We start from the raw sequence: 144,179 nt of genomic DNA, 5'->3' as shown, positions 1-144,179 counted from the left end.
CTCAATAATATTGAAGTCTATGCCTTCCTCATGACCTGCATCCAGCCATTTTAAATCAACAAACAATGTCTTTTCCCTGACCCTTTTGAGCTTTTGTTCAAAAGTTTGAAGGCTGCTTACTGACAAGTGATTTGTTTCCATTAGAACATGCCTCATTCCAGCCATCCGTGACCATTTTGTACTTAGGGCTTTATAACCAGCACGTCTCAACATTCCTAAAATCCCAGAGAGGATCTGAAAATAGAATAAGAAATGAGCATTTAAATTAAAAGCAACAGCACTTGCATGAAGCTGCCAGGTTTTTATGGTAGATAGTGTCTTTTTGCCCACCCCCACTCTTTCTACTCCCCCTTTTTCTCTGGGTTGTTAGCCATGTTTTCCATAATATTTTGCAATGCCACCTAGGGTTACATTCACTCTATTTATAGGGGCCTGTTTAAAGTGAAACAGGTGTCAGATTGAATGAGGCTGTTGTCAGCATACAAGTCCTCTTAGGGAGGGGATGGGACGTTTACTACTTTCTGTACTTGGGGAATTTACAGTCTGATCACTAATCTCTCTGCAAGGCTCAGTAGGAGGAGGGGGAAAGGCAGAAGAACTGTGGAAGGAAAGGTTAGCTTTCTGCTGGAGCTATGCACTGCTGCCTCTCCCCCAGATCCATGCAACCAGATCTTTGCTTTTTTCATATGCTGAAACTGATCTGAGTGTTTGTAAAAGGGGCCAAACAGACAGCCTGTCCTGGGGAATGAAATCCTTCCAACAGACATGAAACAGACAGAGCTCAGCTGAGAACCGGGCAACTGAATACCCCTGTCCTACCCACCCTTTTCTGTTGATTACACTAGGCACCAGTTCCAGAGCAAAAAAATATCAGCATAATGCTTCCAAGCCTCTCCATCTCATGCCACCTTTGCCATTATTATTTCCTGAACAGCAATCCATTAACATCAAAATCAGGAATGCTGCAAGGACACAAGCTACAGAATACTGTGCTAATAGAGTGTAGCAGTAAATACCAGCATGAAGAATCCCTGGGACACTCTGAGCTCAGAGTCAGACTGAGAAGGCAATGAGTATGTGAATACATGAAGGGGGTGGCATGGGAACATGAGGTAACACTTTAAAAATAGTTTCAAGAAAAGAAGTCACAGCTCGTTGCTCACCTTCACTTTGTTTGCAGGATGACCATGCTTATTGCCAAGCTAGTGATTTGTAGGACTTAAATAGAGACCACTAAGACATCTGACACAGACCAGTAGCAGTTCATGAATTGTTGAAACCATTAATCACTATCTATATCAAAACTAAGACTCCAGAACATGCCAGACATGCTGCAGTGGCAAGGAAAAGAGTTGCTACTTATTCATCCAAACTGCAGAAGTCAACTTGACACATAGAGGGAGGACAAAGGTAATGTGATAAAAGCCAGCTGACATGATGAAGGAGAATGGAACAAGACAAAGCATGACTGGCTTTTCTTGCTGAAAACATTTAATGCAGCAATGGGTGTCTTTTCAGCACAGTGTAGAAAGCAGGTCTTTAGAAAGTGTAGGAATGAGAATCTCACAAATGGCATCAATGTGTAGGGAGAACCTGACAGATATGCTGTATCAATGCCAGAGGCATGGTGTGCACTATGAAGACTGGATGCAGAGCTGTGAGGGTGAAGATAGTGTGGAAAGGCAACAACAGAGACTATTTGATAAGCAAGATGACACTGGTGACAATGATTTAGAGGTATCTTGGATTTATCTGGCATCACCAGCAGAGCAGTCTGGCCATATGATGTACATTTTTTTAAGTATTCACAGGTATTCATCAGCAATTGGAAGCTAAGAGCTTCCATAACACCTGAAACTGCGAGGATCTTTAAATATTCCTCTCTTCAAGATTTTTCTTGAATGTGGGTTAGGCCACCATACTGACTTCCATTGCAAGATTTATGTGACTTGGAAAGATGTAAGTCACATAAAACTGCCATATTTATCCAAGGAAAAAGGCGTTAAGGCAAATGGATTTACACGTGCAAAAATCCCAGTTCAGCATGTGTTTGTGGATTTACTGTGATTCATCAGTCATTCATGTTAATTGGCTACACAAATAACAACTTACATTTTAAATTTAGTATTTGTACTTGGAGTTATCACTACTGTATAACTCATCATGGTAATTGTGGTTTCTTTTGTGTACTTCTTTATGAATATGTGGGGTTTAAATATCATGAAAATCACAAAAATATGAACAAGTAATCACAAAAATATGAAAATCCCATTGCACAGAAATGCAATGGGACTCTTGCAGAACTATTTAGTTTTGTTTATTAAGCAAGGGAAAAACTCTGAAAATAACAAAGAAAAAATATCACATAGCTTCATGGAAAATGGGATTGGGAGAAAACACACAAATAAGTACAAAAGGTTACATTTTCAGAAGAGCTCACCAGCTTCCATTCCTGAAAATGAACACCAGACTCACTGGATGCTGAGTGCTGTCAAAAATCTAACCACTTACTGAAGAGCCTAACTGGGAGCTGAACTGTCTTTGTAATCTGATCCCATTTGGGAGATGTGGCATACCAAATTCTTTGGAAAGAACTAGATCTTATCACTGCCATTCCTGAATTAATAGAATGCAGTTGATAGAGCCCTTTGTGCAATATAAAAAAATTCAGTAATAAATTTGCATACAGCAAAAACAAACAAGCAAAAAAAATCTGAAGAATCGAAGTGGTTTTAGCAGGTTGCTCTTACATTTGATAGGCAACTTCAAAAAAGGCAGCTGGATAAATCCCCATGTCTCAGAGACCCTGAACACAACTTCACTGGACTTTGCCCTTCCCTAACCTCCAGGGCCTCTGTTTTTTCTTATGCACAAGAGCAGTGGGATAGTACTGGGGACTATAAAAACTGCCATGGCTCTCTTGCCTGCTGCACTATCTTCCAAAGGATGGTGCAAGCATTTCTTCCATTCCACCATCTCTAAAGCTCTTGTGCCCAACCCCTCCCTCACAGCAGGGTTCAGGTGTGCAGCATGTCCATATGCATACATGTTTACGTATATATACAGATGAAAATACAAAAGTTGAGACTTTGCAGACAGGTTATCCAGAGGGAATTACAAAACCATTGCTTCCACTCCCTGAAAAGTGTTTGAGTCTTGAATTCAGCTATACCAATGGAAATGCTTTCCTGGCAAGGTCTGCTACCAGTCCCCTGCATCCCCTCAGCTTTTGTCAGACCTCATACCTCTAAGGAAATGCTCATATCTTGAGTTACAGGAAACAGAGATGACAATCACTGTAGTCTTTCTTGTCATTCTTAGGTTCTTATCCCTAATATTCTTGGCAACTGATCATTTCAAAGTTATCACTATCTTTATCAATCTCAGTAAATCTGCTACCTGCTAGCTATAGTTCTTTGTTTTGCTCTACTCTCCTACAGATTCAGTTTGTTTTGCATTTTTTCTCAGATCACAGTTCTTTCAATTATTTCTGCAAAACATCCTTCCTGTCTACAGCATCACATGATTCTGCGTTATATTTTCATTGTGTGACAGGCCTGCATTCTTGAGGGTCACCAAATCTGCATTTGAAAATTCCTTGATGGCTAGAGCAGAAGCTTGTACATCAGTCCTTGTACTGTAAAACTAACAAAATAATAAAAGCATCACTGTGCAGCAGGAACATCACATTCACCTTTCAAAGGGTTTGCCATGCTTATGGAGTTAATTTACATTAACATAAATATTCCATTAGTAGAAATGTTTATAACATACTTCTCTCTCAAGAGCATTCTGCAACAAGATTCTTCAACCACTTATGTTTAACTAATGTGTATCATATTTGAATAATATAAAAAGACAACTGAGCTAAGTGATTGAATGCCTGGAGAAAACCAATGTTAATTTCCACTAAAAGCAAAGCATATTCCTTCATTTTGCTGCTTAATTACTGCAGTATTTGGCCCACAAATAAAAATAAATTGTTCAAGAACTCTCCAATAATAGCCTGCTGAAGCTTATTTTTGCACTCACACATACCTCTAAAAAGGATTTTCCATATGCATTATTTCAAGCCTATTCCTGTGACCCAGAGCAAGGCTGGTAAGGTTGAATACCTGCTTTCCAATATGCTGTTGATGTAATCTGATAACCTTGCAGGAGCTTGGCATGGGGTGGCTTCTGCATCCCAGGCTACATTAGTGACAAAAATCCACCCAAAGAATATGGAAAACAATCCTCTTTTCCTCAATTCTGAGAGGATATTCTTCATGGTTCTCTGGAATTTTTCCACAGAAGCTGTATAAGTAAACTTTAATAATGAACTGATCCCCATGCTATTGTGCTACTGTGACTTGTTAGTCATGTACTTTTAAAAACAGTACCAATAACTTCTCAAGGTAGTTGGTTAAGATAAAGGACACACTGTTTCATATAAATTTCAACTCACTGATATCCAAAATAGATTGGGTTAGTTTTCCAGTCATATAAAAGGCAATATTAAAAAAAATCCATTAAGATGAAGAGAAGGCAAAGGCAAGTCATTAAGTAAAGAATGTATTAAAAAGCTTAACCAGCCTTCTAGCTTATGCAGAGAAAACATATCACTGAACAAAGTTCAGACAAGCACAGAACAAACTCATGGCCATGAGCAAGATCACTCCTTTGACTTGAGTAGGAAGAAGGCAATTTACTTTATCCGGAATAAAGCAGTGTACGGATGGCTTACATCATTGCTCAGTGAAGTTGTAACCCAGATTTCTACTCCAGGCATCTGGAAATTTAATATAAGAGTCACTTAAAGTGTAATTATTGCTACTTTATCATGGTTACAGAAAGCTAACTTGTTTTGTATGAACTTCTGTGAAATTTCTAAAACCCAGTTGCTAAAAATTTAGTTCTAGAGACTGGTTTTCAAGCAGTCAGATGAGCATGCAAGAGAAAAACTGAGAAAGATTAATTTGAGCCTCGTAAAGCTTTAATTCTTTCTAATGTTCTGGCTGTTAATTATTTCTTTCTGTAAGTAATAAAATATTTGATTCTTCACTAAAGTATGCAAAAAAATCTGCAAAATGGTATTAGCAGGAAACAAATGTTTAATTTCAACTCAAGCTTCAATGACTTTTAAGAAAGAGGATATATTTCCCTGAATAGATCATATGATCTTGTGTGCTCAGCCCACCCCAATTCTCTAGTCTCTTATCTTTGTGTTTAGAGTGCACACAAGTGCACTCTACAAAGAATTTACAGGACCACCCTTTAATGTAAGTGGACATTCACCTTCTGGCAAGACTTTTTAAATTCCTGGTACTGTATGTGGTACATTGAGATGGCTGGCTTAGATTATTGACTTCTGTGGACAATATATCTTGAGAAACAGCTGAATGGCAGTTCTCAGATGGCTGTAGTCACTGGCACAAGGTCTAGCTGAAGGCCTGCCATTAGTGGTGTCCTCCAAGGTTCCATACTGGGCCCAGTATTATTAGTCATCAATGACTTAGATGAAGGGGCAGATGCCTCCTCAGCAAGTTCCCTGATGACACTGAGCTGGGAGCAGTGGCTGATAATCCAGAGGGATGTGCAGTCCTTCAGAAGGACCTTGACAGGCTGGAGGGATGGGAGGAGAAGAAATTTCTGAAATTCAACAAAGGTAAATGCAGGGTCCTGCACTGGGGAGGAACAACCCCAGGCACCAGCAGAGGCTGGGGGTGACCTGCTGGGAAGCAGCTCTGTGGAGAGGGACCTGGGGATCCTGGTGGACAGCAAGCTGTCCATGAGCCAGCAATGTGTCCTGGGGGCCAAGGCCAATGGCATCCTGGAGGGCATCAGGATGATCTTTGCCAGCAGGTCAAGAGAGGTGATTCTGGCCCTCTGCCGTGCCCTGGTGAGGCACATCTGGAGTGCTGTGTGCAGTTCTGGGCTCCTCAGTACCAGAGAGACAAGGAGGTCCTGGAGGGGGTCCAGTGCAAGGCTAGGAGGATAAATTATTGGACTAGGGAGCATCTCTCTTATGAGGAAAGACTGAGGGAGCTGGGCCTGTTCAGCCTTGAGAAGAAATGACTGAGAGGGGACCTGATCAGTGTCTGTGAGTATCTGAAAGAAAAGTGTTGGAGGATGGATCCAGGCTCTTCTCAATGGTGCCCAGCAACAGAACAAGGGACAGAAACTGATGCATGGGTTGGGGAAGAACTTCTTTACTGTGCATTTGACCAATCACTGGTATAGTTTGCACAGAGAGGGTGTGAAGTCTTCCTTACTGAAGATATTCAAGAACTGCCATGTGCTCTAGGATGGCCCTGCTTGAGCAGGGAGGTTGGACCAGAAGGTTGGAAGGGACCCACTGTGGTCCCTTCCAACCTGACCCATTCTGTGACTCTGTAACTGACTGAATGCAGCATGGGTAAAAAAATGCACAAGGATAACATCCATTAGGGACAAAGGATTGATGAGAAACAAAGGAATAAATGTTCAAAAAATAAATGTAATTTATTTTGAAGAGCCTCCCATTTCTCAGATCTAACATTTGAGGTCAGTTTAATACAAAGGCACAGGCAATTTAGTTATTTCCCTGCTCATACACGGGGTTATTTGAAGCAATCAGGCAGTGCTGAGAATAACTACAACGCCCATGTAGAGATTGTCCACAACCATATGCAAAAGTGTATTTATGCAGTTACTTTCAATTATAGCTTTTGTGTGTGTGAGTAGGAATTTTTTCTAATTTGTAGAGGGTTCCACAACTTCAGAGATCCTTCTTATTTCCAGATGTCATGCCAATTATTATTTGCTGATTGAAGCAGAGGCCTTATTTTCAAGAGCTGTTGAAGGAAACAGAAGTTATATCTATATGACTCCTACCCAGTATTTTTGTCTTTGGGCATGTTAATTAGATTAAAGACCAAACTAGTTTTGCTGTTCTTCTGAACATCAATCAAACAAGGAATCTATGTATATGGCTGATTTTACACATATAAGTATATTGATGAAATCTGCTCATATTCTTGAAGCTAGACAGGTACTACAATTCTTTACATGAAACCGGTTTCTTAATGATGGTGGATTGAGACTAGACCTTGGAAGAAAAACGTTGGGGTGTTTGGATGAAAAGCTCTGTGTGATTCAGCACTCACAGTCCAGAAAACCATCTGCATCCTGGGCTGCACCCAAAGCAGAGTGGCTAGAAAGACAAGGGTCTTAGAAAGAGTGGCTAGAAAGACAAGGGTTCTTCCCCTCTTTTTTACCCTGGTGAGACCCCACCTGGAACTCTGCACCCAGCTCTGGGGTCCCCTACAGAAAAAAAGACATGAATAGATCTAGACAAGAGCCACTAATTTGTTCAGAGGTCTGGAGCACCTCTCCTGCCATAGAGAACACTCTGGGAAGACCTTAGAGCAGCCTTCAAGTACCTAAAGGGGGCCTACAGGAAGGCTGGAGAGGCACTTTTCACAAAGACATTTAGGAAAAGGACAATGGGGAATGACAGCCTAAAGGTGAAGGAGGGTTGGCTGAGATTAGATATTAGGAAGAAATTCTTTACTGTGAAAGTGGTGAGGTACTGAAACAGGTTACCCAGACAAGTTGTGGGTTATCCATCCCTAGAAATATTCGAGATCAGGCTGGGCTCTAAGCAACCTAGTCTAGTGGAGAGGATCCTTGCCCTTGGGAAGCAGAATTGGAACCAGATGATCTTATCATCCCTTTCAACTCTAACCATTCTATGATTCTAATTAAATTTTTATTCTTGTGTATAATGCTCATTTAAGTACACTACCGAAGACCTTTCAAAAGAGTAGCTGCATGTTTCATGGCACTTCTGCAGACCCCAGATAGTTCTTATCTGCCAGCTAGGTAGTAGAAGAATACTTATTTTGCAACTCTCTTATTTTGCAGCTGCAAACTTCTCTGCATTGGACAGCACACACAGTTTCTTTGTTTTAGTGATTACTGGAATCATTAAAATGTTGCCACTGAGAATGAACAATGCTACTTGCATCAAATGTTGCATAGCACTGAAATCAAATAAAAACTGTGATGAGTGTTAATGGAAATAAGAATTGGGTTATAGAAGGAAAGAAGTCCTCAATCTGATTTGGTAAAACAGAGGGCAATAGAGAAGAGTGGAGGGATTTCTGAGTGTGCATGGAAGTAAACAGCATGAAGCTGTTGTGGAGAACTTTCGATGCCAGCAGGGCTTTCTAGCATGGACGGAGAGGATGCACATCAGATCAGGAAAAATGATGGTACTGCAGAGAGCTGGGGAGAAATGTGGCAAGACTCAGAAGAGCCAAGGGGCAAGAAGACCTATGCACCCACCTCTGCACCATGAACCACATTCTTCCTTTTGGGGAAAACAAACAGTGAGCTCCATGCCACAGTCACAGCATCATCCATCAGACATCAAAGAAAAATACAACTGAAACATATAACCACAAAATAAAATAAAACAGCAATTCTAGCACTTAAAGAGTACTAACACTTAATACCTGTAGCTGCCTTCCAAACAATAGACTCTGTGCAGCCAGATGTTCACAGTACAATTGATCATAAAGAGCAGAGAAGCAATGTCAAAAAAGATGAAGCCTTCCAGATCCTTTGTAAGCAAGCCTGATGAAGGATACTTGTCTGATAGCTATGTGAAGGATTTAAGCCTCAAATTTATTCCAGCAATGCACAGATGTACACTGCTCTGGAAGCTCCACTCTTCCCTCCGTGGTGGGAAGCAGAAGCTACAGTTGTTGAAAGGACTACACACACTTGAAACTCACATATATATTTTTGTGTGTGTGTGTGTGCGTGTGTGTGTGTGTGTATACACACACATATAAGTACATACATGTAAAACCACCATTATCATGTGGAGTTACTCTCAGCTCTGCTCACAAAAAGGGAAGCATAGAGCTACCTGGCCTTCTCTTTACACATAAACTTTGCCACTGGAGAACCCCAGCTTTAGGAAGAATCACAAAGTGCCCTCCTGGAGAAAAGTATCTATGAGGAGATACCACCAAGAAGAAGCTACCCTCCTAACAGGCATATTTCTTTTTTTATATTATAGGAGAAATATATTCTTAGTATTCACGGTAGTACTTTCTCAAAGACAGGTTATATAAAGCGATACAACACACACACACAGAAGCACGCAAAAATAAAATATGAATGACTCACTGCACTTATGCAAACTAAGTTGCGTAAGCCTGTTTTTCTCAACTCTTAAAAAAACCCAAAACAGCACATACACAACCCTACAAAATGAACTGAAATGCTCAGTTATGAAAGCTAAAATTGTTGAATAAAAGCAGAACTCCCTCAGCTTCTCTGGGTCCTTCACACCCACATCTGGTACAGTGTTTACTAATAGATAAAAATAGAAAGTTGAAACTTAACAGACCCTAACATTTATCAGAGTATTTAGGAATCAAAACAGAAAACATCTGAGAAGTGGCATTCACTTCTCAGGCAAAAGAGACCTAAAGAGGGAAAGATCAACAGCTGCATTTTGAAAGGTATCCAGTTAACTCTCACTGAAATACTCATCTCTAGGTACTTAGCAAGGACAAACTAGAAAGAAAATAATCAACTGTACTTCTTCATTTCAACAGGTAAGTAATTTTAATGTAACCTGAAAATAATTTAATCTTTTTTAAAAATGGTGCAGAATTTCCTCTAAACCATTACATTTGATCCATTGTTGGCAGACGACATCACAAGACCTGATTTCTTTAGACATGCACAAAATGCTTTTTTCTTGGAAAAGAGCAAGTTATTTTCTTATCTGCCAGAACCAGCAGATCTCAGCATGAATGGTAAAGATGGGACATGAGCACATGGGTCACTGTTCAGGGGTTCAATAACCATTATCTGTCCCATGAGCAAGGTATCCCTGATCAGGTCATAAAGTAATAGCTCTTCAATTGCAGATTTGGAAAAGTTTGGCACACCAACTTTGAGAACTGCCAAATCATGCTTTTGAACACATAGGCCACAACATTTAGATGAAATAAGCCCTGAACTAAGGAAGGTGTAGCATGAAATGAAACTTCTAATCTATTCTCGGAACTGTGATCCAAAATAATTGGAGAGCTTTTGCAAATAATCCTTTTAAATTGCAGTAGTAGCATTACTTTGGTGAATTATTCAAACCTACTGCTGATGAGAAGATGTCAGGCTAGAAAATTGTATGAGTCAGCTAACTTACTCACAGGATCCTGCTCTCTCTGTCTCCCAGACACAGTACACAGACACATAGCACAGAGGTGGAGCATGCCATTGATTAGCCATTGGATCATATGAGCACCTGAATGCCACAGAATCACAGAATGGCTTGAGTTGGAAGGGACCTTAAAGAACATCTTGTTACATCTTTCTGATATGAGCAGGGTTGCCTCTTATTAGACCAGGTTGCTCAACCTGGCTGTGAACACTTCTAGGGATGGGGCATCCACAGCTTCCCTGGACAACCACCCTCACAGTAAAGACTTTTTTCCCAACATCTAATCTAAACCAACTGTCTTTCAGTTAGAAATCACTCCACCTTGTCCTGTCACCACCGTTCCTGAAGAAGGATCCCTCGTTGGCTTTCTTCAGTAGGCCCCTTTCAGATACTGGAATGTTGCTATGATGTCTCCATGCGACCTTCTCTTGTCCAAGGGGAACAGCCCCAGCTTCCTCAGCCTGTCTTCATATAGAAGGTGCCATTATCAACTTTGTGGCCTCCACCAGACTTGCTCCAGCAGTTCCATGTCCTTCGTATCTTGGTGGCACCAGAACTGCATAGGTGAGGTCTCACCAGAGCAGAGGGGAAGAATCACCTCCCTTGACCAGCTGGTCACATCTCTTTTGACACAGTCCAGAGTATAGTTGGCTTCATCAATCAACACCCACAAGTCCTTCTCCTCCAGGCTGCTCTCTATCACTTTGTCCAACCTGAAGCTGTGCCTGGTTACTGACACAACGCAGTTTGGTGTCAAACTGGAAAACTAGCTGAGGGAGCACTCAATGCCTCAAAGTGCGTGTGAGTGCTCAGAGGCTGAAGCGCTGCTCAGAGAAAGGGCAGGCAGCAGACCTGAGTGCAGCAGGGTCCATGCTAGTGCTGAGAAGAGCTGTAGTGCCAGGATAGGCAGACCAGGAGGAGCCTGGACATGATGGGAAAGAATGCTGGTCAAGGACAGCAAAGAAGGGAACAGAGAAGGGAGACTGTAGGATGGCTCAGGAGGAACCTGAGGCAGCGCAGCAAGAATTTTTAAAGGTGAGGCTGCTTTACAGAGAATACTGAGCAGGCACTAGAATAGTACATATTATATGTAGGAAGAAAACTCTTAGCACATCTTGTGTTAGGAGTTGCAGCTCTGTCTCAGAATTCCAACATCTCCATTCCAGCTCTGTGACTGCAGAAAAAGCTCCTGATGGCATCTTAGCCTCACAATTGAAAGAGCTGCCTCTTTTGTTTCACATGATACATGGGACACAAGGCCTGGTTCTGTGCCCACTGCCTGTTACTTATTCAACATGACAGACACATAGAAAACAGAACAGAGTATATTTAGAGGAAATAAAAGCCTAGACTTTACGGCCACAAGCCACAGCTCATTGGTTTTGTAAGATATCTTTAGAAAAATACAATTTTCTGTGTTGTGGCAAATTAAGAGTTTCTACTTGAGGAAAATTTTGAATTTTTGAACTACAGAGTTGGCAATTAAAAAAAAAATCTTGCTCTCTGTCACAAGAGTAAGATTTTTCAGAGAGCTCATAGATGACCAGACTTCAGTTTTAAACTGTTGCCAGTACATCAGCTTTGAAGTACAGGTTTCCAGCACACTGGTAACCCAAAAATCTGCCTGCATTACTGCCTCAGCCACCGAGACAGACAGCATTCAGGAACCAGTTCTGTCTGCTCTGTAAGACAGCCTAAGGCAGAATCAGGCAGTTCCTCTGCCATCAAATTAATCTCATATAGCACTAGGAAGGCAAAGAATAACTACATTCATGGACTCCACTCTTTCCAAGATGCTCCTGGTGCTAGAGCAAAATGTCCATCAAAACTGAAAACTAGCCTAGCTTTGGTTTCAGAAAAGAGTCCCAGGTATCACACAGTGTCAGCTGCTGCATGACTCTGCCTTCCACTTCAAGACACTTTGGGTCACTTCAGGGTCAGGTGGAGCCAGGGGGAGTACACCATGCTAGGCAGCAGCAACACCAAGACCGTGTCTTGCTAAAGATCTATCAGTAAAACCCTTATGAACCATAATTCAATAATAAAACCACTGCAAAATGGTTTTATTGTTGAAATATGGTTCATCAGGGGGAACCAGATGAAGGCCAGTTTGTACGGCTGACTGCTTTAACATGTTTTAAGGAAGTTGTTACAGGTATCAGAAACTTCTAGCACTGCAACACAGAGTTTTGCATGGGTCATTTATGATACACTGTGCCACAGACACCAGGTCCAGAAATGATATAATCTTGTCAGCTACAACAAACAACCAAACAAAAAATCCTTATATTAATGGAACTTAGGTGCATAATCACAGATAAATCCAATTTGACTGATATGAACACTACTATGGTTGAGAAAGACTCAAGGAGGAGCTGAAAGAAATAAGGTGACACAAATCTAAGACCTATCCTCTAATCTTAACTCTACCCCTTCTGTCCTGTCAGAAATCATATTAATTAACTTTCAGATCTTAGGATGCTTTTTAATTCTGGGGAATTAAACAAAGCAGAAGAAAATTCTAGTCCTACCAAGTGGGTGGCTAATTTTGCTTCCACAGTTTGTCAAGTCACAAAAAGTCAAATCATGCATAAGTTTTTGCAAATCACAAATTTTTCAGTGTTAGCTTTTTCAGAGAAGGAAACATTTTGAATAACTAACACAAGCTAGAATATTGTGCATGTATAATTAATACTATTTCAGTATATTTGGATTTCCATTCAACTTTTGTCTTTCAATAGTGATACAAATAATCCAACCAGTTTATTTCCTTCATTCTGTCTTTCAAACAACATGATAGAGGACAAAGACAAAATGCCCTGTCAGACACGGCAAAATTCAGTTTTATAAGAATCTATTTTACTGAAATCTGCTAAAAATATCCACTTGGGTTTCACAACTTCATCCTGTCCAATGACAAGGAGTTCTGAATTCCAGTGGAGATTGAGAAGATTACATGCCAGTACTCCATAGTGCTTACACTGACAAATTAACTTTATTTTTAGGAAGTACAGACTCTACTTTCAGAAAGTACCACCACCACTACCCCCAGGTTCTATTTTTGGGGACAGGCAAGAATCTATAAACTCAAGCCAGATAGTTATGCCACTGATTCAAACCAAAGGTAGGGATTTTTCCCTGTGTTCTTTACTAGTTCTTTTCAACTTCCTGATCTTCCTTCCTTCTGAGCAGAAGGATAAAGGAGTATAATTTTATTCATTGCGAGACTACATGAGTGCAAAGAAGCAATGATGACTGAAAAAGGAAACTGACAACTCAGAAATTTTGTATTTCGTATTTACTGTGGACAAAAGGATGCTTTCTCTGAAAATGACAGTCCAGCTTCCAGATTATGCACTGGGGTTTTGCTGAGGCTGTAATTTGAGTAAAAATAGGCTGACATCACATTTACAAATGCTAAATGATTGGCCCAAGTCAGAAGGCAGACACCCTAACCCTGAGAAATGTCAGACTAAGTGAAGCCCAATAGCTGGAACTTAGTAACTCACACGCACAAGGTCTCTGCTGTTTCCATTCCAGTCAAATTAGGTAAATCATCACAAATTAGGAAAAGCATCACTGCTGGGCACCCTTCTCAAGCAGACAAGCCCAAAAGAATAATGACGAGAATTAAACTGTTCTTCTAGCCCCAGAGGCAGGGAAGTGCCACACTGGCAGAGCTGCTCTTCAAAGCTAGAATGCCTCTGGTATTGCCAGTCTTGGTGTTGATGGAAGATGTTTGGCTCAGCAATTACACTAAACATGTCACACATGATATCCAAATTCACTTCCTGCTCCTAATGAGATGGTTGAAAAGTCTGATACAGAGGCTGTTTTCTTTTCATAAAAAACATTTATAGTATGCTCCACACATGAGGGTATGATAAGCACACAGGTATATATGTGACTACATTAATTACACACTAGTGTCTATATATGAGACATTCTAAACATATGGAAGTGTTGTAGGTTTTGCACATATATTTCATGGAATTACACATCATTCCTTTCTGTAATCATCACCTCAGTACACACTCAGTTGATGCTCATCTAAAGAATGCTTGTTCATTATAATCAACCTGTTCTTTTGAAAATTTTAGTGCTAAATTTAAGGTATACTTAATTTTTAATGTTAATGAAGCCATTGCAGATATTAAAGCCACTTCTATCTGCTGAAACTATCAAGCACTATGTCCCACAGAGCATTTATACTGTTTAAACAGATCCTTTATCTAAGAGGAAGAGATACAAATGAGACCCATGTACCTAAGCACCCAAGTGCACTGCACAGGATACTCTTCTTCAGAGTACTGGTAGTAGCTTAAGCAATGCCACACAGAACATTTCTTGTGGCATTGGCGAGTTGTGCAGAGAGGCTGCAACTGAGGAACAATGACAACAGAGAACCCATCTATAGTTTAATAAAATTTTTTGTGGAACAGTGTTTGCTTAGCACATGAGCACAGATGGGTGTATTTTTTGCTCTGCTACCCTAAACCAGTAATAGAAGCCTAGTAACATACAGCTACAAATTGGCACAAGAACCATTTTCACCCTTTTTATTATCTGGGCAGCAAATTTTAGCTGTGAGTTCATTGTAATTCCAATATAAAAGGACTTGGGTAACAAAGGAACAGTAACAGTTTGTGTGAATTCTGAGTTTACAGCTACTAAATAGACAGAGGCATTGCCCCACAGACAACCGATATATTATGTGAAGTTTTTAATATAGACACCTATTATATTCTCATTTTCAGCAATGAAAACTGATAATACAAACAATTGTATGAAAAGGTGTCATCTATTTGAATATTGAAACAGTTGACAAGTGCAGCCCTACAAGTCAGTTCAAATACTGTAAGGGAAGCCTACTCAGAGGAATGTTAATGAAGTGGGTATGTGCTGGCACATCACATGTGCTATGCAAGCAAGACCCCCTCTCAGCTGCTGCATCTCTAGCTCTCTTCAATCACTCACAAAGTAAGTCCAGCTGACTACCGGCTGCAGTTGCAATAGCAAGTTCTTTATAAAGACTTCTCAGTTAGTAGCTCTGGGTGACTTGACCAATCCTGGAGTTTAATCTTCTCTCGTATCTGCAGAGGTATGCTTGTGTTTAGGGAAAGCAAAGAAAGAAAGATGTGATAGACCAGGTTTGAATGACAAACAGGTAAGACATGGTACACCAAGTACAACTTTGATCCACCTCTACCAAGTGAAAATATGTCCTCTATGGTCAGACAGATGGAAGTCTTTTGAGTGGACAGTCAGTCAAATATTGTCTTGCAGCTAGCTGAGACGTGAGCTCCTGGAAGGAGCTTTGGGAAGAAGGGTATATGGAGACCCACAAGGTAACAATCGTTTTAAGATATACATCAGAGGTGTGGGAAATATTCAGACAATGCTAGCTGCCACAAAATCATGCAGAACTTTTAGCTGTGCATTTCTATAATAACATCTTCTGATGTGTTTCACAAGAAGCTTGTATTATGTGGAAACAGGTACATGAGCACAAGCACAAACTATTTCCCAGCACAGCCCTGCTAAAGCAGTACTTACTACTTTTCTTTGAATTAGAAAGCCTTACAATGGCACACAGGAATTAAGTCCTGACATCCTGGGGTGACGTATTACTCTTTTTTTTGCATATGCAACGCAACAGCAAGCTCGGAAACATCTTGTGTCTCCTGACTGCTAGTGTCAGTCGTTAAGCTCTAGGCCGAATCCACATACCATAAAGACCCCTCTCTCAATAGATAATTCAGCTGGAGGAGAAAGATGGCAGCAGAGCACACATTTGCTCCCAAGTTGCCTTATGACACTTGACCAAGAAGGGACTTCCTGACCTGTGAGGGAAATTCCTCTGACTAACAGTAAACTTTCCACTCCATCAAGCTAACTCCCCCGTTCCAGCTCAGCAGGTGAGAATTTGAGGCAGTGGAACCATGAAAAGGAGATTGTGGACAGTGTTCTCTTGGCTGCAATCCAGAGCCTGGTTTGCCCTCTGAGAACACTCCCTCATGCTGGTGTTCCATGAAAGGGATAGAAGGTCCCAAGAATGGCAGAGGATAAAGGCTCTCAAGGACAGAGGGATAGAAGATCTCAAATATCACTTGTAGGGGTTACTTAGTTTGGTTTTGGGGGGTTTATGTTTTAGTTTCACTTGTATTAATGTAGAATTCTGGAGAGAAGAATAAAAAGCCCTAAAAGGCACTTAAAAAAAATATTTACCAGATCAGATGCATGTTTCAACTTAAAAATCTTGAGGGTCCATTGCCACAATGTGCTATATCTCCCACCGCTACACCAGCCATCACTATCATCTTCTAGCTAAGTTCCTTGCACTTTGCATAGTCTTTTGTATCTCTTATTTCATCCCATTAGGATCACAGAATCACAAAATATGCTGAGTTGGAAGGGACCCATCAGGACCATTGAGTCCAACTCCTGGCGCTGTGTAGGACAACCCAAGAATATATCACATGGATCACACACTGAAAGCCTTGTCCAAAAACTTTCTGAACTCAGTCTTGATGCTGTGACCACTTCTCTGGGGAAACAGGAAATTGAGAAATAAGCCCTATTCTATAAAAGAATTAGGCCTAAGTGTGTATAAAACCCAGTATTTTGCAAATCCTATTTGTTCAAGCAAAGTCTGACTCAGAGACAACAAAAGAACTATGAGTCCATGCTACAATCCTCAGAACTAAAAACCCCAAAATGCTTCATCGACCCCCAGTCCATGAAAACACCTGAAGCCTTACTGGATTGTGTTGGATTCTGCAATCCAGAGTAACTTAAAACTGTCTTGATCAAGCTGATTAGACACCTCATTCATGCTCAAGCCCTTATCTTAATACGTAGAACCCAGATGTTCCTCCTGTCAACCCCTGAAGAGGTTGAGTCTGACACATGTCAGTGTACATCTACTCCACTCATTGGGTCAGGCTGATGTAAAAAAAATTATAGTCACCACTTTCTTCACTTTCTTTTTCAGCACAGCTGCAAGTGATATATGTTTTACCCTGGATATGGGATAAGTCACTGCCTCTTTTCCTGAAGTGCTATAGGTCTTCATTTCACAGGAAAGCATCCTGAGTGATGCTTCAGCCTAGAGGGCCGAATTTTCAAAGCCACTAAAGTTGCATTAGTGACTAGCAAATCACTGGTGTGGTTATGGGATATGCATGAACACATGTGGAAAAAGATAAGTAGATGGGTAGCACACCCACCTGAGGCTGATGAGTTCTCCATTTTGGTCACTAAATGAAGTATGGAAGCAATCATATGAGCAGGAACAAGAACACAGGTCTTCTTCTCACCAGTCATGAACAAAAAAAACCCACCAAAATTCTGTACACTGAAGAAAATCTCCAACAAGGAAAGAAAGAGGCAGTAGCCAAGTAATTGTACTATTGCCATATAACAAGAAACAAATATGGATTTGAACAGAGGAGACAGGTAACTGAATTCATTTGTATCAGAAGCCAGCAATCTACTTGCAGTTCAGAGAACGCATGTTTAACACCAGTGTCTGGATTCCACTTGGAGACCCAAATATCTGCTCTTCACCAAAGTCTGACTATGACTATGATGAGCTTTCACGCAGCTGCTTTCCTTCCAAAAGAGCTGCTTTCCCCTCAACCAAAGTGGCCAACATCACCCCAATAATCTCATTATAATCAACCATGCTGGTACTTCCTGCATGGCTTCTGACATTCTTGTCTGTTGAAACTCCTCTGACCTTGAGGCTGTATCCCATGGATCCTGCTTTAATCCACCCCTATGGTTTTCCATAATAAGGTTCATATAGCCCCACACAAATACAAGCACACATACAGACAATGTTTTAAATAATTAATAGTTTTCCCTTAAGGGTAAAAATGTTCTGTAATAGTATTTCTTTTTGTTATGAAATATTGTAAACGACCTTGGTGTGGTAATATTTTGTAATATGTCTGTGTTATGCAATTAAGGCTGTAGGATTTAGATGACTTACATGCACCTGGAGATACTGACAGATAGTGGAGACTAGGAGCTGTTGAAGAGCACTTACATATCCTTGTGCTTATATAGATACACAGATAAACACACAAAACAACATACCCATCATCAGTCTACATCCTTTTACAAAAAAAAATACTTGGTTCGTGTAGTTTAATTTCTGCTCATTTCCCGTTTTCTTCAAATTAAGACCCCTTTGTAAATCTTAAAACCCAATATTTGTGCCTCTTTTTTAGGGAGGCAGATCTCTTGCCTTCTCTTCTGCTAAGACATGTAAATCTTGTTGACTTCAGCTAGGCCAGGGCAACTCAATATCTTCAACTTAGATTTTGATTCTTTCTCTCAGCTTTCAAATCAGCTTGAAGAGAAAATGTAGAAACTTGCCAAATGTTCATGTTTGCAAAGCAAATTGTACTGGCCAAGAACATAATGGTTGTTTGTTTAGTGACTTCTTTCCTTCCAAGACCGATTAAGGTGATCTGAATGTCAATATTCGCATGAAAACCAGTTTCACACTTCATCTTCCTCTTTTCTTTAATTCCAGCAAAGACAGTGGCTGACTGCCTAACCAAAAGTTTATCTCAAAAATCATCACAGACCATGTGGTCGTGCCTAGGGAAGTTAACCCTTAATCACCAGTCTGCTTCTTGCCTCAACACTAGCATCACAGTTAATCACATGCCTGTTGTGGCAGCATCAGGCATTTTTTCACACTTTCCATCCTCCCACGGATTCTCTCATCTCAGGATTATGGAATAGCAAATCTGTGTAGGAAAGGTAGGCTTTTAATACTCACCAAAGGGTTGGTGTGAGAAAGGAATTAATTTGTTACTGCAGGGAAAGGCAATAGAAATATCAGTGTTTGGAGGATAAGAAAGATGGTAAGAAGGTTCAGGAACAGTTTTAGTAGATAATACTGAGACAATGATAATTGTGGTTGAAAAGTGTCAAGCCTGTGCAGATTAGAAGGCAGAGAAGGGTCTTCTTAGAACAAAATTCTACTAGTTCACCACTCTAAAAAGAAATCAGACTGTTTCCATGTGGTTTGTGTTTTCTTCCCCTAACTCACAATCTGTCCCAATCAGTCCTAGGGTTTTGCGCAGGGCCAGATCCAGGTCAGGCCACAGTGTGATTCCACAGCATAAACAAACACACAGATGTGTGTGGCACCAATTACTGCACAGTTATAAATCTGAAACACAGAGCAACAAACTGACACCAGAGTATTTATATATGTGTACCTCACCAGATATGACCATTCCTTGAAATGGTCTGTAATCTAGAGCACTTCCATGACCCTAGCACACTTTGCTGATGTCATGCACATAGAATCTACCTGTCCTTGTAGCAAGGAGCATCAGGCTCCTCTGAGTAAGATCTCATACTGCACTGTACTCTCAGTGCTGGGTAGTGTGAGATGGATCTGAAAGCTGAAGCCATGGGTCAGGGCAGAGTTCAGGGTCTTCAACACAGCACCTACACAGGAGTAGTGCACTACAACAGAGTGCTCCAAGTGTATCAAAAGCTCTTCTCCCACCTTTCCTTTACATGACAGCCTGCATGCTCTAGAGCTTCTTCCCAGGAGTACTTCAGTCAATTTGATTTCCAGGCCCATGGATTCCACCTTGCAGTGCCACGGATGCCAACATTACTGATAATATACCTACAGAGAAAGCTTTTCCAACTGAAACATTGCAGCTGAAGTTCAGGAGCCTTGAGGAAAGGCCTGTGACAGAGCACATGCTGAACTCTGACAAGATGTGCCACACTGCTAGCTGTAAGCATGTAACTTATGTGTGAATGAGGACCAAACTATGGGGGCTCCTCAGGAGTCAATGGAAAGGAGTTGATACTGTCAGCAGGGATGATGCACGAGTGCATCTATCTGAGCACCTCCAGATAGGAAGTGAATATTCACAGCACTGAATTAGTAAGATAAAGTATTGACCTGGGCAATTATTGATATTGCCAATGTCCAAAAGATAATAAGAATGCTTAATACTTCACAGAATTTGGCTCTAAGGAGCTGTACCTCAGAAACAAATGCTGCCAGCCAAAATATTTTGCACTGAGATCACTAAAATGAAATACCTACCTTAGAGAGCTGGCTTTGGTTTTCTGCATCCATCTTTTTAGAATACATTCATGTGATCTAGAGAAAGCAGAAACCACATTTTTGTACCTGTACCCTTATATTTCATCCTTATGCCAAGAGTTATGCCAAAATCATCTAATCATCTATCTGAAAATACTGTACTGTCAGTCCCTTGTTACGTCAATCACCTGCACTGGTAATCCAAAAGTCTTATTCATTTCCCATTCAGTAACTTTGTCAAACCACACTTTTAATACAAGAAATGTATTAAATTATAAGCTAAACATAAGAGCCCTATTTGACTCAGATGCATTACCAGTGGCCTTTTTTTTCTGCATGAATAACTGTCACTCTCATTTTCATTTTGGTAATTACAGAAAATGGGCCGATTGTTAATGTCTGTTCCAGCAGGGCTGAAGATGTTGATTCCAGACTGATTCAGACTTTAAAGTCTAATTCATGCAGTTGATCCACAAAATTAAGCGGAGTATAGGTTTCATCAATTTCGTAGAGTGTCTTTTATAACAACAGATGGTAATTTTTTGATATGTAAAGCATTAAATGTACCCTGTTACAAAACCACTTTAAATTATTTCTTTTTAAAAAACCACCAACCAACCAAACCAAAACCCACCAGGAAACTACAAAATTGCTCCCCCCACAGTGCTCAGATACTTTAACCTAAAGAAATTGCTGACAGATTTGTTTGCAGCACAGCAGAGTAAAGAGCTGACAACGGGGGTTTTTTTGCTGGATATGGTAACCTAGGTCTATTTTTAAGGCTTCTTTTCTTTTTTTAAAGTATACCAAAATAGCAGTGGGCTTAAAAATCACCATCTGCTTCTAGGAATTAAATAATTCTCTGAAGAATAGATAATAGGCATAAAGAGCCTACTCCCAACTCTCAGATCTTTCATAGCAGGACTGAAAGTCACATGTTACTTGTAAACATAATTTATTTCATCAAACAATACTGCAGGGTCACAACACCCCTGTAAGTGTTCAATATACCTATTTATCAGTTATCACCAGAATAAACTGTTTACATTCTAGTCATGAATGACTGACTAGCAAGTGCTATTGCTAGTGGGTTTTATGACTTAGAATAAAGCTGCTGATATTTACAGCACAATAAAGATTCTCCACATTTCTTTCTTTAACTTTGATTTAGTTAAGGAGGGAAAGATTCTAATTTGTAGGGAGATTTTTTGGTGTAATGCCCATTAGAGCTATTCTGCAATTAGCATGTTAGCATTATTTGCAAATGTATATAAAGAAATCCGAGTTTGCTTGCATCCAGTTAGTTTGGATCCTGCTAACAGTGAATCACTATGTCAGTTCAAGATGGCTCAGGACCTGGACACTTGCTCGCTGGCTGAAGCCTGTCAGCAGTTTCCCCATCCTCAGCATTTGTGCCTCTGACAGCTTGGACGGCTTACTGCTCAACAAGAGAAAACCTGGCCCCTATCTCTTATGCTCTACCCATGCATCAATAGTCTTAGAAAATACCATGGTACCATCGCTATCTGTCAGTCCTGACCCTTGTATCTTTTGAACCTTACACTATGTAAACTGAGCTTGGAAAAGGTGGAAAAGGAGGATCCATTAGTTTTCCATGAAAAGTGGTTTGATGAAAGAAAAAAGGCTCACGCTAAAGCCCCTGTTCCACTTCCTTCCTGAATCAAAACTCTAGCAACTTGGTCATCACATTTTCTGTGAGGGCTCCAGACACAAACAGCACATACCCAAGATTACATGGCACATATCCCCTCTCTTTAGCAGGGAATACTGGGGAAGTGGGAGCAGGGATTTTATGAAAGAATGGTCAGAAGGTGGCAAAGACTAAAGAGGAGGAGAAAACCAGTTTCATTAGTATGTGTGCTGGTGGGATGGTTTTCCCTAGTTCTAGTAATTCCCTAGTGATTTCAGTAAAGATGACATATTTTCAATTGCAGTAATTTCAGTTTAAAACACTTTCATGTTTTGAACCACAGAAGAGCATTTATCTTTTTAGTATCATTTTCAAGAAATGTAGTTTGGTTTGGTTTTTTTCCCCCATGATATTCCGTTAAAAAAACAATGTCTTTTTCAGAGAATAAGACTAAATCTTCTAAAATAGAAAATGAGATAAGACACTGCAAGATACTTTAAGTGACACATAGGATGAGTAATAAACAAGTTTACAAAATGAAGACATTTTGGAAGTAGTAGTATTTAACATCATTTTTTAACAGGTTTGTCTTATTGTAGTTATTTAAAATAAAAGTTCACAACAGAAACAGTTCAAAAAAGGAGATGTCCATTATCCATATTTATACTTGGCGGATTAGAATTTTTGTGAAATGAGTTGTCTAACATTTAAAAGACCTCCTAGTAACCACTGTAGCAAACAGTATTTAGACTAACACTTTGACAAAAAGAGAGCAGAAAAAATAATGGAGAAACATATGCTTCGTTGGTATACCCTGCTTTGGCAAGGACAGGAAGTCTTCGAAGTAATGTGCAAGAATCATCTATTTCTAGTAAACAATTAAGAAATATGTTATTTGTGAGGGAAATTCATTCTTATTTTTTTTCTGAGTCATTAGTAACTAACTAAAGAAAGGAAATTTTCCAAAAAAGGGAAGAAGAAAGCAATTGAGGCAAGCAGTGGGTTTGAAAACTTTAGTGTTCTTCGGACATTTTCAAAGGGGACCCTCTTTACTGAAGAATAGTTGCAGAAAAAAAAGAAAGAACAGATTACGAATAGCCAAGATTCCTAGTGATCTCACTGGGAATTACACATTTATTTGGAAAGCATTAAAGGAATAAGATTACAGAAGCAAAACCTGTTCCAAATTCCATTATGTAAATGGAAAAAGAAAATTTTGTTGTCTTTAAAGGAAATTGAATTGAGCCTTCAGTTCCCAGTTAATGAGATACTAGTAAATGTTGAGAATTGCAGGGGAAGTGATAACAGAGAGATGCCATTTTGGGTTGGGTTAGTTTTTTTTTCATATTAAATACTTATTTAGGTTGCAATTTACACAAGACTTAACATCATAAGACTCTTCCTCCTGCTGACTATATCTATCTAAAGTGCTATTCAGATACAATGGAAATGGGGCATACCACAGATTCTAAATGTTTCATTAGAGTCTATGGGTGAGCAAAGAAAGCTATTTAACCTGTATATGATCCATTCCTTATTCTAGACAATTTATTTCTTTCTTCAACTGCACACAGTTATTGCTGGTTCTAATGGTATTACCTGGTTTGAAACAAACACTGCAGAGATTCCTCCTTCTTTTACAGTTGAGACACTTTTGTGATTTGTTTGATTCCATTAAAGTTGCTTTTGTTAGTGCATGGAATCACCGAAATGAGTGCCAAGGCTGTAAGATCTCACAAACAGGTTTTCCCACCACTGCTAAGTAACACTTAGGCCAACTGGGTTCATACTCTGCACACATGTCCTAGAATCTGAACGCAACTTCAGGATAAAGGATTAACCTTTTGTGCTGCAAGGTTCTCAAAACTCTCAGCTTTTGCTGGACCTAGAGTAAGTTCAAGGCACTCAGCAACTGAGTCTGCACAGCAGGATTGTTCTAGCAGCATATCAGAGGCATGAGACTTTTTGTTTCTTCTCTGAAGTTATAGGTTCACATAGGGGACTACAAATAATGTGAATTTCAAGAGAGAAACAGAGACAATTTGATAGATTTTTCTTTAAAATTAATAAATTCAGGCCATGTATAAACTATCCAGTCATATCCTGTAAAAGTTTAAACAGTGAAACCACAAGGGAAAATAAACTAACATCTCTTCCCTTTTTATCTTAAAAGTGTCTGAAATGAATTGGTTGCTAAAGAAACCTGATATAATTGTGACAGAGTGTTTTGAAACCCTTAGTGGAGTTCATCTGAAACCTCAGCATAACAAGTGGCCTCTTATCTGCGTACTATTCCAGGAAGAAATGCATGGCATTTCGTCATCACAGCTGAAAGAGTAGCTGGCTCTGCACGTAGGCTAAGTGAGAATAAGAGCCCTCAGCTATAATGAGGGCATGCTGGTAGCTAATGCTTAGTCAGAGGCCATTTCCTTTAGCCTTTTCTACTGCTTGCAGGAGTTGGAATGCAGGAAAAGGCAAAAACTAAAGTGAACATACTGAAGGTCAATGTTTACCTTCTGTACTTTTTCTCAATGAAGATTAATTCTGAAGACATGGCACATATGCATTAATGTGGTGACATCCTAAACCATCCCGCCCATTACAAGAACTTTAACTAGCTTTATTTAATGTAGCAGTTCATGAGCAGAATTACTTAAAGGAAAGAGAATCATAAAAAAGCATATGTCTCTTTTTTTTTAGTCTGACATTTAAAGGCAAATTAGTAAGTGGGAGTTTAATATAGATATTTCCTTGTGAACACTGATCTTGAATTTCCAAGCAGGCAAACTGACTTTCTCCTTAATAAAGCTCTTGAAACATAGATAACTTGTAGCAATTACTTCAAAATCAGGGATGAATCTTCATATGTGAGGGAATATGGTATGGAACATTTCTTTTTATAGGCTTTTCCTCTCTTGTACATCCTGAAGATGATAATATGAGTGATGTACTGTCATGATGCTTTTTAACACAGAAATCTGCATAATTTGAACATGGAATGATTAATCATTAGAATATGAAAACGTTAAATATGAATGTGTAGCAATGTTCAGGCTGTAAGTTTGCAAGACACTTCAGTCGGGACCACATTTTGTTTTCTTACTCTGCCTGCAGGAACATCAGCAATTATTGTGAATTTAATGAGCTATCACTATGCTGATTTAAGCACACAACTGTATGTACTGCACTACTGAACACAGTGGACTGAGTCATTTTACATACATGCAGTTGCTGGTCTAAATAAGGGCTAGATTCAACTTGTTCTGTTTAACTCACTGGCTGAACTGAAAATAGTTGGCACAGATTTTTCTCAGGAAATTCAAACTTACACAAGCAGAGGAAAAACATTGCAAATGAGATGCTGCTGTGTGCAAAAAATTCATCTTGGGTAAAACTTTAAACCCTAGAAATAAATCTTGTTTTCAGTTCTCACAAACAGGCTTTTCTATTCAACTCTGAAGGTTTAAAGCAGTTGTTAATCAAATACTGTACACAGTACTAAGCAGCAAAGTGTTCGGTTATTTCTGAAACACATTATTTTGAGGCTATGTTTGAATCTTCCATTTTTATGTGATGAGAGTTATGTCACAAAGTTAATCATTCCCAGGATGCTAGCATTTGGGGTAATGAAAAACTTCTTGTGCAAGCAGTCATTAATCAGTGAGTCTAACATTGCATAATGCTTTCTGAAGCATGTGTTATGTGATCAGAGTACAAGGCTGCATAATACAGCAAAGTGTTTATGCCATATGCTGACCTTTTCTAAAGTAGAAATGGAGCCATGTGATGTGCTGCTCCTGCCAGCATTTGCTTATTGCCAATAATTAAGTTTGATGATATGAAGAAACACAAACTTGTATTGCTTTAGAGTTCTAAAAGGAAGAAGCTTTGAAGTTTTTGGCACTGTAAAGCACAAAGATAGCCAACTTGGCTTGGATACACTACCGTTGTCCATTATAGGCACCGCCCATCAAAACTGGAATCAAGTGCCCTGCTCAAGTGGTTACTGGCATTTGTGTAAAGGAAAACATGTGCATCGTTACAGGACTGCTGTACTAACCAGAAGAGCATAAAGGTCACAGGAGCAAAGCAGCCAAAAGCATGCTTGGTACCTCAAATCTCAGAACATCATTATTACATTTGATGTTCTTGTGCAATAGCGCTAGTAAGCAGCTATTACTTAATCTCCTACCAGTATTACACAAAACTATACTTGCGAAATACTTCAGATAAATATGCTGTAATTATACGAAATACAAAAACATGTATAGGGCAAAATGTTTTTGTAACTCTCAGCACACATACCTGTGGGGATGTGGTTTGAGTGAACTATTTTAAAAATTGAATCCATGCTTTAAAAGCTTCTATGAATAACCTTAAAACTATGTGCTGGAAGGAGAGTGGACACATGGACATATATTTTATATCCTAGGCATACACACATGCACACACGCACACACACAGAGTGTGATCAAAGGCTCTGTCCTGTATACAGCTACTTTGTGTCTTTTGGCAGAATCAGGCTACTCAGCTGGAATAACCAGCTTCATACAACTATTTTAGCACAGCCAATGTAGCTATGCCACTGTTGCTCCAACATCACTTCTCCTTCCACTTGTCAGTGTTTCCTTCTCTCTCACTAATGACTGTCTTTTCTACTTAGGAGAGCTGGTAGACAGAGGTAGTTAGTATCTGTGAGTATTAATTGCTAACAGCAACTTAGTTCCACCACGTAATCTATGATATGGCACTAATGTCTGAAAAGTGATTTCTTATATCCCTTGCTTACACTAAGGAAGTATTTTAAAGCTTAACTAAGAATTCTGAATAGTAAAGCACAATCACAAATCTAAGACATCTCTATACAGAGACATAGGTGTCCTAGTCCAAAATTCAGAGTCTCAAAATTCCTGCTGAGATTTTGCATTAGGAAGTGATGATATTAGGCAACTGCACTTAAAAAGTATTGTATCCAAGGCCTTTTGGGATTATTGAATTAAACCTTCCACATCTAAGGGGTCTGACTCATTAAGGATCTTTATGTTTAGCAGACAGGAGTCTGTACAAAAAAGATGCTGGGAACAAGAGCAAAGGGAGCAGGTCTCCCATTCTTGCTACAGCATCTATTGTAAAACCAGTGGGGCACTTGCTGCATGAGGGAACTGCAAGACAGGCCTTACCTCTATAAACTATTAGGTGGATGCCATTATCTTTACATTCCAATCAATTAACTTGTAGAATAAATAATTAAAGCAGAGAAATTTCTTCATGTGTAAAGAATCCAGTGAACAGGTCACTACTGTAGGAAATGCTGGCTCAGGTCAGTTAAGTGAAAGTAGAGAGCAGAAACTGAGTTCATTCAGTGTTTCACAAGTCCTTCAACTACTCAGCAGCTATACAGATGCAACCACGATATATATTCCTTCACTTTTTCAAAAAAGGACTGATGTCAGCTAAGATTTGTAAAATCTAAAATGGAGACAGGAATTTCATTCCTCCCAAAGTGGAAAAAACTCATGTCCTTGTGTTATTTATGAACTAGTAACTTAAACAGAATCCTTCTTGTTATGCTGGTTTTGTGGCTCCTGTCTCCTTTCATACTTAGACAGACACTCTAGGAATCATGTCTGCAGGTTACAATCTCTGCATCTCTGCTACTCTTTTGAGTACAGAACTTGGGAACTGTAACCAACCAATAGAGAAAGATCTACTTTGTAGCACTCTTCATGAAGATACTAGAAATTACTGGATTGAAATTAACTGTGACCTAAGAATGCAGCCTGAACCCACCCTGCAAAACCTCTTTCATATACACTCTTCCAAGACCCACGGCTTCTTAGAAGCATGTTCCCTGGCTCTCTTCTCCTTACACCTCTACTTGGACGGAGTGGCCAAAAGATGATAACTATGGGACAACATGAACCATTCCCTTGAGGGGTCACTAGCTGGGGATACTCACATGCATTTATAAAAATATTTCAGCTTTGAAGACAACAGTCCCAGCAGTAAAGACTTACTACACAAAAGATGGAGAGTCAGACTCTTTTCACAAGTCTACAGATGTATTATTAACATTTATAAGTTGTGAAAACACAACCTGCACAACTCCATCCTCACAATTATATTTTTTAACTTTGTCTTTCTAAGCTGCATGGAAGAGACACATTTAAAAAATTTGTACAACTGGCATCAGAATTTTTAACATACTAAAAAGAATTGAGCCAAAGATGATATCACAAAGTCCCTTATGCTTAAGGGAAAATGTTAAATCAATTAGCAGTTGCCAGAATAAAGAAGCAACAATTTGATGTATAAGTTCCTTACAAAAATAACAAACTTTCCATGTTCTTCTGAAAGTGGTTATATTATGCAACAAGAAAACTTCACCATATTCTCAGTTCTTTAATGTTACAAAAGCTTTATTAGCATATGCTTCAGAAATTATAATCAAAGGATTGTACTCACTAGCCAGAACTTTGTATAAACATAAATGTACAGACTATGCCTTAGAGGGTTAATGTACTATTTTGAACTCAAGTATTGCACATGGGAGTTAGCTTTGACACAGAATGTTCACACCCTCCGTAATAAATTCTTTTAACATACTTCATATTTCTTCCCATGTGAATGAGTGTCCTTGGAAGAATTATCTACTAGATAAAAGTTGAAGATGAAATCTAAGTCTAGACTTATTTAAAGGGGGTAGACACTGATCTTATAATCTGTGACAGTGGCTGATTAATGAGCTGCTCATGATTGCTGCAGGCCTCTCCAAACTGCAGGAGCAAATGATATTATAGCACTGGGAGGAATGTGCTATCTGGGTGCCACACCTTTGTTGAAACTTAAGAACTCATGCTGGCTCCTACTGCATTTATTCTAGCCTTGAACTACCATAAGTACACGACCAGATACACGGTAACACACGTGCATTTCCTCACTCCTTGCCTGCTGCAGAAGCAGTAGAACTGCTGTGCCACAGAACACAAGGTAAGCATGCCCATTTGTAGCAGTCATGGTACGTGCTCTGTGGGGCCCACTGGTCTGCTGGTTGTGCTCTTGCATAAACAAATTCAAAACTTCTGAAGCAGAATAGTAGTATCACATCCTGAGGGCTTGATTTGGTCTTGCCTGACAGTCTGGATAATTTTATTTACATGTACACACATACATAGGCACATACACATACACATGCATGCACAAGACACGCCAGTATACACACACATATATTATAAAGAATAACGAACACACTGTGTAAACATGGCACATTCTGCACAACTAGAGAAACTTCAATTCAACTGTGTTCCAAGGTTAAAACTGAGCATGATTTAAATCTATAATAAAAAAGGCATATTACCTAATCTTTAGTGATAACACAGTAATTTCTGATTACATCTTTCAAACAACTTTCAGGAAAATTTTTTAACTTCTACTAACTTTTTTTATAAAATACCAATGCTCTTAATGTGAAAGCAACCCATACAAATTTTTAAAACTGTTCCCTGCACATTCATGTCTGAGACTTAGAGGAAAGAAAAGCCAACAGGAGAAAAGGGCAGAAATAGAAAAAAAAGTCATTGTAATCCCACAAAGTAGACAAGAGAAATTTTATTACCTTTAGCTGAAAACAATTCTTCCTTTGGTTTATCTGCTTGCCATTTTTCTTTTTCTCATTTTTGGAGACAGCTCTCTTTCTAGAAGTGTGCAGAAAATAACATCTTAACCACATCATCATGAACTTTATCACACCTTGAGTATACAGACTGTATCAGCCTCAGAAGACAATGAAGCCCTACAGCTTTTCAGCAGTGCCATTACGTTCAAGAACAAGGCTAAAATTCCACAAGTGAGACATGAAAGCACATTGAAAGCTCAATGCGCACCACTCAGATGAACAATGATTTTTTTAAAGTACATTTTTAAAAACTGTAAATAAATCCCCTCTCTAATCTCAGCAGATAACTGGGCACCAATGACTGCAAACGTCATAAAAAGGTTCCATAGAAAACACCTCCAAAAGCACTTAACTGTATCAATACATAATATTAGAATAAATAAAACACATCTTTTTTTCATTACAGGTGATCTACTCAAAAGCATTGAACTGACTACAGGCATGCAGACAATCATGAAAACTTTATCCAGAAATTCAATAAAACAACTAAGAATGTGAGTAACTTCAGCAATGTTGAAAATATAGACAGTTTGCTACATTAAAGGCTAAAATTGTATGTGTTATATAAAGTCACACATCAATTTCTGCATGAAACTGAGAATTTCTAGGCAATTCAGCAAATTGACTTACAAATGCTGAGAAGTTATTAGCTGATAACTAATAATAGGTAATGGACCTACCTGTGTTATAACTTTTCAATGTCCAACTCAGTGAAGTGTAGAAGAACTCACTATCCACTTGAACTCAGCAGAAGCAGGAGAAAAAGTTGCTTATGTCTAGGGACCATGAGATAACTTTTCAGAACACCAGTGGAGACCAGGGCTCACTCATCCATGAGGTATTATAGAAAAAAGCATGGCTTTACCAGGAACTGGAAGAGTTGAGCCTAAGTGCTTGAAGGAGGATTTGCCAGATTACACCTTTCATAAGGAAAAGTCAGTCTTTATATGAGCATTTTTGTTACAAATAACCCTCTCATGGAAGCAAAGTTCTAATACTACTATTAACTATGAGCACTGCACCTGTCATAACATGACACTTAATAAATGAGATAGTAAGTGATTAACACATCTTTTGCTAAAATATTGTTCCTCCAGAACTACTTCAACATCACTCCAAAGTACCTTTAAAAACTGTTGTACTGATACTCACTTTGTAATAATATTCAAACTGTTCACTTCACAGAAGGAACTCAAATTGCTGTTTTATGGCACTGTCTTCTCTTGAGAAAAGGAATGCAGAGACCACTGTGACGCTAAAATTATTTTCTGAGATCAAAACTCCTAGTTAAAGGCATGAATCTATACAGTCATATGCCACACTCTGTAAAGTTATTAGATGCTTTTAAATAGACATTCACAGAAGCTACTTAATCAGTGCTTGGTAGAAACAGAGGCAACTCAGTAAGCAGAATGTATATCAAAGTTATGCAACAGAAACTCACCAGCAAATGCTTAATATTTTTTTCCTATTAACATAATTATTTTGTAGTCAGTAAAAATGAAAATGACATGTTAGCATTTCAAAAACATGAGAAAATGACCCTCTAGGCTTTATATAACTATCAAAACAAGTACTAATACTTTATTTGCAAATTATTGTGCAAGAAATGATCGAGTCAGCAAGTTTACCAGTCAACAAAGTGTGAGCTCTACCAGTTATAATCAATTTACATGTAATGATATGTCTAAATATGAATTTAAATGAGTTCTTGTCATTTCATGTTGATGAGCTGCTTTATCATCATAGATATGGACAGTGACCATAGCTAATGTTGCAGAAACAGCAAAGTATGCACAAGTTCCATGAGGAAATGGTAACCCAGCAGGAATAAATTTGTTTTCATATAAAAAGACAGCCTTGGACTGCTAAGCCATGTTTATTTTCCAGTCAAATTAACAAAAATACTTTCTACAAGGTTATTTCCAGACATTTGCTATATATGCTGCATCTGCTGCAAATACACAGTATGAATCACAAGTTTTCTTACCTTGAAACCTACTGCATTTCTCTTGCAATGCATGAAAAGAACTCTGAGGCCAACACAAAATAAAGAACCTTTCACCATCATTTCTGTTGTATATAAATATACATTCATAAAACTTGCAAAAGAAATATTCTGGAGATTAAGATAATTCTAGGTTCTCTTTCAGCACATTGGTCATATCCCCGCAAAACCATCTTTAATACAATCATCAAAAATTTAAAACAACTGGGGTAAATGAAGTAAAGTTCCATTGCAGTGTTGATCAGATGATATGTTGGAAAAACGCAAGACAAAGACAGGTTTAACATACAAGAATGTGTAATTAAAGGCTGGCCTCAAAAATGTCTTCATTTAATACAATTAAATGAATATAATGGCACCAACTTTATCAAAAGGACACCATTAAGTCCTAAAGTGATTTTCATTTTGCTTATGATAGAGGAAGTAAGATAAACAAAGCTTAACATTTTCTAAATTATAATCCTTTTCATTTCCCCTAGCTTTATTAATAATATAGATATTCTGATGGAATACTCAAATATAATTTTTACTGATATACAGAATCATTTAAATGCATATTTGGTACAATTTCTTATTTTTGGTGTTCAGTAGTTGCTTTTGTTTTGATAAAATGATATAGCAGATTTATGCTTAACATCACAGATACATTTTTTCTATGTAAAGAATTACAGAGCTTTTTCAGTTGTGGTATGGTATGTTTCTACATGTGAAATTTTAAAAATGCTGCATGAACCTGTGACTTTGTCATTACACAGATCAACCATCAGAAATTGTAATGAGCATGAGGTGACACACATTTCTGTCTTGGCTTCGTACAAGTATGGACACATTCAAAATGTTGTAATATCTGTATGATTTGCTGTTACTTTGGTGATTGTGATATTCCAGGTGCAGATGCAAAGTGCACCTTAATGGTCCTCATAGAAGTACTTTTATCCCCCTGTATTTTAAAGGCATCAGATTCTTTTATTCTCCCTTGTAGCGAGGAGGTCTCTTCTCCTTAAATGCAAGAAGGCCTTCAATTCTATCTTTTGTTGGGATAGTCTGCAATGAGCAGAGTAACAATTCATTATTGACAACAAAAACAATACCAAGAAAAATATTTTCATACAAATCCTAGTTCTTCAATGCATCCAAGATATAGGAATTTATCAGACACTTCAAGGGCATGACAAAAGGCAGATGAACAATTTGGGTGGAGAAAGGAGTACCTTTTCTCCAAACAGATGAGTTTAAAAAATTCTGTAGGATTTGAGGTTTGTTGTGGTTTTGTTTTTCCTTTGGGGGTGGGAGGTGGGGCGAAGAAAGGAAAGTGGCTTTGGGTTTCTTGGAGGTTTTATGGTTGGGTTAATTTTGGGTTTTGGGAGGGCGGAGAAGGTTAATAATCTGGTTATCACATCTTAAATAAGCATATAATGCTGATGCTTCTATTTCCATCATAAAGATCTTGTCTCAAAGTCTAAGAACATATAACCTCAAAGACGTCACTCCCATGTTTCACTGGCAAAAAGGTTTGTCTCAAATTTTTATTGGTTAGCACATATGCCACTAGTGCATGTGTTAGTGAAGCGTCCTTTGTATTCTTTCATGTTAAACCAAAACAAAGCAAAAGCAAGGCAGTTCTTGGACTGGCATGGTAGTGTATGACTAGCTAGGTGTATGGCTGGTATGCTTCACTACCTTCACCCTAACTGTACTGGTACTGATGTGTCCTGAACTACACCTCCTTCCTTAAATTCCTTACAAAATCAGACCAAGTAGATGGAGGTTTAAGTAAAATGCCTAAAAGTTTGCAGAAGAAATCACAAAGCAATATCTAGTTACATTTCTGCATGTTTCACAAAAGGCATCACAAAGCCTGTTTTCTGTGTTTTCTTCATGTAATCATATTTACATACCTGAGCATAACAAGCTTCTTCAATTGCTAAACCTGTTACTAAGTCGACCTGAGGAAAAGAATACAATGGTTTTTACATGAATTTGTATTTATTATATATTATTCATAATATCTAAATTACAACTCACAGCTAACATAAGTATTGTGTTTTTATATGCCATATACTAAAATACTTGTGCAAAGTTCTTCTACTACTACTTTAAATGCTACACTGACATGTGGTAAGAGTGGTAAGTATTTCTGTAAAAGACTCCTGATTTAGCCACACAACTAGCATGCACTACACTCAAAAAATGTCTGTTCTTTACTATAAGTCATCTGGTTAGGTAAAATGATTACCTGTACATTTATAATAATTTAATTTACTACAGAGGAAAAGATGCACTGTATGATTACGTAATTTTTTTTCTGAAACAATGTACCTTCAAAATGTCATATAAGAATAGGATAGCATGCCACAAAATAAACACAAATTCAAGTTCAAAAGGATTTAAAACAGAAAAATAAAGAGGACTATGTCTGTCCTGCATCATCACCATAACCATCTATGTTTAATACATTTCTTTTCTTTGTGAGATGTCCTGAACAGTTGAAAAGGCTGAATTTTAGCCTCGTGATTTCTCCATCTGTCTTAAGCACCAGATGCTACAGAATTCACTAGCTCTCCCCTTGACCACTGGAAGGACTAGGGCTATGCACCACAATCAGTCTTCAAGGGGAGATAAGTTATACTATAAGATATCTAATGAAGCCATGAAATCTGTACCATGGTAGTTTTGTAACAACAGCTTGGACAACCATTTGGCTTGATTGGTTTTGATACAGTAGATCTTGTCTTGGGCCTCAAGATTGAACTAGAGATGATCATTCAGAGTCCATCTAACCCTATCATCCCTAATTCTCTAAACACCATTATCGTGACCTTTCAATCCACTGTATCTGGCAGTCAAATAACTTAGCTGGTAGCATTTTGAACCATAGGTATTGAAATCAATCTCAAATTCGACCATTACTTGCTGTGGAAAAGTAACATACTCTGTTAAATGGCATCTGAGTTTGATTCTCAGGCCACCACTTACTGGTACTATGCTTTGCTGAGCTCACTGGTTGTTTTTGTGACTTTTAAGAAAAAAGGACAAATTCATCTTCTTGGACTCATATGCTGCACATGGTATGATCCTTTTTCCCTTGTAACATGTTGAGCTACAAAGTGTTTTGGTGCAGAGCCTAACTTCAAAAATGAACAGACCTGCTGAACTCAGCATTAGGTTATGTAAAACTAAAGTAAAACACATGTCCAGATGGGAATTTAAATGAGCTTTAGAGCTAGGTCAATAGTGTGGCAATGGAGTGGTAATCAGAATCAAACATGAAATCAGGTTCCAGGTACAATTTTAACATTAACTGCTATTAAACTATTTTTAAAAAATAATATGCCCTTCAGCCTTTGACTTTATTAGTTACTAAACACTGAGAGCTTGACAGACTTAACAGAGTATGACTTGATCATTTTTCCCACCTGAGATTTGAAACACAATTTGTTCACAGTAGTTTATGTTTACTTTCTACTATTAATAATTAGCAGATTACACTACTCTTGAGGTTACTGAGCCTTGTTACAGAAATCAGCATCTCAGCAGCCTGTGATTTAAAAAATTACATTTCATTCTTTAGAAAGTTTTGACCAAACTGACTTTGAAAGACTACACAACAATGAAATAAAAACAGTTCTAGAAAACAAATTTCACCTCAGTACAACTGTTGTCAACCTGACTTCCAGCCTACTCTCATTGAAACTACAGATCCTTACCTCCATTCCCTGATTGATAGCCAGTTTTGCAACTCTCATTGCTACTGGTCCCTAAAATGAAAGAAAAAGTTTATTTACATGTTATCAAAACCTGCAAGATTTATAACAGAAGAGTCTGCACATAATCCTAATTTTATATTAGGATCATCTAGACTTTGGACTTTTGTTAAATTTACAGTATATAAGTCATATATCCTAGATTTTATCATTGTAGTAGACACTTGCTTCCAAACTGATAGTCTGAATATTAAGAAAAAGTAAAACTATTCTATTTTCAAAAGAACCTAATTATTGTGTTTGGTTTATGCTTCAAAGGTGCTGAGTGTGTCCACATTTGTCAAGCTTTATCAATTTCCTTCAAAACAAGCCTCAGAGTGGCCACTTTAACATACATCATTATGAGTTTTTGCAAGGTCAGTCCTATATCCCTACTACTGCACAATGGAGACATGTGAAAATATGTAATCACGAAATAAAATTCACTGATGCAAGCTTCAAACCTACAGTATGCTATTGCAAAGCCTGCTCTGGTCAAGTGATGACACTCTCCCATGAGCAGCTGAGATCCCCAGTAAGCAGAGGGATTCTCACATTTGCCTCCAATGTGCTGCAGAACTGCAAGACATCTTTGGGAATCATCTTAGTCCTGTGCATATCCATCAGCATCAGGTTCTGGATATTCAGGCCTGTTGATTTGGGAAAAGCCAAATGCTTATGAGACAGTACTAATAAAAAATTGTAACCATCAATCAACTTTCCAGAACCACTGTATGTTAGAATTTTTACTGTACTTTTATTCTATCAAGGTGCTTAAGACACAAATAACCACCAATAAATGCCATACCTAAGCTGTAACATTTTACATTTTAATGAAGAATTTTAGCTGTTACACTTGTGATCCAATAAAGTTGTTCACTAATTATTTTCTTTTTCTGCCTTCTATGAATTTTCTAACGAGGATGTTTTGCCTCTCTTCTGAGGAGCTCCACAGCAACAAAGTAATCCATTAAAATAACTGCTACACTAAAAATTAAACCTGTATATTTTTTTTTTCTTGTTTAAAAGTTGAAAGCCAGAATATTTCATGAAAACACAGACCAGATCATGGCAAGATGAGGACTGATGGAGGTTTTTTGTTTCACTATGAAATAATTACCAAATAACACCATTCAATACAAGAGAGAAAACTTCGGATTACTTGTTACATAATTAGCACAGCTTTTGATACATAATTCTGTGACAGTTCTCTTTAATAAATCTGTTTCTTTTTCAGTGTTATTATTTGGTAAAAACTAAAAACCAAAATAAAAATAATTTGTAATACCTGAGGTAAGAATTCTCTTGCCAGAGCTAATGCTCTTCTGTATGCAGCATCCCCTGCTTCATTCTGTTCTACCACATGGCTAATCAATCCTATCGATTTTGCTTCCTCACCATCTACAATGCGTGCAGAGAAGATTAGTTCTTTTGCCAATGACACTCCAATTGTGCGAGGTAATCTTTGTGTCCCCCCTAGAGTTTGTAAAAAGACAAAATGCAACTATTAGTTTCCCATGTATCTATACCACAAATGTAGATGCCTTGCTCATCTCAAGTATTTTTATTTTAAATTCCATAAACAATTACACAGACATACAGAAATTCAATTAGTACAATGGCAATATTAAGTACCTTCTTCAGTTTTTCAGACTACATCTAAATTAAAATCAATTGCCCTGTTTATTAGAAAGACATGTAAATAACTGAAAATAGGTACTATTACTACAGATTCTGTTCTATTACAGACAAGTTATCTTACTTGTATCAGCCAAAAGCCGAAGAAAAACTACTTGACAGTAATTAACATATCCAAACCCTCTGTGTCTTTTGAACACTACATATTTTTATGATATAAATCACCACTTTCAAAGAACTATACTTAAAAAGAAAATATACCTTAATAAATCCATTCTAGAATTTGCACCTTAGGGACAATATTTACAGGTAAATGAAACTAAAAGTATTACTAGACAAGGTCTCTAAGAAGCCGTGGTTTTGCCTCATCTTACTCCTGCATAATTGTTACAAACTTGAAGCGTGATTACAAAAACTAGGGAAGAACAATGACAGGTGCAGATCAGTGGAAAAAAGCATCCAACTTTACAAGAGTTAGCATTTCCTAGCATGTTTAAAACTTCTTTGACTTATCAGCATTTTCAAAAAGTCAATAAGCAGTAACTACATTAACCAGAAATGAAGATTGCATAGCTGGACTAACAATTAACTTCTGAGAACTAACAAACAGTGAGAATGTGGGAATAACCATCATCAAAATGGAAGATGTAGATTCAAATCACTGAAGCACATGTTTATGAATTAAGACAGCAGAAACAGCCTTTATCCAGGAAAAAGGATTTTGAAAATCACAAGGTCTACCATTTTGACATGGATCTGAAACAAATACTCAATTTACAAAAACAATCTGTAAGCAAAAATTTCTTTCCAAAAACTTATTTCTGCAAGATCATGCTAATATATTTAAATGTAAATATATGTATATTTGCAAGAGGAATATTTATAGGAGTTGTTCAAAGCTGGGCAGTATAACACTGTGCAAATGTGTGTTCAACTAACAAAGTATTTTAATTTCTACTACATAATGTGGACTAAGCCACCAGTATTTTATTCAAGCCATTCAGTTCTCAGTGATGTTTCCTGAAAATACTTGCAATACATTATGAGATAAATAAACTGACTGGAAACAAACTAAAATTTTTGTGATTTAATAATTCAGCTTTCAACTACTATTATTCTGAACCACAAGCTTCAGTACTACTGTATTTTGTTCCATAAAATCAGATATGCCTTTCAACATCTTACAAAATACAAAACTGTAGATAGTTTGGAGGATTTCTGTCTCTCTAGAATAGTACAAGATGATGGTCTATAACAAAAACTGAGTTAAATTTTCCAGTCAAAAACTGGAGGAATGAAAAAAATTATTATTACTATTAAAATAAAATTTGTAGAACAAAAACATTAGTAAATACAAATAATGTGATATTCTCTATGATCCTGCAGTGCTTGAGAGGATTTTAGCAAGTCAGTCCTAATGGTCAAGGGCAAGAGATATTCAATAAATTCTGCTAATTCTGCTAATTTTTAAAGCTAAGTCATAGTGCTAGGGTAAAATTTTGCTACCAGCACAATATAGGGACATCTTTAAGAAAGGGGCAAGGGATGCACATACACGAAAGTAATCCCACACTGGATCCCAAAAAACACTACAAACCCTGAAGCATAAGCCTTCCCTTCGGCCTTGGCCTGCCTCACTGGTGACATTCATGGCGAATGACGAAAGCGGTATCTATCAAATTTATACCAGACCTACATGCCAGAAAAATGTGATCTGTATTTTCAAGAAACTCACTGCTTCTGATACTGAGCTGTTCCACCACTACCATCCCCACCAAACATTTACTGGGTTTTTTATTTAAACATTGAATGTCTTTTAATTTCTTACCCAAATAAACTGTCAACTAATCAACATCTATTCTTATACACATTTTAAGCACACATTGGAACATAGCAAATGTCTACCTTATTCTCCTTAAGAATATTTTAGTCACAAATTATTCCTTTCATGGCAGCCATGGAATCTAGAAAAGCATCCAGTTTGGCTTTTGATTAAAGAAAATTATTTGTCCAAATCATAAGACCTGAAACCATATGAGGCTGTATTTACTGACTCTGCATCTTCTGCCTCTTTGTTGCACGTATTCCTAGTATTTTTCTTTACTTAATTATCTGCCCCTTCCTTTACTGTTTTATCTCTTGTATTACTGCTTTACCAGGAAATGCTGAAAACAAAGTTTCATTGAGCAACAATATTTCATAACTTTGACCAAACAATGGATATGTTGAAGCATGAAAGAGTGTTTATAGATTAAAAAAAACTTGTTCTTGCCAGTGTCTTACACAATAATGATTAAAGAGCAAAAAAAAGCAGACTATAGTTGTTTGGCTGCCTCCTACACTGAAAAGCCATTTAGCAGAGGAGCATACTCTTTGATTAATATTTACAGAACAGGAACCAACAATTCACTGCATCAATCATACATATTCATTTGTAGGGGTAACAAACTTGCACACACAAAAGCTGTAAGACCAAATTAATTAGATGCAAACAACACACTATAATACATCCACCACACTGAAGCTGCATCCATTTTTGAAGAAAAGATGGAGTATGCCACAGATAGATGTTCTGTTTTGGTAATACACAAAGAACACACAGTGTCTGCCAGCTATAATCAGAGCTAAAGGAAGTAACACCCAGTCTTCAAAGACATTACTTAACCAAGGCATTTCATCTAAATGTAGTGCAGAATTTGATGGGAGAATAGTTGTTTCATCTTCACAAATTTAATGACATGTTATTTCAAGGAGTAGTGATCTGGTACTACTCACTATGCTGATAAAAGTATTTAACATACAGTTGCAATGTAAATGTGTTCATACCTGAAATGGTATAGAGTCAATGTTGTAATAATTGCAACTAGCATTTTTAGATACATTATTTCATATTTAAAGTTTGTTTACTGTGAAAAGACACAGTAAACAAAAGACTGCTAATTTCTAGTCAAAAACTATTAAACAGTATTTTAAAAAATTTAACAAATAGTTGATTTTGTATGAATATTTATTTACTGTGAGTAATTCATCATTCACAAAATATTTACACAACTGGTTTGAATTAAGGGAATTACGTGATAAATGCCCAAGAGTATATCCAACAAGATGAAGCAACCAGCTTACTGGAAACAGATTCATCATTCTGGCAGAGAATATCTACAGTCAGTAGTTTCTCATAGCTGATGGCACTGTCAAAACATATTGGAAAAAATCGTGTTCTGACAAAAAAAATTCCAAAATTTAATTCAGTAATAATCATGTTTACTAAATCAAGTAAAAACCAGTCTTCGTATCCTATCCTATCCTATCCTATCCTATCCTATCCTATCCTTTGTTTGATTCACAGTAGATGAATTAAACTGACAGGTTTCTAGCTTTTTCTTTTAAAGAGTGCACATCTTATATTTTATTAATAATCAGTGGTAATAATCAGTGGTGAAACCAAAACAAGTCATCCACAACCTTCTAATCAGAAGTAAAATGTATCCTTGTGATTTCTTTTGCAGAAAACTCTAAGCAGATTTTTTACTCTTCCATTCAAGCTCATAAAAATATGGAAAGCAGAAAACTACTATTTATAATAGTTAATCCTCAACAATGTAAATCCACAAAAAAACCCTAATATGGATAAAGTTATTATTTTAAATAATATATTTATATTTAAAAGTATAACACTTTTTAGTCATGTTATGTCCTACCTTAAAAGTCTGTAAGAAAAAAATATGTAACAAATATAGGGTCCACTTTTAAAGTACTTGCCATCTGTCGCTAAGTTAAGAAGTTTTCAAAATACAAAACATGCTAAACTCTAAACACTGTACCTAGATAACATTTAACACCAATTTTCCAACAGACTATTTCCAAGATTAGGTCTCGATCCTGAGAAGTTGTGTATGTTTTAGTTAATTTAAATCCAGGTATCAATCTTTATGGGCTCAGGCATTCCCAATTTTGTCGCAGAAGAAAACATCAAGAACCCTTCTCCAGCACAAACCAGAGAACCAACTAACCCAAAACCAGTTTAGACTGGGAAAGACACCCATAAAGATGCAAAAAGATGACAGGGTGAAAACGTGATGGAGAAGAAAAGAAACAAAACACTATTTCTGTAAGAGGAAGAAAAGCACTGAGATGACAAAGAGCAGGCGGTAGGTAAGGCCAGTCTTATAGACGGCCGCTCAAGTTGTTTGGAAAAAGACTGGAGATCTGAGGAAAGACTGAGACAGTGGCCTGAGGCTGACTCAGAGGTTGCTCCAGGGTCTGTAGTGACTGAGGAAAGAAGCTTTTTAGCAAAATTTCACAGTAGGTTGCACAAAGGGCTCACACAAGTCTGGCTTGTCAGTCAAGCCAAAGAAAGCCCCACTGGCATGCCAGACACAATCTCCCTAGTCGAGGTCCAAGAGGCAGGACATCTTGCTGTATATGCCAGCCTAGCTGTGGCAAACCCCATCTCGAAAACAGCCCGCTTAATTTGCAAATCAGTCCTTAACTTTCACAATCCATTCTATTCATCTGCATCTGTGGATTGGTTTATTTAAAAACTGATCTGAAAAATACCTACACCAAACTGCCATGTGTGGGTGGCTTGAAGATGACAGCTTAAATCAGAAGAATGCAGTACTTGGCTGGAAGATGCATGAATGCTTAAGATGCATGAGAGGAAGTGTAAATACACTTTAAGAATTCACTAGTAGTTAAATAATTACAGCTTTTGTACTGAAAGATGAAACGGTCATGTAAATTAGAAAAACTAATTTATTTTCAAAATAAGTAATTGTCTTGTAGATTGAGAAAATAGAAGATGGTTTCCTAGCAGATGGCTGCGCACATGAAATGGATGGAACCAAAGAAATGCATCTGGAACCCAAAGTTTATAAAATGGACTCCACTTCAAAAGGGATTCTGCACCTGTTATAAGGAGCTCACTTCACATTTCAAACAACAAACAACAAACAACTCCACTGTCAGACAAAATACTGTTTGAGAAGCACGTATCTGTTATTCCACATATACACCCAGGACCTGCAACTCCAGGCAAAGCTAATGCACACGCTGACAATATTATTTGGTTTTAAACTGAAGTTATTTGAGGGAAAAAAAGAACAAAACAAACCAGAAATGCCAAAGACTGTTCACCTACTTATTAATTTCTACTTAAGTGTACACGAGTGCAACAAGCATGAGCACACAGAGATACTCAGTAAGACCATGTGCCTTCCTGTTACTCCATATAGGAGCTTGGTATTTTATTTGATGATGCAATCAGTCACCTTAAACAAAATTCAGAAGTAGATACACATTAAAACATAAGTCTTCTTGCTGCAGATAGATATTAATGGCCCACAAGAAGGCATTTTCTAGTTTCAAAATTACACCCACAGATTTATGAAGTCATTACTCAGCTGTAACAACAGGTAGGAGGTTTAGATCAGTGCTGCACTGTATGATCATACTTCACAAATCATGTGGGATTCATGTGTAATATTAAGTAAGAACTTCTATTTAACTTGAATTTGAAACAAATAATTTTTTTAGTCCATATTCTTATACTTTTCAATCGACTATGAAAGCTAAACTTCATTTAATATGAAAATCAAGACAAGAAATAAACAGACATGAGAAAAACTTTTATCATTACCTATGGCAAGTGAAAGAGAAAAATTAATTACCATGGTAGTATCCTATTTTACTTATAATTTTAATGAGATCACAGTCTGCAATTGGATCAATTACTATACTTTTCAATGGACGCAACTGAAATGAATAAACAATAAGCACAGCAAAAAACAGACTAATAAATCTGTAGTCTTCACTGCTTAAAAGCAAGTGACTTGAATGTTTTCCTCACTTGAGTGCTCTTCTTACAGAAATGTACCATTTTATTCTTCCACATAGCAAAAAAATCTGCTAAACCCCCCAACCAATTCCTATTCCTTAACTCTATTCTTTCTCCCATCCTGACTACTATCAAATTAATCTGCTTTCAACTCTTCCAGAGTAATGAGTTTTTAAGAATTGATGTCTGAAATTATTCATCCCTGAAATTCTGTGACTTGAGCAGCACTAAAGAAAGGAGAATTGGTAGTTAATACGATGGAAGCTCAGGGAAAACAGCAAAGTCAATGTGACAGCAGGAGGACACAATCTCACCTGGTTCAGCTATCAAACCCCAAGAAGGCAGAGCACTCTCTCTACTGATAAATATATGCCAAATTAAGTTGTACATGCCAAGCACATTTTTCATCTTAAGTAAAACATACTCCCAGTAGAAGATGCATACCCTACAGCTACAGTGCAGCTTACCTAGTACTTAGGCTATAACATAACATCTACAACCATTTGGGGGGGACTTTGAAAACACAGATTCTACAACAAACCTGGCCAAATCTTTCAATACTGGCATGCATTAATATAGCAATATGCAATGCAAAAAGGAAACTGTTCCATAAATTGGAACATGAAATACATTAGTATCAACATTTCAGTTTAAAGCCAGTTCCTGTGCAACAGTGGACATACTCCAATAAGCACAAACTGGTATTTTAACACTTTATTGTCTGGGACTCCTCAAACATTTTTCCTTAACTTCAGTTCTTCCATCACCTTCTTCATATTTTTTAATTCTTGAAAAAAAAACCAGAAATCAATATATGTGAGAGGAAATCAACAAGGAGACTAAATAAGCAATTATTCCCAGTAGTCATCTGACAGATGGTTACAACACTACAGGAATAAAATACCTTTTATGTTCCTGTTGCCTGCTGCTGTGACATAGCAATACAGGACAGAAGTCACTGTTTTTAGCATGCAATGCAACATATATTGCATGCAATGGCAAGTCTTTCCCCCACAGATGAAGAAACTAGTGCTAATTATATTCTTCTGTCACCTAATCAAGCACACACGAATTGGATTTAATGGACCTTTACAGTTTTAAGGATCAAGAAATTAGACACTAATTTTGTTTTCCTTACAACCTCCATCCAAATTCCAGAAAGAAAGACATTAGTGGCTACATAGGCATGAGGTAATGAAGAAATGAACCCATGCCAACAGCAAGAGCTAGCTGCCCTGCATCTGTGGGGGCCTTCACTGCACTTATTAAAAAACTTACAAATATATTTTAATTAACGTAAGTCATTAAGAATAGTTTGTATAAAAGTCACTAAGCCTTAACAAGATAGGGAACACCACTCATTTCTGACTAGCTGGCTTCATCCTGCTCTTCAGGCAGGACTATTCTGAAGTGAGCAGAGCCCACCACTGAACACTTTGTGCTTCTACTTGTGGCTACAGCCCAGCTGCTGGCTCCTAGTTTCTATCAGGGCACTCCTACATGCAGATCCTTTGACCCTTCTCTGGCAGCAACCCATCTGGCTTCACTAAAGATTCAGTGCTTGAGCTCTCCCAAATCCTCAGTAGGTTAGAAACATTTTACTGGAGCCTGGAGACATCAAAAGTTCTATTACTGCCTAACTCCTTCAGAGAACGCATGGCATTTGAGCAAGAAACTAAAATTTAAACAGAAAATCTTTAAATAAAGGAAACTTTTCTCTTGAAATCTGAAGAGAATAATGGAATCTTTAAGGAAAAAAAGGTTAAATAACAAGCCTTGTAAGAATCCATTAGCCTGCACAGCCAGAAATTTGATAAGCAAGCAGGAACCTACATCACCTTCTTGGCCTCACTCTCTTTTTTTTCTCAGATAAAATGGTATTTTTAAAAAGACTGACTACTTTTGTTTCATTTTAAGCCTGTGATGTGTTTCACCCTAGTTACTGCCAGCCTTCTTCCCTATCCAGATTCAGTTGTAACATTTATTCTTCTTGGAAGTACACCACTGAAACATCTCAGAAATTGAAAGCATTTATCACACCTCCATTTTTAATCCTAGTCAAACAGGGGTGTATCTTACCATGCACATGTAATTAAAGGTCACACAGAGAGCTGTAGGTGTTCTGGGGAGCTATCTGGTGAAATACCAAAAGTAAGATAAGCTTGCAATGTATTAGCATGGCCCTTATGCCTTATTATGTTACAAAACATAAACATGATTTTGAGACAGTCTACTTTGTTCTCTCAGTCTCTCTCATCTATTTCCTTGTCGTACAACTTTATTTCTTTAGGTGTTTTTAAGATTCTAAACCAACATTTTTGGTGAAGCAAAAAAAAAAAAAAGTAAAAAAAATTCTGAAATAAAATAAATATTGTAGTTTTACAACTTGTTTAACTTGTTTTTAGTTGATAATTAAGTGCAGGTATTAAACTGAACCCCCCGAATGTTAATAGTCCTACTTACACCTGGAAAAAACTTACTAAAGCGAATTTATCCCTCCCTTCTAATCTGTTGCTTGTAGTTAAGCCACGTACTAATTCTTACCAGTGAGATTTGTGTGAAAGGAAACCCTGGTTGTTTGAACAGGCAAAAATAAAATATAACTAATATAAATTACACCATTAATGCAACCGTGATCATACATGGTAGTCACACTGAATGTGTGGAGTATCCTGGAACAGAGCAATTGTTTAATTGTTTTGCATGGATAATTCCCCAGTCCTAGTAATAAGTACAACCTTATTGGTTCATAACAGAACAGAGGGCTAGGTGCAGCTGTGAGCTCAGGCTGCTAGGTTTGAATCCCACAATCTCAACCTCCTTTGAATAAACACAGTCACGATCCCCTACATGGCTCTGGCTTGGGTCCCTAAATATGAGACCAATGGTGTTTTCTTGCAAACATGCTGAATGGGAAAGAAACAACTACTTCCCCCTCAAAAATGAAGAAATGTTTTCTGCAAATATAACTATAGACAGCTGATGCTCAACGCACACAGAAAGGAAGGCAGGGTATGGGGAGAAAAACATTTTTAAAGTAAAAAACACTGGGAAATTGGGGGTAGGGAGTAAGCCTGAAATTGTAGGGAGTTAAAACAGATTACTCTAATTGGAAGAAAAAATTTCAGTGACTCTGTACAGAGCTTCTAAATGTCTCCTTTTTGTGCAAGATCATCACTCTACTTCCTAGAAACTGAGCAAATAAGGGCTTTCTTTAGCTTTGTTTTCTAGAAATGTCCAGAAAAAAAATCTTAGGACCATCCAAATTTCCTCTGGCCAGTAAATATATTTCATCATTCTGCACAGTCAAGGAAGCCAAGAAGCTATGAGGACCACATAAGGCCCAAGATAAGAGGATAATTTCAATCTACCCATAATAAACTACAGAACTCCTTCTATCAGGAATTCTTCATATAGGCATATTAAACTAAAAAGTCAAAATTAAACTACTTTCTTCTTCCTTTTTATTTAGATAAATCAAGTTTCAATGTAGTTATTCATATTTCTTGATGCTCAAATGCAAAATGTCAAAATATGCACCATTCTTAAAACTATGTCAAGTACATTGCACTCTGTTCCAGTTTTCTTTACAGTTTCACAAAACTGCCAGAGCAAGAATTAGCCTAGAATTACTCAAGAGAAAACTTAGATCAACTCAGTCATCTGATTAACACGTCTTCCCAAATCTAAATTTCTTATTAAAATATAAATAATATTAATATAGAGTTATTAGCATAAAGTTACAAAGGATTAGCAGCTTTTGTTTTCATGATGAAAAATGGAGATAAAAAAGGAAGACAGGAATCCACTATTTTTGGAATGCAGAGATTTGCAATAGTTGGCTCAAACAAATCTCCAGAGCCAGAAAGGTTCTCTGAAATAATTAAGGAAACAGTACTCCATAAATCATTTTGTTCTGCTTGTTTTGTGGTGAACTAACTTGTGCAGCTGCTCTTCTGAGACAGACTACACAATTGCCATTTCATTTGCTGAATTTTCTGTAGGCTGAAGAAAAATGCCAGACATAAGAGTGAATTCATTAGGAGTTTGGAAACTATTTTTCTTTCTCATATAATACAGATATAAATGAATATGAAATGGAAATAATTAGATTCTGTATGGTTATTCAGTAATGACAGATCTCCAAATAAGTAAACTACTCAATTAAAACAGAGCTACACAATTCATACTGATATAAAAGATATATTTTTAATTTCCTTCAGATTTAACATTGACCATAAGTACACCAAATTTAGCGCTCTGTCTTATGTTGGCCTGACACATTGATGTGACTTACTTCACAATTGTCAATCCCATGGCAGCTGAAAATGGGGCCAAAACAGACTACCAAGCTGTACTCCAATATCAGAGATGTCAGATGTTTCATGTATCTTTACATTTCCTAGCTGAGAGATCAAGAGATGGCTTAGTTGTGTTTTCCAAGTACCCGTCAGTGTTCTATAATGCCATGATAGCAACTATACAATATAATTCAAATATTTTTGAACAATTGCATTTTACCTATAACAGGATAAATGACACAGAACTGTATTTTGTATGAGTATCCTACTGTACCTCTGGAACAAGTAAGTTTGACTATCTTTTAAGCTTAATCAGGTGGTTTTGGTTTTGTTTATCCTTTTTAGTAGAAACAAAAGATTATAACTTTTGATCTTCTGTTCCTCTAAACCCTTAAGTACTTTATAATGTAGTAAAACCAAAAGTTTAGGCTAATATTTTCTATCTTCTATGCCTCAAAACTCTTTAGTAGTAATGGTTCTTAAACATAGAAAATGTCCACTTGTAATATTCATAAATGAATAGTTGAGAGGGTTGCTATTTTTAGGTATTAATTGACACAAAAAACTGCTAAAACTTGTATGCACTGACAAAAGCTTTTTTCCTCCCTATTTCCTCCCTCTCAGTAACAGCTCATAATCTTACAGCTCCCTACATGCAAAGACATGGATTTCTTTTGCTTGAAGGCTAAATTTTCAAATTCAAACCAACTGCTCTAGAAGTATAAAATAGGTTTAATATTTTCAGTTTGCTCTAACACATTATATACATATCTGTGAACAAGGGAAGTGAGACACATCAGAATCTGTTTTGCAGCCTCTGTGATCATGACTAATCCAAGTCCGGTAATCACTGTGTAAAGGCTAAATTGGCTTTTTTAAAAGCAAAGGGGTGGAATCTAATATGATATGTTACAGCAGATCTGGAAGTTTCAAGCTTAGAAATCTGATTACACCTGTTAAAATTCACAAACTATCCAGGAGAATACCTCAGTGTATCACAAATGGACTAATGTGAGTTTATTTAGAAAAAGTAGAGATTAGTATTTTTGTTGCCCACTTAAAATTCTGTCTAAAAAGTCAGGACAATTAGGGGATGAAGGAAGTTGTTTGCTGGATTTTCATCTTGTTAACAAAACAAATCTGTTTATACCTCTTCACTACACAGAATTTTTGGAAAAAGCAAACTACTTATCATCACCACAACACAGTTTCCTCATAGATACTACTGAAATCTATTTCCATAACATTCCTGTAGGATGAGGCATTATCACCTTCATGTACTTTTTATATGGAAAAATGAATAATTGTTTTCCCAGGCCTAGGCTAAAAAATGTAAAGGAAAGAGGGAATTGTGTTAATTTTACATAAGCAGAAAACAAAATATACAAAATACTGAGTATTAGATAATCAAAGGAGAAAGATCTACTTTATGAAGGAGGGGGTCAGTGAAAAAATGTATCATGTTTCATAATGCTTATGCACAAAGGAGATAATTTCAATCAAAAGGCACTATAGTGACAGCTGAACTTGTTAGTTTCACTGACTACATTATCATTAGGAAATGTGAATTTACCAGTAAGTGGAGTATTCAGGCATACTTTTCTTAGAGCAGAACACAGGTGCGTTTTCTGTAAAAGCAGCTCTGCTTCCTATCAGTTAACGTGTGTAACTCATTTAAGTTCACCAGACTCTTCACTCTGAGGAAGCTTAGCCAAGATGATGGTCCAGTCCCACACTGAAGTACTGGCAAGATTATAGCTCTGCAGTGGACTGACCAAGATAAAAATGTTAGGTTTAAGAAGAAAGAAGTACTAGGCTACCTGGACAGTTGACTGCAGTACACCAAGCTCTGGCCAAAGTGAATGCCCAAGGCCATTAGCCAAAGGAGAAAGTTGGCCAAGAAGCCTGGCAGCTCTTCAAGGTTCTCCCAGTGGAGGGCCCAGGATCAATGGCTGCTACATCAGCAGCTCCAAAGCCCCATTTAAGATAATTCTCAGGCTTTAGATGTGGCATGGAAAATCTATGTATGAGACAGAAAGGTTGCATAAACAGCTAGCCAAAAGTCTAGAGAGCTGCAGACCTCATACAATTAATTTCTTACCTTTTTATTTAATTTGTGTCTTACTAATTCCTGTCTTAGCTTAATGTGTCAAAAATTTTCCTACTTCCTTCTGCTATACCAACTATCATTCTTAGGCTCTTCAGTTGTCTTTATCATTCACCACAAAAAAAAAAGTTTCAGTGCATTATACACAGCTTTGTTTCCCTCCTGGAATTACTGTCAATTTTGTCTCATCAATCTGATTTAATTATGAGATTAGGTTTCCCTTGTAAGTTTAGCAGGTTAAAGTTGAAGGTTAATACCTTTCCTGAGTTCTGCCGATTTGTAAGAAATGGGCTGAGGCAGCATTTCACACCCTACTGCTCAAACTGTGGAAGTGAATCCGAAACCTGTATATGGGGATCAGGTAACAGTAAGAGAGTCTGCAAAAGATGTTAATTATCTCTGGCAGGAGGAGAAACAGCTAAATGCTACTTGGTTCAATTTTCTAGTACCCCCCGCAGGTTAATACAAAGGAATAGCATTTGGCTTCAAAGTGAATGGCATATATATCCTGCCTAATTAAAATGAAAATAAGACCAAAGGTCTTTTATGTTGTTATTAATATTTAATAAAATATTTCTAGGCTTCTGTGTGAAGAGAATACCAAAGGGAGTTGTGACTGTATTTCACCCATCTCCTCAATTTCAGGAAATGATAGTATCTTTTGCACAATACCATAGTATCTACTATTATTGTTGGGATTATACTTAATAGTCTTCCTTGTTTTCAGTTTCCTTGCATACAAATCAAGTTATCCAGACAACTCACACTCCTCTGGTCAAAGAGATAACGTTGACAGTTCATTTAATTTAGCTACTTTAAGTACAAACTAATCTTCCGAAGATAAATTCGGGTTTCAAAAATAAATATGGAATTTTGTGAGCTCTCTGAATTAAGGTGCTATATTTCTCATTTCTTATTGTATTGTCTAACAATTTTGAGCTTTCTACTATTGTGCAGTTTTCATTTCACACCCATATTAATTTCCTTTGTATGAAACAATAGTGTAAGCAGATTATTACAGATCTCATTTTTCTTAAGTGCTAAAAAAGTTAAAATCCATTTAAAAGTTAACAGTTAATATAAAGAACCTTAGCAATATAATGCATTTATATTTCTATTTCGGGCAGTGCTTGTAGCATCATCTTTATTATTATAATATAAATTTCCCAACACAAAATGTTATTTTTATTTGAGCATAGTCTCTCAAGTTTTTAAAAAGTTCTTCCCTTTATAAGTATTACAAAGAGTCCAGCAATCAGTTCATATTGCTAGACTAGTCATACATTTTCCTAATTCAGCCAAAAAAGTTCAGCTGTACCTAAGAATGAAGCTCATAGGAAAACGTGACTTGCTCAAAAAAGGAAAGTAAAGAAAAGGAAAGGGAAGGAAAAGAAAAGGGAGGGGAAGGGGAGAGGAAGAAAAATAAAGCCTTGTTTTGAGTCACTCTAACATTTTGACATTGGAATACAGAGTTAAATTTGGCCTGATTTTGGTAGCAGTGTCATTTGCAAGCGGCACAATATATTTGGGGAACTTTCAGTCTTAAAAAATTTCTCATTATGAACTGCACCAGTATATTTGCCCATGACATGAAAGAATATACAGAATAAAGAATGAATAGCTGGCTTAAAACTTTACAAGCTATACTGTACAATTGCATCTAAGTAGCTAATTTTTGGGTGCTTCAATTTTCAGTCTTCGCCAAAATGCATTTTACATTTTTCTGTATAATTTTCAAGGCATTGCCCCTGTTTCTGTTTTTTCAGAATCTGTATGAGGAACCATATAAAGTAGAATTTTTGAGGAACCATATAAGGCATATTATCTTCAGCTGCAAGGTCCTGGATTTCTCTGCTGCTAAAAGAGAACAGTAAAATTTTCCTACAGCAATACTGAATGCCATGTAGAGCACAGTACATACTGCAGTTGGGACTGCTGATGACAGAAGAGTAATATAACCTGCAGGATGACTGTATGGGAGAATTCAAAAATATCAGACTGATTTATATTGAACTAAGAAAACTCAAAGTTAATTAAATAAAGCAAGTTAAGTACATTCTAACTGAGAATCATTTGTGTCCACTCCACACAGCTTAAGTAATACTTAAAAAAAAATAAATTTTGAAGTGACTCCTCTATTCCAGCATAGTGTCTTCAAAAAAAACTAGCTGCATTCCCAGCTCTGTAAGGGACTGTGTTTTAGCAGGCACAATCATCTCTGGTATGTTCCCATTCAAATGTTTTTGATGGACCATCTGGACACTCTGTGCCCTGCCCTTTTTCTCATTTCCTCACTGAGTTATCAGCCCCAATCCCCTCCTCAGTGCTGCGGCTGTTTAACTCCCTCAGTTTTTCTCTCCCTCAGCTACTAGTTCCTTAAAATCTTATCCTTCAAGTTCTAGGATCACCTACCTATTTCCTCCTCCTAAAAAAGCTAATGTAACTCCTCCCAAAACCCCATTTCTTCTCCAATTTTGCTTCCTGTTGAAGTACAGTTTCCTGCTAAAAAGGTCCTGAGCTGTGTGTTCCTTCCATACAGTCCCTATGAGCTGTGAATATCCATCCACTAGGGTGTTCTGCATCCATCCATACGCTGTAATATGGTGTGCATTGCAAAAGGGTAACCAAGAGCACAGGCAAATGCCTAAGATTTCTGCCCTGGCACCTGACTTCAGCCTCTCAATACAAGGAGAATACTGCTCAGGCCTGGACAGAAACAAATAAATGTCATTGGGAAGCAGCAGACAAATAAATAGTACATGAAGACTCAATTGCTTTGCTTCAGTCTTCAGTGGCAGCCTCTCTTCCAACAGCTCTGAAGTGGTCACACCCCAAGACAAGGATGGAGGACCAAAGTTCCCTCACTGTAAGAGATCAGTTCATCACCACCTGAGGAACCTGAACATGCATATAAGTATGTGGGACCTTATGAAATGCTTTACAGAGTCCTGAAGCAATTGGCTGATGAGACCCTGAGATGAGATCAGTTGGTCAGAGCGTGGTGCTAGTAACACCAAGATTGTGGGTTCAATTCTTATATGGGCCATTTCACTTAAAAGTTGGTCTTGATGATCCTAGTGGGTCCTTCCAACTCAGAATATTCTGTAATTCTCTAACTATGCAGTTGCCAAACCACTCGCCACGATATTCAAAACGTCACGTCATTCAGGTGAAGTCCCAGGTGGGTGAGAAAAGGGGAACTAGTAACCCAATAGCCTCACTTCTGCTTCTGGGAAGGTCATAGAATGGATCCTTCTAAAAACTCTGAAGTACATGTGGAACAGGGAGTTAATTCAAGGGAGCCAGTACAGTTTCATCAAAGGTAAGTCCTGCCTGACCAACCCAGTGACCTTGAATGATGGAATTACTCCATCAGTGGACAAAGAAAGTTATCATTTACCTGGACTTCTGTAAAGAATTTGACACACTCCCCTTTAACACCCTTCTACCTAAACTGAAGAGATAGATTTGATGGGTGGACTGTTTGGTGGATGAGGAATTTGTTGGACAGTAACATCCTGAGGACACTGGTTTACAGTTCAATGTCCAGATGGACATTGGTGACGAGTGATCTCCCTCAGGGGGTCTGTACTGGGACCTGTGCTGTTTATCATCTTCACAGGCACCAGGATCAAGTGCACCCTCAGCAAATATGCAGATGACACCAAGCTGAGTGGTGCTGTTGGCACACCTGAAGGATGGGATGGGGATCTAGACAAGCTCAAGAACAGGACTCATGCGAATTTCATGAGGTTTAACAAGACCAAGTACAAGGTGCTGTACCTGGGCTATGGAGACTCCCAGTATCAATAAAGGCTGGGACAGACGGAGAGCAGCCCTGCCCAGAAGGGCTTGGGGGTGCTGGTGGGTGAGAGGCTGGACATGACCCAGCCATGGGCACTCCCAGCCCAGAGAGCCAAACGTGTCCTGGGCTGCATCCAGAGCAGCGTGGGCAGCAGGGCAGGGAGGGGATTCTGCCCCTCTGCTCTGCTCTGCTCTGGGGAGAGCCCACCTGGAACCTGCATCCAACTCTGGGGTCCCAGCACAGGGAGGATATAGATATGTTGGACTGAGACCAGACGAGAGACACAGGAATGATCCAAGGGTTGGAGTATCCCTCTTATGAGAAAAGGCTGAGAGAGTTGGGGTTGAAAGGCTCCAGGTGGATTTTACTGTGGCCTTTAAATACTTCAAGGGAGCTTATCAGAAAGAGAGAATTAGTAGGGCCTTCCTACTGTAGGGCAGTAGAACATTATTTAATGGTTTTAAACAAAAAGAGGGTAGATTTATACTAGATATAAGGAAGAATTATTTTTTTTTTACAGTGAGGGTGCTGAGGTACTGGAACAGGTTGTCCAAGGAAGCTGTCAATACCCTACTACTGAAAGTGTCCAAAGCCAGGGGGGATGAAGCTTTGAGCTCCCTGTTTTAGTGGAAGGTGTCCTTGAAACCTTTCCAAGGAATCTCATGTTGTCTTCTGAATATCTTAAAGCTTTCAGAGAGAGGTAACATCCACTAAAGCTATTCTTTGTGGGTTTTTTTCCATATAGAGTAGTTCTCTATCACATACCCAGTGTTGTTTCTTGCAATAATCTGACTTCTTTAGAGATGAAACTGAACTACACAGCAATCTCTCTTCATCACACACAGCACTACAACCAGATCAGTGTCACAGACATTCTGTCAAACAACTCAACTCATATTATATTTATTTCATCGTACCCTTTTAATAGTTTCAGATAGAAAAACTTAAAACAGAGAAAATAATAACTATCTTTAATTTATTTAATTTAAATAGATTAGTCAACTTGTAGTGTACTTTTCAAAATCAATTTTGAAACACCAATGCCATTGAAACATTAGAAAATCAACTTTGTTTTCTAACTGCATGTGTCTGTCTTTCCAATTCTAGAAAATCACAGCTGCAACAAATATATAAGATATACACATTATGTATATACACATATTTGAGTCACTTTGAGATAGCATTACCAATTAGGTTTGTACAGAGCTCCTTCTGGCTTTCAGAAACTTTTTGTGCCAAGAAGAAATTATAATTTTTATTGACATTCATAAAAAAAACCAATGGCTTGTGTTTAAAGCAAATTAGTGAACACTACACAGAGAAATGTAACATCGTATTTGCACTTGTTAAGAACGATTACCCTTTGCATTTGCAAAGTACATCAGTGTTTGACATGATATGTTGGAGATGCATAGATCTACATCTCCAGGAAATCAGCTGGTACCTTATATTCAAAACAATCACTTGCCTTAGCAATTTGTTGAGTTGAAGCTTTACAACTTTTCACCCTCAAGAGCACCACAGTGAAAGCGATGAACACCTTCAAAATATGAACCTTTTAGACCACAAAAGTTCTCAGATGCAAAATGAGGAAATTCCAACTGGAAAACTAAAAATATGGCATGAAATCCTGAATATAATGAGCAATTCCTTTTCCCTCTTGAGCAGTCACTCAGACAGTTTCCTCAAAAACCTTACTTAAGAAAGGTTCGCTCTTCACCACATAAAGATTTGTATCCACCGAAGTGTTTCACTTTCATTTCTGAAGCTGAGATACAGCAATATTCTCCAAAGTTCTACTCTCTCAGTCAGGACAAAAATAACACATGCTAACATCATACTTAAATATATCATGTCCCTAGTACAATCTTGACATATATTTATGTAAAAAACCCATGTACCTACTGGTATGATAACCTTTCATGCTTGCATTCTGTATGTGTCACAGAATTTGTCAGCACTGGGGGCTTTCCAGTTATTTTCTTATTAAAGTGAATGGAAACGGAAACTTAAAAGGGCAAGCTCGACATAACTGTGGGCATAGTGATGCATACGTTAACAGGAGATACTAAATATCTTCCAGAACAAGCTATACAAAGTGCATTTTCCTATTCAGTACAATCTGCAGCAACACAGTTTGACGATAAAATGTCATCCATCTGCATGCTTCTCTAAATGCTCCAATACCCTCCTGCATGTCAAACACCTTCTCTTCAAACTTTTAGCTTCTGTTGACACTTCATTAGGGAACATTTTGAAAATCCTCTTGATTTTAAATAGATGCATTTTGAAACATAGAGTCTCTGGAAGGCTTTTAGCAATTTTCTCTTGGTTTTGGATATGAAGCTAATTTTGCTTCTTTTAACTCTAGTTTTTGTACACTCGAATAACATAAAAGCCCTCAAATGGCAACTCAAGCAGCACTCTAGAACCCTCCTAGTCTCCTAGCAATTCATATATTGATGACAGGGCTGAACTAAGGACCTTAAGGCCTCCAAAATCCATTCCTCTGCAAAGCCTTTGCATATGATTTTTAAGCTGAGACATCAAATTCATTCAAACTCTCTGCTGCAGAGCTAATAAATTTTACAGACTCTACTATGAATTTAAAAACCATGCAGACTTCAGAAGAAAAAGATCTTAATCAAGCAGTTAGGACATCTAAACATATAATGCTGTGTAAAAGCTCTGACCAGAAAAAAAGAAAAAGAAAAAATTTTAAAAAGAACCAGCATCTTTGATGGTCTGCTACGTTTCAATCCAATTCTGATTAGGATTTGATTATTTTTACTCATATCAGCTTTGCATGTAATTGCTCATCTCAGAGCTCAGTGAAGTTGTACAGGAGTGCTCCCCTAGCAGCACAGTGTAGGTCAGGATGCTCATGCTACACAACCGAGACCCTGTTTGCCCTGATGTTCAGGTCAGGAATTGTCAGAATCCAGAAGTCAGAGTTGTGCTAAGGTGTCTAAAATTTTGATGCATCTGGTCCAGTACTAGTTGTCAATTCTCTGATAAATTTGCTGCAGTTTTTTCGAATGCCACAGATAATTTGTGAAATTCTAATTTTAGTTCTGACATATCATTACTTTCCTCACAATCATTTAAGATTTTTAACAGACACAGTGCACCTATTCATCTACTGCCGACATAAAGGTAGTTCCTATATAAAATCAACAACTGAAAGGATATTTTAGATAGCTGTATAATATTTGCATTTTCTGTCTGTCCAAGATTTTTCTTCTGGTCATTACTATCCTAGCTGTAATGTATTTTATATGTCTGAATATAACTTCTAAAACTATTCCTATAACGCACAGATGAAACTGAAATGAAAAAGGATACACTTTTCAAAAGTGACAGGACTAAAAGTATACAAACACCAATTGGAATTCCATAGCAGCAGATGTCAGTATTTTTCATTCATTTACTTCTAATTCAGAAGTCCCTGACCAGGTGACTGAACAGTAATATTTTCGTCATCAGTTTCTTTCTTATTTCATCTCTAAAATTAACTTTCCAAAAAGAGATTTTTGTAGTACTTAAAAAAAACCTAGTAGATGAGGCTTTTGACCTACATACAAGTAATTACATCTTAGGATCAACTAGAAGCTGAAGAATGAAACAACATACTGAAATTCTTTCTTTGCTCTTGTTACAGGTCAAATGCAGTTTTTTACAATAGTAACACTCAGATGGTATTTTGTTCCTCTATCACTTAAAGATCATCAGGAAGGGATTTTGATAATTCGGCTAACACACCTGTGCTTTAAGTAGATTACAGAAGGAACAAGAATTTTAAAAGCCTTGAAATATAATACCTGCTTCTTAATTAAAAAAAATATTATTTTTCAATTTTGGCTGATTATGAGGGTAAGGTTAACCATTAAAACACTAATTATTTGAACTGCGAATACAGTACTAAAGTTGTTTCACTTATTCCTACAGACTTCCCTACATGTAGCACCATTCAACAAGTTACTAAAACCATCACATTCTGAACCACAAGTGAGTCATTATACACATTCCATCCCGGAGGATCAAAGCTGAAATTTTACTTTGTTCAACATGAAGTCACCAGAGTTTAAAACTCATTTTAATTCTCCACATAAAGCTTGAAGCTGTCACTGAACATCCTACATGTCTGTAAACTATTAAATCAAACCATTTGAAAAATATGATCTGTGCCTTCTAAACTGCTTTACACCAACAGTGAAATTTGCCTTTCCAGACAAGTCATCATCTCCTAAGACAATATTAGAAAACATTTTCTTTTTAGGAAGAGCATTATTAAATGGCTTGGGATGCAGTTAAACTCCTAGTTTAAAAACCAGTAGAGTTTCCCAATTTAAGACATTGACAAAAAAAGCTCTGTACTTCTTCATACATCATACAAAATGTAAATACACAATTATTGTACATGATAAGTGCGGCAAACACAATAACATTACAAAAAAATTATGAGGAGCCCATTAAACTGGTTAGTGAGCCCTGAACTCTGTTAAACACATATCCATTACATCTACAGATTGCAGTAATTAAGCGTTCTGCATTTTATTGCCATAACTCTTCATGAACAGTACAAAATTTTATAAATTTCTTTCAGTGAAATAAAATTAAATATACATTTGCCAATAAAGCCACTATAATAAAGATATTAAAAGCTATCTTTCTAATTCTCTGAATTGCTGTTAAAAATAAATTTACTCATCACAGAATGACTGACTGATTCTTTAAAAAAAAAAAGCTACCAAGCTGGTATTCAGGGCTGCTTATTTTTTAAAGGAATAAAGGAATGTCTCAAATACTGAAAAAAAGAAAAGAGACAGGAAAGTGCTTAAATACACACTTGAAACACCTGAATGCCAGTCCTAAGGTTTGAGCAATAAGACTTACCTTACAATTGCCTTTGTCTATTTTATGAGCAGACTAAACAGAAACAACCACTCTAACAATCAGATTTTACTCTTCTATGTAAATTGATAATAATTAGATGGTTTTGGACTGCACCCTAGCTCTCATATTTCAGAACATCTAGCATCACATTCCCACATGAGTTTGCAGGAGCTGCAATTCAATTAGGGAACACAGACAATTACTCATAAGAAGAGACTTCGGGTTATTGAACTATTTGTTCAAAGATAAGTTTTTCTCCAACTGAATGTAATGAAATTTCAGCAGCAGTCATCAAGTAGAAAAACTGGTCATGCAAAAAGCCTCTTGATAAATTCCCTCTGCAAATATAAATGCAGCAAATACAACAACTCAAAGGAAAATGAGAAAAACTCCAGAATGTCAGAAAGTGTATGTAAAGTGAAAGTGGGAACAATACAGAAACACCAACCATATGAGCACAAGTGGAAGTAAAAGTCGGAGCTAGAGGGAAACAAGAAGATCTTCTCTAAGCATGTTAGCACCTTAAAAAGTTTAACAAAGTAAATACGTGTGTCTCTGGTAAATAAGATATGAGATCAAGTAAACATGACAGGGGAAAAGTACAGCAAAGGTCACAGAAAGGCTTCTCTATTATTCAGTGCTTTTTTGCCTTGTTTTCCATTGATCTGCTCCCTGGCCGATCAGAGTTCCTCCTGAGCATCACAGTCTGTGGGACTGAAGTAGTGCACACAGTAGCAGATTACAGGATCATGAGCAGATGCAGGAACTGGGCATTTCCAAGTCTCCAGGGACAAGATGGAATGCACCCAAGGGTGCTAAGGAAGTTGACTAATGTCACTGTGATATGAACCTCTTCTTCCAAAGATCACAGCAGTCAAGCAAAGTATCCTGGAAGTCATTTGTTTTTCACAGGAGAGGAAGTGTCTAACCAACCTGACAGTGAGATGGTTGACTCAAAAGATGAGGGGAGAGCAAAGACTGTAATTTGCCACAAATTTAGGGAGTTTCTGGCAATCTATCACAGTGTCCTTGTTATCCTCAGCCACCTAAATGATAGTTATAGAAAAACAGAGATCATCTCATCTCAGCGATACATACCAAAAGACTCAGATGGCAAAAGCACAAATTGCAAAACTTAAATTCTAATAAAATAGAAGAAAAAAGGTCTTCACAAGGAGGGGGATTAAACCATTAGACCACTGGTTGGCCAGAGAGGCTGAGAAATTACCTATCTTCATGATTTACTAAAGGGCAACACAAGGCTCTGACTAACCTGATTTAACTTCAGGGAACTGATCTAACAGGTAACTGAAGCATATGCCCTCAAAAGTACCTGCCCAACCAAAGTTACTCTATCATTCTAAAATACACAAGAGAAATTTATCTCACATGGCATCAACCTTAGTCAACCTGACAGGTCCAGCTGTTCCAATAAGAGTTTCTTGCTTCTCTAAATGCCCATGAGGTTGCTTCTACAACTGATCCCTGGACTCAGAATCAGATTCTCCAAGTCTGCTGTAGTCAAAATTAGCCTGGACATCTTAAATTGTAGCTCTTTTGCAGACCTTTTTTTTCTTATTATCATAAAGAAGAATTTGAACAGGCTGTTCTGCAAGTAGATCTAAATGGGTGATGACTTCTGGCAGAAGGGCAAGACACGCAGCTGAGGGTATGACAGCAAGCAGTAATCTCCAGACACAGCTGCTTGTAATATGCTGACACCCTTCCAAGTAACTATTCAAACTGTTTAACCAACCACATAAGGAAAAAGTGCATCATGACTAGGTCGCCAGAGCTAGCATTCAACAAAGCAACTGTTCTTTGTCAGGTAACACAGAGACTCAAATAAGCTAGTGTGAGTGAGGTAAGGAGCAAGGACTAAGAGCAGAAAATCAAAAAAATGCATGAGTTTTGTCAGCACTTCCCTTACTGTTCAGAGAATCCACAGTTGCAGGCACTGGCAATGATGTAATGGTCATTTTGAAAAACGTGGTACTTAGATCATGCAATTGCTTAACTATCAGGTCACTGTTACAGTAGAATCTAGAGATCCCTCTGTGCAAAATCAGCTCAGTGGTACAAGTTCTGAACAAAGCTTGTAACAAAGCAGAGGCTTAAGGGGAAGAAAGATCAGACAAATTCATGGAAGCAAAATCCCACAAGAGTTATTAAATATATATAAAACTCATCTAGCTCAGAAAACCCTGAATCAAAAAAACAGAGACTGGGAAAGTAATAAAGTGAAGTTTCATTTATAGACACTTGCCCTGTGGGAGACAAGACATGAGACTAGTCAGACCTTTGGGGTATGCAATACAAGCTCTTTGGTTCTAAGGTCTCACTTGCTCAAATAAGCCCCATCCATAAGTGGAGAATCATATGTGGAAAACTACAACCTCTATTCATCCTTGTACTTGAAAGTTTAAATCTGAGGTTATAGACTTCAACTAGCTCTTAAACTTCTCTGTGGACCAATCAACTGTTGAGGAATGTTAGACTGTGCGTACATCAGGAGACAAAATAATTAACTCAAAAACATTCAATCTACTGCAGTTCCTTTAGCAATGCATTTTAAATTCTGTTTGATTTTAAATTTTATTATTTTTGCAATATAAAGAAAACAAGACAAGTGTACAGAATTGTAAATCTGTGTCAGAAACAAAAGTTCTAATAACATCTTCATTTGTGCCCTAAGGGACTCATTACGGGATCAGGCAGAAAAAGGAGGCCATGAAATGGTTTGCACAATCACCTCAACCAATGGAGATTCATAGCTCAAGTTATATTTACTCAATTAAATGTACTCTAATTTCCTTCAGTAGTTTCCTGGAAGTCCTTTGTCAGTTCAGAACCTTTTTTCCCTACTTCCACTGAGATTCATTTGCAGCATCAAAAAACTATTCTTCAGGTCAAAAAAATTTGTCATAAAGTAATGTATTGTAAAGTTTGTCATTGTAAGTAATGTATTGAAAGAGTATTGAAAACAGTATATTTTTTCACCACCTAGAATATCTTGGGAGTGTCAGAGGCATTCTTTCCTGGTCCCGTTGAAAGATTCAATTGGTTTAGATTACAGTACATACAATTATCTTTAACACCTTTGCTGATCAGTGTAGGAGGACGAAACTTCAGCAAATTCTTCATTCTCTAAATGTCAAAGACAGTCTGTCTCTGCTATGTTTTTGGTCCCAACATTCCCCTCTTTGCACTCCTTGTTGACTCTACACTGCTTCTATTCAGTAAAAATATCAGCATAAGGCTCTTAGGTTTTTGTTTTATCTATCCATGAAGTCTCACTCTGTACTGTGAGCTTTAATCTGCTCTTTGAACTACAGGAGTAATTCCAGCCTCCACCATTCACTTCTCGTGTTGTGAAACAAGCACCATTGTGCCTTTTTCCTTCACATCCCTTATGCTGGAGAGTAGTCTTGTGGACACAGTAACTATCCTCTTCAACCTGGGCCTTAAATTTTCTTTACTCCAATGTCTAAAGAAAACTGAAGACTGAAGAGACTCAAAACATTACCTATCACGCATATTACAATCTCATGGTTTCCTTATATTTTGATACAATATATTGCATTTTTTCTACATTTATACTCATAAACATTTTCTGTCAGGAGCAACCTCCTTCCTCCACTTTGCAGTTTGCCTTAAAATACAGGTTTCTCATCTTTAACCAGGGTATTACTGCGCTACAATAGTAAAAATTAATGATACCAAGTAATTCTAAAAGTATTCTTTGATGTCATAGATTTTAGAAAATATTCAAAATTATATTTAGTTCTATTCTTAGTGTGTTGGATTTACATTTATCAGAAGAAAATCTATATTTTTTTTAATATAAAAACAATTGGAAAGTTCATTTAAATCCCTCATCTAAATACCATAGAGATAAAGTAGGACATAAAAATGATTTGGGTTTGAGTAGGATCAAGTTTTTTAAAAATCATATTAAAAATCATAATTAAAAATAATATTAAATAATATTGAAGTAGTTTAATAAACTTAAAAGTAAATGGCAAATTAAAAGACTGCTGCCATTACATCATTGCAGAACAATTGTCCAGGTACAAATACATAATATTTTTCCAACATGTAACACAACAGCCTAATTCTACTGCACTGGCTTCATGCTACGAATAATATAATATCCAAACACTGATTCATATGACTATAAAACAAGAGTCTGCTGTGGATCACAGTTCAATGAGCTTTTATTCCACTGAGACAAAGTGATTCATATAATAGACATTTTCTAAACTTCTGAGAAACAATGCCACATTAACTCTTCCATAAAAGAAGGATCAAAGTATGATACAAAGCCTTAACTGTGCAGAAGACTTGATATACAGACATTTACTAGGGTCAAAGAAGCACTCTAACGCAAAAGGTATTTAGTAAAATCTAAACACTCTATCACTTTTCATTCTGCCAGTCAGAATTTATTTTTTTTTAATGTGAACATAAAAAGAAACTGGGATTGTAGTAATAACAGCTATTTGGGTTACACAGTCACACTGGCTATGTTTCACTGATGGCCACATCACTGACAAGGTTTCACTTTTCACAAGTTTTACAGAAGTTTTTCAGCTCCTCTGTTTCAATATACAAGGTTCCATCTATAAGGTCTACTCAAATACGAGAAAAAATTTCTGTTGTTTATGAGATTACTATAAATCCCTTTGAGCCTCTTCCTTGATGGTTTTCAAAAATTCATGGTTTATCTTTCAAGTGTGATAACAGTAGAAAGGAAACTGCTCCCCCTTATAAAACCAAACATTGAATAAAATGTCTCAAACCTGAAGCTAGTGCAAAAATGTAACATCACTGGCTTAGAATGATCAGTAATCACTGATCACATTTATTACAGCTCAAATGAAAACAAACAAGATACATGTCATAATAACGGAAATACCACTACTAACATCCTGCATTCAATGAAAGCAAATACTTCTACTATGATTAGTAGTCTAAAAAATGTAGAAAAAAAGAAAAAACCCCAATGTTTAACGAACACCACTATCACTTTTGCACCTATTTTACGTTTGAAATTTTCACAGGTAAACTTTTAAAGAAATACAAATATCACATAGCACTAGTCAAAACCAGACACTTTTCTAGTATTTTTGAATGTTTAATGGTCAAGAATTTAACAAAGCCATTATTAATACTTCTTCAATGTCAGCAGAAGTTGATAATGCTCACTACAAGCCTCTGCTCCATAAATCCATTTTCTTTCCTAGAAAACAGATACTTTGGTAGCTTACTCTTTCCCAAAGCACTTCAAAGATTTTTGGAATCATTGTCATTTAGATTTTTCAAAATAGTTCCACAAACTGTTTCTAAAACAAAATTTCAAGTTGGAATTATGTTAAATTCATCTACAAAAATAACAGTTAAGAAAGAAAAAGAAAATCGTAGGTAGTGAATTAACTAGCTAAATTCACCAAAAAACATGACTGTATGGATGCATGCATGGGTGTACAACAAGGTGAAAACAGAAATTATTTTACTGTGAATTCTTATATTTACAATTAATTAAAATGTTTTGGATATAGTACCAATCCCTCCAACAGGATCTTTTCTTCACATTTATAAAATTGCATGAGCTGCTGCAGAATACTAAGTGCAAGGGACTAGCAAGACATAACTTTATTCAGAGGCATTACAAATTTAAATTCCATATTAAAAAAAATATATTTTTTATACACTGTCCCTCAAAGTGAGTACTATTTCTAACTAAATCACAATATATTACACTTTCTTTTCTGCACATATCACTTTTATATGTATTTTATATGCCTTTATATGTGGTTTTATATGTCTTTACTAAAATATATGTATTTTATATGTCTTTACTAAAATAAATCACTCAATAGTAAATAACCACTAGACTTGATCTTAAAAATCTTTTTTAAACCTGAAGGATTCTGTATTGCAGCATTCACCAAGCATTCACTGAACTACTTTTCATCACCTCTACTTAAAGTAATTTAAAAGAGCAAGTACAATAAGCAGTAGTCTGTAAAATAAGCTAGGTATCCTACAGCATAACCCTAAAACATGGAACACTTGAAATTAGAGTAAACTTCAGTATCCAACAACTAAAATCACTTAGATACAGTGTAATATTATGTATATATATATATATATATATATATATATATATATCTTCTTTAGTAAATTATCTTGTACATCTACATTTAGTTAGACTCATGAAAATACAACAACTATAGTATCAGTTTCTACAATATTAACCTAGGTTAAATAGTTCATTAGAACCTCAGCTCCAGGTAAATTATTGAGTCCTTAGTTATGTGAAATTCCATTCTAACTACTTGGAATCATTTGCATTTGCCTACCATCACAAGGCAAGGCCAGTGATACCAAGCACAAAGAAACTTTATGGACTTTATAGTGGATATATATTTTCTTGTTTATCTTAACTGCAAAGTTCTATTGACAAGTTTTAATGAGGCTTCAGAGGCCTGGTTTCTAAGCAGAATGGAAGTAAAAGACAAAAAGTACACTGAAGACTAAAAGTATATTTTTAATGTTGTAAATATAAACTGGAGCAAGAATAATTAAATAAGTAGATGACTTCTAGCAAGCTTCTCTATTTTCTGCAAGTTGTTAGGATTTTCAAACTGATGAACTATTTCACTGGTTATTTTCTGCTTCTGCAGTATTAAACTACAAGAGGGCAAGGAATGAAATAGCCTTTGCAACAACAAAACATTACCTACTGTATGAAGCCAGATTCCATCTAGTTTCATATTCAGTATCATATTTTTTCCCCAGAAAGACACAAAAAGGAGTGTGGCGCATTATTGAATAAATGTGGATTTTCCTTAATCACAAATTGTAAAAGACTGACTTAGTTAGGCAGAGAGGTTTGTAACTTTTTCTAAGTATTTGGGAGTCTACAATAAAACAACTATTTTTTTTAAAATCTTCCTAACATTTTAAGAAAATAATTTTGTAGAAGTAAGTACCTTGCTTAATTCTGATTGTGTATAGAAGTGGTAAATTTTAAGATTTTGACTAAATCAGACAAATTCTTGATTATGAGCCTAAGAAATGTGCGAATCAGCCTTTTTTACCAACCATTAAAAGAACTCAGTAAATCACAGTGAAAGACGGCAGAGAAAACTGCCAGACTGACCATGGAAATAACTAACAAGCAAGTGCTAAAAATATTTCACTCATCACATGATGCAATGAAAATCAGAAGTAGGCTTTTTCTTTTTCTTTTTTCTTTTTTTTTTTTTAGTGTAGAGGCTAATACTCAAGATATGGAATTAAAAGCAACTTCTAACAAAGAATGTCAATGATTACTAGAAATGAAAATATCAGTCATATGGTGGTGTGTTCTATTTAGATTAAATGATATTCAAATGCAGTTAATTCTTGGGAAAAAATTTCCTTCCACACACATTCTTAAAGCTGACTTTGTCATTGTGGAAATGATTACAGCTACTATATCACTTCCATAGTTCCACATTGCCATCTCAGTGATTGATGTACTTTACTTTAATCAGACATTCAAAAATCAATAAGCTACACCGTGAGTAGTTCATGTTCCAATATCCCAATTCTGCAGCAGTGCTGGTTAGTCTGGAGTTATTTTACATTTTCAAGAACAGGCAAAAAAATTCCTACTCATACTTTACTTCACACATATCTGAAGATCAAAAATGAATCAGTAACATTTTTTGATGCAAAAAAATATTCAAGTTATTTAAAGATACAATACTTTTCATTACTATATTAAGTTAAAACAAAATAACTATGTCATTATACTTCGCTAAAGCTGACCTGTCATGGCCTAAATTCTTCAAAGATATTATGTTCACCTGCTTAAATCTCTACACAGAAGGGAAGTACCAGAAAGAAAAATCAACACCATCTAAACTTTCCCCCTGAAATTACTTCCACTTTAGTGGGCATCACCATATTGCAGAGGAAAGGGACAGTAAAGACCATGTATACAGCTGCAGAAACTGCCAGACCTGTCTCAGTAAATGTCAAGTCATGTTTGATAATGCAGAGTCAGCCAACCCAAACTCCACACTTGGTCTGTGCTTACGATATTATTCCCTAGTCTATTAAAAATTATTCACTAATGTAACCTTATCATCTATTCAGCTGTACACTAAATATTAACTGTAAAATATTATCTACACTCATCCTTTCAGAAACCTGTGATCTGATAATAATGTTACTGGAATAACAGAAATATTCATTATATTATTAAGCATTCATTTCTCTCAGTGAAAAAAAATCTACATCATCGCACAGAGAAATGATGGATCTATGATTTTGAAAATGCACTTCCCCTAAGGTAAGTGCTTATTGATCTGTTTATGTAAATGCCTCACAGTAACACTGTCCTTGACAGAATTAGACTATGTACAAATAAATAAGAGATTATTCCTTTAAGCAAGGAAAATCTGACACTTGCATTAGTTGTAGGTTTCTTCACATGTTTACTTTGGCATTCTTGATGGATTTCAGTCACAATTCTTTAGCAATGCAGAACCTTACCTCTATCAATGGCTACTTCAGAGAATGATGAAAATTGCAACAGCTAAACTGCATCCCTGATAAGAATAAACAAATAAAACCAAAAAACTTCTCATTTTTCTCCTGAATATCAAAACAAAGCAATTATCTCAGTATTATTTTCAAAAGATAACCTTTTAGTTAAGATCATTCCATATACTCTTTGCATCTGCAGAGGCACTAGACACATGCTAACAGAAAGACTCTTACTTGGTGTTTGGTCTTTCTTAGAAACAAATGCTAGAACAACCAACCCAACATGACCAAGCAAAACCTGGAACAAACACTCCAAGGCAACTCAGTCAATAATGTCAGACATGTTAGAGTACAATAATAAGTTCAGATAAACCCTTTTTCAGCCACATAAAAGACCTATTACTCCAGAAATTCACCACCAATCTGAGAGTCCTTCTTAGCAGGCTCTCTACAGTCTCATGATATACTTTGAAATCAACTACTACAGTTTGATCCTCACATATATATCCTCAGAGACACTCAAATCAGAATTGGATAAGGTACTGTACCAGGGTGTCTCCCCATTCCTTTTTATATCTTCTGTCCTGCAATCCTCTGGGTCAAGAATCACTGGACCTTATGGATCTCTTGTTCCTTAAATGTGACTGTTCACAATAACCATATTTTCAGTAAGATACAGACATTCTTAGGATAATCTCAGACATATATTACTTTTAGAGCAGGAAAAGATCTTCAGCTAAACAGCCAAATTCAACCCAACCTTAGCTGTAGCAGTACTATTACTTCACTACTCTGAATTTATTTGTAAGGATAACTTCATTTTCCTTCCTCTTACTCAAGCTGGCTTCCTGATGTGACAGCATGAGCCAAACTCCCTTTGGCAGCAACTCAGTAACTGCACTCATCTTACATATCTTATTCTTGGTAACATAGGAGTATACTAAAGATCTGCAGCAAGCCTATTACAATCAATAGAAGAACATGAAAGTGAGTTTATTGTCCACACCACACAGAGTAAGAAGAAAGAAGGCAGAAATCAAAAAACACCATTGTTTCAAAGACTAAAACTCTCTTCTTTTAAAGACTAAAGTATGAATCATACATGCAATAAAACCTTTGGATTAGGGTTTTTATCAGAAGTGATAATATGAAGTTCTATTACATCAGGAAGCAAGAGAATGAAAAAAATAACAAATCAGAAAAATAGCATGAGACTGCAATAATATTTTGTTCTTTGAATGATGTTTTCAGGAAATTCAATGATTTTTCCATTGACACATCATACTTCACCATTATGAAGCACTACTTCTCTTTTCTATGCAAGGAGCAGGGGAAAGGAAAAAAAAACCAACCAGATTTAGACTCACATACATATTTAACATGTTACTTTATGTTGTGCTGAGAAGGAAAGATGTTTCTGAGAAATAAAAAAATCAAAACCCAAAAGAACATGTTTTTCACTGTCTTTTGATACTTCATTGAACTGCTAAACTCACAGAATCACTGAATGCTAAGTTGGAAGGAATATCTGGTGATCACCTCGTCCAATATTCATGAAAGGTCACCTAGAAAAGGTTCAGGACTATGTCCAGATAAAGGAATTCGGAAGATCTATTTTTCTAATGCAGCAACTAGCTCCTGGATGACAGGTTAAGCTAATAGACATCTACATAAATCTGCTAAAATATATAGCACATGGAAAACCTGAAACATATACTAGGGTGTACTAGTCTAACAGTTATTTTATTTGGGCCACCAGGATAAAAAAATGCAAAAAATAGCTTTCACTGATTTTTTTGTCCTTGTTTTTTTTAAGTAAACACTTATTTTCCTGGAGGAATAAACACTGGGGGGGCTTGGGGAGCTTTTTTTTTCAGGGGAGTTGGGGTGGGTTTTTTCAAAAGAAAACAATTGAAAAATTTTGTCACTATCATTGGTTCCATTATGTACAATCACTTCTTCTCGAGGAATAGAAAAGTATGTGTCTTTGTAAATATTCAACTATACCAAAATAAATTCAGGTTTTAAAAATTAAAAAAAAAGGTATTGTAAAGATAAACATTTAGTAAAGGCCACAGTAGAATAGACCTCTCTGACCTGGAAAAAAGATGCTGTCTAGAGAAATTACACATGTATTGCAGGGAATTCCAGACTATCAGAAAATCTTTAGCTACAATACAATCTGTAGTTACACTCCACACTTTCATTTAGGACACCACTTTTACGGAACATGGAAACAATTTACTTGGGGTTTAACCCCTTTTAAAATGGAGAAGCAACAGAACTGACAACATATCAGCTTTTTTCACTATTTGGAACTTTGACATTTCCAAGACTACCTTAAATTCCTCTTAATTCACAGAGGCTTATTTTTTTCGTATGAACAATGCGTAAGGACAACAATAGCTGCTTCCTATGCTGTATGGGCTATTATTTTTGTACTCCCAGTGTTTCTTTCTTCCTCTGCATTTCTCACTTCAAGATTGAAGAAAAGAAAGCCTTTTAATGGCAATAGTGTTATGCTCTGGGTGACCTCCTATTCTGTTGAAGAGACGGATATCCAGAAATCTGGCACCTCTAAAGTGTTCAGCATGAAGACTTTTGATCATCTGTAGTAGTTATAAAGCCAACTAGGCGTAACATCCTTTTGAGCAACTTAACTATCAAAATTCAGACACTCATTTCTGCCTCTAATCTTAGAGAAGCACTAAGAAATCTTTCACTGCTATGGGTTCAGTCCTGTAGGAAGTGATGGCCCAATATAACTGGGTTAAAACGTCTATTAATTTCCTAAGGTGGAAGAACTTTAAAGTACATGCTATATATTGCCTTGCTCAAACTCATGGCAATTACTACACAAACCTAGCATCACACTTAGGAATTTCAATAAAAGATCAATGGCTACTTTTCAGGCAGCTAATTTTCAGGCAGAATTATCATGGCAGAGAGCATTTGGTCTTCAAATGATCACATTTCTCTTCCATATTGGAAGCAGCAATTTCTGTATGAACTCTTTTCTTTCTGACCCTTTTTAAATTTTATGTAAAATGAAGACTGAAATGGAAAACAAAATAATAAAAATATGAACATTTACTCTATTTTTATGGCTTATTGCTTATAAAAGAGTTGTTGAAATCATTTATGATGTGAGCTTTTATATACCAAAATTCAAAGGAAGTAACTAGCTATGGCCATGCAACATGCACTTACTAAATATTTATTCTGAAGCACGCTTTTTCCTCTCAGATTTTATCTGGCATATTTACAGTGGCTATGTGCAGACCTATGGTATACTTCTGTAACTACACGAGTTTGTCATAAGAACAAATCATACACACAAAATTGTATACTGCCTATCCCTTTTACAGATAGAAAGAAATTTAAAAAAAATAAAATCCAAACAGATACATCCGTTTGAAAAAAACATAAAATCAATTTGCTCTTACATTCTGTATTTTACAAGAAACTCCCCTTTTAAAAGAAGCCTTTTAACACTGAGACCATGCATGGGATTCAACTTAATACACCTAGAAGTGCTTTAAAAAGTGCTTCTGGATGTCACACACTATCTGTAAGCTCCTGCACTGACTGCAAGACCACAGAAATAACCAGAGGCCCAACCAGACACTCCAAGGCATAGGGACTACATGTTAAGGGAACTGAGTTCCACAAGCTATTTTCTGCTGGTGAGAACAACCTTTGAGGAACTGCCTGAAAGGAAAGGCTGGCTTCTGCTTCAAGGCATGAAAACTCAGAAACACTTAGGTCCTTTTGCAATTGTGTACCTTTCAATCTCAATTGTCCTGACAATTTAGATTGACCTAGTTACCGGATGTCTGAATTGAGAATTGTCCAACCAGGTAGTAAGGTACACGGAAAGAAGCTTTAACTTTGGCTTGCCTATGTTGGACTCCAGTTGTGGTAACACTCTAATATTCATCCAGAAAGAGGAAATTATACAGAAAATATCAGCTTTCCAATCAAAGTAGCAACTATTCATTGATCTTTTCTAAAAGGACAACTTCTCCAATGTATATTGCTACACTGAGACAGACTTCCACTACGGGAAAATGGTGGGGCAGTCTGTGATCTAAGACGAATTTACCATAATTTTTTTTCTTCTAATCCAGCTAATATCTACCTAGCATCTCACTAATTCATATAAGCTAGAAGAAGAGACATGAAATTTGTTCTAATTTTTCCTTCTGTTTAGAAGACATGTGAATTCACTGAAATTTTAGATGCAGGGCTACTGAGAATGGCTTGATGATTTTGAAGGCAGGGTAACAACAATAAAGTCTTATAGCATACAGTGAAAATTCAACACACAAAATGTTCAAACCTATGAAAACTTCCAGTGTTTTTAATAGGTTCTAATTCATCTGCTTTCTGCAAGACTTACTTTTACTCCAGCTTTGCTGGAAGAAGTATCAATTGCTGACTCTTTACAAGAAAACAGAGTTAAGAGAAAGATTTTCCAGAGAACTTTCCCCATTAAAAAAAGGTGAAAAAAGTGACTTCATGACAGAAGAGGGAAAACTGCATTTAGCTTATAGTCTTAGTAAATGCAGACATTTGGCAAAAGTGTCATAGAAACACATTAGAAACAGTCAATAAAGCAGATGCCAAGCTCAACAAAATGAAAAAAGTTCTGTCACAATAATAACAAAAAAAACACCAAACCCTTATCATACTGATATTTTCAAGAACAACATTTAGGCATATGTTTAGATTATTAAAATGTTCTATTTTATGTGTCTTACAATAGAGGTGGACTAATAATTCAGGCTGAGGGATTTTCCAGACATACCAGTTTCAACATGCCAAAACAACTGTGAGTTTAGAAACATTAACGTATTTCTCTAGTTCTTGCTGAAACATAAAACTAAACAACCCCTCCCCCCAAAAAACAATCATGTGAATCATGACCACACTATGTATTAATAATGTCATAGTATATGAACATTATAAACTACCAAAAGAATTTTCCTAAAAGTAATTTAAAAATTAATACAACTAAAAAGATTTCAATAGTATGTTTTCAATAAAAACACAGGTCTCAAACACAGGAAGATGCATCCAAATCATTTTCATTTGATCTACTTAGCATAAAAAAAGAAGTAAGTATGTTCTGCATCTATGTGATTTACTAGATCAGAATGTTCTTTCACACTGTTCATCTCCAGTGTTTTGTTTTATGTTTTATCACATTAGAAAATGAATCACTTATAATTTACTTTGTTTTTACTCTTTTTTTTTACAAAGGCTTTGGGGAGCAGTCAGCAGATGCAGGGAATAGAGAACAGCTTAATTTACTGTCACTTGAAAGAATCTGAAAACAAAGGAGACATCAATAGATGCATTGGACCAAGTCATCAAAATTTGCTAGTATTCCATACACTAAAAGACTGGATATTATGCAAAGCAGCCAGACCTTTCTTTGTTCCATTCAAGGAAATCATATAGCTAGCAGTCTGATAAGATAAAGATCACAAGAGGAGTATGCAATAGCTACTGCCCTTTATACAAGTCTCCAGTGAAAATACTGGCTTCAGCAGGAGTCAGGGAGAAAGCTATTTTTTCCCCCATTTTGTCATCTTTTTAAATAAAAAAATACATTTCCTATTAAATTACAGAAAAATAACTAGCCTTCAAATTGGATTTAATAAATTCTCTTCCAGCACTACAGAGGTGTAGGGTAATATTTCAATGGATATAACAACAAGATGTTTGGCCCCTCAACAGAGCTCGGGTACAACATATAAAGTTGGAATTTTAAAAGGTACTCCATTTTAATATAAAATTACTGTTCAAAAAGACCTCTAGTGTTTTTCTGTCCTCAAATATGCTAAGACATTTAAGCAAGACTTGGAGAAAATCAGATTAGAAATAAAAATAGCTATTCACTTACACCACCTTTCCAAGGCACTATGAAGAAGGGACATATTTTCAACTGTCATTGCTCAGCCATGGAAGTTCAGGCCACAAGTTTCATCTGAAAGTAAAACTTCAGAAGAAAACCACTACTGATTATGAAACCCAGGACCAAAACAATGGCCACTCTTTTCATGCTTGCAATGGCAGTGATAGCAGAGCATCACTATGCTCTGCTGTATGTTCCATCAGAAATTTAGTATCTCAAATATCACTAGAAGTACCCTAACTGAGAAGCTCCTCAGCTGTACTAAACTACACCTCAAAATCCCTCAAAACCACAACTCTCCCATAACAAAATAAACCAAAGAAACAAAAAATTAAAAAAATCCTATAAAAACCTTTTTCATTATTAAGCTTTAATCTGTGCCCAAAGATCAGTTTTGCACAAGTCTAGAAAAGCTTGTCCCCAAGAGTAGGGTTTACTACTTGTACTACTTGCAGTGATGATGCCTGATACTTTAATCAGAGCCATCTTACTGCTATAGGCAAAATTTAATTTTTCAAGACGGTGGATTAAGGGCCAGGATGCTGTGCAGCTTGTACCATGGGGAATAGTAAATGAGGAACAGGAGAAATACTCAGATCTAAAGTAAGGTAAAAGGCTCAGAGCTAGGATGCAGACAGCGGGGCAGGTGAGGGGAGAGGGAGATCCCTGTAGAACTAGGTTTGATGCTTCTCTACAGCAGAAACAGAAAAATTGAGGATAGCAGCAGCATTGCTAGGAATTGCTAGCCAGCTGTGTCACTGCACAGTAAGAACTGTTTTCTGACCATTGAACCCTTCTCCCTCACTGGCAGCATCAAGCTTCTCTCTCCAGGGCTCTGGCTCATGGGAGGTAGAAAAGGGCTAACAGCTATTTTGCCCTGCAGAGTAATCCACTGCCACAAGCGACCGCCTGCCATGCCTGTGGCAAAAGACAATCCTGATTTCAACAAAAACATTGTAGAGATGGGGATGAGAACAAACCTAAAACAGCAGCAAACTCAAATTACTAAGCTTCTTTTTATTTGGCAACACTGCTACAATGTACTTTTCCAAAGAATTATATATCATATACAGATGCTAAATTTCTGTACTTTTTCAAATGTAACCAGTATCATTCTCAGATACACTGTAGTTTAATGCAGGGTAAACCCACTACTTCAATCTCTCTCCCATATTTACTAATTACATGTATTTTCCTTTTGATTAAGTTGCTGGTTTGTTTTCATTAACAGTCAGACTCTTCTGCATGATCAAACCCAAAAAATGTTACATTGAACAGCAGTCCTGTAACAGATCACCTGGTAGGGTGACCATGACTATTTCCAGACACTTCCTCAGCCTCTGTTAAGCCAGTGACAGATTGCAGTTATTAACAGGTCAGTGAATAAATTAATTCCAGGGCACTGAAAATGATGTTCACAAAATGAAAAGTGGCCTTGCTGACATTGCATCACTATTTCTAGACAGTGTGCTTGAACACCAAATAAATCTCACAACTTGGATGAGTGCCAAAAACTAGTGACCTAGTTTCATTAGTGTGGGAAAAGACTAGCAATTGGTCCAAAGAGAGCAGATTACCAAAATAACTTCACACAAAAGCATTCCATAAAGAATTTTCTTTAAATCAGACATTTTCCAATCTAACAAATCACTGAAAATCCTGTCTCCCTTGAAATGTCAGTCTGAGATCCATTAAATTCTAAAGTTAAAATGCATTTATATTACTCATGCTGACATTCCTATACAACACTTCGATTAAACAGAATAAATATTATCTTCTTTCCATCTCATTATCTCTTTCCATCTCATTCATAATAATTTAATACTGTTTTAAATCAAAACAGCTTTTGCATTTTCAGTGAAAAATGTAACACTTCAGGCTTAAACAAAAAGTTTTACTAATAAAAGTAAGTCTATTTTTAAGCAACAGTAATCTGCTCAGTAATCTTCCTTGATTAAAAATTCCTTGGCTCCTCTTCAAAAAACACACTGAGCATAGATGAGCTCAACAGCTGTCAACATAATTTTTAGGAACTTACCAAGCATTGTTGCGTCTATACTAGCCCCCATTTATACACTCCAGCTGGTCCACCAGAGCCCCACTCCCAATCCTTCGCCTCCAGTAACATCTATATTGAGATGAACACATTTTGACGAGGGGAATCTTAATAACAACACAAAGTAAAAAGATATTTTCTCTCTTTTCATCTTTCCAAAGCCTGTTTCTTTCTGTAAATTGCCTTCCATTCACTAATACAGCAAAGTGCAGAAGATAAACTGAAATACTGTAAGAAAACTATTACAGCACTGGTAGAAATCCCAGAACATTCTTTCCTAAGTCAGACTTGAACATGACATAAGCAATGCAATGCAATTAATTTCACCCAGCAATCCCTGCTTACAAGTTCTTACTAATGCATGCCAACGACAAAACCGCAACTGTTCTCTGCGTGCCATGCGCAGTGAGGATCATTTGTGCAATGACTTACACAAGAGGTCTAGAATTTATTAAAAGGCTGAAAAAAAATCCATGATCATTTAATCCCCTCAAAACGCTGGGTTTTCTTTTATCCTCCGGATTCCCTCTGGATTCATGGCTACTGAAAAAATCCTAAAGGATGATCATAGCTTTTGCAAGCTTTACTGTGGCAAGCACTCATGTCAATGGAAACTTTGAGCAAATAATGTCATGAAGACTGGTGACTAAGTTTTGGAAGGACATACCCATCACTTAAAAATGCTGCGGGAGCATCTGAGCAAAAAATAAGCAGAATGAAACCCGATACTAATAACTTTCTTCTTAATAAACCATTTATGTACGAGTATCAATAGGAAAATTTCAGCATCTTACTTCTTTCTCCTCAGTTATTAAAATCTTTCAAAATCCTCATGTTTGTATCTCCAACTAATTTTGTTTTTCTGCCAATAACTTCCTGATCAGTGTGCATATTTTTTTACTGCTTTTTCTCTCCTACACCTTCTGTCTCTGTCTCTGTGAACAATGTCTTTTAGGCTATGATCCCAGCAATGCGTACAGGCTTTGGCAGTATCATAACTAGGTGCTGTCAGCTGTAGACTTAAAAATAATAAAGGGAAGGCATGGGGACAGGGGGATGCACCACGGGAGCTCAGTCACTTTAAAACACTTAGAAGTGGGTAATAAGCTGTTTGATGCCAATTTATGAAGCTTTATCTCAGCCATAAAAATTGTGCAAGTCTTCTACACATACTTTTTTTCTCACAACTAAAATGCACATTTGGTCACAGAATACTGAAAATGACCAAGTGATATGTAATACGATAAGCTACACAGTTTGCATCCAATGTCCCATCTTCAGCATCTTGTACTAAATTGTGTCTATCATGGTACAGATTAACCAACTTCTTAACACTACAAGGAATATTTTCATCACCGCTTTTACACATCTCATCTAGTGACACACCAAGAACTAAAATTAAGAGTCTGTTTCTAGGGTTGTCAATGCAGAGAGACAGGATAGGCACTAAGCCTCCCAAAATTACCTAGATGAATAATCTTCTTTACTCCTTTTTTTTTCCTGTATTCTACTGCCCTGGTATGTTTTTCATGCATATATACTGGTAATTTGGTAATAATATATATCTGCTTGATTCTATTGTAAAAAGAATCTGCTTGATTCTATACTAAAAGATAAAATTAGGTTTTTCCCCCACCACCTCAAGTTTTTAGAAAACAAATTCCAAACCCAGACTGAGTTGCTTATGCATTTTCATCTTTATTCTTCATTGATTCTTTAAGGTTAATAATTTTTTTTACTTCACTTACCCATTTCCTCTATCTCTTTTTAAACTCCTAAGGAGTTTCTTTCTCCTTACCACTTTTGCTACTATAGAGATAGGAAAAATAGAGAAAAAGCTGCTTTAGTTTGTAAAATAGAGTGAGTTAGTGCAGCTGCAGGAAGAAAGGACACTATTGAGACAATATTTAATCTCTGACAATAAGCTGAAGCAGCAATAAGGCTCTTTATACAGGAACTTAGAAACGCAGTCAGAAAATATACAGAACCTTAAAATTCAGAAATGCTGACCATAGAAGAGGCTGAGCCTAAAAATCTAAGCTGAAGATTTTTGGTTTAGCCTCTAGGCCACCAGGAGTCAAGTCCTTAATTTGTCCAATATTTACTTCCAAAATGCAATATTTTTTTTAATTTAAAAAGAGACCAAACAACCAAACCATCAATTTTTAATAGAAAATTTCATGCAATTCTGTTTTCCATATCCAGCAAATTTTAATTTTTCCCATGCCCCATTTTTCCCGAGAAACACCAGCTAGTAGTACTTGGTCTTCCTTTTGTTTTTGCATAAGCTTAGAAATGAGATATTGAAACAAAATAATAAAAAAAACTTCACATGAAAGTGTGCCATTGGAAGTTTCTATTATGATTTTCAGTGGACAAGAGAGCTTGAGACAGACACTAGGTTCTGGTTTTAGGACAAAAGGGTGGTCTTGCACAAAGACTTCGTACAACTTTTAAAATGAAGTCCAAACTTAATGCAAGGGGCAAATTATTTCATCAAATGCATTCATGAACTCTGATAGATTTATATGAGTCAATAGAAAACTCATTTAACTGATTACGTGCAAGTCTGTACACAGGTAATTTTTATATTTTAACTGTCTTTGAAAAAATATTAAGTTCCTTACCTAGCAGCATTTTTGATCATTCTTTTCTCTATTTACTTTATTCTTTCTATGTCCTCTTCATATAAGCGCCCCAAGTGAATATAACCTACTTTGCACCTATGTTATGAAACCTAGTATGAATTTCATACATATTGTTACAGTCTGCCCAGACCATAATTTCTATTCTGTGTCATACTATTTTAATTCATGTGGTGAGAAAAATCAAGCTGCAAAAGCAAAGTTTGGGTTTGCTTTGTTTTCAAAGCTTTACTGCTTTGTAGCTCCCTGCAGAACAGAGATGGTCTGGAAAAGATACAAATGTGACAGTACAACCCATGCTCAGTGAAAGAGTACCTGAATGGGGCTTCAGTCTACATTATTTAAGGAGGACAGAAGAAAACAAATAATTTGTTTCACTTTTTCATTTTTCTGGCTGTCATTCAAAAATCTGCAATCCATGAATCTCATAAAACAATTTTCCAACTCATGAAAGCTTTCTTATATACCCATGATAATTAGGAAAGTAATTGATAACATTGCTCAGGTTGTAACAACAAATTTTAGTAAAAACAGTACTCCAAAATTCAATCTTGATACACCAAAAATAGTAACACTTTAATTTTTCAGCATTTATCAAATGCTATTCGTATTATTGATGAAACTGAAATAGAAATCTAAAGAATATCTTAGCAGTTCATTGTAAGGTGCATTGGATTTCAACTTGAAACTGACATTCAATTTAACCTTTGCACTTGGCTGAATTGGACAACTACTTCTGTTAGCAAGAACATGTTCTGTGTGAGTTTTTCCCATGCAGAAATTCCCTTGACATCTTTCTCATCCAAAACAGAATTATTTTTTTTAGCTTTCAAGTCAGCACTGCAACAGAGAAAATAAAGATGTTTTTGAATGCAAAGAATTAAGGAAAATATACTATGATTACCTAAATTTACTTTTTATTCTTACCCTGGTTTTCTTCCTATGCAAAAAAGCCTAACATTTCAGTGTTCCTATCTCTTATTTCATAGTCTTATAATCTGAAACCTCTGTAAGTCTCCAAATACAATTTGAAGTCTAGAAAAACAGCCCAAACAATATTGTTACCAAAGTAAGGGGAGAACAGAGAAATGCTGTAATTATATCTCCCTTGTTCTATATTTTAAAGACAAAACCAGTCCCATCCCCTACAGTTTGAAGTTTCAGTTTCACCTTTGGAAAATAAGGTTTAAAGCAACTTTTAGATAGAAAGAACATATGGTTTATTTACAAAGACCTTCTTAGAGAGTTAGTAGAGGGTTTTTTTTGTTTCCTTCCTTTTTTTAAAAAAAGTCTTCTTCATAAAATATGCTTTTCATCTGAATGCTCTCAAGGAAAGGATGATCCCGCGGCTATGTGCTTGGTTTTTATTTTAATATTAAAGAGTGGAAGACAGCTTGGTAATGAAGTAGTGGGATTTCTGGGAGGAGCATGGAAGAATAAAAGCAAAATTATGATGAAATGAACGAAGCCTTGCTAATTAAAATGCCTTTATAAACACAACAAAAAAAAAAGAGTGACAGCTGTAAGTACGCGGGGCAATAGCCAGTTTTTATCTAGCAATGTCAAATTATCTACTTCCACAAGCATATTAATTTCAATGAGGGTACTTTTTTTTTTCTTGATGGAAACATAATTGTTGATGTATGCCAATACATCATTTAGCTTACACCAAAATCTTCTGTGTAAATAAATTGCAGTAAGAAAATACAAATTATATTTTATATATATGACTGTCTTTTCTACTTCTTGCTATCACAGATTACTTCCCCTTGTGAAACCAATGTATCTTGTTCTATTATTAGAGTAGGAAGTTTATGTATGTTCTTTGCAAGTACTTTTATCTTCACCATAACAGATCTAATACTGAGTGGTATATAAATACAATTCTAATAAACAAAATCAGACCTGCCTGAAAGGCATCATCTATCAATTGCAGGCTTAGTATGACATCCACCATGAGAATCTAAAGATAACCGAATTACATCACAAATTGAGACAGTTTTAAAAAGTAACAAAGCAGAAAAACAAAGGACTTCAACAAAAAAAATGCTCCAAAAGAAATTTTTTGGCTGAGGAGAAAGTTGTCACTGAAAAATACTTCCTTTGCAAGCTGAGAGACATCAAAAACTATATTCAATTAATGACAAATATTTGCACTTTTTTAAATGTCAGTTTGGGAAACAAAACAAAGAGAATGAACACAATTTTCTTGTGTAAAAAGATTCTGCCCACACTACTTTGAGTTCTGTACAAACACAGGATTACACAGAAAATAAGTTGTTTAAACAGCTTTTAACTAAAAGATCAAAAAATAGTAACTCCTTTTAGCAATGAATAGCTTTGAGAAAAGTCACTCTGACTGATAACAAGCATCTCCTTAAACTGCAAAGCTAATGGAGGGTGGTTTCTCATGAAATTCTGTCTCACACAAACTACTTGCTGTCCACTGCAATGAGTATTCTGGGTGAAACATTATCCACAGCTAAGATACACAACAACTTCCTCCTGTGCCCTTTCTTGCATGCCAAAGAACAGGTTAGTTCATGCTGAAACCTTTTCATCTGAGGCCAGTACAATTTTCCCTTCATCTGTCCACCTATTTTTAATAAAATTCTGGTGAATGTTTGTTTTTGCAACCTCTACCCTGTAAACCACAAATTCTACCACAACAGGCTAACAAACAATGAGTTGACAGTGAAGAAATCTGAGGAAGAGAGGGGATGAACAAAATGTATGAAATACAATACAGCACAGAAGAAACAGTCTAAGAGATCTTGGGCTACATGGAAGATGATTTCCTGACACAGTTGGTGAGTGAGCCAAGAGGCCAGGTGCCCTACTGCTATTTATGAACAGAGAAGGATGATTTGCTGCTCGGAGACCATCTAGGGCACAGGCAACTATGAAATTATAGTTTTCAGTTCTCAGAGCAGTAAGGAATTGAGTCAGCAGACTTGCCACCTCAGACTTACAGAAGACAGACTTTTGCTTGTTTAGGAGACTATTTGATAGGGTCCTTTGGGAGGCAGTCCAGAAGGGCTAAGGCTTTCAGGAAGGCTGGGACATTCTTCAAGAAGAAAATCCTAAAGCCAGAGGAGCAGATCATCCCTATGTGGCAAAAGAAGAGTAAGTGGGAAGGGAGACGAGCCTGACTGAACAGAAAGTTTTGCTGGAACTCCCTAAAAAAAGAAAAGACACTAGGGAGACAACCCCTTGCAATGCTTCAAGTTTGAGGCAGAGTGGCTAGAAAGCTGCCTAACAGAAAAGGATCTGGGCTGCTGGTTGTCAGCAGCTCTACATGAGCCAGTTGTGCCCAGGTGGCCAAGAAGACCAATGGCATCCTGGCCTGTGGCAGCAAAAGTGTGACCAGTAGTACCAAGGCAGTGATTGTCACCCTGAACTTGGCACTGGTGAGGTCACTCCTTGAATCATGTGTCCAGTTCTGGATCCCTACAGGAAAAATATTAAGGTGCTGGAGCATGTCAAGAGAAGGGCAAAAGAGCCAGTGAAGGGAGCCCAAGTCTCATGAGGAAGTGCTGAGGATTGTTAAGCTGGAGAAAATGAGGCTTAAGGGAGACCTTATCGCTCTCTAGAATGATCTGAAAGGAGGTTGGGGTCAATCACTTTTACCAAGTAACAAATGCTTCAAGTTGTACCAACGGAGGTTTACACAGGATATCAGGAAAAATTTATTCTCTGAAGGGTTGTCAAGCACTGGACAGGCTGTCCAGGGAAGTGGTTGAATCACTTGACTGGTGTAGATGTGGCACTTAGCAACATGGTGTAGTGGTGAATTTGGCAATGCTTATTTGACAGTTGGACTTCATAGGCTTAAAGATCTTTTCCCACCTAAATGATTCTATGACATGTTTTTTGTGTTGGCATAAGACCACTTTTACAATGATGACTGGCAGACTCTCCTTAGAAAACAAAAACCTTCAATACTCATTCTCAGATAAGTTTCCCATCACTAAGTTACAAAGCTTTTCTCTCTGCTACATATTTCAACTAGTTTCAAGATTCTTTGAATCTTTCCTTCCTTACTAGAAAGTGAGATGTACTCAAGAGGAAAAACAGAAAGGTTTTCTACGTTTCCTAGTTAATTTTCTGGAAGTTTAAGCTTTTCCCATAGTGCAGAAAAACTGAGTTTAGATTTCCAAATTAAAAAGGACAATCCTGTTCCCTCACAGTGTGAACAGCAGGTCTGTGAACATAGCTATTGTATAAAAGAAGGCACTGCTGTCATCCCACTTGGTCTTGCTATGTCGTCTGTCATGGATGAATTTTCTGAGGAGATTCAACCTGCTATAATACAGCATACTCTATAAATGCCTACTTGGTCAGCACCCTCAGCAGACTTAGAAGGAACAATTCATTTTGGTTAACTCAACCAACTCCTGCTCAAACTTAGCCTTTAGAAAGTTGCAGTACATCTCTGCATATTCAAAAGAAAAATTTCTTGCACCTGGGAAATCTGTGTTTGTCAATAGACAGCACCTTTCTGTGTCTTTTGACAACCACATTTTATTAAGAATGGAATAAACTATAATATACAACAAGGTCCAAACCTTAACAGCTGATATGCCCTGGATCTATATTTTAATTCTACTGAATTCTAGTAACAATCTTCTAACACAGCTCTTTCATTACAATTTACTGGGGTATTAAAAAAGCAAACCCTCACAATATAAATATGTTTTCCACATAGCTTCAAACACCCATATTAATTATCACCCTACTTAAAGTTATATCTATCACACACCTGGCAGCTGACAGACAAGAATAAAAACAGTAGCTTGCCACGGTACAGGGACCTAGCTCAAAGAAGTAACTCAGTTTGCCAGCAGATTTCAGGTGTACTAGATGGCAGCAGAAATCTATGTAGGCCTCTTAAGAGCTACAGCTCACTCTTCAGCTCCACTCTGCAGTTCTGTTTTGGCTCAGAGCAGCTTGAAATAAACACTCTCAGAAAATACTCCATTAACCCATGATACCTACGGTTCAAGTGTGTATATCTGGCTTCTCTACCTAAATGAGATGTCCAAAATTCCGTCACTCATTCTTCACTTTCTTTCTGGTGCCTTTTACAAAAGGCACAATCAGTTACTATTAGGATGATAAGAAGCAAAAAGGACTGAAACACTGTCATTGCTCAACAGGACTGGTGTAAGCACAGGCTGATCAGGAAAAAGTTGTGAGTACCTCAAATATATTCAACAAAAATAGTTGTCAGAAAGGCTGATAGGAATAGGAGAAAAAAATTCATCACTGAACATACCCCAAAATGTTGTAAGTTGGAAAGTCAATGTAACAAGATTAAATCTGTGACATTTTGAAGGACATACACCTGAAGACATACACCTGAATCATTATTTTAGGATGAGGGAAAAAAATATTTCAAGCCTCAGTCTTTATACATAACAGTAAAATATTCTGAGTGAACCTTAAAATGAATCAGTTAACTAGCATTTTAAGGTAAGAGCACAGAAGTTTGAAACATCTATAATTAACTGAAGACAAAGAAATGAGACAACCTCAAAAAGTTGAATACAGGGAATATAAGGAGAATTTGAGCTGAATTTCTTGAGATCGAGAGTATGTTTCCAATACTGTCCTACAGAATTACTTAGGGAAGGAGGGAGTGGGAGGACAAAGAGCAAAAACTGACAACAAAGATAAACAACATAAACTTCTGTCTTTTTATTCACTAGGACTTATTTCCAAGGCATATTTGTTTTCCTTATGTAAAATGCAGGTCTGACCACAGAAAGTGTTGACTGAAATCACATCTCAACAATAACCAAAAGAATACAGCAACTGAAATCATACAATAATTGTCCAAATTAATCATAGGATGGGACAGTTTTATACACAAAGTTCATACCACTACTGCCATTATGGTTGATTTTACTGTTTTTTTTATGTGACCTGCAATGGTATCCACTAGAACTGAATATAGTGTTTTCAAAATAGGTTCCACCAATTAGAAAGAAAACAAGAGCAAAGAAACAGTATAAAGTTCCCAAGAACTCCCAGAAATGAAGGTAAAAAATCACAGGGATGCACTTTTTTCCCCGCTACTACCCTTTTCCCAGAGCAGCAAATTATCTTAATTCAAGTAGTAACGATTGATACATAAATTAAAAATATAAGGTTTTGTAACAACTCCTTGAAAATTATTTATTACATAACGTTCATTCACCTTGAGTATGTGAAAGCAAGTCAACTGGCCTTCAAAATAAAAAGAAGGTTTTGACTCAAAAAATCTTGGCAAGGTAACAGATTTATCCAGAGCTATACTTCTAATTCTTAAACTCTTTACAACCAATATACAAGCAGCTTGAAAACCGAATGTGAATCTAAAGTATCAAATGTTATGTGAAAGTGGATCTTAATTCAAATAATTGGTTTTGTACACTGACAGCTAATCCTTCGTCCTGGCTTGATCCTTTGTAAAATTATGCAGCCTTCAGATCAAGACATTAAATGTCATTTAAAGAATCACTCAATGTTGACTTAGTTAATGAAGACTTTGCTTAAAAACACAGTGTACAGGTGACTGTCTCTGAAGATAAGAAATACACTTTTTAATTAATTTTGGTAAATATTACAAGCAGTAAGGCGTAACACATGCTATAATACTTAAAAGAAATATAAGAATAAGCAACATAAACAATTCAAAATCTAACACTAAGTATGTATGTTATTTAGTTATCTGTGGTAGCAAAAGCACAACATTCATACCTGCACCTGGAATGATCGCCAACTTTGTTTCAACTAGGCCCATTTTAGCAGAAGATGCTAAAAAACAGAATGTAAAGAAGTTCTTATTCTAATGTAGAAGGAAAAAAATCTATGGAAAATACATCATGATGACCTAGAAGTTTGCTAATATATTAAGTTTTCTTTAAAAAGAAAAATAAATCACTTTTTAAAGAATTTGTTTACTAAAAAAAACCCTTCAAATAGATTCAACTGATCTGCTTTTAGTGAAAGATCCAACCACTTCCATCAAGGCAAATTCAGTACTAAAGTCATTTTCATATAGCAAGTAAGCAATAACATTGAGTAATGAGACTTACATTCCAATGGAAAGTACTAAAAGAAAATGGATGTTATTGCTTAACATCTTAGAATGGGTAGAATTCTGTATCTGATTATTTGAGTTCTTTAGGTGACAGAATATTCTCTAAAGTCAAACAACATTATAAATCCTAACTTACTGGCTCAGAATGAAGTATCCATTTACTTTCCATCAATAGGCTTTACAGTTCTGACAGCTCATTAGCTCAAGGTTCCTCTTTTCAAGAGTGGTTGTCACTTTTAGAATTTAATTTCTTATGTAATAATACACTTACTAGCAACTTTTGTTTCTTCCCTGCACTCTGTTTAGATAAAATCAAGCCTCCGTCTAGAGCACTTCAAACGCACAAGAATTAAAAAAAAAAAAAGAAAAAAAAAAAAGAAAATAATTGCATGACCCTTTTGGCAAGACTGATAAAATTAGTGTCAGAAGAATCACATAAATGTTTAAAAAAACCAATCCAGCTAACAGAGTTAAGTTGTTATAAATGAAACATTTGCAAGTACTTAGACAGGTTTCTGCTAAAGCCCTTTCAAATAATGGGTTATAAACAATGTCAAATATCAAGTAAGTTTTATAAGACTGTTGCCACAGACAGATTAGTCAAGCCAGCTGAAACACTAATAACCCTACATTCCATAGCAGTATTCAGACCTACCTGCCACCCGTATATCACAGGCTAACGCAAGTTCTAGGCCACCACCTAAGGCAGTTCCATCTATTGCAGCAATAGTAGGTACAGGCAGATTAGCTGAAAAAGAAAGTACCAATTAACACCAACCTCATAAAGAACATCTCTGGAAAGTAATTTCATTAGTTTTGCTCATTCTACAGTCATTCATTTCAAAGCTAGAAATTGTGTCTTGACAGTCTCAGACCACCACTGGCAATAATGGCCACCACCATTGCCACTTTTCTCCTGTAAAGAAGCAGCTAACAGCTTAATAGAGGTGGGAAACTCTTCAGTTTGAAAAACAAATGCACATACTGCCAGCAGACATGACAGGTAGCAGGGCTCCAGAGGCCTGTGCGACCATGGCATGGTCTGTTGTAATTTATCACCAGTGTTCTGACACAAGAAAGTCATTTAAACAATCAGCCTAAAGTACTGCTTTTCACCTTCTGCAAATTCAAATTCTCTTCATCTCTATTCACCACAAGCTCAAAGTTTGATGAAAAATGCATTTTAATTTTAGAAATACATTTATATATTACAGCTTTAACTATATTTCATGTAAGAGTTAACACAAGCTACCCATTTTAAAATATACTCGAACAGTAGTCCAGTAGTACATTGTTGCTACTTAAGTTTCACAGATAGCCAAAAGCAATTCATTAGCCAGACACTTGGGTGTACAGCTTTTTGAAATGTTAAATCAGCTCTTGACAACAGCTTTTTTTGCAGATGTTAAAATATATTTTCTTTGTTTTTAATGTTTCAGCTAATTTAATTCAATGACCAGTTCATTCAGTTTCATTAGCCAAAAACAGAAAGGAAAGAACTATTCTACCAAGACATAAATGAAAATGATGGGTGAAAGACTTTAAAAGATTTATTTCCTTTTAAAATCTAGAAGGGTAATATGAAAAAAAAATAATTTAAAATTAATTAAAAATATGAAGAGTGAAATCTAGAAGGGTAATAAAAATTATTACTTCAATGTATTAATTAGAACTTTTCCTAGTGGACTACCTAGTTCTAAATTTATAAATTGTGCTACCTAGCTTACCTTTTTCCTGTGTGACAAATAAACTTCAGATAACTTCATTCAACAAAAGAATCAGTTAAATATTGGTATACATCAGCATGACAATTATTATACAAGCCAGCAGTCTCTCACTGGATAACAAACAAAGCACGTAATTAAACAAAGGTTATTTTAGCTGCAAATTGACCTGCTTTTATGATTAACAGCTACTGAAAACCCAATTGTCTTTAAAAAAAGAACAAAAACTTAGCAATGCTTTTCAAGATTCTAACAGATACTTTAAAACAAAGTCCCTGGGTTACTGGTTTAGATTATTATTAATAGTGACTATCTGAATCAATTTCAGTGCCAAAAGATGCTACTGATTACTGTTTGCAAGAGCTCTTTCAGTGACTTAAAAGAGCTCAAGGTATCCATTATACCTGCCATCTGCCACAGAAGGCATAGGAGACAGGGGAATAGTAGAAAAATCTGCTCTTCCTCTATTTACTTCTTCTTAGTTATATGGAAAGGCAACTCTCATTTCCAGCAGGGCACAGCTCCTGACAGAAACTTATAACCCTGTCAACACAACCAATTTGCCAAACAGTCTTGCAATTTTGCTAGCTGACACAGCTAGCCTTTCTCCTAAAGAAATATGCCTTTGCCTTGGGTAAATAAAAATAGTTTGCCTGAACATGAAGGCAGGGTCATTGTTAACTGCAGTTTCCAGCAGTTACTGCCTATATGAATGTTCCATTTATCAGAGACTAGCAAACACTATCTTGAGCACTGTTTGCATGGCTTTCGCAGTACTCCAAGGCAGAATACTTTCCTAAGATAAGCAACTTCTGGAATTAGCTATGGTGCAATTCAAGTAGACTATTACATATGGAAATGGAAGTTACAAAATGAGCGTTATAAAACAGCTTGGTTTCAAGAATTACAGCCAGCTCCTATCACAAAACAATAAAAAAATCATAATTCAAGGGGATAAAAAGCAGTTTGACAATGTTAGAATCATCACTTACCAAGGATATTAATTTGAAAGGATCACCTGATATAAGAGTTGACAATGAATGAAAGGCAAAAGACAAATCCCCTGTAACAGCCTTGTGTGGATCTATTAAATGAATTTAAGAAATTAATCCTTTTAACAGGTTCTTGTGAAGCATCAGAAAAACTAGCATAGAAAAAAGTTAGTAATCACTTGGGATTGTAAACTGAGTTTCCAGGCCACACAAACTTTTTAACAAGGGTGAAGTTTCCTGGAGTATTAGTATTTTGTAGCATAAGAAACATGTGATCACATTTATCTCCATGATTTTAATGTACAGCTGCCAAAACTGTTGAGCCCATAACAAAAGCAGAGATATGTTTGATAAATAATGCCCTGTAGGTTTAATTGAGTTGTATGCACTCAAACTTTAGGAACAATAAATTACACATATAGACAGGTCAATCTCCACATGATTCTACATGATAAGGCTCATTTGCTATGAGTGATAAAAAAATATTTAAAGCTTTGCCAAGAGGCCTAGTGGTTTTATGCTTTAACATTCCACATTTTTGTCACAGTTCAAATAACAAGATACAAATTTTAGGCAATTGTACTACTACTACTCATTAATTCTAAATTCTAGACGTGATTCAGGTTTATCAGGGTGCCATCATGAGCTGCATAATGAAAAAAAAAAGAAATTTAAGATATATATAAAAGAAACAGATTAGCTAAAGTAAATGAGAGAGTACAACACAGAGACAAGAGTAGACCATGTATATATAAAGATTAAAGTTGTTAGAAGTAATTAAAAAGACTAAGTAATGAGCAGCATTAAACTTTAGTTAGAGAATTTCACTGAGTTACCATAGCACATCAAAGTGTGGACTGTGAGCTACTAAATAATAAGGTAGTTCACAAAATTAATTCAAAAAGGATTATTTCACACTTCTATTCTAATGTAAAACATGCTGCTTATTCTGTAAATACAGGTCTATTCTGCACATAAAACACGTCCCAAGCAAATGCCAAAAGTCACATCCTAATGTAACATCAATGCTAAATTATATTACAGAAAAGTAAAGTTCTATGTACAGTAAAGAAATAGAAGGGTCCAATTCATTTTATGTTATGTCAGCACAGAGCCAGACATAAGACAAAAACACATCCTTATATTTGAGATCACAAGAGCAGAGACTTCTAGCTGAAGAGAAGACAAATGTGAACAAGCTCATTAAAATAAATTTCTTGCAAAAGTTGTTTAAAGAATAATCTCTTAGCACAGAAGCTGACAAAGCCTGTACAAAAGGATGTTTACTGGTCATTCAAGACATGGCACAGGTAGAGTGACCATCAGGTAAACTGAAGAACTTCAGTAAGAGAAAATAAACTTAGTAACATTAGATACCTCAACTAAACCCATAAACAGCTCAAACAAAACAGAAAATATGGCAGACAGCAATATAAAGAAATGAACCTGCTTCCTATTCTGCAGTAAATGTGAGCTTTCAGCTAAACTTCAGAAATATATCCCTGATAAACATACATGTCACATGTAGTTTTAGATTAGGTGGGCTGGCAGCATCTTGTAGTCTTAGGATACTCCCAGCTTTCCTGTGACTCTTCACTACTGAAAGGTGTAGAATAGAGTAAGTTAACTCACCCATGGTTTTGCCATGAGTACAGAATGTCACAGGAGGAGCACTTTGCAATTAAGCATATAAAAACACATGTAATGTGTTGGAAGTAATTTCAAAGAATCACAATTGTTCTGAGGCAGGTAATTGTTATTTCACCTTCAAGTGACTTCCCACATGATGTCTACTGCTGCTGACTAACAAGAGATTTCCTTCCTGCTTAGAGACCATGATATGACAAACAACAGGCCAGCATATAAATACAGGCACCTGGTCTAGAGGATCTGACCACTAAATAGTTTCTCAGATGTGTGCCGTAACACCCACACAGCTGAGTCACACTACTGCAGATACTGACGTTCCCCAAATAGAAAGCAGAAAATGCCTGGATGCTACTGACCTGAATCATAAATGACTGTTTAGTCTTTGCACTAATTTTTAAGGAAGTTCTTATAAAATTACAGATATGTAAGATAATAGCTGGGAGGAAACAGGATTACATGTGACACTTTTTAGTAACTGTCATGTAGCCTTTTTTTATTCCTACACAACATCATTTTCTCATTAATGACAAGAAAATAAATGGTCTGATCAACAAGGAAAACCTATGTTCCAAGTTAGTAAGGATGAAGGAAGCATGAAGAATGAATACATACAGTAAAAACAAAATGGCAACAATTCACATGTGAAAGTAGCCTTGTTTTTATGAAACATTATATACATAGATTTCATATAATAGGCAAGAAACCACATTCTTTAGCTGGTGTCCCATTACTCAAAGGAAGACCTACTGCTAATGCTGATACCTTACTATGAGTTCCTGAAACAGGTAAAGGAAGAATAATATGGTTATTCAGAATTCCAGACTTTATGATTTGTGTTCCCAGTCAACCTGCATGAACTTGCCCCAGCTGATTAACTTAAAATATTTAACACGCAGGGAAAATAAATTACAAATTCAGAATATATCAAATTCAAAAAGACCAACCTCCTAAGAATGTCCTCCTTGCTTGCTAAAGAAATTTATATATGTAAGATTTTCTGTAAGCAACTGTACCACATACTCATATAAATGGAAAAAAACCCCATTCATGAGCTAGAAAACAGGATTTTGAGATTTAGACTATTCACGTGCCAATGAAGTACATGAGAATCACCCAATTGTAGCCTGGCAGCTGTTGCAATTAACCTGAAGAATACCTGCAGTACTTCCTTCATTTAGCTAAGATGAAGGAGCCATCATTAAAGAAATAAGCTCTAATAGACAGAGAATACTGCTTCTCTAAAAGTAAAAGGTCTGCACTGTTACTGCAGTACCACTTGCAGTAACAGAATCAGAAAATTCCATGAAAGTCCATTCAAGCCCTAAAAATGCAAAAATTCTATTATAATTAGATACAATTAGATATAATGAGATATAGATATAGATATAAAATTAACTTCTTATTTCTTAGTTAACGTAGATATAATTAATTTCTATTTTCGAAGTACTTTTTACAGATTAGGGGAAATATTTTCAACTCAACTAATTATTGCAGTCAGAATTTGGTATCTACAAACATTCAAATGAAGCCCTAGTTTAAAGCTTGCCTTTTTATGAATTTGATACAAAATATTAATGAAACGAAAGACAGTCACCTTAACTTCCCTTGCTATTATTCCTGTGTTGTCCTGTACCTGGCAAATGTTAAAAAAGGTCCTTATTGTGCCTTTCTCATCTTTATTCAGTGACCTCATGCAACCAACCTTCAGAAAGAACAGCTATCCAGATATAAACCAGAAGCCTGTCACCTCTAGTACCTACTGAACCAGATTCAAAACCCTGACTTGTCTTTAATTATGAGCAGAAGAATTCTTGTTACCCAGAATGAAACTGGAAGTAGTGAACATACTTTACTTGCCTCAAAAACTGTGAGTATCCATCTAAGACAGAAGTAGCTACAAAATTCAATTTTAAATAAGAACACAACTGAATTGCCACAGAACAAAGAAAAAGATTGTCCAAGCTATTTATTCCACAGGTCCATTTCTGATTATTTGACAAATAAGGTTGATTAGTGAACAGCTTACTAAGACAAACAACTTCAGGGGGCATTTTCAGCAAGTAATTTTTCCTTTTGCATAATGGATTTTATAACTCATAAAGCCAAGAGGATGAATTGTACAAAAGTATCTTGCATACTGTCAGTATTAGATGGAATACTAGAGGAAAGTATGCTATAAATTGAGGGAGATTAACAGTTCCAAAATTTGTTATTTAACTCTAGCAAATTAAGAAAGTGTGGCAAACATCTGCCTATGTATGTCTGCAGCACGTGGGAAACCCTTAAATCACAGAAAAGCCAAGGCTGAAACAGGGTTCTGGAGCTCACCTTGTCCAGCCTGTCTACTCAACCAGCATCACCTTGAACAGGTTGCTCAAGCTCATGTCCAGGTGATTTTGGAAGATCTCTAAAGAGGGAGACTTCAGAACCACCTGAGTAACCTGTATCAATGTTCAGTACCTTCACAGTGAATAAGGACTTCCTGATCTCAGGAAGAATCTTTTCTGTTCCGGTTTGTGCCCATTGCCTCTGGTTGTGTCAACAGACACCGTCAGAGACAGCCCAGCTCCATCTTCTGACACTGTCATGTATCACTGAGACCACCTCATGAGCCATCTCTTCCCTGGTCTGAGCTTGCTCAACCTTTTCTCACGCAAGAGAAAAGGCCCATTCAGGGCTCTTCACTGGACTTTCCAGTAGCTCTGCCTTTTACTTAGGAGCCTAGAACTGGCCATAGAACTCCAGCAGTGGCCTCACCTGTGCTGATGAAAGCAAAAGGATCACCTCCCTCAACTCCTGGTAACACTGATCCTAACACAGCCCAGCATACCGCCATCCTTCCTGGCCACAATGGCACAGTGCCATCTCACATTCAACTTGCTGTCCCACCCAGACCTGCAGGGCTTTTTGTGCTGTTGCTTTTCCTATCATTATCCCCATAATGTACCTGGTGCATGAGATTGTCTGCATTTTGATTTGTAGAAACTATTGAGGTTCCTGTTAGTCTGTTTATCCAGCTTGCTGAGTTCCCTCTGAATGGTAGCACAACCCACTCCTTACGATTTTACATCATCAGCAAACTAGCTGAGTCTACATTCTATCCTATCATCCAGACCATACAAGATGTTGAACAGGACTGAATCTGGTGCTGTCCCTGGGATACAGACTGGCTAGGGGCCTCCAAGCAGACTTCATGCTGCAGATGCACAGTCTGTACCCATTCATTTAGCCAATTTTCAATCAATTTCACCGCATTTTCATCCAGTCCATACTCACCAGTTATTCAGCAAAAATTTTACAAGAGGTACTGTCAAAAGCCTTACTGAAGTCAAGGTAGAAAATATCCATGTTTCTCAATCTAACAAACAACAAGAAACAACGTTTCTCATAGAACAAACTCTTGTTTCATCATAGGTTGTGAGACTGGTTAAGCAACATTTCCCTCCTGTGACTCCACCTTATGACTTCACCCTATGACTTTCTTGTCCCTTGTGTGCCCAGTAGTAGTTTAGTTTCCACATTTACTTGTTCCAGAACCTCTCCAAGGACAAATTTTAATCTACAGATAAGAAAGCTCCCTCCCCATTTCTTAGTACATTTATTTAAATGTAGTAACAATGGAGATTTCAAATTAATAAAAAGAATGGTCACATGCTCCCTAAATGTTTAAATACCACTAAGTGCATATGTGTAGGTAGATTCTATGATTGAAGGTCACCCATTAGGAAAGCAAGAAAGAGGGAAAAAGAGTCATATCTTAAGAGTGAGAATGTCAAATAAAGAATTACAAATTTTAGTCTTGCTATTACAAAGCAATGCACTTTTTAACATACCATTTATCTTCAGTGTATATTTCAATCAAAAATAGCTTAAACTCCTATAATACTGCAATGATGCAGTAATGATTATTTGAAACTAAATCCTAGCTTGCATAATAACTGGGAATGGATCTTTGTTTTTAAATAATTAAGTTTATACCTAAATATTCTTATTTTGTAACTCAAAATAAATTTCTCTTCCATCTCTTCACTACCCAGATTCATGATGTCTCTTGGTAATGTGGCTCTTCATTATAAAAACTAAGATCTTTTAACTTAAAAAAAATAAAGGGGAAGGGGGGGCATAAAGGGCACAAGCTGTGCCCCTTGACTGGCAATTATAGGTGGTCCATGTGCAGTTCTGATAACTGGAAAATTCTTTATACTAGGAACATTAGGATGACAAAATTACATTTAATATACTAAATAATTTATGTCACAGGAAATCAGAAAAAAAATTACAACACAGCTCAGTATCTTGATTTCATTTTGAGGACCTTTTCCTGAAGAACAATATTGTGATGGCATATAACCTTTGAAATGAGTTTTGTTTCAAGCAGTTACCTAGCTCTGCAAAATATGTAATCTAGTCAGTGGCTACAAGAGTTTCCTTTCATTTTCAGTTGCAAGCACTACTGTCAAAAAAAGATTCTTCTATGAGGAAAAAAGCTAACAGAAACAAAATACATCAACAAGTATTTTCATCCGTTCTGTAACACTAAGAAATCCAGCCAGCGTATTCAGCAACATTTGAAAGTGGCTGAGAGAGACTGTCAGGGTAAAGAAGATTGGTAAAACCATTCTTGAACAGGGCAAGTAATCAAATGTTACAAATCTTTACCTCTCATAAGTGCAAAAACAATGATAAAGTGATTATTCAATTTATTTCTGTATCTCTGTATGTTTCAAAAATATATTCATCTGCAAAAACAACCATACTTTAAAGTCTGAATACAGAATTCTGCGCCATACATTTGCTTGTCACAACTATGAAAGGCTTTTAGGTACCCTTTAATTCCTGCACTTTTGATAAGAAGCTTAATAAACTACAATTGTTGATAGACTTGCACATAGACTTGCACAGACATTACTGTCTTTCCTTTAACACCTTCAAAGTTCAGGCTCAGGCAGACAATCAACAACAGTAAAGAGCTGCACAAGAAAACCCATTTTTTTAGTATTTGTGAAGAAATTTTGCTTTTTAATGAAAATGGTTACTGCACATTACAGCTGATTATTAAGCAAAAGATATTAATAAAGTTTTTCTTCCATTTATTTTGACAGAGGCTAAGGCACGTCACTCAATCCTATTAATTTCCTAGTCTCCTCCATTAATCACTCACTCTCATATATGACATAGAAACACTGGTTTTTTGAACTGAAAAAAGTTTCAACTTCAATAGAGGAACATTATATTCTTTATTTTAAAATTTTCTATTTGGTATTTTATTTTGTCAGGTAAGAGAGACAGTGTATTCTACATTCTTGATAAAAGAAACAGAAACTGGGAAACTAATGGGAATGAAAGAAGGGGTTAAATTAAGCCCCTGAGCTGTTTTCTGCATCCAACTCTTCTATGATTTTTTTGTACTATAAAAAATCATTTGGGTATTTTAATCATTTCTCAGTCTGATAAACAGAGTCTTCAGTTTCTTCATATTTACCAACATTTCATCTTGTAGTCTCATTCTGCCCTCAATAAGACAATAATGAAGTACAACCTAGATAAGAGAATTCACTTTCTGTAAAAAAAAAAGTGAAAGCTTTGGATAAAAGAAAAATGAAAACTATTTCTTTTATTTTTACTCTTACTAAATACATTTAAGAACTTATTACTCACACAAAAACAGCACAGCGTATAATCAAGCAGTGGATTTATGAAACACAGAGAAGATACATGATTTCAGTTAATTTATACATTCTACTTCTATGCAAGTTGTTTTTTTTCTTAAAAAGCACACAAAATAAAACGTCAAACTATTGTCTATATAATATACAAACACAACTATAGTCTCTAATATAGTCTCTGGCTGTTAGGAGAATCAAATTAGATACAGTTTTGTTTTGGTTTTTTTTTTAATTGTCCATTTGTCTAATTTACAGTATGAAGAAAACACATACTTTATTATTACTACTATTCTTGTTTGACACAATACATTCCCTAGGCTAGTGCTAAAATATTTTATTTCTATATTAGCATAATTTACCAAGTAATAGTTTCAAGCCAGTTCATTTACAGAACACTGCAGAAGAAACACTTCCTAACATTTCACAGTAACCATTTTTTGGGGTTTTTTTTGGTTTTTTTTTTTTAACAAGCTAGCTTAGTAATATCATCAAGTCAGAGCCTACCCAGGCGAAAGTTGTATTCATTACAAGACTTGACAATTCTGAAGTGAAAGCCTCATGCTTGGCCCTATCAGCGAGCTCAGGATTTCTTCAATAGAAGACCAACATTATGCTTTCAGTACCATGTCAGGAGTTGCTACCCTTTGAATATCAATTAGTTCAAGGAACAGAGCCACAGACCAAGACAGGCAAAGTAAAGCACTAACAAACTTTTCTTTCTCATTCAGCAATTGAAATATGCAATTTCAAACCCGAACGGGGTGAAGAAAGGATAGTGTTACCAACACATCAAACATGCAAAGTGTGGCTCCTGGGAGAGGGAATGGAATCCCTGGACAACAAGTGATACTGGGGCCTGTTTAAACACAGTGCAAACTGTCTATGCTGATCTCAATAAATCATCTGAATGAGGAGCACCCTACTTTTGGTATATTTACCTTTGTGGAAGAAAACTTAAAGAGCCATGTCCAGTCCATGTTCTCTTGTCCTCCAGAACCCTAGGAATTACTAGCAGAAGAAAAACTAAACTACTGCTGAGGTTATGCTGATTTTTGTCATGGCTGTACAGCAGCACCAGGATCAGACAACACTTAGTCAAAGGCTATCTTAAATTAATTCAATATCAAGAGAAGAAACAAATCCACCATTGGAAAACAAGCAAGAGCCTAGCAACACACTCAGAATGCTGGCACTCAAGGACTGTAGTAGTTATGCTGTACACTTAACCAAACAGGCAACATCATAGCACAGCAAGCAAAATACTGTGCTAAAATCTGTATTTCACAGTGTCAGCAACACAGAAAGACCATGATGCCTGAGGTCAGCTGTTCAGCATGGCTCTGAACGGCAGCACAACCCACCTGTAATTTTTCCTTTTTGAAATTTGATAGCTACCTGAAATTTCATTCAGCTTTCCTGTAAACACAACTCATAGGCTGTACCTCTCCTCCCTGAGAGAAATCCACAGCTCTTATCACAGGATTTCCAAACTAGAGTACTACATTTTTGATGGCCAGACCTACTTCCAGCAAACACAGATGGATTTGGTGAATTTGGTAAATTTTAAGTGTTCACTCCTAAACCAGGATTTAAAATGCTAACCAAACCTCCACAGAAGCTTCACAGATTCAAACAGTAAAACAAGACACAGAGTCAACCTCATCAATGATAATTCTTGATAATTTTTAAGCCTTCACAATGGGAAGGTGGGGTAACAGCAGACCAGCAATCAAGAGAAATTATTATAATCTTGATACCATTCTTGGGACCTCTGAAATAATTTTTTGACAGCCTGCATACAAAAGCAAAATGTAGCATATACCGTGGCATAAAAAAATGCATGTTTGCAGAATCTTCAAGAGTCAAACTAGGAACTTTTTCAAAAAGAGGATGCTTGTCCAAAGGATGAACAAGTGCTTTCTTTTAGGTAAATTAAAACTTGGCAATGACTGAAAGGCAGAAGGACAGAAGAAATGCTAAAGAAGGGGAAAAAATCTGTCAATGTAGAACTGTATCTGCTCTGAATGAAATCAAAAGCACATAATAAAAAACACAAATGCAAGTAATTGACCACAAGGTGCTTTCATTCCAGATATCTCAAAGTGGAGTATGTTAAAACTAACCATATCTGATAGAACTATGTATAAATAAAGTTACTAAATATCACCATTTATTAAAGTTGTATCACAGCTTCTGCATAAAAACTAATCAAATGTTTTCAACAAAGACCTGTAAGATTTGTTATAATTCAACAAAACCAATAGAAAACCAGTAATCTTAGTATTTTATTAAAAAATTCACTCTTAACTTAGCTCAGATCTAAGTTCCATCAGGCCACGAGTAAAGTGTTTTGTCTCTAAATGTGAAAAAAAACCCCAAGTCTAACCACATGCTAATTTTAAGAAGCAACCAAGAAAGTCAGTTTCCAATTTTTATTTCCTGTTTATGGGATTTGGGAACTTACATCTACATTCCTTGGAAAAGCTTTGCTACTCAATGACGTTTCTCACTTAACAGAGACTGGAGCTAGATGTCAATTTGAGTAATTGCATGTATTTGCCGAATTAAAATTCCTTCTACAGCTTCAAGTTTTTATTTTTATTAAATATGGTGTTTTTATTGAGGAGTGTGTTTATTGCATTCAGCTCCATACATAGCCTCAGTCTGTTTTGGGACTGAAACCCCGAAAGACAACATATACACACTATCGCAGTTCTGACTCCACAGCCAGTATAAAGAACAACATGGATTTAACAACAGGCATACCATAAAACACATATTGAAGATCTGACCCACAATGATGGGGTTTTTGTCCTCCTCAAAGCCTCAAAAACAATGTTTCTGGAAATCACTGTCATTTGATTTAATTTACCCAGGCTGTCTTGCTGTGCATAGTTACAAAAGATCTATTAAGGCTTTTCTCTCTCAATTTCTTTAGGGTAAAGACAGCTTACATCAGTAACAAAGTGCTTCAAGGCAGAATATAGTAATGGGCAAGTAATCTTATAATTCTTACTATTAAAAGAAACAACAACAAAGAAAAAAGTAGAAAAAACCCCAGACACACACACACACACAAACCCAAACCCCAAACAAATCTCCACAATTCTGGTATAATTTTAGCAATAGCAACCACTGTTAAAAATAGAGGCTGTTTTCATTTCCCCCTCCCCAGCTTAAAGCTCCAAGTGCTGCAACTAATGGGGCTCTGTTCAATTTTTCAGCTCCTTTTTTAAGCATTTATTTATAAACAAAATCACATTTATTACAGCCTCACTTCTTCACCCAAATTTAGTAAGAAGTTACAAATTATTCCCACATAAATAAGTGCAGTATGCTTTTAATTTTCAGAAAATTCCCTTCTGCAGCTGTATTCCAAAATGATACTACAGCTTTTTACAGAATAACCAGTGTAAGGATTTAAAATCTAATGACATCGACAGAAACTAAGGAAAGTCAAAGGATGTCAATTCTAAAAAGTTAAGTTTATCTAGTTGTTCAAGACATAATTAACCTTTACTGTAATTTGTCTATAAAGGTAACTTAATAGTCTTCTTTCTGAAAATATAGCTAAAAAGATGTAACTCTTTACTAGGTCACACATCTGAATACAAATGCAATTATCAAAACATGACCTAGTTCTGAAAAGCAATAAGCAGAATACATTTTAAATGAGATTATAGTATTAAACTCGGATAGAAAAAAGAACAAAATAGGAGATTGGAAATATTGTTCCCTAGCCACATAACATTCTGTAGTAGTAAATATTAATTTGAAAATTGTTTCCCCTCTTTAACTATCTCACAGCATCCTAGTTGTTGCTGGACAAGAAAAATACCATTATTATTTTCAACTTACAGATTAATTGCAGTGACCAAATGCAAATACTATGTCCCTATATTTTGTAACAACTTGATATAAAATTAATATTCACTTCTATTCATCAGACATCATATGCACTCAACCATCTATCTAACCTCCTGTACATATTTTTCTGATACTGTCTACCATTTCCTGATGTAAAGAATGGCATAATAAGACCCCATCTGGGGTAATGCATTCAGCTCTGGGGTCCTCATCACAGGAGGGACATTGACCTGCTGGTGTGAGGGAATTCTGGAATGAGCCCAGAGGAGGGACACCAAGTTGATCAGAGGGATGGAGCATCTCTCCGATGAAGGCTGAGAGAATTGGGATTGTTCAGCCTGGAAAAGAGAAGGCTTTGGAGTGACACAAATGCAGCCTTCCAGTACCTGAAGGGAGCCTAGAAGAAAGATAGAGAGGGACTTTTTACAAGAGTCTGTAGCAACAGGACAAGATGGACAGATTCAAACTGGAATAGAGCACGTTTTAAGAAAAACTCTTCTCTGTGAGGGGAGTGAGCTGCTGGAACAGGTTGCCCAGAGAAGCTGTGGATATTCCATCCCTGAAAGATTCAAGGCCAGGCGGGATGGGGCTCTGAGAGTGGTCTAGTGGAACTGACTGAGGCATGTAATTCACTGCAAGCCTTTAACATAACGCTGAAAATTTGCTTACATATTCAGCAGTTAAATACTCTCACACAAACTTTAATGAAGATGAAAACAATCAAACATTTTTCTCAGGGTTTTTTCAATCCTGAGGCAAAACAAAGCATCAAACAACTGAACATTTTCCAATCATTCAGTGAAGAATGCCAAATCCAAATATTTCTTCAGACTTTAGAAATATTCTCACTTAAAAATTTGAAAATAATTTATTAAAAAAACCCTATTTACTAATCATAGGAAAAGCTTGAAACCAGCTCATATTTAAATACTAATAGCAGCTTAAAGTATTTCCAGTAACTTCAAGCCAAGGAAGGCTTAAAAATTACTAGTTAATGATAAGCAAGGCTCCCAAAATTCTTACAAAGAGAATGAAAGGAACAACTTGTTGCCACTTGCTTGGCATTCCCAATAAAAGGACAAGTACTAGCATGACATATAATATCAGCTGCAGGTAATTAATGATCTGCTCATGTCATCTAGGTATTTTACAGATTTCACTTATTTAAACAGCCTTGAGTGTCTACTTCACTTCAAAGACATGACAGTCATTTCAGCACATAAGTATCTGCACAAATTACCTAATCAAAGTCTCATTCTTCAGCAGGTCGGCATTACCTAAAAAACCCCACTATCCATTCATAACATTCTGCCAAATCAAAATGTTACATCATTCTTAAGGAAATGCATCTAAATAAATTTTAGAAGTTAAATGTAGAAAATTAATTCCTCAAAACATGGAACACTTCACTTCTCTTTTCAACAGATCATATTGCCAATAACCTGTTGAAAAGTAATTATATTTAAACTGATCGGCAGAGATGTAGAAATATAATTATTTGTCGGTGAATTCCTAAACTAAAATGTACAGAGCAATTATTATCCTTAAGAATTGGTACAAGTTGATTAAAATACAAAACTATTAACAAGTTTTACTACACCAAAATATATCAAACAAAATTTTTAAAGACCTTAGTAGCTAAATTTGTATTAGTAGCTGATGTTTAACATATATTAGACTGTACTAATTATAGAAACCACAAGAATGCAACAGTAAAAATGGAATTCTAAAGTACTTTGATGTCACTGAACAATCTGTCCTTTATGGAAACAGCAGGGCAAATCACCTCTATTTCAGCTGAGATTTAGCTTCTCTAGCATTCCTTCAAAAAGTCTAACTCAACTTGGAACATTTTAAAGGAATAAATGCACCATGATTCATATTTATCAATACACTCCATAATCCTTATGGATTCTTTCCAATTCAAGATCTGTGATGTGATACTACACAGTTAGGGATACTCTACCACTAACTATGCATGATTATGTCATTTTTCTGCTCTAATATTCTCAGGTTAAAGTTACAATAACATTTTTCAAGGGAGAGGTTACTTACCCAATTCATTAATAGTTGCTCTTGCTCTTGAAACAAAAGAACTAACTTCACTTGAATGCATTTTTGCCCTTTCCTTAAGGTCAGCACCTGTAAGTGATATTTCATACATATTTAGCAAACTATAAACAGGACTGTGTATGCATTTTAAAAAGTAAAATATTTCTTCACTTATAAAAAAAATTAAGTCTACTTCTAAACAAGGAGTTTAAACTGGTCATATAATTTTTCCACAGATTTCAAGGAAAATATGAACTATTTATCAAGGAAAGACAAAAACAAAACCAAAAAGCCCAAAACAAACAAAAAAAATTATCAAGCAAAAATTAAATTATTATAAAAATATTTTTAGTATGCACATTCTTCCCAGTGCCATTTCTTTTTCTTTTATTAAAATCGTTTATGAACAGTAGCATTTATGTTTATAGTTCATCTGTTATACTATTTATTTTCCCAACTATGTCTCAAAGTCTGATAAATACATGTTTTTCATATTGTACTCTTGTTATTCTCTTATTGGTAGATTATGTGGTACATACATTGCATGGTTTTACATTAACAGACTATATATCTAAATAAAAATGCTATAGTGGACCAATTTTTCAGTTCACTTTCCACTCATTTACTTATATTTATTTTGGAATAAGTTACATACCATCATTTTTTGTCAAAAAAAAAGCTGCATCTTGAAAAATTTTACCTATTTTTTCAGGAGTATATAAAAATCAAGTTTGTTTAATAAGCATAGATATGGACACAAATGTGTTTTTAAAAGTTTGTTTAATAAGCATAGATATGGACACAAATGTGTTTTTAAAATCCCACTTATAGAAGAAGCTGACATTTTCTCTCATGAGTGTGTAAAAAAAAGAAAACTAACAGTAATAGTAATAATAATAGCTAAATATAAAAGTCTATCTTTCTTATAGATGAACAATATATTAAAAAGGCAAAACCTGCATAGACACATTTATCCTCTAAAAAAGTGAAACAGACACAAGGCAACTTAGTGTGCATTAGTTCCATTTGGTAAAAAATAACCTATTCAGCTGGCCTCTCTGCATGCCTGAAAAGGCTAAAAAAAGACAATTAAAAAAAAAAGGTTTATGTTTCTCTACCCTGAGAATATTATCCATTTAGGAAAATGCACTGAACCCAGATTAAGTGAAGACTGTGGCTCAGAATTTTAAATTATGCAGTCATAGGTTTCATTTCACCTTCTAACTTTCTGGACTCAACTCATGAGAGGCCATCCTGACCCTCTTCATCAAACATAGTCTTAGACACACTTTTGTTGACAGCATTAGTTTTAATGCTAAAAAACCTTAGGCTAGTTCTACGAAAATCAGTATCTCAATCTGACATTTTCTGATGGACATTCAGTTGTCGCTTTAAAGTACCATGTCTAATAATGCAGCTCTACATCCTTCCTTCTTCTTCTGCCATAGCAAAGCTTCTCATTTAACTGTGACTTTTGTTCTCCTTCTATATATGTCAATATAAAAACAATGGAGCATCAGTCCTGGCTGCATTTGCATATTTCCTGCTAAGTAATGTCAAGCCTAATTTACAGTACCAGGCACTTTGTCAAAAACTTCCAAACAGCGTTCTAGAATGTACCCCAACTGAGTCAGTAGGACAGGCCAGTTAACCAGACAGTACAAAACATAGGAATTATTACAGTCAAGCCTGCACTGCAGAAAAATTGCACCTGCTAACTTAGTAATTCACAATCAATGCATACAGAAATCTTGCCAGGAACCCAAAAAGCAAAATTTTCACCCACAAATCTGGAAAGAACTCCAAATCAAATAAAACTGCAAGCAACTTTCACAAATCCATTTACATATAGAGTTCTGGAGCTAAAAGGAGTTTTTGAAATGTTGTGCTTAAGAAGCTAAGTGGTAAATTGCTTTAGAAGTCACATCAGCAAGGATGCAAATGAAGAAGTATCATTTACTTGATATCAGTTAAAGTCTGGATCTAGCTTCTTCAACTTTCTTCAAATCACTGTCTATGTAAGAAACTGCATGCTTTATGTACAAAAACCTCTTCGGCTGTGCAATCTGACTCAAAACTTCCATACACTGAACTCCTGCTCACTGGGCATTCCCTTGAAAAACATATTAAAGAAAATATCTAGCATTACTGCAAAGAAAGTCTTCTGTCAATATGAGATTAAAGCCATTTTTAGGGTTTGATTTATTCAGACTAGAATATATGCATAGAAAAATGGACTCAACCAAAAGAGACCAAATCTTCTAAAACAAAAAATACACTCTAGACTTCTTCCGCCAGTTAGAATATACATTTCCCTGAAAACATTTACATAAATTGATTAAATATTTAACAAAAAAACTTGTTCAGGAATGGATTAAAATATAGCTGCTAATTTAAAATTAACAATATGGACTACCATAAAGAAATTTCAAGTACATATCTGATCTTAGTGCCTTAATCAACTTTTGTAAACTAACATTTCCTTTTTTTGTATGTTTCTCCCTCACAAATGTCAAGGAAATGGAAAGTGCCCTTTTGGTAGCCCTTTTGCTATTTTAGCTCTCCAAAGAATAGTAATAGCAACTGAAGCTTTTTCAGAGGGAAGAATTTTAGTCAGAAGCCATTCACTTCACTCCAAAAGAACATATGCCTTGGCATCCTCTGGGTCACAGGAGATGGAACTGCCACCAACTTAACACTTTTGTTCCTGTTATAAGATTTGACTGCTCAAAGAATTATTGATGAATTCTGACCCACATAGCCAAGAACTGTTCACGTATTTCTTCAAAATCTGTTTTTAAGTCAGTAGAAAGTGTTTTGTTTCTGAAGCTAGCCATGAAGGAGAACGTAAGTTGAACCAGAGAGTTCTTCTCTCTTAGCTACTAAAACCAAAGACCCTCTCTCACCCAAGGTTTTCTACTTCAAAGTAGCTGAAAATAGTCTTTACTTAACTGCTGAGAGCAACAAAGTAGCTAAGGTTTTCAAACCACAAAAAGTCTGACACAACAAAACTGTGATTTTTCTAAGGGCCACAGCTGAAAGCTGTGGACAGTGTGACCTATCCGCTCCCCCACATCCACTCCCAACAGACTCCAGCAACTCTACTGTGGGTCCATTCCTTCCTGCCACACTGAACACAGAACCCTCTAAGACCTCCTACCCAAGAAGGAAAAGAGCAAACCCAAGCTATCAGGGAGCGGAGGCATATGAACTGTTGCAGTTTTGATGGTACACTGTAATTATGTCCCCACATCCATCCGGTTTGTACTGGAGCATGAATCATTGTTTTCCCCATATTAAGCTTCCTGGTATCTCAATGTTTTGTCCCACTAATTGATTTTCATCCACTCAGAACAATAACAGAAGCTGTGATTTTAGGAGTTATGCTCCCCAGTTCTCACCTCACTGCTCCCAGCATTTTATGAACTGTATTTTAAAGACTGTGAAATGCCATTTTCAAATTACAAGCTGCTATTGCAGGATAAAAGAGAAGTGCCACAGCAAAAGGCTACATTGACAGTACCATCAACCATTCCCTTCTACAGCTATATTAGCATTCCTTCAGGTACTTGCCACTTGTGAATAAACACTTGAATCAATTTAATTCACAGAAGTATACCACTTCAAATTTTACACAGCAAACTGGACCTTCCTGATGACCTCCAATGAAAAGCTGTGATTGAAAAGTACCAGTACAAACAGCAGTTCTTTAGTGGTCAGCTGTGATTTGGTCTTTCCAGATCAATTCTTGAAACTGGTGTAAGGAAGATGCATACTGTTTTAAATACTACCTACACTTGTATTAAGGTTGGTCAATCCAAAAGAAAATCTCTGCTGGAATTTGATCCATCACTTTCTCACTTTCCTCCTCCTATATTGGAAGAAAATAGGAAGGTTAGTTTGTTTGCCTTTTTACCTTACTTTCCCTAAATATGAAAACCCTGTCATAGTAACTCTCTTTTGCATGGTTTCAAATATTTGGCTATTCAATGGTTGGCTGTAATATACTGTGAGTTGAGAGAATTATTGCAGCATGTGCCTGACTTCCACTTCACAATGATGCCAGAGAAAATGTTTATTTGAGAAAGCCAAGGGCAGTCCAGCAAGATAGGGATATTGTTGTTATTCACCAGAATTTTCCACGTACACATATGTATGACAAGGATGGCTTTTAACTCAGACAACACACCAAAGGAAACCAACTTTTATAGTGATTACTCTGACCCCATGTGTCCTGCCTTATATGGTTATTTTTACAAACTTACTAATCAGAATTTATATACTGTTGAAAAGCTATATATTATGTTTGTAAAATACATTCCAACTATAAGCCTCACTTTCCAAATACAAATGCCTAGAAATCTTCCTGTACAGACTATTCTATGCAACTTACAAAACACACCCAAAAATCTCTAAATGAAAATGGCATAAAATGTAATGGTTTATATGTGAAACTTACAGAATTTACCTTTATTCAATAAATAATTTGTATTAAAGTAGGTCTTTTAGAAAGCTGGCACACCAAAATTAAACAGTGAAGTTATTCTATCAAGTGCCTAAAGGTGCTTGAATTGTCTTTTGTTTGGGAAGAGGAAAGGAAGTGACACATACACAGGCATTTTCGGTAGAATAAAGCATTAAATTCTTAGCGCAGCAGTGTTATTGTGAGTTTGCCCTTTGATCTTAGCAAAGACAGATCAACTAGCTCTGTCAATACATCAAAATTTAAATAAGGAGGTGACACTGGGGAGTATCAGAAGATACTGCCTTGCATACTATAACCTATTATTCTGTATCTTGTCAGCAAGAGCTATGAACACTGCAAACAGCAAAACACAAAGCCAGCACAATCCACTCAAACAAGTTAAGGAATTTATGAAGGAAACTTACAATGCTTTCAGCTAGAAGTACAAAACATGCACTACCTCACCAATTAAAATACTGTGAATTCCTATGAACCCACATCTTATTCCCACTCAATGTATTTAAGCAGACTGTGAATAAATATTCGTCCTTCTCCACACATACTGAACTAAATAAAATACTGAGGGCAAAGGGTCAACTTTGACATACATTATAGATTAACTTTAAACCACAAAAAACAAACCCATTAAGGTACATGGAAATATCTTTATTTAAAAGCAGATGTGTTCAACTTCCAGAGAAGCCATTCCAAGAAATCCAAGAAATCATTAGCAGAACACCAATAAATTTCTATGAGGTTAAAAACACCTCAAGAGGAAGCTCAGGAGGATAACATTATAGTCAACTTACATGCAAAGCCAGAAAGAATAATCCACATTTCTTTTTCTCCAAATTTCAAAGAACTTCAGAAATAAAGATTTTAAGCCCTGAAGTCTATTTAGGACAACTTAGCTCCCAATTTTAAAACTACAGTACCTCATGAAATGTCACAGTTGAGACGGACACACAACACAACACTCAAGGCTCATGCAACAACAGTCAACTTTTATTGAGCTCCCTTTATACAGTTTCTGTAAACCTGCACAGTTGCCCCTGACTGGCTGAATTTAGCTGCCACCTGGCTTATTGGCCAATAGCTGTCTGCATCCCCAATGGTCTAAACTGGCTCCCTAATGGCCTAGACTGGTCAAGTTATATAATTAGGGTTATCTGTAACTGTGAGGCCTCCAGGCCAGCTGCTAGCCACCACAGTTCCTCCTTTTTGTTTTTAAATACAAAGGCAGCATCTACCTTCCTCGGCAGGGCCCTTGCAGACTGGATGACAAACGTGGCACAATGTACAGAATAATGATGATGACACAAATGATAAACCTAAGTCGAATGAAGATCTTTACCCAACATGACAAGTCTAACCTTACCAGCCACTCGTTTATGCCAGATACCTTCAAGAGATTTTACAAGCATGTCCGGGAGCCATCAAGCCCAGCTTCGCAGTGTAGTATGCCCCAGGCTATTTACATCTATGGCCTAATTGCACACACTTAAGAAAGTTACAAACAAGTCAATTCAAACAACTGTCAGAGAAAATATTCAAAAAACTGTCAGGGTAATGCATTGCTGTCTTGTTTCCACCATAAAATACGTATCCTTCTACAGAGTCCTGTCTTTTAAATGTCCGATTCTTGAAGTCATAGGAAGTTAAAGGCAAATTGTTGTATCAAGGTTATATATCCTTCTACTTAGTCTTGTCCTTCACCAGTTTGACTTTTCAGGTTCAAGTGAAGCAATAGGCAAACTTTTCCACAATTGCTGACAACATCCTGCACCTGACAACAGTCAGTTTGTTAGGCCATGATTGAGAATTTTAAGAACATCCAAGGCTTTCATGGGAGTATATACCATCCCCACACATCCCCTTTTTTGTTTTTTAAACATGCATTTTGAACTGCCATGGGCATGCTCAACAATGTCTTCCTTTCAGCTACTACTGTACTTACATTTTCTTGTATTCTTTCCAGCAGCTCATACAAGAAATCACTACATGTTCTCATCCTACTCAATTTTTTATATAAACAATTCCACAACTGCTGTTTAGTAAAGCCTGGTTTATTTTAAACATGCATTGTGACATTGTTCAGCTGTCTCTAGCACTCATTTGTGGTACATAAATCGGGTTGGACTGAATTAAGTTCAGGTAAAAGACCCTATCTGTAGTGGTAAGACACATTAATTTACCGGCATACTTTTCCCAATAAAATTTGTAGCTCTCACAAAAAAAAAAAAGGGAGCTATATGTTAAGAACATTAGGGCAGATACTGAAATGAATTTAAATTCAGTGACAATTTTGTTACTTTCTCAATTACCTTTTGCAGATGCATTTAATAGATGCTCTGCAGCTGTACACCTGATACATGCAGACCATTAGTGCATGTTCAAATTTAACCAGAATTATTATAATTTAATGGTTTTCAGCGAACCTCCTCTAACTGGGTTTGAGGAGCTGCCCACTGTAAACTTTGCCAATTAATTTATCTGACATTTTCTTACTGATCTGAACTTGCTGATGCTGAGAGATGCACTGCTGATGGCATGGATTTGATGGACAGTCTACCAAAGACAAGAAATAGTTAATGCTGACCATTGCAATCAAGGAGAAAATAGTTCACATATCAGAACTCCACTGATGTTTTAGTTCTTTGACAATTAAGGCAATTAATGTAAAAATTCAGTTCAGCTTTAACGTTACAGGTAAGGAGATTCTCCTCGCAGGTAACAGTGTCAAGGCAGCTGTTTTATGCATGTTCAGCTGCACAGTCTGGTCCAGCTGAGTTAATGATAGTAGCTTACAATAAATAGTTTGGGCTACCAAGATTAATACATGTGACTTTTGGGTAAAATTTTGTTAGTCAGCCTCACTGATAAAAAAATTCACTGGATTATGGTATCTTTTGCTAATCCTTTAAGAAGTCTTAGACTTACATCCGGGACGAAGGCTGATTGTCAGGCTGGAGTACAATAGGTTTTTTAATAGAGTCATTTAAAAGGTTTCAATGCCCATGCAGGCCTTGACCTGGTGAGCACTTGTCAATAATAATACATATTTGTATATAGTGCCACTTAAATGCTTTCAGGTTATAAGTATCCACTTTTGTTCTCAGCCTTATTAATTTAATATTACCAATAATTATAATATAATGACTATAATATTGTTGATAATTATGTTATTAATAATAAATATTAATAATATCAACATAATTCAACCTATGAAATTCAGAAGGGTGTTCAGGACAATAGGCACCTATCCCATTATGAACCATAAAACTAACCTTCAGCAAAATAATAAGCACCACTGAACAAAAATACCTACAACTGCCTAAATCCTTATCACCACCCAGGGTCTGCCATAGCTGAGGAGCTCCTTTTCTTAGCAAGGACTTAGAAAGCCCCTCCTGGGAAAGGTCTCCAAGCCTACCTTGAAAAAGTTTTTATAAGATCGAATTTACAATTCAAAATTATTTCATTTCATTTTTAGGACAGAAACTCCTGGGTTTGATGGCATACTTCCCCTGGCAGCCAGGGGCTTGGCCAGAGCCAAGACCTTGGCTGGGAGGTTTTCCCTAACATATCTTAAAAACAAACCTCTATTAATATCTACTGAAAAAGTTTCTTAACATAAATAACTTATGAATAATCAAAGGAATGCATACAATTAATATTAAATAATATGCTTTAATATTAAATAATATGCTATGGCTGGATCCCTGTGTGTGGCAGGCATTGAGCTTAAAGCTTAATAAGAATACACACTTAAGAGACAAGGTGATAGATTTTAATTTCAATTTTGTCAGATGTTACTAAATTTTGCAAATGCATCATCAGTATACTTAACAACATCCGTCTCTGGAATCTGTAGCTGACGTGTTCTCACAACAATTCCAAAAAGACACTCTTAAAAACCTTTAGCTTATTTCTAAGTGGGTAAATATTGAAACTAGTTAGTAGAATGAAACATCAGAATCTTCAAAAGTTATTCCCATGCATAGTTAAATGCTGCAAGATAATTTCACATTTAATAAAGTAGATTTTCATTAGAGTTTTGTAGGTCATAATCAAATCTAGGTAGTCTTTGTTAATTCAAACTTTATACCAATATCAAAGAAGATTTCGCAAATGTCAATAGTATTTAACAACTCACAGACATGGTCCTTAAATTCCATAATGGCAGGCATTTCAAAATTTAGCAAAGTAAGCTGTTGGTTGTTGCTGTGTGTTTCTAATGCTGGAAACTTCCTGGCTATGAATTTTTATGGTAATCACTTGCCTTGCCACATCCGATTATCAATTCTTTGGAAGACCTCACCAAAGGAGCCTTCCTCAATGCGTCCCAAGTCGGTAAATAACTCCAGGCTCACCCTGCGCATCAGGCACCTGCACCACCACAGGCGAGCAGGCCACTGCGCGCAGCAGAGCCCAGGAAGACAGCGCCTGCAGCTCCCACAGCTTGGCTATGCCCCACTCCCCCGTCCCAGCGCGGGGCTGACTGCTTAGGCCCTCCCAGGATGGTGACTCTCAGCACAGCCATGGTTGGTTCAGAGCTCTGTGTTGGGCTCCAGCTGTAGACAGTGTTTGCTAGGCAATTTGACTCACTGCCTGCTCAGGGGTGACTCTTGGGCACATGGCTCTACTCCAGGGTGACTCTTGGTGGCATGCAGCTCCACTCTGCTGGTCCCTGGGGCTGCCTGCAGCCAGCAGGGTCCCCCAGCCCCTCGGGCACTGACAGCAGTGCTGGCTGCCTCGGTGTTCTCTAGGCTTCCCGAGCCCCTACTGTAGACACGGCAGAATGTGGTGTTCCACGGTTCTGGGTGCCAGCAACATCCCGCTGGCACTTCAGGGTTTGGGCACTTGTAGCGCCACGTCACCACTTTCAGCACTCAGCGTCACTTCATTTCCAGGTCCCACACCTGCACGCCAAAGCTGCAGGTGGGTGCACCAAGCAGCGGCTGGGTGCCCAATCTGCCGCAGGCAGAGGCGTGCCAAGCAGATTGACAGTGACGTGGGGTGTAAAACAAGGCTCATGTGGCTCCAGCGGCCACATCACAGGTGAGCTGGGGCACTGTGCCTGCACGCTTGATGCCAATGGCAGCAGTCGGGCAGTCACAGCATGGGCGAACCCGTGCCCAATGCAGACGTTGCTGATAGCGGCACTGGTGGGAGAGCTTCAGCGTCACAGACGGCAGAGCCACAGCGAGATGGAGCTTGGATAACAGTAGCTTCCCCCTCAGCTTCTGGCCCTTCCTCTCTGCCTGCACACCCAAGATGGCATTCACTCCTGCCGCCATTCCACCCCACGCTCCATCCCTGCTGGATGTTCCGGCAGGCAGTGCCCGCAGCACCTCCGCTGCGGCTCTCATCTGTTTTAAGGTGTCCAGCACCAGCCAACAGGCCATTAAAAAGTCTTTATCAGTTGTGTTCACTCCATGGCTCACGACAGCAAGGCTTGTAGAGCCTGTTCATATACATATCTTATCCCCCGTCCACATAAAAAGAGGGTCCATACCTGTACAACAGCATTTTCTTCAGTAGAAACTTGTGTCCCCATGTCCCCAGTGGCTTTTTCTGTTTACACGGTCTGGACTTTTGCTGCTGCTGGCAGCTCTTCCCGGCTGCCCTCCTCCGCCGGGCTTCCCTCTCCACCGCCATCCCCACAGCCTGGCTATTACTGATCATGTCAGGATCACCACTTGGTGCAGTAGAGATGGACACATGACACGACACTCGAGGTTCAGGTGACAACTTTGATTGAGTGCAGTTCCCTTTATATATTTTTCAAAAGCCCACACAAGTTATCCCTGATTGGCTGAATTTAGTTGCCACTCGGCTTACTGGCCAATAGCTGTCTGCATCCCCATCAGCCTAAACTGGCTCCTAACGGCCTAGACTGGTCAAGTTATATAATTAAGGTTATCTATAACTGTGAGGCCTCCGGGCCAGCTGCTAGCCACCACAATGAGACAAATATACTTATTTAAATATAGTGTCAAGTCCAACACAAGTTGAACTTTGTTAACACAGCAGTAAGTTACAACTATTATTCTGTTAATATATACTTCCAATTTACATCCTTAAAATCCTTTTAAAAACACATAAATACATAATTTAAAATTGATCATAATAATGTTGCCATATAGATTAATGAATTTTACTTTGCTTTCAACTAACATTTTTCTACATGTAAAGCTACATGCTTGACAAATCACAGACAAAACAATGTCAGTCACTACTGAAATTTTTTGCCCACGTAAAAGTAAAACATTTTATGCTTTGCTGACAATATATGCATGCATACCAGTAGTAATTCCACTGTACCTCCAGCTCAGCCAAACTCAGGATACTCAGACCATTAACCTGTAACTATTAGAGCTATTACAGACTGTAACCCTGAACACAAATGAGTTCAGGCTGCTCAATCAAGGACAGGCAGAATGTGTCATAACTGCTGACACTCTGGAATACATTCCACAAAATAACAAAAACAATTCACCTATTTCACAGAATAATAAACAAGTCTTACCTGGAGAATTATTTTTATCTTCTCCCATAAAATCTCTAGAAGTGACCTGGCCCAAACTTCTATCAAACGCACAGCCCTAGACTAGGTTGTCCGGGGTCCTTCTAAGTCTTTAATACTCTTGGCAAGGGAGATTCCACCATTTTTCTGGGGAAGCTATTCATATGATTAACTCTTAATTAATCTTCTTACGTGGATTTTTTTTTCTTTTTTATTTGCAAGGTATTCCCCTAGAGCAACCTGTGCCCACTGCCTTTTCTGTCATTATATAAACCCTTGTAAATACAGTATTTTTCTCTGAATCTACCTGGCACAGGAAGACAGTTATCTCTCCCCTCTCAGCAACCTCCAAGCCTCTAATCATGTCATGCTGGCCTACGAATTGCTGAGTAGAATAAGCACATGCCTTGATCCATTGATGACTGGACTTCCTGATGCAGTCCATGACACTTTGCCTTCCTTATGCCATATTATACTACTAGCTCATATTAGGTTTGCTGTCCCCTAGAACCCACGAGTGCTTTGCAGGAGAGCTATACCTCAGCCAGTATGTTCCCAGCCTGTTCTGCTACTTAAGCCTATTTCTTTTCAGATGCAGTTCCTACTTATTTTTGTTAAAATTCATGCAATTCTTCTTGTTCCAATTTTTTGGCCTCTTAAGGTTTCTCAGAACGCATGGTTCCTCTTCCTTCCCAGACATCTCCTCTCCTTCCACTCTGAAGTCATCTGCAAACTCAGGGATGGTTCAGTACTATCATTAAAGTATTTACAAATAGCACTATGAGACCCAGCATCAATTTTCAAGGAACTCCACTCCAAGGACCATTAACAGTTTGACTTTGAGCTACTAACATCACATTGCCCTTTGATCTCTAGAGATGAGACACCTTTCACAATCCATATGTCTAAATTGTATCTTACCAACTTGTCTATAGGAATAGCAGGGACAAACATGTCAAGTGCCTTTTTAAAGTCAAGGTACAGAGCATTTGTAATTCTTCTTTTATCCACAGAATAAGTGGTTTCATAACAGAAAGCATCATGTTGGTAAAGCACAATTCACCCTTGGTAAATCTGAGCCGGGTTTTCCCCACCATTTTCTTTCTTGTCTTTCACATTCTTGGAAAAAACTTCCATAAACACTTGTTCTACAATTTCCCCCAAAAATGTAGTGAGACTGACAGCTCTGTATTTTCCCAAATTTTCATTTGGGTAATATTTCACTTTTCAGTCACTTAAGCCTTCAATGACCTCTCAAATAAGATAAATGGTGGCCAAATTCAGATGCATCCCCTCAAATCCTGTTCATGTGAATGTGTCCGACTGCTACAGCTGGATCTTAACTCAGTCCTACTCAAACAGCGTTTTGCTGTTAACTTCATTGCTGCTTCTTCTTGGCATAGAAGCTTGGGACCTGAACTTTCCTATGCAGACCAAGGCAAAGAGAAAATGGAATTACTTCTACCTTTACTGTGCTGTCCATAGTTAAGCAGACCTACGTTTTCCTTAACCTTATGTTTGTTACTAATATACCTACAGGAATTCTTTTTGTTACTCTTGCCACGTGTTACTAACATATCTATAGGAGTTTTTTTTGTTACTCTTTGAACCGACAGCTGAACTTCTTCCATCCTAAACATATTTCTGGACAACTGAGCGCTTTGGAAGTCTGTCCCATTTTCCAAGGGATAAACAACTTCTCCAAAAATACAAAAAGGATATTCAAGAGATTAAAAGACAGGATTTTTTTCCCATTAAAAATGAATATTCAAATCTAAATGTTTAAAAGGTAAAGAATACACAAAATAAACTTAGAGTGTACCAAATACTCTATATTGTATTTCTAAATATTTTCAAGATTTTAGATTCAAACTGACTCTACCAATACTCCTAAATCATAATGAGAACATTATGAAATGAAACATCATTTCAGAGAGAGATCTGAAAGTTAAGGACAAAAAGTGAAAAAACATACCAAAATATCTATTAAACAAAGAACTGCTAGCACCTTGCTTCTGATGATCAGCTTCTTTTAGGAGTACTACTGAAAAGGAAGATCTTACAAAGTAGTAAAACTTACTCTACATTTTCTGTGCTCTGAGATTTTATATTTAGATTTGAAATCAAATGTGCATGTAACAGGTAAAATTTATATTGAAAGATCATTTCCTCAAAGAACAATCTGTAAAAGAATAATGTATTGTTGTTAAGACCTGCCTTGCACAACTTTTTGTTTGTTTTTGGTTTGTTTTCTAATTCCTTAAGCATTGATAAAAAAATAAGATTCACATTAAGTTTGCCCATGCTGCAAAGTACCTTGAAACTTTGCAATGAGGAAAGAATCTCATAACATTTATTCTAAGTTTCTTCAAACTCTCACATGTTTTCATACTTAATTTTTCCTTTATATTTATTTCTTAATTTGAAGTTAAACAGACATGAACACCACTTCTATGTAGCAAACATGACTTGGATCTCTACATTTTAGTGCATTTCCACTGTGGTTTAACTCAAGTTAGCACCTAAGTATACCACAAAGCCACTCACTCACTCCACCTCCCTTGCCAATGGGATGGGAATGAGAATCAGGAAAAGAGTTAAGGACAATTAAATAATGAGAGTAAAATAAGAATAATTGTCTTTATAATGATAACAACAATAACAACTGATATAACTAAAAAGAGAGAGAAAAATGAAGGCCAAGGAGAAAAGCCACATGATGTACAATGGCTCACCACTCGCCCGCCTGTCTCCCAACAGCAATCAGCAGCTCTCAGCCAACTGCCCCCAGTTTATAAACTGGGCATGATATCCCATGGTAGGAAATATCCCTTTGGCCAGTTTGGGTCAGCTGTCCTGGCTGTGATCCCTCTCAGCTTCTTGTGCACCTGCAAAGCCTTTGGCTTAGGGTGAGCACTACTTAGCAACAACCAAAACATCAGTGTGTTGTCAACATTATTCTCATACTGAATCCAAACAACAGCACTGCAACAGCTACTAGGAAGAAAATTAACTCTGTCCCATCCAAAACAAAAACCACATAATGATTTCAACAAAGGTAGGAAACAAAAAATTCAGTGGTAAAAAAATCAATAACATACCACAAAATATTAAGCAAGTGCTTAAAATCTCATATAATATGGAATGGAGAGCTTCAAAAGTTACATAAATGTATGTGGAACTCAATTTTTCACACGCACAAAATTCTTAGAAAGTCAGCAACTTGCAAAGATTCTAAATTATTTGGAACTAATATAAGTCAGGGCACATATGTTCATGGGCATTAGGAAGATATTTGAGTATGCAACACATAAGGACCCAAAAAAGTAAAACCACAGTGCTAACATGAAATTCAGCTTTAACAGTGAATTAATATACTAACATGAGGCTCTGAAGTGCCAAAGAGCTATAAACAAACAGTCACTGGCAGAAAACATAGACCTTGGCCCTATGCCTATCTAACTGGGTTATCTATCAGCCTTTGGTACTGTTACACACACATACTATGGAGATTATAACATATTTTTCATAATTGCCTGTTAAATATCACTTTTTCTAAGAAATTAGTTCACAATATATAATTAAAGCATCTTTCATAACTTAAAGAGTAACCATCCACTTTCAGCATCCACTAACATCCACTGTAGCCATTTGCTTTACTTAACAGCAACCACCAATCCTGTTGCACACTTGTACAGACATAAATCTTTGCAAACACCACTTGAAATGAGTACAGAGGAAAATGCATCTACATATAATGATAATAAAAAGCAAGCTGTATTCTAAATTTCAAAACAAAATGGGAAAGATGCTCACTGCAGTATCTTAGTGGATGGAAAAACAGTTTGGCATGAAGGCTGCCATATATATTTCCTTCATAAGAAAGTAATTTCAATTAATAAAGCCAATTTTTTTCATGTGTATTCCTGAAGTTATCTAAATGCAGATATATGATTTTTAAGCCAAAATGGATATTGATATTCTTCCATGTAAGACTGGCTATCATAATTTATTAGCATGACTTGATATCTGCAGGTTTTGCACAGATGCCCTCTGTGTCACAGAAACATTCCTGAGAACCATTCAACTGTGAAAAACAAACAAAATGTCTGCAATTCCTATATACTTAAGCCTGTGGCAAGATGCCAATCCTAAACATTCCCTGTGGTAAAATGGCAGCACTATAGCTCCATTTATGTAAGTTATCTTATATATCTTGCAGTAATTTACACGCAGATCAGCATATTTAAAGCACTATCTGCTATATCAGTTCTCCTAAATAGGATATTTCAAAGGTACAACTTCAGGGATAGAAGGGCAGGGGTTGCCTAATTTTTTTTTCCCTTAAGCTTTTGAATTTTGAGATTTTCTGAAAGGCCCAGGTGCTGTTTCACACAGGTTTCCACTTAAAATCCAGGAGTCCTTAATATAAACAACTAACTTCATATTTAAAGGGTTGACAATCTTCTTCCAACTATGAAAATTCAGACCAGCCTATGAAAATTCAGACCAGCCATAGATTAAAGTCATTCCTTCCACAGCAGAAGGAATATTGCTGTGTGTCCAGCTCTAAATTTAGACACACAGCAATATTCCTTCTGCTAACCTCTTCAGCTGCAAAAATAAAAAAGACAGTTTACACCTCACACGTGTTTCCTGAACTCATCTTCATTTGCAGAAGCAGGGAAAAAAAAAAGAATCATTATAAAGATACAAACCTCATCTCTTAAAAATAAAGTCAATTTTTTTCCCAAACACCAACTAGCTTTCTTTGTGAAACTTCCAACATCCAGTCATTCCCCAATCCCTATTCACTTACAGCTCCTTTTACAACAGGACTTCCTAAAGTTTCCTCCATGAAACATGAAATAGACCACTTGTGCTGGTTTTGGCTGGGGTAGAGTTAATTTTTTTTCTTTTCAGCTGGAATGGGGCTGTGTTTCAGATTTCTGCTGAGCACAGAGTTGATAATATAGAGATTTTCTTGTTATTGCTGAGTAGGACTTACACAGACCCAAGGCCTTTTCTTACTGCTGGTGAGGAGACTGAGGGTGCATCAGGAATTGGGATGGGATACAGACAGGACAGGTGACTACAATTGACCAAGGCGATATTCCAGACCATATGACATAATGCTCAGGATATACGGTGTCGTGAAAGAAGGAGGAAAGGAAGAACATTTGCAGTGATGCCATTTTTCTTTCCAAGTTACTGTCACACTTGATGCGGCCCTGTTCTCCAGTCGAAGGCTGAACGCCTGCCTGTCCATGGGAAGTGGTGAATTAATGCCTTGTTATAGTTTTCTTGTGTTTCTTTTGATTTCCCACTTAAACTGTCTTTATTTCAATCCATAGGTTTTCCAGCTTTTACCCTTCCAAATCACTCTTTAATTCCACTGGTGAGGACATGAGCAAGCAGTTGTGTGTGCTTAGCTCACAGCTGGGGTTAAACCAAAACACCAGTCCTGGTGGAAAAGTACAATTATAGGACAGTTACATGTTTCCAAATAGTAAATTAAGACATTCTTTTTGATTCTGTATTATGTCTTAGTTCTACTGATTTCTGTCAGGCTAACAAATCAGGACTACCAGAAGACTAGCACAAAGGCGGCATAATTTTTTACTCTCATATGGATACAGAATCAATGGAGAAGATCCACAAAGAGAAAATGGTGGTAGCAGCAGTGAACATCAGCTGTTAAGTTGCTAGGACCCCCAACCATGGACCTTTAAAAGAACCAAATCATGATAAACTTGTGTGCTCCAAGCTTAGAGTAATATCTTATAAAATATCCCAGCTACAGGACAAGATCGTGAGTTTACAACTCACCTCATAGTAAAGATAAATATCAGCATTTAATAAAAAACAATGCATGTGGCAATCATTATTCAACACAGAGCTTTTTCTTAAAAAAAAAAAAAGTAAAGCTTTTTCCTGTAACATTTGTATTTCTACGTTATTTCCACAACAAGCATTACAGAAGTACTGAGTACTTCTTTAGTCATTGTGGTTGTATGAAAAATCAACTTTAACTTCCCCAAAAAACTTTTCATTTTCAAATTCAATCTTTACTAGGTGAACTTCTACATTAAACATAACTGAATTCTTATACAGAACAGCAAAGTTCAAGCTAGACAACCACAACAGCTGTATTTTTACCCTACTATTTACCTCCAAACTAATGGTGCAATTACTACTCATGATTTTTACAAATACTTCATCTTCTAAAACAAAATCCTCTGAAGAGATCAGCACCAAAGTCGTTTTCTTAAACAAAAAATTTGAACTAATTTACTTAATAGAATAATTATATATGGCTATTCTGACAACACTGCCGCTGAAAAAAATAGAGTTAATGTAGTACCACATCTCATTTGTATAAATTGCAACAGCTTTGCAGTAAAGTCTGCTAACATCTAATCTCTATAATATCAACTGACACACAGTTTTCTATCTTCTGATTCACAAGAAAACAATTCCAAAACTTGCAAATGGTGAGACTTTTCATCTTTCTTTTTAGACCTTAAATGAATATTCAGACCAAATATTCTTAGTAAATACTACTAAGCCTGTCAACTGAAAAACTAAACTACGAACACACCGAAAATTCTCAGCAACCTGTTTGCTCCTTTGCAACTTTGATTTCTAGTAAATTCAGTAATCAACAAAAAGACATTTCATCGCACTATCACAGATGACTGACTCAAATATTTTGCATATACATCTGTACATCTGAGCATGGCAAATATGGGGTTTTAACATTAAAAGGAATCGATACTGATAGGTTTATCTTTTTTTGATTAGCCATACTTACAAAAATAGTTTACTGACAGCACACCCAGTTTTATGAGCTGTAAACAGAAAAGGAGGAAGTGTGCTGTGTGGAAGAGAAAGAATTTCTTCTAAAGAAGTCCTGAAGTCAATATTCTAGCATAAATGCTATTTAAGAAAAAGGAATTTTTCCTGATAAAAACCATGATTTGAACTGCCAGATCACTTGAATGCAAAGACATGAGTTAAATTCTTTTTCTTCTTTTTCACTACTTTTCATTCCTTCCCTTGATTTCGCAGGCTTGACTCTGTATCTCTTTTTTTTTTCCCCGCAATGATCTGTATTAGTCATGATGGTATATTAGCTGTAAACTTCCCACAGGTCATGATTCAATGACAATGAATTCTGTGCTATGCTGCAAGTAATACTTTCAGTGGAACATTTAAAGAAGCTGATAAATAATACATACAGTTTATGAAAATACAGCCACCTTCTAAAGAATATCTGCAACAATAATCACATTCTGTTGTCTCCAAACTGGTGTCCCCAAGTTACCAAGTAACTGTTCACTGCATACATCAGACTGCAAACAAACTTGAAGACTTGAAGTAAAGGCCTTAGACTGCATGAGGTGAAAACTGAGTTTGACTAGAAATCTTTTCAAGTTAAACTAGGTAAGAAGAACACGGATTTTTGTGGGAAAACCCAAATGGGAGAAGAAGCATCTTCTAAGTTAAAGATACAGAGCTCAGTTTTGCCACTCTAGGTCCATTCAGAAAACTAAAATCTTGGACTTTAAAAAAAAACCCCAAAAAACATTAAAATGGCTGGCATTCCTACAGAAACACCTCTGGTTCAAATTAATTCTGGGGCAGCACTTAAGGACAAAGTCTTCCCATTCTACACAGTAAAACGTGTTCTTCTGCGTGAAACTAAGGACAAGTTAAGTATTTGAGCCATGAACAGGAACATCGCTTCATTATCCTTTGTTCGCACAAAACTCAGACATGAAAACAGCAGCTGCAATTCTATTTATCAGTACACCAAGTTAAGCAGTTCATAATCAGTACTTCCCCTTACTCCCAGTGTCCCCAAAGGCTTTAAACTGACTCAGAAAAATAAATCAAAGGGCTTGCAAATAGCAAAATTTCCCATCCACTGAATATATTTTCAGCACCAATATTGCAAACTGAATTCTGTTTTCTAAGGATTTGTTATTTTAAAGTACTTCAGAGATATTTGATCTCTTCTATTTATGAAAGACCATCCAATAGACTTGTGAGCAAATTACTTCAGAGAAAGAAAGGAAAAGAAAAGGAGAGCCAACATGGGAGTATAACCTGCTATCTGAAGGGATTTAAGAAATTATACAGATGGGTGATATTTGCACCCAGAGCTCAATCACTTAAAAACTATGTCCACCCATATGCATTCAGTAAGTTCCAGCTGGTGACAAGAACCCCACAAAGAAATCTTAAAATATAAAAAACCCCACTATTTTAGATCTAATTTTGTTATATCCTACAAAACCCTGATGCTTCACTATTAATATGAACTATGTACATTAGATTGGAAGATGCTGAGGGAAATTCTAGACTACTAATTATCTATCTGCTGACAGACAACAGAGAATAGAAATTTTCAGTTCCTGGAAGTTGCAAAATAAAGATCAAAATTCTAACTAGGAAATTAGATAAAAGAATATAAAAGCAGACATACAGGATGCTAAACTAGTAGCTGAAACCCAGTGGATAAACAGATAATGAGGAACAGAGGTGGTTTTTGTGGCAAAGTTATGTAACAAGAAACAACTGCGCACGACCTAAGAGAAGTTCAAGGCAAAGTCATTACAACACTGGGGGCAGCCAGTGACTACGACCAGAGACCACTATGGACGAGCCTCTAAGATCATAAAAGGACTTCCAGTAGGAGGCAGATGCATGCAAATTAGTTCTAGGAAAAGTGATGTTTATGTATTACCTAGGAAGTATGCTGTAATGAATATGTATGATCACGACGGAATAAATACCCTGTTGTAAAGTTTCATGACACACATTCAGTTGGAGGAAAAATCCTCCGAATGTGTCCAGACCTGCAATAAAGAATGCCTGCTTTCTAATACCTCAAATTGTGTTAGAAGTCCATTCTCAGCCAACTTCAGTATCAATGCAGCTTCTTATCATTAAATGTATTTGGGGGAACTGCATTTTGTTACAACAGGCAGGATCTGACTAGAAGTCACAGCATTTCTCTTACTTGTCTTATAAATCTGGTGCAAGACAACAAAAGAGTTGTCTGATCTGTATAAAGAGAAGCATCCATGTATTGCTATTAATTAATCACACACATGGAATCAGTGCTTAACTAGGAAAAAAGGTAAAAATTTTAGAAGGAGAAAATCAAAATAGGAATTTCAGAATTTCTTCATTTTCATACTACCTGTACTACTTTTAAAAATAAATTTTAATGTTTATTAAATTTCTAAATGTTCAAAACAAATGTCCACAGATTGTACATTAAAAAAAAAATCTACATACAAAATTCAAACAATTTTTGGTATGGACAGGTCTCTACATTTTCTTGCATCACTCCATGAACATATTACAATGGTGATGTTACACATGCATATATATATATAAGCAACTCCATTTTCCATTTATGTAAATCCAGTTGCTTTTTTCTCCTTCAGCTTTCAAGAGCTACACATTCAATTAAGATGTTACAAAAAAAAAACTTTTACTGCAGTAAATATATAACAAAGGTATTCTTAAAATAAACAAGTGTCAGTTGCAGGCCAAGACAAGAGAGTAACAAAATTTAATTATTGGAAGTTTTCCTTCATATTTGTGGCAATTAACAGACACATATATAGCTGCATTGTGTCCAATTCTATGTCATTTATAAAAGCAGATGTGAAACTGACTGTTGCAAACCACCTTAAGATGAAAATGTTATAGATTCAGATATGTCTAAGTACCTGTGCTACATGCCACTTTTTTCGCTCCTTTCAAACGAAAATGGAAAAGAATTCTTTATCATGTAATAACTATTTTTGCCATGTGTTGCGCACATGTGTTCTATTTCCAGCACACTACCACCAAGCACATGAGATCAGATTATTTTTGCCAGCAGGTTTTCTCTGCCAAGGATATAAACGGCTAAGCAGGCTCAGTTCCCTCACCAGTGAAGAAATCAGGTGCCACAGGCACTTAGTACTCCAGAAAAAAGGCGTTACTTCACTCATATAATGCACTGTGACAATCTGCCTCAGAAAACTGCGAATAAAACTAGCATCCTTTCCTCACAAATCAACATGACAAATACCCACAGATGTGAAATGAGCATTTCAGATGGAAGTGACTACTTGATTTGACTTAATATCTATGGAAGAGATTTGGACCTTAGACACTGCAGTGGAAAGTCAAATGCTCAGAAGTACATAAAGGAAATAAAGAGGAGCTAAGTTCCTATGTAAGAACAAATGCATTTACCAGAACCTCGCCACATTTGTTTTATCAATTCAGTATGATCAGGGCTAATTGATAATCTGTAACTTCCAGTTAAAATGACCTTCACATGGTTTTAGTCCCTTTAAAACTACAAAGTTTTAAACCATTGTATATGGATTATAGATGAGTGAGTTTAAGATGTGAAAAAAATTGATCCATGAGCATGTCATTGCTCTCTTTTTAACTAAGATTTGAACAGTGAAAATTACATTAACTAAAGTAGCTAGCCTCCACCATAATCATGTCAAAATCGCTATTGTATCATGAAATCAGAGCATTGTTGAGGCTGAAAAAGACCTCCAAGATCATCGAGTCCAATCACTTACCTTGCCCATGTCCCTAAGTATCATATCTACATATCTTTTAAATATCTCTAGGGATCTTACTGGACTCAGCCAATCATTCAACAGCCCTACTAACCCATTACAATCATCATCAAACCATGAACAACATGCTATTACAAAAAGACAGAATTCTACCTATTACAGTCCTCTGTGTTTTCCAGGCACTTATATAAAACTCTATTTCAAAATATACAAAGTTGTCTTGGAAATCTAAAAATGTATTTATTACAGAAAGTGCAAGTAATTTGAAAATATAAAGTTCCTGGGTTGTCTTAATGCCAGTTATGATATTAACCCAGCTCTAAAGAGATCTGATAAAAAGGAAAAAAAAGTGAAAAATTAAATGTTTTGTATCTTAAATATAGACAACTTTTTCTCTGTTCCAAGATTTGAAATGAAGGGCTTTAGCAAAACCACATTGCTGATGAAAGTCTACAAAGAAAGACAGCCAAACAATATTTTGTGATTCAGGAATATATCTCAAATTCATAATCCAGTGTCTAATATTCTAAGGTGCTACAATTTCAGCCTCCAAGAAAAAAAATGCAGTATGTGAAGCAGTAAGAATAACAATACCCACAAATCATTTCTCAGAATTTCTCTAACTGCTAACCATGAAAGGCTAGAAGTACAGAAATAATCTTTTTCCAAAACCCGAGCTTCTACCAGAAGAGCGCTAATGGTACTTTTGGATTAAAAATAGCTAAAGAGCACCTCCCTAAATACTAAGTTCTTAATTAAGAATTCACCACTGTATTCTGAAAATAGAATGGGGAAAAAGAATAACCCTCTTGGGCTGTAACACCTGTCAGAACAGGCTTAAAGTGACTTCAAGCATCCCTCTAGCAAAACTAAAATGAGTACAGTAGCATGATAGCAATGTTGGTATTCATAACCATACAGGACATTTTTGGAACGAACACAGTTAAGGACTCCAGATTTCATTTTTCATGTCACACAAATCCATAATTTTGTACTGCTTGACTCTGGATAGCAGGTAAGCCTCCATTCAGTTGCTTTCCCATTACACAGTAGGATGGAGAAATTAAAAGAACCACAAAAGCAGTGGGGAGGGAGAGGGGCACCCACCTTGCAGGTTGAGATAAAGGCAGTTTAATAAGCACAAGGAGAAAAAAGAAATAAACAAATTATGCAAAAGCAGCCATTGGCCACCAGCGGACCAATGTCTCTCCAGTCCTGAACAAGGTCTACTTTGTAAAAACAACTACCCAATTTTACTGCTGAGTATGATCTCCTATGTTACGGACTATCCCTCTGCTCAATTCACATCATCTGTGCCAGCTGCGCCCCGCCCCAGCCTCCTGCTTACCCTCAGCTGACTGACTGGCACAGTGAGAAGCACAGGGGACCTTGATGTTGTGCAACAACTATTCAGTGACAACTATAAAACAGTGGCATCTTTTCAACACTGTTCTGGTCACCAATCTATACAACACAGCACCATATGGACTGCTGTATGGGAAGTGAACTCTAAACCAGACATGCCCAGTACAAGTTTTAAAGATAAGACCACTACCAATTAATGCATTTGTTAGTGCACACACATATCAACCACAGAGGAAAAACTCATATACTTCAAAACAGCTACAGAGAGATACAGAAATCTGAAAGTTGATATATACAAGGATATCAGAGGACTCATGTGAACTGCCCTGTGACTTCAAAGATCTTAAAGATACCAACAATGGCTACAACAGTTAGTCCTGTAGGTTTAGATATCAAATCAACAATATTTAACACACCTGCAGGACACCGACTATAGCTTGCTTAAAGATGACAAATTATACCATACTAAGAATTTTTCTGGACAGGAGAATCTCAAGACGACTTTACTCATTTTCATGGAAACAAAACTGTTCAGATGCAGTACCCTGTCCACTCGTCTACCCTATCAAACCAATGACTTCAGCAGCACTGAAGTCCACAGTCCTCTGTTTGATCCACACACAAACATCAGAACCGGATTCGTGATAGTTATGCAGGTTTCCAGTTAAGTCCTTCTTTAAGATGGTCAAGTTCATCTACACATCTCTAACATATAAGCAATCATAGGAATTTTTTACATGGTGTCATGTATGCCAATAGTCTTCTAATTACATGCTTCAATGATACAGGATAAAAAAGGAGGGTAAAAAAAAAAGTGTGATGCATGTGACTATTTATTCATGAAATTCAACACAACTCTCAAGCAGACCTAAGCAGTGCCACAAGGACTATATTCCAAAAGTCAAACCTAACTATAACAACTATATGAAATAAAGGAATTCATTAACTCATGCAACCTGGCAAATACGGGTTTGGATAAACCTTATAAAAAAGTACAGACCAACTTTTTAAAATCAAAAATGAAAGGCACTGCACTTGCAGCACATACATAGCCATTAAAGATACATTCCCAAGCAGCCAAAACTGCAACAAGCCAGTGACATCACCAAAGACATCAGAGGAGGAGCAAACCATTGAGAGCTTATTTTTAAAAAAATAGACAAGCAAAGGAAAATATATTCTGATTATTCTCAAAATATTTACATAAAATATCCAGAAAGCACAGCCTCTTTATAAGAGCAAATGGGAAAACAAGTTGTCCAACCATCTAGGGACACCGCACAACACAGTTTTCCCAATATAAAATCTTCCGCATCATCTGGTATCTTTTCCATTTTAATTTAGTCTGTTCTGGTATATCCACTCTAGAAAATATTTCACTGTTTGAAAAGTCATTATAGCATTATAAGCAAGATATGTATGTGTGTTTCTCTGTTCTAGATAGTCAGGCAAGGTACTCCAGTGAGGCTCCTTTCATTGCTTCATAATCATCAAGACATCACTTTTATTTAAATTCTGGGATATGCTGAAGTTGCATATCCCAGATATTCACCATTCCTGCCTGTGTCAAGTTTAGACACCAAGTCACTACAAATTTCTACTCTGGAAACTTCTTTATTATTTAGTAACAATCCAAAAGATCTAGAGCATTGCATCAATTTCAAGCATCTCCAGAAATTTTTTTAGTTCTCCAGCTGTTCAGGATGTTACCTGATTTACCTATTTGTAAGCTGTATGATCTTACTTATTTTCATTCATTAAATGACTTTCAGTTATTTGGTTATAAAAGTCTTAGCTCTAAAGTTAGACTCAAATCCTCAATTTACTATTATAAAAAGCAAGCTACACCTCCAAAATTTTTACTCAACATAATATAAACAAGATGTAGGAAGGCAACCCAAAAACGGCCAACTGTTTCTTTCCTTCAGACATTTGTCTCCCTAGGTTTTCTGTACAGCTACCTAGAGGATATCCCGAGCATGATTCTGATTGCCATAGACAGAGTCTAAACAAATAAACTTATCATCAGTACATTTATTTGTATCTACTTCTCCAGACATAACAAATTACTTTGTACCAAATATTTCATTTTAACAATTTTAGGCATTCAATTTGATCATTTTTTCCCATGCTTTTATAATTTTTCATAGCTTTAGGAAAATCACTCCCTTTCTTGTTACCCTCCTCTGGAAAAAGAACTGACCAAATACCACTACCTCAGTAATATATCTTTTACCTAGATCTTAATATTTTAAGGATTTTAGGTGGCTTTCACTGGAAAAAATATTTCCATAAAATACACACATTAATTGTGTGCATTTGCTGTAATGGACTAAAAGCCCAAGGCAATTTGTTGAAATACTAAAACAGAAAATTTTTTCAAATATATTTTTTAATCAGCAGGTAAAACACCATGGACTCCAATAGCCAAAGATACCCTTTAATCCTGCTTGTATACTTCCCAGAACACATAAGCCAGCTGAATGATACCAAATACAGTATAGCCTTCTCTTGCTCAAAATGAGTTCTGAAGACAGATATCCATCACATAAAATAATCGCACATTTCCAGTGACTGGAGTAGGTGCTGTGTTTCCACATAGCTATATTCCAGAGTCCGGCGTTTGGTAAATATCATACCAGTAAAGCACTAGCTTGATCAATCAAATTAGGCAACCCTACAAAATGTTGATTCGGTTTGGCAAAGCTCACCACACAACCAGAGAACCAACGCAGACAGATTTGGATAATTTTAGTCAATTTTAAGTAATAGCATGGATCTCAAGTTCAAGATGGCTTCAATCCTATTGAAGGAAAAAGAAGAATGCTTGTATCATTGGAATAAATAAACTTTTACAATTCCATTATTTATCAGATGTCACAAGCCACAGAAGAGAAGGAATGGTCAGATGTTGTTTCACCATATTGAAAAAGCAAGTCTCAAAATTGCATCAATCAAGGAAAAATACTGCTAAAAAGATGACTCTCTAGCTGGAGCTCACAATTTATCTTTCACTACTGGCCTGATCTTAATTTTCTTTTTATTTGTATACACAAATCATAGTAAGCTATGGTCCACAGCTCATTCAAGACCAAAAAAGGAAGAAAAATGGCATAGAAATATCCACAACTAGCATTAAAACTGAATATATCCAATTGCCAGAAGCTTTTTTTTTTAAAGCTATGGTAATATTAGCTATGAATTAAGTTGTCTTTACTTTCATTAGACCCTTAGAAATCTTTGACACAGGAGACAAGTACACACTGACTGAAAGTACTTTCAATTCAAATCGTCTGTATTCAGTGAAACAACGGAATCCCTTCTCAGACAGAAATACAATATTTTTATAAATTGCTCCAGATACTAAAGGAGTTACTAAACTGAAGTTGTCATTAGAGAACTTCCAAACTGGAAAAGGACACACAATACTTCATACACAAGTCTTAAGAGCACACAAGGTAGGAAGAGTGAGTCATCTAAACAGAAGCCATACACAAGCCTTAAGAAAAAAAATCCTGCCCCTCAAGTAAGGGATAGAAAAAAGAGCCAAGTAGTTACAGATTTAGTCTTTCCTGCTGAAGATATTCCACTTTAACTTTTATAGCATACTTATTACATAGCTCTAGTCACTACTCACTCAACTGGAGAAAAATCTTCCTGACTACTTTTATTTTAGACTATTTTTTACACAAGTTCCTCTGAGACTTTATATAACTAACCCAACCTCAATTCATAGCTCTTCAAGAATAAAGGTCTTCCCTCAATCTTACTTTGAAAAATCTGGACAATAAAAAAAAAATCTGTAAAATAACTGGATATGTAGGTTAACTTAGGCTCTCTGCCAGTTCCCCTCCTCAGTAAGATAGGGAAGAAAATACAATTAAAAGCTAGTGAATCAAGGGAGATCACTCATTTGCTACCATCATGCCCAAAACAGACTGGACTTAGGAAAGATAAATTTAATTTAGTGGCAATAAAAGGTAGACAGTGAGAACCTTCTCCCCACCATTCTTTCTTTCTTTTTTTCCTGGCTTAACTTTGTTACTAACTTCCCCACCCCTCCCCACCGCTGTGCAGAGCAAAAGGGAGGAGGAATGATGGGGCTTGCAATTCAACCATAACACTTCATCCCTGCCATCTCTCCCACACAATACAGTCTTTCCCAGGACTTCCCACGGGAGACACAGTCCTTCAGGAACTGCTTCAGCATGGTCCTTTCCACAGGGCACAGTCCTTCTCCAGCACTGGTCCCCCATGGGCCATAATTGCCAGAGCATCTGGTCCTGTATAGGCTGCTGTCCCACAGGTCACAGCTCTGCCAGGACCCTGCTCCTGACTGGGCTCTTCATGGGCTGCAGCTTCCATTAGGGTGTGTCTACCTGCTTCAGCCTGGGGTTCCTCATGGCCTGCAGTGTGGGTATCTGCTCCAGATTGGTCCTCCATGAGCTCCAGGATGACAACCTGTTTTGACACGGTCGTATCTTTGGGCTGCAAGGGAATCTCTCCTTTGGCACTTAAGCACCCCCTCCCCTTCCTTGCTTCTGATCTGAGGGTCTGCAGGGCTGCTCCTCTTCCATTTTTTTCTCACTCCTCTCTCATGGCTGCTGCACATGGCTCTTTACAATTTCTAATATATATGTTATCACAGAGATGCCACCAGCATCTCTTAAAGATTCAGCATTGGGCAGTCACGGGTCTGTTTTGGAACTGGATGCAGCTTGCTCTGTCAAGTACCAGGACAGCTCCTGGTCTTTTCTCAGAGAGGCCCACGTGAACTAAATAAATTAGTTTAAAAGCTCTATTCCCATCTGGAGAGTAACTTTCAGAAAGCTTAACAAATGGTAACCAAATTCTATCACTTTCTCAATTAAGGCATTGCACCAACCAGAAGACAGACAAGTGATTCTTCACATAAAATTTCCTAGTTGATTAGATGCTAATTTGAAGACTGCTTTGTTGAGTACAGTCTCACCCAATTTCCTATCATATTCTTTGTGCCTGCTTCCTCGTCAGGAATGGGTCAGTCTTCTGCAAATCAAAAAAATGAACCTTGTTAGATTTTCATATTCTTACTGAAAAACCTCCTGGAAAAGTCCACTTTACATTTTTTAGCTCTGAAAAATCCACTGTCATTCTAATTACTTCTGAAATTTAGTATGTGTTGTCAGGTAGTAGAGGAGCATTTGGAGTTAGATAAACTAACGTACTTCCAAAAGAAAGATACTTAAACCAGTTTTTCTTACTGGGATTTTTTTCTGTATATAGACTAGAGGATCAAACCTCAATCCTAACTGCACTCTCTATTGGCTCAGTTGTTCAACATGTGCTCTAGAATATAATGACGGGAATTAATCATCCAGAAACACAACATCAAAATTAAGAAGCAAAATCATCTACATCGGACAAAGCAAGCTGTAGAACCCAAATGTAACAGATGACTATGCGCACTCACAAGACAGAGCTGCCACATGGCTGACCAACCTAATGTATTTCAGGTCACTGATGTTGATCTAGGAGAAATACAACTGTTGGTTGAGTCTAATAATCTACAGCACTTGGCATCTGAACACTGGTGAAAGCTTGGAATGAGAAAGAGGAAAGAACCTAGCTACAGTCTACATCATAAGGCATTTATCTGGGGAAATGAAAGGTACATGCAGCAACAGAAATATTCAGAAGACACTAAAACATCTTCATGTGTGATCTGAATGCTTAAGAGGGAAGAGTGGAGTAATACACAAAATCTTTTCTCAGTTTCAGCAGGAGCTGAAATCTGGAGAATCAAATATGATCTGGGAAAGCATACACTTCTCCTTGCTTGCATAACAGAGACTGCAAGAAAAAAGGAGATTACACCCACAGTAATACCTCCCTACTACTCCTGCTAGTTCTATAAAAATAAGAGTAGGTCAAGTATTTGAGAGCTATTATGAAACTCCTCTACTCCTCCATATTAAAACCTCATAAACAAAGAAGTCTTCAAGGATCTGCTCTACCAGGCTTGTCTGCTTCATAAACTTCTGCCAGAAAAACTGCACCAGCTGGAAGTGGCAGCCGGGAATCAAACTCCATATAGCCAATTCAACTCTGATGGAAACGAAATTTTGATGCAGACAAATTATGCCAACAGGAAAAGCATTTGGGTTGGCTTTACTCATACCACAGATTCAAATGGTGATTTTTTTTCTGGCACAGAGATTTCTTCTGCTTTTCCAAGAAGGGACTTTATTGGCCGAGCTGCAGTAACTTTTAGGTCAAAGTGGTTTAAAGAGCTCAAATACCAAAATTTTTCAAACTGTCTTGAAAGCCTGCTACAAAAACAGCAAAAAGTTAACTGTCTGTATTCTGATATCTCTCAAAGATTTTTGAAATAAGGTCTCCAAAAACAGTAAAAATTGCTCCAAAGCATGCTCTCTTCATATGCACACATATACAAAGCAAATAACCCATCAACCTCACCATATCTATCATACAGTCCTCACTTTGAAAAAACAATCCTGAAGAGAGACAGTTCTAAACACTTACCCTTTAAGCACAGTCACCACAAAAGTCTCAAGAAGTTACAACAGAAAGCTCTCCTAACTCTCCCAGGCAAATCAAAATCCAGAAGCAGTGTGTTCCTCTAGTCCTTTTCTCCTAAAGGAGATAGCTTTTTTTCTGCTTATCAACAGAGAACAGATGGATGCAGGGAAACTGAGAACAACTCACATGTGGATTTTTAAGAGAAATGATCTGTGACTGGACTTGGACAGTAAGAGTTAAGCAACTGTCCTGGTTGCACCAGAGGTACTGCTCTGAATGGTAAAACAGTAGCAAGGGGTTTTATTTATTAGCATGCGCTGTAAATTGAACTAATGGACTATGGGCCAATAAGTTACTACCTGAAACAAATAAATGAAGAATATGGTTTTTTATGCTTTTTTGACCAGACATGAAGAGGGATGGAGGAACATGACATAACCAAGAAAAACAACAATACAAGGAACAGCAAGCAAAAAGGTAGAAGCAAAAGAATATAATCAGAATCTGTTTCTTTAATCACTGTAACCATCAACACATAAAACTGTTTAAAAGGAAAGATTATTACTTGATCCCATAGTTTTCAATTGCAAAATATAGCATAATCCCTATTTCACGTCATCAAACATACTGACAAGAGTGGGTGAGATAGGAAAAAACAGAAGAAGGCAGGAGACCTAGAACCGTGCAGCAGTCTTCAGCTTCAGCCAAAACATATCCAAATGTAAAATTCTATAGTAACCAGAAGTTTTATAAATATTATCTCACCTTCTATTCAAAGCCTTAGAAAATTGAACAACAAAAGCTTTAAGGTGCAATATTAGCTTGTTCAGATGAAAGGCATTCTCAAATACTATCTGAAAACTGAAAAAACTGCTCTTAAGCAAGTATTTTATTTGTACTTTTTTCTGACCTCATGTAGTTAAAATCAGAAGAAGCTCTAAGACTGTTTTCAGAATAACTCTGATTGAGTAGTTAGGTCGGACCGGATGACACCACTGAAGTCTCTTCCAACCTTATCCACTCTGCGAACACACCAACACAAAATTAGATTTTGAAACAACTTGTGGATACTGCTTCCTCTCTTCCTCACAGTACTGTATCCAACACCGTTACGCAGACTTATCTCTACAAATATTTTGAAGATGAAAAAAGCCTAAAAATCTGCTCACAAAAAGCACCTCAGCAGTATCACTAATACACATATGTTAAAATTATATTAATAATGAAAAATCAAGCTATTCAAATTGCCTATGTGAATGTAATTTGCCACCTTGTGTGAACACAGCACAGCCCATCATTACTCAATCACAGACATTTTACACATGGGACATCTGCCTTATTCCATCCATAAGCCTATGCCTTCCTCAAGAATGGAATACTGACAGGAAATAAAAAGACTCCTTTACAGACCCACCTACAATGGCTGCAGAATGGTGCAAGTACATAGCCTCAGCTGATGTAGGCCAGGACTGGTCATACATGCTCACTCCAGAAAGACCAATACTTAACTTATTTGATTTCAGATGTAGAAAGAAAGGAGCCAAAAAGTGACTCCATGCCAGAGCATTTCTAATGGAAGCACAAGAAGCCCTTACAGACATAATTACTCAAAGACATAGCCTGTGCATAATCAGACACCCTTAACCCCAGACATGCAAGGCTTTGATTTCTGGGCGTCCCTTTTGATCAGTGCTAGAGCATTAATGAGGAGTTTTCTGCACTCATGGATGTACAAAGTACTAAAAAGGAGACACAAAGAAAAGAGTAGGTACAGACTCACAGGGAATTTTTATGCAGAAATAAAAGGATATGATTTCTGGCACATCTCTACATTCTTTTATACAATTCCATTTTTGTCTCCCTCCTATTTCACTGTGTGAAAATATCATAATTTGAAATCATACACAAATCTACATCAGTCATCAAAAGAGTTTAAATATTTTAATCATCCACACTGCTGCTTTCAGAAAAATGGTTGCATGTCATGTTTTGTGGACTAGGCCTTAGAAGGAAACAAGACACTTGGCTTGTGGCTTTCACAGATATGTGTTGATAGCTAAGGAATGGCAGGATTTAATGATCTTGGACTTCATTCCACACATAAAAGGAAACTACAATCTAGGACAAAGTTTCCCAATATGCGGTCTGTAAAACATCAGATGGTGGTCCAAAAAATAATCATAAAAGTATATTTTTAAAAACATACATTCCTACACATGTTAGCAAGAAAACATTATTGAGGAAATACAAAAAAATAAAAACATTCCAGGTTTAGCCTAACTAAATAGCACTATAAGGCACAAGAAAATGTGACATTTCACAAGATGATCCTTGCATTTTTTAAGGAAATTAAATGTTCCTGAAGTAACATATTCTCCTTTAACATTTAAGTTTGAAAACACTTTCTTCTGTTCTACTGTATTTCCTGAGTCCCCTCCAGAAACTGCCTTCTTACATCCAGTATGTTCCTCTCCTCATCTTGCTTCCCCCTAAGCTGTTAACCTGCTTTTTCCAGATCTCACTATGCTTCCTTTATTATCATTCTCTTTAGAGATACCCATTAAAGTCACCTACTGAAGCAATCCATCCATCCACTGTGCATTTTCATCTATTTTCATTAACAAACTCTGCTTCAGGTACTCTGTTTCATTCTAAATTTCAGTTACCACTGTTAGAACACCGTTTATTTCACTTGTTCAGCTACAGGAATCGCCTTTCTTAGGACACTTGTTTCAACCATCAGTTTTTTAAAATTAGAGCCATCTAGTTCACACCCTGTCTCTACTCCCCGGGTTAAGATCCCAATATAACTACCCCGCCTTTGTCTTTCACAATCTTCTTTTCAGGACTGATTTTCCTTCCTCATGTCCTGGTATGTTCTCTGTTATTATGTCGTAATACATACTCTGAATTGCTTGACTTTCTAAGCCAGAGAAAAAAGCAGCAATAAGCATGTTCAATCTTTATACCAAAACAGCTTGGAAAAGACAGCTAACAAAGAATACTGGAATCATACTTGGAGCTCATAAGTACAATAATAGAAGCATACCTGAGATACTCTCCCTTAAAATCAGTATTTCTGCCCTCCTATTTCCAATACATCACTACTACAAAATTCAAGAATGTCAAATAAAAAACATTGTTAAAAAACCCCAACAGCCATCTTTTTATTTCAAGTACATAACATTTAACTTGAAACACCATTTGCATGTGTTGCTCTGATGCTTCTTTCTTCATCAGTTTAAAAACTAGAGTTTTTTTTCTGAGATGACTAAAACTTAAAACTTCTAGATTTAAAACAAGATACAAACTTGAAATTAAATATGCTGATTAATACACACACATTTAACCTATTTATATGTATTACTAAGCACTGAATTGATTATTCCCTTTTTTCCAAGACAATTATTTTCACAAGTCTTGTAAGTGAAAACTGTATCAGCATGAGAATAGGCCAAAGAAAAGTCAGAAGAATTTTAAACTCAACTAAAAGTGCTTAGGTACGCTACGTATTTAAAAACTGGAAAAACTATTTTGCATTTAAAACTAAACTAATTATGTTATTTGGGCTATCAAGAATAATAACTACAAAAATGATCAGAAAAATAAAATTTCAGAACTGATCTCCTCCTTCTTGACAGTTATATTAATGTATTAGAAAGAACAAACTGTTCTTCTAGTTCTGTTCTCTTGAACTGTTCTCTTGAAAGAACAAACTGTTCTTTTACTCCTGTTTTCCGTTTCAAATGGATGTAAATTAAATTTGAATAAAGTAAGATCTGGTTGAAACATTTTTAAATAAGAAGTCTATTCGCTTGATATTCATAAAATATACTGCTGTATGAATTGATCTTGACTTGTCAGCAAATTCTGCTTCCCAGCATCTGGTAGCTGAGAGCTCTTGCTTTTCTGAGCACTCTGGCAAGATTTATATACTGTCGGATTTGTGGGCTGGGATGTGTGCTTTTTGTTTTGATTTGTTTTTAATTTGAGAATACATTCAGCCTGCAGTAACATGCATATTCATCATGAAATCTTAAGTTTACATATGTTTCTTTAACTAAAATTTCAAGTTAATACATTTAAAAGAAAGGTTTGATAGAGCTTTCTACAAAGCCTCTTTATATGGCCGCAAATTATTTGCACCTCATTCTGAAATACTGGCAAGAGTTTCTAGACCAATTAAATGATTTTTCACTATCATGGTTAAACTATTATATATTTTGAAATACTTTATGACACAGAAGAAATAAACCAAATATTTGATTTGTCTTAGCAATCGAGGAAAATAATTTAAAAATGTTTTGTTTGTTAATGAGATTAATATATGAAAAAGACATGTTTCCTTGGAATCTGGGCCTTTTTTGGCTTTTTTAGTGCAATAAGAGAATACAGATTTCCAGCTTTTTAGGAAAATTAAGTTTGCATACCAGCACAGAATATCCCCGGGACTTCACTCCGGAATACAACAGTTCGTACTTTCTTATCAGATTTCAAAGCATCCACAGCTTTTGACATCTACAGAGAAAAGGAGGAAGGGAAATCACCAAACACTTTTTAAAGTGCTTCATTCCAATACTTCACCTTTATAGTAAAAACTATTCTTTTCACTTACCATTTTTACAAGATTTTTACTAAGTGCATTCTTGGCATGAGATCTGTTTAATCCAAGCACCACAATTCCTGGAGAGGAAGAAAGATCGCATCATTGTTACAATGGAGTGAAATATGTATCATCTATGTAAATTATTATTATTTTGAAATTATACAAAAGGCATTGAGGATTAAAAAAAATGCTAGTGTAATCACTACTGAATTTCTGAAAGAAAATAAAATTATTTATTCTTTTCAATACTCAACTTACTTTAATAACAAAAATAGGGCCATAACATTGTTATGTGGAAACAGTGTTTACAAAGGTTGAATGTAGAACTACACAACTGCATGCACAAATTTCATGTTTCTGCATGAAGTGCTGACACGCCATCAGGAAAGATGCTTAATTGTAAAGCACATATTTCCATACTTAGACAGACTATCTCCACAGACTTTTTAAAGCATGAAGCGCTATCAAAGCAAAGACCAGCAACTCTGCTACAGGTAAAAAGAAGTCATAAACATGGAAAGAATGCCACCAATGGGAAAAATTGGTATTTTTGTTTAAAAAGGAAAAAAATCAAACAAAAAATTCTCTCTGAAACACAAAAATCAAGCTCAGTGCTTGGTACATGGCTCCAAAGACACAGTCAAAGTTCCCTTAGCCCAGTTAAAAGATCAATTGTCTAACTGATTACCTGTGCGTTGGTTTGAATATTGCAGCAGAAGCAAAAATTTTCTTTATTATGCCCCACTCACTTAAACAGGGATGAATATCAAAGAGGAAAATTCTGAAAAGTCTATTTTGGCAATGCCTAAGTTTATCACAATTATAGCAATCTTTTAGACAATTACTGCCTGAATTCACACAACTGCCTGAGTTCAAAACACCAGCACACAGTCCTGATCCTGCCCAGGTAACATTTTATCAGTCAGGACCTTTTATGCAGAAAATGCAAGGATAAGGGGGAAAATAGGACTAGGGCAGGACCAGGAATGAAAGACAGAAAGCAAGCTCTGTCTCAAACAAAAATGCCCACAGTATTGCCACCAACCTATGATATGGAAAAACAGAATTCCAGAAACTCATTGTTTGCCCAGGTGATTACTACTTCACCACTCAGCTTTGAATGTACAATCTACACATAATTATGCTCCTGTAGCCTTCCTTGTCATCTCAGTGCATACTGTTTCGTCTATTTCTGAAAGACCTGTCCTCCCTTAGGACTGACCCATTAGTGTCTGAGCTCCCTTCCTCTCCTTCCTCCTGCATGTACGTGGCACACACATGCACACAAGACAAGATTTAAAAGAGCTCCTGCTCCTTCTGCAGTTACCAATTTGAAGATAAAAGTCTTCCATTTGTCAGCTACCACTGTCAAGATTCAAACAAAGAGAGTGTCAAATGCAGTAATAAAGCACACATGCCTTTCCTGCTCTTAAGGTACAGTCAATTGTTAAGTATAGATACCTCCTAAAAGGGGAGTGGAGCCAGGTCAACCCAAATGACCTTCATTTCTCGTTCTTCAAGCCTGAATTCCCACACTTCCACCTGTGGCTGGAGATACTCATACAGGACCACCCACAATGGTCGCTACTCAGCACTTGCATAGGAATCTGTTTACATGCTGTTAAGCAAAAAGGAATGGTAGTGTAGCACTTTTCTTCAGCTGTTACAACTTCTTCTCCAGGAGGAGGATCACTCCAAATTCAAATATTCCATATGTTCAACACAAGTAGATCAGGCAAAAGCATCATCCTACGTTAAAGTAACAAAAAGACCCTTCATCCTGACTTCATTTTGATTTTCAGGCACTACAAATCCCATGCTTGAATAAACTAGAGACGCTATTACCCCAAACCATACTTCAGTCAGAAAATAGCATCCTTTTCAGAAACATGTTATACTCAATGGCAATAACACTTAATGACACTTGAATTTTTCTTCTTCCCACTGGAGCTGAAAGACTGCTACTCCACGACCAACAACAGTGTATTCAGAAGGAAGCTCCACTTAACACTAAAGCAATTTAAAGATTTTTTCCTACAAAGGAATTATCCTTGAAGACAAATCATACATGTCAATTTTTGCTTAGCAGTGTTGTATCAAGTCATAAAACTATCACTTCTGCTTTCTTCCACAGAAGTAAAAGATAAAGATGACACCCATCTAGTTGTTTTCATTTAAGTATGAAAAAAATATGAAGCAGAAGTGCAAGAGGAAAAGTATAAAAGGTTTACAAGGGACACCTACATATTGCAGTGATATATATACAAAAGACATGCCTTACAGTCACATTTGAATCATTATTGTTCTGATATGCCATTACTACAAGATCTGAGCATCCTGAGGATGGAAAGGACGTTAAAGATCATTTAGTTCCAAGCCTCCTGCAGGGACACCTTGCACTAGACCGGGTTGTCCAGAGGCCCATCCAACACTGCCTTGAACATCTCCAGGGATGGGGTATCCACAGCTTCTTTGGGCAATCACTTTCAGTCCTAAAAGTAAAGAATTTCTTCCTAATATCTAAACTAAACCTGCTCTCTTTCAGTTTTAAGTCCTTCTCTATCTTTCTTATAGGCTCTCTTCAGAAAATGGAATGTCACAGTAGGCCATCCTGAAGGATGAACAGTTCCAATTCCCTCAGACTTTTTTTACAGGAAAGGTACTCCATCCCTCTAATCATCTTCATGGCTCTTCTGGACCAACTCCCACAGCTCCATGTCCTCCCTGTGCTGGGAGCCCAGAGCTGGATGCAGATTCCAGGTGGGCTCTCCCCAGAGCAGAGCAGAGCAGAGGGGCAGAATCCCCTCCCTCCCCTGCTGCCCACGCTGCTCTGGATGCAGCCCAGGACACGTTTGGCTCTCTGGGTTGGGAGTGCCCATGGCTGGGTCATGTCCAGCCTCTCACCCACCAGCACCCCCAAGTACTCCTCCCCAGGGCTGCTCTCCTTGTGTTCATCCCCAGCCTGTGCTGATACCATGGGTTGCTCTGACCCAGGTGCAGCACCTTGCGCTTGGGCTTTTTAAATTTCACAAGATTCTCATGGACGCACTTCCCAAGTTTGTCCAGCTCCCTCTGGATAGCATCCCATCCTTCAGGTATGTCAACTGACGACTCAGTTGGTATCATCTAAAAATTTGCTGAAGGTGAACTCAATCCCCTCATCTATGTCATCAATGAACATACTAAATCACAGTGGTCCCAGTAGAGACCCCTGAGGCACACTGCTTGTCCCTGACGTCCATCAGGACCCTGAGCCATTGACCACTACACTCTGGATGCCACCATCCAACCAACTTCTCATCCACTGAAAAGTCCATCCATCAAATCCATCTCTCTCCATTTTAGAAATAAAGGTGTTGTGGGGAACTCTGTAAAAGGCTTTCCAGAAGTCCAGATAAATGAAATGTGTAGCTATTCCCTTGACCACTGATGGAATGAATTCCATCATTCAAGGTCAGTGGGTTGGTCAGGCAGGACGTGCCTTTGGTGAAGCCGTGCTGGCTGTCTTGAATCACCTCCCTGTCTTCCACGTGCCTCAGCACAGCTTCTAGAAGGATCTGTTCCTCACAGAGGGGAGGCACAGAGGTGAGGCTCATGGGTCACTAGCTCCCAGACTTCAGCTTTCTGTCCCTTTTCAACATGGGTACAATGTTTCCCTTTTTCCAGTCATGGGGGACTTGACCTGAGGGCAGCAACTCTTCAATAATACCTGTTACATTGACATTTAAAGCATTTAATCATGGTTCATTTTTGCTAAAGCATACATATATATATGTGGTTTCTAAAATCCTTTAAAATAAACTGTTTGAAAACTCTACCTGTGAAAGACAATATATTAAAAAGTAATCATTAATAAATAGAAGTAGAAATTAGTAGTAGTACTATAGTAGTAGTAGTCCTTGCTTTGTTGGTGTATCTGTATGGTATCAAAAATGTGAGAGATCTACTAAGAAGGAATAAGCATTCACATAATGCTAAACCAAATATTAATGTCATAGTTTTTCCTTGGAGTCATCCCCACATTATTTCTGGGACACACTTAAGCACACCATTTGCATCTATTAAAAATATATCTGCATACTGAAAACTAACTGCATCTTAACTGGCTAGGCTCTTCAAGAGACAATGATTCCCAGTGCTGTCTAATATAAGCAGCAATATTCCTGTATACTACTTTCCTAGCCAACAATTAGAGGCAAAGCATACATAAATGTACAATATATTTCTACTTACAAGCTGCCCCTGTCAAAAGAGAAAGCTGCTTGTGGTATAATTATCAGTGCTCAAGAGCAAAAGGAAATGCAACTTATATTATAAAAGTTATATCATAAAAACGAAATTTATATTATAAAATGAAAGCATAGTAAAAGTAAGAAATGTCTTCCACTGAAATAAGAATACATACGTATCTGGAAGATAGTTTTAAAATATTCATAAATTTCCAGAAACATCCTGGTTTCAAAGCATATACTACATTTAATACTTGAATAAAGTGAAGAGATTAGATCCTGGTATAACTACTGTTTGTATCAGCACACAGGAGATTTTACTTTTAATAATGTTTTTTATCTCTTTTATCTTGCACATTTTAGAGATCAAAAGATCATCCTTAGAGTTTGGTAGAAACACATTTAAACGGTTACTTAAAAATTAATCTTGTCTTTAAACCAATATTAGACATTTTGCCAGAGTTTGAAAGATTCACTACATCTGCATATGAAGTACTTGCAGAATTTTTTTTATTTCTATTTATTTTATTATTTATTTGCATTAGATACACACACACAAGTCATTTTTCATAATTAAAAAAATATTTTAAAAAGTCTGAATTGTGCTTTGAAAAGTGGAAGGGGGATCAAAGTAAGCTATTTTTTAGCTTGTTTTCCTTAACTACTCAGATACACCAAGGCAAACAAGTAGACTTAGATGTTTATTATTCTGAAGTAGTTTCTTAAGCAAAACAGGAACATATGGTGAATATATCATGCACAATTCTGGTGGCTTTCATTAATTATCTTATCAAGAAGTATTTAAGTGAAAAATTACACCGATGAGTACTAACCAGCACTTTTTAAAAGCACCAAAACACTCTTCAAAATCCCCTATCTAAGCCTGTTTCACCTCTAAATTCTGACCTCTTTTCTGCACTTCTTAAGTTAGTAGATCTTACCTGCTCAGCCTTGCTTTAAACACGGCAAAGGGATGGGAAGTTCTTCCAATTTATCAGCTAGCTATCACACCAACCTCTGAGCAAACAACTTCAACCAAGACTGTATTTGTTTTTGCCCATTCCATATATATTAAAATTCCAACTGATGAAGACCAAAAGCTGTCTAATTCTAAACTGAACCAAAACCAGCTGGGAAATTTGACCATAAGGAGTCACTCCAGTGTAAAATCTAAATTTTAAAAATATTTATATCACATTCCAGCAAGTGTCACGATCACACTGGAGTCAAGACTAAAAAGATATTTCTCCCCATGGCACCTATAACTTAAAAATCCAAAGCACTAGGGTCATTTAAATTTGTAATGGGATCACTAATGTAATTTGGCTAAGTTCTGAAATGTCAACAACTGTAATACATTTCAGCCCTAGTAATGATCAAATAGAATCTCCAATAAAGTAAAAGATATATGCTTAATTTAAAAAAAATAATACACTGCCAGTCATCTTTACTCACAGAAAACTGACACTAAGAGCTTCACAAGCTGCAACATGGGCAGAATATACAGGTATTTTTCAATCACATTCTTCAAAAATCCCCCACCTTTTGTATTCTAGTTCTGGTCAGATTTCAAATTTGGAAGCTGGAATGCCTTGAGTTAAAATTCCAATAACTAGCCTTTGCAAACATAGTCTCATTTTACTTCATGTTTAACAACCTCCCAAGACCTGGGGTATGCAAATCACATGGAAGTGATATGAAGCAGAACAGTTTGCTACTTTGCCTACAGGCAAAGATTTGTCTAGCGCTACAAGACAAGGGCCTGCACGTGAGGCAGGTACAGCCAGTTTTCCCTCCTCCCAAGTATCCACAGTCCTCTCTGAGCAACGTGGAAATGCTCAGCACATGCAAGAGCACAACCACAGCATCAACAAGCATGAACGTGCCATAGGAGGCAGTCAGAGAGCAGGGTCTGAGCGTGCACGCACCAAGTCAAGAAGTATGTAATGGGACAGTGTGATGAGGCCACAGGGGCACCAGAGTACTGTGTGGGGAAGCCAAGAGCACGAAATGGTAGATCAAGGAATGGCAGGGTAGGGAAGAGCAAGAAAGACCAGAGGGGTGTTTACAGAGCTGGTGTCCTCATTAAGCAGAGATATTACATGCTGTAAGTAGAGAAATATAGATAAACTTGGTATACAAGGTGAGGAGGAGAGTGTGTGCTAGCACTACAGGGAGGAAGTAGAGCCATGTTACTTTTGTAGAAATGCTGCGTGCTCTTTGTGCTGCTGGAGAAGGCATATGAAGTTAATGTCTCCTTCTGGCCTACTTCTACATCCTTGTTCTTATCTTTTTCTAACAAACAGTGTTTGTTTCTGTGTCCTTCTGAAAGACAATACCAAAGAAAATTCCTTCCGCTTAAGAGAATTCATTAATTAAAAATCCTTCCTTATGATAGCAAGAGCTGCTTTAACATTACAAATACTATCTCCAAGTTTTGGGGCTTTAGGCCACATATTCAGTATGAAACACCTTCATAACATTATAAAAACAAAGATTCCTAGGCAATTCAACAGCTGGAACACACTGCCTAATTCTATGTTTGTTGTGTAATAAAAATAAAAGTTGATTACTATGTAAGATCGTGATATTTTCTACCACTTCTTGGTAAAGCACAAAATAAACAAAGAAAAACACTCTTCTAACATTTTACAAACTCTTCTTTGCTTCTGTCTTGTCTCTTCCTTAACTTAAAATAATCCCAAAAAATCTGAATAGATGTTTGAAACTAATTCCAAGTTTCAGAGTCAGCTGGAAAAACAGGACTAAGGTAGTACACTTTAAAGGAAGTGGAAAGAGTTGGAAACAGAGCTACAAGACAGAAGATAATTTCAGGACCAGATTATATCATCTTTACTATCAATCCTAAATAATGACAAAAACCTGCCCTCAGATGAAAGCACAAGATCAGTTTTCCCTTGAAAAAGAAAGAATAATCATCTAAGCTCATACTAAAATTCAAAGTTTTAAAGTTACCTCTCTGTATGTGTATAAAAATCTATATACAGGCATACTCAACTCACAGGCATTTGCCTTAGTTGTCAGCAGGTGTGAAATAGCAGAGTTAAAGATCTCACAGACATAAACTAAACTGTACATCTCAACACATGGTGGTTCCAAGATACATTCTCCATGTAAAGAGATTCACATGCTGCAGATACCAAAGCTCTATACTATGGCCCTGTCTGTAAAAGCAGGTACAACATCATGGCTAGAGAAACAAATCCTCAGGAACAGAGTTTGCACTTACTTCTCCTCCACCTTTCCTAGCCCTGCTGCATCCACAGGGGAACAAAGTGACAAACACCAAAGAAAGTGGAACACTTTCAAAATCCAGAGAGCATCACATCAGAATAGGAAGTACAAAGTGTCTGTACTGTGATGCACTGGCTGCACGTCATTAAGGAGCACAGATTTTTTTTTTTTTTTTTGACCAGGTGAGTTAAAATAAGACTCTTGATATAGCTGAGTAGAAAAAAGTGAGTAGTAGTTTACAACACCAAAAGCAAGGAGGAGGATGAGATAATTACTAGGAGAGTGACATGAGATAAGAGAATACTGAAGCCATACCTTCCACCACAGAAAGCATGGATATCAGTTTTATGCCCTCTCTGCCCCCTGCATAAAAGCGCAAAACTGATGTCTGAAGCAGCATAACTCCAGACCTTTGCTGCTAAACTTCATTTTCTCACAATTAGAGTGGCAAACAGATGCCAGTTCACAGAGGTGTACCTCACAAACATAGTACATATGCTGCAGCACTCTGGAAAAGAGGAGTGATGCTGTTGACACACCTCAAGGACAGGACATCCACAGCAATCTAGACAGGCTCATGAAGTGGGCCCATGGGAATCTCATGAGGTTTAACAAGACCAAATGCAAGGTGATTCAGCTGGGTCAGGACAAACCCCAGTATCATCACTGACAGATACAGAGCAGCCCTGCCCAGAAGGACTTGGGGGTGCTGGTGGTGAGAGGCTGGACATGACCCAGCCATGGGCACTCCCAGCCCAGAGAGCCAAACGTGTCCTGGGCTGCATCCAGAGCAGCGTGGGCAGCAGGGCAGGGAGGGGATTCTGCCCCTCTGCTCTGCTCTGGGGAGAGCCCACCTGGAACCTGCATCCAGCTCTGGGCTCCCACCACAGGGAGGACATGGAGCTGTTGGAAAGAGTCCAGAGGAGGCCACCAAGCTGATAAGAATGGGACACCTCTCCTATAAAGAAAGGCTGACAGAATTGTAACTGTTCAGTGTAAAAATGAGAAGGCTTGGAAGTGACCTAGTCGCAGCCTTCCAGTACCTGAAGGGAACCTACACGAAAGATGAGGCAAGGCTATTTATGAGGACATGTAGCAACAGGACAAGGTGGAACTGGAAGAAAATAGGTCTAGATTAGTTAATAGGAGGAAAATCTTTCCTGTGAGGGTGATGAAGCACTGGAATAGGTTGCCCACCGAAGTTGTGAATGCCCCATTCCTGGAAGCGTTCAAGGCCCGGCTGGATGGGGCTCTAAGCACATCTGGTCCAGTACGGGGTGTCCCTGCCCATGGCGGAGGAGTTAGAACCAGATACTATTCAACGCCCTTTCTAACCCGAGCCGTTCGTCGTGAAGAGCCAAGAAGGACCAAGCTGACCCAGTTCTGCCACTGCCATATCGGCAGCTCCCAGCACTCTGCGACGCAACCCCGGCCGCGGTGACAAGGAGGAGGAGCCTCCGCTCTCTTCCCGCCCCTCGCCGCCGGGCAGCTCCCCCAGGGCCGCCCTCTCTCTGCCCCGCAGGGGTCACCCCGGCCAGGCCGGGATGGCAGGTGCTCAGCCGCCTTTCCCTCGTTACCTTTGTGCTCATCATCCAGGTACCGGACGCGCAGCTCCTCCTCTTCCTTCGCCTGGGAGCCGTAGCTCCTCCCGGCCGAGGGGAGAGCGGCGGCGGCGACGCCTCCGCGCAGCGGGGGCGCGCGGTGGCCGGTTCGGCCGAGGGCGGCGAAGGTCGCGGCGGCTGCGGCTGCGAGCCTGAGCCGGGCGCGCAGGAGGCCGAGCCCGCCCAGCGCCGCCGCCGCCGCCGCCATCGCTGCTGCCGGCGCCGCCTCAGCCTCTCGCGGCCCCGGCCCAGGTCCCGCCGCCCACGTGACCGGCTGCGGCACGCACGGGGCGCCGCTCCCCCCCGCCTCCCCTCCCCTCCTCGCGCCGCCGCCGCCGCCCGGGGCCGCGGGGAGGGGGCGGCTCGGCACGGCCGGGCCCGGCTCCTGCGCCGGCCCTATCCCGGCTGGGGAAAAGGCTTGTCAGTCAGCGGAGATCTGAAACTTGACAGAAAACCAGCCCCATCCTGGGCCGCGCCAAAACCAGCGCGGGCAGCAGGGCGTTCTGCCTCTGCTCCGCCCTGGTGAGACCCCACCTGGAGCACTGCATCCAGCTCTGGGGTCCCCAGCAGAAGAAGGACAAGAAACTGATGAAGTCCAAAGGAGGCCATGAAAGGGATGAGGGGTCTGGAACACCTCCTCTACAAAGACAGGCGGAGGGAGCTGTGGCTGGTGAAGAGATGGGGAAGAGAAGGCTGTGTGGACACCCCATAGCAACCTTCCTGTATCTGAAGGGAAGTTCATCAGGTTCTGTAGTGATAGGACCAGCAGTAATGGGTACGAATGAAGAGAGGAAATTTAAGTGAGATTTTGGGAAGAAGTCCTTCACTGTG

General features: G+C 37.1%; 1 protein-coding gene across 1 annotated transcript; it reads right to left on the bottom strand.

The window, feature by feature from the left end:
- Positions 1–31,489: 31,489 nt before the first annotated feature.
- On the bottom strand, positions 31,490–143,556 carry AUH (AU RNA binding methylglutaconyl-CoA hydratase). The gene is made up of 10 exons (XM_054287875.1): positions 143,325–143,556; positions 134,273–134,340; positions 134,088–134,175; positions 100,173–100,259; positions 84,874–84,966; positions 83,876–83,932; positions 36,669–36,856; positions 35,345–35,395; positions 33,536–33,583; positions 31,490–32,681 (listed from the first exon to the last, which is right to left on the bottom strand). Exons 1-10 carry the CDS (start codon positions 143,554–143,556, stop codon positions 32,604–32,606), a joined length of 990 nt encoding a protein of 329 aa, XP_054143850.1. The 3' UTR covers positions 31,490–32,603.
- Positions 143,557–144,179: the final 623 nt, after the last annotated feature.

The sequence above is a fragment of the Melozone crissalis genome, unplaced genomic scaffold (genome assembly GCF_028551555.1).
Source record: "Melozone crissalis strain CALT ecotype California unplaced genomic scaffold, PUWL_Pcris_2 ptg000005l_1, whole genome shotgun sequence".
Classification (NCBI taxonomy): domain Eukaryota; kingdom Metazoa; phylum Chordata; class Aves; order Passeriformes; family Passerellidae; genus Melozone; species Melozone crissalis.
The sequence above is the reverse complement of the archived record's forward strand: the minus strand, read 5'-3'. Positions and strand labels throughout refer to the sequence as shown.

Excerpts from the sequence above, each read along its gene's own strand:
- AUH (XM_054287875.1), bottom strand. The coding sequence starts at position 143,556 with ATGGCGGCGGCGGCGGCGGCGCTGGGCGGGCTCGGCCTCCTGCGCGCC. Across the intron at positions 100,260-134,087 it reads CCCGGGGATATTCTGTGCTG|GTGCTGACCTTAAGGAAAGG; the intron begins GTATGCAAACTT and ends TATCACTTACAG. Across the intron at positions 36,857-83,875 it reads GGCGATCATTCCAGGTGCAG|GGGGGACACAAAGATTACCT; the intron begins GTATGAATGTTG and ends TACAAACTCTAG.